Raw genomic sequence first — 144179 nt, forward strand, 5'->3', positions numbered from 1 at the left:
ATTTCTAAATTTGAATTTTCAAAAAATTCAAATTTTCAATTTTCAATTTAATTGATTTAATTAATTAAAATAATTTAATGTCCAATATTAAATTAATAAAATGCCAATTCCACAACCATGAATCTCTATTCATATAAATTGGTATTTAAATCAAATTTAAATATTAACCAATTCTCTAATTTCGTTTAGTTCGGTAATTAAACGTGTAATTATACCGCATATAATTATTAATTCCTTTAATTCGAATTTGAACTTTTCAAATTCACTAATCACGCTATGTTTATTCCATTTGTGAGTTAGTAAGGGGTCCTAATGGACCTGCAGATTATGGACTCTAATAATCCTAGATTAACTGACTAAACTCTTTATCCTAATTAACTTTTTATCCACTAAAACTCAGTAGTTATATTTCCCTTACTATAGATATATTGTGTCCACTTTATATAACCATCATTAGTAAGTTAACCTTCATAGGTTATTCGTAATAACGGTTGGGTCAATAGTTGTTTTACCCTCGAGATTACCTCTTGTTCCTTAAGTCCCATTGATCATCTAATGAACAACTAATTTATGATTCAATCACCAAACCGAGTTCTTCTCGGACCAATGAGAGGGTGGAGCCCTTGTTTAAGACCTGAAATCAATACTTTAAGAGGATAATCTCTCTAATATTTCTAAAAGTGGGTAGGAGTGAATTCTATCTTAGATTCTATGTCCCCAACTATCTACCCAGTCTCCGCTGAAATGGGAGGTTTATTGAGCCATCGTTGTTGAGTCAACCCTCACCCATGCATATCTAAGGATAATATCGAATAAATGGGAGTTCATAGTTAGCTCAAGATTAAGGTTAAGTTATCTGGGTCATCGCTTTGAAATAGTCAGTCTTAAACAGTAAACAACGTTATAAAGTAAAAGTGATTTATTTCTTAGTCCGATCTTATGCAAACTCTTTACATAGGATGCCCCCACTCCTCATATCTCCACATGAACAAATTATGATCACTTTCTTTGTAGCACTTTACAACATTTGTAACATCTACTAAGTGGTATCCAGCCTTATTCGTATAATATAGATCATTTTGGCTATCTACTCGAAGTTGATCTACTCTTATGTTTCTACATATAGTTCAAGTATTCATGTAATAGCCATGAATCTTAGTTTATTTGATTTAGTCAAATGCAATTTACATGTTCAACAACAATTTAATTGAATAACTGGAAATAACATTTTTATTGTAAATAGAATATGTTTAAAATTACAAACTGCGAGTTTTAGGACATACAACCCAACAACTCCATTGTGTTGTGGTGTCTAGGCTCTGTCTTCACATGTCTAATGCCATGTTGTGGACAATAATACTTGAACTCATTCGAAGTATACTCATCACCATTGTTAGATCGAAGACACTTCAATTTTCTTTCGATCTCTCTTTCTACCATGGCATGAAACTTCCCAAAAATCTCGAAGACTCGGCTTTTTGTCTTCAACATATACACCCAAGTTCTTTGAGTAGCATCATTAATAAAAGTGACAAAATATTTATTGCCACCAAGTGACTCCACCTCAATAGGCCAATAAATATTAGAATATATTAACTTCAGTTTTTCTTGCCTTCTGGTGGACTTCCCAAAAAAGGAAAATTCTATGTTGCTTACTTGTCAAACAATGATCACAAGGGTCAAAAGAAAATGCTTTATCAATAGGGATAAGAGATTTATCTACCAACAATTTCATCCTCTTATCACTCATATGCCCTAGCCTTCGATGCCACAAATTTGGAGAATTCTTTTCTTCTACTGCATTTAACTTAGAAGAACATATGCTCTAGTTTGTTTTATACAAAGAGCAACATAACTCACCTCGAGCAACTATTATTAAACCCTTAGACAATTTTCACTTACCATCACAAAAGGTATGTCAAAATTCTTCTTGATTAAGGACATTTGCAGATAACAAGTTAAGGCCTAAATCAAGAATATGACGTACATTCTTTAATGTAAGTGTGCACCCAACACTTGTCTTCATATGAATATCACCTAACCCAATTATGCTAGTTGAACTCTCGTTTGCCATCTTCACATTACCAAAATCACAAGATTGATAGTTCATGAAATACTCTTTTTTGGGAACACAATGGTATGAAGCACCTAAATCTATCACTCACTCTGTGTTTGAACTCTCTACATGATGACACTCACTTATTGCACAAATCAAAGTGGCAACATTATAACTCTAAGAAATAATTGTTGTAGTATTTTTGTCATCTTTTTCTTTTTGTGAGTCTTGCTTCTTACTTCGTTCTTTCTTCCAACGATAGCAAAACTTTTTTATATGGTCAGGCTTGTTACAGTAATGACATGTCCTAGTCTCTTTATCTCTAGACTTGGGCCTCCCTTTTGAATTACTACAGTCTTTAGGTCCTTTACTCTTGTTTCTTCCACGATTCTCAACAATAAGAGCATATGAATTATCAATTTCCATCTTCTTTCTTCTTATCTCTTCGTTGAACACGCTTTGTTTGATAACATCCAAAGACAAAATACCTTCTGGAGCAGAGTTACTAATAGTCACAACTAAGGTTTTCCAACTGTCCAACAAAGAACTCAACAACAAAAAAGCCTCCAATTCATCATCAAAATCATCTTCATAGTAGTCAGTTTATTAATAATATCTTGAACGTCACTCAAATGCTCAGAAACAAACTTCCTGCCCTTTAATTTCAAATTAAAAAGTTGTTTGATTAAAGAATCTTTGTTATGTGTGGTCTTCATTTCATAAAGACCTTTTAATTTCTTCCACAACTCCTTGAGTTCCTTAGACACATGGTTAAAAATGCTAATATCAACCCACTACCTAATAATCACCAAAGTTTCTCTTTAATTTTTTCCAATCTTTTTCTTCTATTTTCTCTAGTTTTGCAGGTTTAGAAATTGTGTCATCTGCTTTTGTGGTTGTTTCAATTGGATAAAATAAATATTTGTAATATAACAAATCCTCCATCACAAAGCTCAGATGGAATAATTGGTTGATGTCAATTTTATCATCAAACTACCTCCACCATTACTAGTAGACTCTATAACAATGATTAAATTAAAACCCTCTATGATACCAACTAATAGGACCCAAACAATATAACAACAATCCACTAAGATCTCCTCCAAAAAAATTAACCAAATAATTTTTATTCAAAACACCAGAAATAAATCACCAAATAACCACCAAGCAATCGACAACTTTGTAGAATCTGTCGCTGAAAAATTGAAATGTTGCCTTTCTTCCAATTTTATACTTCTGTTCATTCTCCTTCTATTCTTTAGGTCATCCCCAGATCATGTAAAAGAAAATCTAGGGCTTACAAGATGGTCAACCCAAAAATTAGCCCCAATTGAACTCATAAAACACAAGTTTAAAATAAAGTTTTGCTTGTGCAACAAGTAGGTTTGACACCCACAACACAATTGGTGGTTGAGAGTTGAACTTCTGATCTAAAGAAAAAGAATATATGTTAATTATCACTGATTTAAACTTACTTTAATGGGTGGAACATTTAGTTAATGGTCCATTAAACCACTCTTTAGAGGAAAACCAAGGAAAATAGGTAACAAACAATATAATGATATCGTATACATATGAACATGCAATAATTGTACTAACCACTAACGAACTAGATTAATTGCTTTTCAAAAATAAATAAATCCTCATGTCCATTTTAAATATTCCAAGACTTTAAGAAAATGAAAAAGCATCATAGCCTTTTCTAGGTAAATTGACCCTCTAGTTCATAATATCTCAAGATAAAAGAGTAGGTTAAAATACCAATATTGTCTTTATAGTTCGAGACACATTAATTTCAAATGTCAAATTTTAGTTTTTATAATTTTAATAAATTTTAAATTAAGTTCTATTATTTGTTTATTATTGATTTTTAAAAAATATTTTATTATCTATTAGCATTTTCACTAAAATTGGAACATATTCATATATTATATTTTCTTACTTATTATTGTTATTATTATTAATAATTGGATCAATTTCAATAAAAATTAATTTTGAGTGATTAAACTTAAGATTTATTGAAAGTATAAGAACCAAAATTGAAACTTTAAAATTATAGTGACCAAATTAAACAAACTTCGAAAGTGACTAAATTAAACAAACTTCGAAAGTGACTAAATTAAACAAACTTCGAAGTACAAAGACCAAAATGCTATTTTAACCTAAATATATGTGAAATTAGACATAGTTCATAAACTTATTAAATTCGTGCATAACATTTTCCTACAATAAAAAAAATGTACCGACTGTGAACATTAATTGCGTCTATAGGTTCATAGAATTTACAAGCGCCTAATAAATCACTGAAATTTCAATTTTATATTCTATGATATGACATATTTAATATTTTTTTAAAACTAATTGATTTTGACGTAAAATTGAGTTTGTGTATCTAATAGATATGTTTTTTCTTTTAATAATATCCAATAGGTCGAATATTTCTTATACACAAATAAGTGCAATAACAAATAAACACAAATTAACTTAAAAATTCTAAAACTTTAAAGTCCAAAAACATATTACATACAAACTTAAAATTTTAAAAATCAAACGTGTAAATTAACCAACATACTATTCTATTGTCATTTTGTCCTACAACAATTAGACTCAAAACTAGTAAGTCAAAATCAAATTTTAAGAAAAGAAGTCTTTAATTACTAACCTTCATAATGGTAATTCATAAGCAATATACGTAGATTCTCTTAGTTTTCTGATGGGAAGAACATTATATATGATTAACAAAAATTCAAGTTGGAACAATAATGTCCCAAATGATATAAATGTTTGAAAAAGAATTACTTAGAAAATTACAAAATAGGAACAGGAAATAGTAAAGAGGCAAGAAAAATTACACACCTAAGTGAGAAAAATGTGGAAAGTAAAATTTAAAAAAAAAATACAAAAAAAAAAAAAAAAAAAACAAAAAGTACAAACTCTTTTAGTAATCTTAAAAATTGACTATGCTTGTTTCTCTTGTTGTTGGTTGGTTTCACCAGTCCAATAAGTTTTAACAGCCACAAGAATCTTCTCAGGATTAAATGGCCCAGTTTCATGATCCATAATTTGGCTCTTCCACTTCATTCCATCTGTTATTGTTTGAACCTTCACCAATACTTCCACTGTATCCCTAAATATTACTGTCCCTTCTGGCCTCAATATCCTATCCATCTCCAATAGAATGTAAGTAATATCACACCTGCATTTCACAAAACAATCCATTAAGAGATTAAATCATTAATACAAGAAGAGTTGCATTATTTGATTCATTTCTCATTTCTTCAGCCTTACCTATCTTGGTATATGCTAAATATGCCATTAGCGTGGATTAAGTCATATGTTCTCGGGTACGTCGAGAACGCCTCACACCAATCTTGGTATGTTCCGATTAAGCCACGTTCGTATATCACTCCCAAAGTGTCATGGTCGGAATTCGCGGGGACGACGTTCATAACCCACACTGGAAACTTCAACAAAGCGGCTGCGAATCCACCGAGATCTGCATTCATATCCATTATGTTTCGGTACCGTCCTTGCGCCAAGGGGATCATCTTTTTGTAATATGTAATCCTCTCCCTCCATAGTTTGTTATCTTCTTCGAATTTTTCCGAGGTGATGCCTGTTATTGTTCCTCTACTGATTCGAGGCGGCACGGCAAATGCACGCTGTGGCCAATTCTCAACTGCACCACCGGCAACTTCATCGAAGCCACTGACTTCTGGCAATGGAGTAATGCACGTCTCCATGTTACGGTACCTGGGCTCGGGGCAGAGAGGAACAATGAAAAGACATGATGATTATAAGAATTAATGTTAAGAGGATTAGGGGTTGTTTTTGCAAAGTACATACCAAGCAGCATCAGGATTGTCTGATTTGCAAATGTGGGGTGTTTTGTAGACTTTCTTATTCTTGATGCATTGGATGTGGTTAAGGGGCTTCTGCCATATTGCAAGATCATCCTTCTCGACCACTTTCTTCCAGCATAGTCTCCTTGCAACTTCTTCAATGGAATCTTGCTCTTCTTTCAAGTCCTCTTGTGTTCTTTCCCAACCTCTCCAATACTTCTTCCAACGAATGGGAGGGCCAGAGAGAATCCAATAGCCACCGGGTCTCAAAACTCTGTCCAGTTCGATTAAGTACAATCCATCTGTAAAGTTTAAGAGTAATTATTTTTCTGACAACTGGATAACGTTTTTTTCTTTTGTTTTTTATTTCGTGTTTCTTGTTTCCAATTTTAAGAAACAGAGGCATTCACAAATGAACCTGTGCTAGGTCTTACCATTAGTAGCCCATGGAATCAGACAACGGGAGCAATGAGCCATGTCAAAAGCCCGAGCCGGGTACGGGAGCCTTTGAGAGGCCATGATACCAATCATTGCAGGAACTCCACGCTCTAGAGCAAATTGAACTTGAGCTTCATGAGTATCCCTTGGGGCAAAGGACATGGCCAAGATGTCTCTCTTTAGCAAATAAGCACCCCAACTTGCTACCTAAAACACAACCAAAGCCAGTAGGGTACCATGACCCAAAATACATCAACAATTGCCCATGCACACACCTTTCCTTTTCAAAATTCCAAACTTAAATAAAAATTAATTGGTTCTCATCTAAAATTAACGATATATTTTTTTAATTTTTAAAAATTTAAAAATATTTTTTATAATTTAGTATAATAAATAAAATACACTCGTAGAAGTCACATCATTTAATCATTTTTTTTCTCCAACACTTTTTAAAATCACATACAAGGTAAATAAATATATAGAAACAATACAAACTCTTTATAAAGGTAAATACGTAGATGGACCAACAAAAAGATAATAAATGCATTTCAAATATTGAAATTATAATTATACTTGAAAAAAGATTTTATTTGTATGAAAAATAAATAAAGATATTAAATGCATTTCAAATATTGAAATTATAATTATACTTGAAAAAAGATTTTATTTGTATGAACAATAAATAAAGATATTAATGGCCATAATGAATCTTATCATTTTTTTTCCATCTAAAAAACATGAAAACATTAAGTAGAACAAGAACTTCAATTAATTTATTTTTTTTTTATAAAAAAAAAAAAAAAACTGTCAAGAAAAATTATCCGAAAATTATTGCAATGTAAACTCAACAACAGACAAACAATTTCTAGGGAAGAAATTCAGTTACCCCACAGCCCGTATCAATGGCGGTTCGAATCTTCCCCTTAGTAAGAGGAATCAATTCGTTAATGTCGTCAATGTAAGCATCGGCACCGCGAGGGAACATCGTGCCGCCGCCGGGAAATCGGAAACGATCGCCTTCAACCTGAATCCAATTCTGTACCGCTTTCTCAATGCTAAGCTCTCTATGAGGAATGTTATCGTACCAAGCATAATCTCGGCTCTGCGGCCACTTGAACGGCGTCTTGTACTTTGGTGGCGCCGGAATCATACAGAGGAGTAGTTCTTCCTTGGCAGGACAATGGCGCTCTCTGTATTTCAACATACTCCGATCGAACTTCCTTGCCCTAATCGGATCTTGACAGGGAGTGTATTCACTGTACGACATGTCACAGGGAGAGATCGTCTTGGTGACTGCTTCAATTGTATTGTTGATTTCGACGCCGTGGTGGCTCTCGAAGTCGAGCAAACGCGTCGGAGAAGAGGATTGGGTGTTGGTGGATGGGAATGTTTGATCGGGGCAACCGACTTTGGAGATTGCCTCGGTTTGATTGAGCGGCGTTGTGGTGCTCTGCCATGCCCCCAACATGTATGATAAAATGCACAGTCCACTGACGGCGAGAATCCATGTCAGTCGCTTCCTTCTTGACTCGAGATGGTGATGCTTCGGTGAGCCACTATAGTCCTTTGCCATTTTTTTCAACTTTTGTTCTTTACAAATTCCTAGAAAAAAATGTCCAACAAACATTGATAGTTAACGAATAACCATTGAATCATTGGTAGAAACTTGAAGCTATATGATAGAAATAAATCATCGTGTTCATTTCAATATATTAGCCAATCTTGATTCTGGATTATTGAGTTCTGGTTATGGGAAAAACTTGTCCTTAATGCTATATGATGATATTAGCCACTCTTGATTCTGGGTCTTTCCATGTCTGGCTATTGGGGGGAAAATTTTTCAAAATTAAGCAGGAAAATTTGGGTTTGGTGGAATTATGCCTAAATTTATCTATAGTTCAACCCATTGAAAAGAAGTAGTCACTTGCTTTATATTTTTGAAATCATGAAAACAAGCCAAAAAGTTGAAATTTGGACAGAATGTTGGAACGACAAACTACCAAGAATCAAGCCAGCAGTTACGCCACCACCTTCAAACTTTCACAACAAAAAGAAAAGAACCCAACAATCACTTGGACTCATTAGCTTAGAACAATCCATTGATTAGATTTAAATCAAAAGAACAACGACAGCCAATCCAGATGAAACAAAACAAAACAACCATTTTCCTTTTTCAAGCGCTATCCTTTTCCTAATTTACCATTAGTTAGAAGAAAAAGAAGAAAGCAACGAACCTGAAAAAGGGTTCTGATTTCTGCGTGGGCTAGAAGAAGAGTATCATGTGAAGCAAAACATAGACCATGGTAGCAAGCAATCAAGCAAGAGCAAGCCTTGTTTCACTTTTTATCAACAATGGGAAGATGAAGGAAGATAAAAATATAGTGAAAGAGAAAGCTGTAGGAAGGTACAAAAAGGAGTGAATCAGGCAGAGATAAATGAAATGGTAAAGTAAGAGGTTATAAAAACAGGAACAATAAATGGGTACGTTGTAAGACACTGAGCCATAACAGGGGAAGGGAAATGAGTGGAGGATACAGATTTACAGCCTACCCAAAGTGATAAGAAATTAGAAGAAGCTTGAGCTTTCTTTATAGAAGAAAGAAACTAATAATAGAGAGACTCAGAAAGAAAGAAAAACACAAAGAACAGAAGGAATTGAAGGTGGAATTGGTAGTTTGGAATGGTCTTCGATTATATCATAACTTTACATTAAATTTCTAAAGGTGGAAAGGAGAGAGACAGAGAAACAAAGGGAAGAGAGAGAGAGAGAGAGAGAGAAGGGATTTAGTCTTATGGAATATGAGGGTTCACAGGAGAGTCACTAGCCTGAAATTACTCCCAGCCTTGATTTCATTTCACTTTCATTTTCATTTCATTTTACATTTCACACGTTGCTGCATTTCATTCCATCATCTTCTTCCTATACCTTTAATTTAATTAATTTTTTACTTTTCTTTTCAAGTTTTCTTCCTTTTTATCCCCCAACTTTTTAGGTTCTTATTCCAAGTTTCCAACCAATGCCTAAAAGCCGCTGACCAGGAGCAAGTAATATTTATTTCTGTCCATCTCTAGAGGGTAATAAGTTAATAACCAGCCAGCTGTTAACTTTTTTTTTTTTTTTTTTTTTTTTTAAAAAAAAATTAAATTTTGATTTAAGAACCAGAGTTAATGACACTAATTGGCCTTCCCCAATTGAACACTCCCTTTGAAATTCCCCAAAAGACCATTCACATTCAGAGACACGATAGATCCGAACGTCCTCAGTACGTACTACATAGCCCATACAGAACAAAAAAAATTAAAAATTAATTAATGAATAAATACTTTTTTTTTTGTCTCCCATTTGAAAATTTTTCTATAGGTACGGTAGTATACTCTTCAATATATTCGACTTAATAAATATGTGTAAACTTCGCATTAATGTAACTGGATCCCATCTTATGTTTAAAAGTAAGTTGACGTGGCACACAAGTATGGAAAATTTACACACTACGGTAGAAATTCTCTCTCTCATTCTGAGTGTGATTTCTTATTACTTTTTTTAGTTTGATTTTAGACCAAAAATTTAATTTCATTTGGTCTATAAGCTTTACGATGTTATAATTTTACTCTCGAGTTATTATCAATGACCACTTTTAGTCATTTGTTTTATTTTTTATCAATTAATTTCAAGCAAATAAAATTAACTATAATTAAACTCGATTTCATTATTTTTTCGGTCGTTATTAAAATTAATTGAAAGTTAACACCAATTACTAAAAATAGGTGTTAATAATTTAGGAGTAAAAGTGTTAAATCTATAAATCTGAAACCAAATGAAAACAAAACTCAAAAGATATGAAGATGTAACATTTTGAAACCTAAGATAAAAGGAAATCATATTCATAACTTGAGCAACTGAAAATGTGTTTTCTTACAAAAAAAAAAAGTTCAAAATTACTTTTGATCCCTAAACTTTTATAAGGTAACAATTTAGTCCTTTGAACTTTGATTTGTAATGATATAGTACTTATACTCTTAAATTTATAATAATTTGGTCCTTGTATTTTAGTATGCAATAATTTGGTCATTGTATTTTCAAATTTATGACAATTTAATTTATGTCATAAAAAATTAAATTAAAATTATATATTGATTTTTCATTATTTAATAGCTTCTAGACATCTCGAATCACTAATTAAGTTTATTGATGTATTTAGGTAAGAAAATTATTAAATCTTAACAACAATTTCACGACAATAACTCTATCACACAAAATGCAAAATAAAGTTTATGAATTAAATTAATACCTCCAGGAAAGTTAATGGAGAAAAATGAATTTTAACCAAAAAAGAAAAAAGTGAAAACAAAGATGGATACAATAAATAAGAAAAGGAAAGAGACAGAGTTCCTGAGCGAGGGCCATACAAGGAAAAAAAAGAGGGGGGGAAATTAAATATTAAGGAAAAGAAAAGAAAAGAAAAGAAATCACGTGAAGGTCATATGTATGAGTGGCATGTGTCCCTACATCTGATCTTAATAATCGGCTTCTCCTTCCCTTCGTATTCCCATTCTATATATAATTAATTAATTAATTAAAAAAATATTTTTTTTTCTGGTTTTTAGATTTTTTTTTTAGAGAAACTATTTTAAATGATAAAATTGTTAAAAATTTTACTAACTAATAGTAAAATATCACAATAGACTACTATCTATATCTATTTGCATCATGATAAACACATATAAACGTTGATATTTTGCTATTAATGGTAAATATTTTGATTTTTTTTCTATATTTTAAAAAAATCATTTTTTAATTTAATTTTTATTTAGTTCATAATTTTTAAAAGGTTACAATTTTGTTTTTGAGATTTGAGTTTCTCTTTCAATTTGAGTTTTAGATTTCAAAATTTGTACTTTCAACCTTGATTTTTCATTAAGTATTTACTTTCAATGTTATATTTTAAATTAATTTTAATATTGATAAAAAAGTAATGAAACTTAATTAAATATATTTTTTAATTATTTTAAACTAATTGTTACATATTAACACCTAAGTTTTAGGTAACTCATCTAACATATGTGTTGGGTTGATACCCTAAATTTTGTGGGTTTCGTAGTTTGTAAATTTTATATACGAAATATTTATTTAATCAAATAAGATATTATTTTATTTGATATTTAGTGTGCATTAATCCAATCTAATAAACTAAGATCCAAGGTTATTTTATGTAACTTAAACATGTATGTATTTGACATACAAGTGGATCACGTTTAAGCAATAACATTGATTTGTCATTAAGTATTCACTTTTAGTCTTCGACGTTAATGTCTATTAAGTAATTCTAAATAATTAATAAATTAAATTTTAATAGAAATGAAACTTAATTAATTATATTTTTATTATTTTAAATTAATTATTAGATATTAACGCCAAAGTGTACATAAATCAACTGACGTACGAATATGTTAACGACTTAGGAGTTTGTGGTTCGAATCTCTCTACTCCTATTGTACTAAAAAAATGTTAGATATTAACACTAATTATTAAAAGTGAATATTTAGTGAAAAATTAAAGTTAAAAATGTGAATTTTGAAACGTAAAGACCAAATTGAAATAAAACTCAAACTTTAGGGGTAAAATTGTAACAATTTGGAACTTTAGTGATTAAATTGAAATCAAACTCAAATTTTGAAATGCAAGGAACAAATGGAAACTAGATCCAACATCTAGAGATCAAAATTTTAAACCTTATTTGGTATATGTTCCGTTTTTTTATTTTTTGGTTTTTAAAAATTAAGTATACTTCCTCCATATTTCTTATAATGATTTGCAAGTACAATAGTTGAATTTTTAGTGAAATTTCTAAAGCAAAAAGTGTTTAAAAGATTTTTTTTAGTGTTCAAATTTTGTCTTGGTTTTTTAAATCATTGGTAAAAATAGATAACAAAACAAGAAATTTGGAGATAGAAATAGTGTCTATAAGCTTAATTTTAATAAATAAATAAATAATATTTCTTATATAAAAAAATAATAATTTGATTGTGGTCTAATGGAGAGAAATGGAATAAGGTCCCACGTCGTAGCATTTACATTCTTAGGTTCTAAAATATTGCACACATCTTCGCATTATAAAGAAATGTAACGTTGTACGAATATTTTACACATTTTCATTCTTATTTTAAAATTGATCTAAAGTTTTATTAGGATACAAATCGATTGGAAGAATCCAGATCTGTACTTTACACCAATAATTGAGATGCTCCTTTGACCTAGTTTTATCACCAAAGCTAAATATGAAATAAGAATTTTAACTTTTGATTTCAAGAAAATGAATTTATGTTTAAATCGTATCCATATTAACAATAATTACTTAACTAGTTAGATTGAGTTAGAAGTTTTTTTTTCAATATAATTGGGAATAAAGAGATTAAAATCATAGATTTTGTGGTTACTAACACACTCACATATCAATTAAATTAGATTTGATTTGACAAAATGGTAAAAAAATTAAGCACATCAAAATCAACATTATGAAAGCATTAATAAAAACTTAAAATTTCATGTTTTGAGGTGTATAGATCCAAATATTAATCATACATCTTCAATATTGCATAACAATAAAGTTTTAATTTCACTTTGATGCCCAATGTATTAGTAATCTCTCTAAAAAGGTTTCAATAAATGATATCGTTTAAAAATATTCCTAAATTATACGGAATACTTCTAAATTTTAGGTTATAAATTTCAATAATATTCTTAAACTTTTAAAAGTTTCACTTCTACTCTTAAACTTTTCTCTTCAAATAAAGACAGAAAAATAAAAAGGAATGATGACTTACAAGATAATCGTCGATGTGATATTAGTTTCATTTTAATTAACTTTTAGCCGTTTGAATTTATTTCAAAAGCAAATATTTGATTAGCTTTTTTGTTAAAATGAAGATGAAAGTATATAGTGTGGGAGTTATTTGAAAAATAAAGGTTTCGTATGGTGTATTTTGGTGGGGATAAAAAATGGTCGTTCGATAAAATTTTAGTTAAAATGGTAGGGGAAGCCATATAGTGTAAGAACAATTATGCACTTATAAAATTACCGAACTCCTCTTTGACTATGAAAAATCAAATGCCAAAAAAGTTGAAAGAAAGAGAAGTCAAAGAAAAAAAAATTTCATGAGAACAAATTAATAAGCAAATTATAAAAGAGTGAGGTCAATTGAAAAATGTTTGTTTGGGGAAGCTAGAAGAATAAAAAAAAAATGACTAATAAATGATACAGTTTTCATATCAAAGTGTAAAAAATCTCTTGAAAAATGTTAAAGTGAGCTTAGCTAAGTGATATTGATATGATTTTCGTCCCTAGAAGTCGAAGGTATCGATCGAGAAAAAAATTATATTTAATTTTTTCAAATACTATTTTTTTTCGATTAGTAGTTAAGTAGAGACTCAAAATTTTGTTAGTCCTTTCTGGATTACCTACCCCTTAGCTAACAAAATGGTATTTTTGAAATAATTTCAATGATTAAGCCTTATAATGAAAATTTTGAAATGCTAAGACTATAGTAAGAATAAATTCTAAAGTTTAGTGATATAATTAAAACCTACGAAATATTACTTTCAAACCTATTTAAAATTTAAACGGTAAAATAGAACATTTAAAAGTTGAATTAACATCATTAAAACTTAAGGTAAATTACAATGAGCAACACACTTTTAGTGCTAATAATTAAGTGTATAACCACATTTTTAAAGATTTGCTAATATAGTAAAATCTATTGGTGATAGACTTCTACTAGTAATAAATTTCTATTAACGATATAGTTTATCACTGATAGACTATGAGAGCTTGCTCTTAATTTTGTTATATCAACAAATTCTTTTATAATACACTATATCGGCGAATATTTTGAATGTAATTGCTATATTTACAATTACCCCTAAATTTACTTTATAATTAAGAGATTATTTGCCTAATTTAAAGTATGGGCTAAATTTGTGCCAGCAATAGCAATAATATGATGGAAGCAAAAGAGAAAAAAAAAAAAAAAGAAAAAAAAAAAAAGCCAAAATGATTGAGAACAAAATGCTTTTAAAATCTACCATAAAATATGTAGGTTCAACTAGATATAGGCATATTTCCAAAGTTGGAATGCATTAAAAACAAAGGGGATTTCTAATAGAACTATGAATTAGTGAAATGCATTGAAGTGAGAAAGAACACCGACAACCAAAATTTAAACCTATACTAATTTCATTAATGATTCTAATTATTTAAAATGGGATATTGTTGTTAAAATAAATATAACTAAAAAAATAATTATTTTTTTAGTTCAAGATATAATTTTTTACTACAACAAATACGAAGATTAGAATTAGATTTTCGACCCATGAGATACATTATATTTTTCACTTGATTAACAATCAATAAAAGAATAATGAATATGATATTTGATTGTTTTAATATAGAAAACAAATAGAAATCTAAATTATAATATATAAATCTCATGTTATAAGTAAAGATTAAAAGCTTTAGTACATATGGAATATGGAGTTGATTAGTGCACAAGAGGCCAAGATAGAGACTGCCTTTTCCAGTCGAATAATTGCTCTCTACTCAAAATAGTTCTAGATTGAATTCTATAATTTTACAAACTTTAAATCTCTGGTTGATATCTATTTTATTTTTTAAAATATGTAAACTTCAGACTTTAAAATTGATAATAAAAATTTATGTCAGTTGAATTACGTTCATGTTGATACCTCATATTGATATCTAACCGAATAATATTTGTTCGATTTTGATTTATAAATGTTTTGAAATATCAATTTAGTGTACAAGCTATAAAGAAGTGACTACTTTATCTTTTGCTGGCAACTTGTGGTGTAACCAAGTTGCCAACCGAACGTTTGGTATGTAGCCAACTTAAAATGGATATAAGTACATTTTTAGGTGGGAATGTGATGAATCCAATCCTACCGGTAGTGATTGAATGATTTTCTTTGATCATTTGTGTCATGGGCTATTTTAGGCTAAAGGGCATAAACAAAGGGTTGGGCTAAAAAGGGAAAGTTGGCCTATGGTACCATGCTCAACCTTGACCTATGTCAAGGCAAACCCCAAGAAGCCCTTGAATAAATTGTCCCATGAGTGAGCCAACCCATGAGAGGATCAAAGAATTCAAATGTAGCTCGAAAATTCTAAGAGAAGAACATCTAGGTCAACAGACATTATAAGTATGAGGTAAAACCTTTAGAGGAAGTAAGTTAACTCAATAATTACTGCATAGATTTTCTTTGGAACCAGTGTTGCAAGTACCGTATCTTGTACAGGTCACATTCTTTTTTAATTAACAAATTTATAATTGTTGCCACATGAAGGTCAAATTTATTTTTTTGTGTCAAGATTTTGACATCAACATTTTTAACTGTACTTTTGTAGGAATAAGTAAGAAAGATTAAGAAATTGAATAATTTGATTTGATTTCTTCTCAAATGTAATGATCTCTCTTAGGGTGATCCACCGAGGGACACACCATCGATGTATTAACTCATTGACATAATATTAGTGATAGAGATAAAAATGGCCTACCACCATTTAAAAGTCTAGGAACTATAATGGATGTTTAAAAAGTTCACATAGCGAAATAGAACAAAAAAAATTAGTATCCAAACAAAAATTTAAACAAACTTAACTTACATATTTAGTTCCTAATTATTCAAGATGATGTATTTTGTATTACATGTTTAAAATCTTTGTGCTTTTAAAAGTTTTCCGTGATCTTTCAAACAAGGGTGGCTCAAGATTATATGAAGCCTTAGGCAAAACTTTGATAGAGAAGTCTTCGTATAGAAAATATTATCTAAAATTTATTTTTCTTATTTTTTGAGATGCAAAATTATGTATTAAATTTCGATAATATAAATTCATTAATATAAATGGATAATATGATCAATTCATTTAATCATTCTCGCAACATAGTTGACCTCAAATAAGATTTAATTAATTTTAATTTTGAAAAGTTTCTTTCAGCCAAATCAACCGTTTACTGGTATTGTTAATAATATTCTATAAGTAATATATACATTTGGAAAAGCATTGATCTTTTTTTTATATATATATATAATTTAATATTTTAATAGGACAATCAATTTCATTTGGCAAGACTTCTCTAAATATTTTTAATTGAAAAAATAAATATAAACCGTTAATGTCAAAAAATGTATCGTGTTTTAATGTATTTTCAAGATTAATACAATATCTTTTCAAATTATTATCATCTAATGACTTTAAAATTTTCATATTAAATAAGAAGTTAAAGATATTTTCATATACTTATAATTGTTCAAATCTATTTTAAGTGAAGAAATTGCTTGATCTATAATATAGTAAAAGTAATCGATTCTAAAAGAATCTTCAAGTGATTGTGTTTCTTCAATGTCAAGATTCTCACCAAATTGTTTGTTCTTTTGAAGCATTCTTTTTTCACGAAATATTGATTGTATTTCCATATCATTTGCAATGTCTTTAGCTGAAATCGTAACATCTGTGAATCCATTTTCTCTATATTTTTCTAAAAATGAAACTAAACCTTTCAAGTGATCTAAAGCAACATCAATATGCATATATTTATGTCGTAAGACTTTATTCATCGAATTAACAACAAATAAGGTATCATACCATATATTCATGTCTAACAAGAATTCAAAATCTTCAAATTCATAAGTAGCTGAACAATTAGCTTCTCTTTTCACTTTAAGATCTTCACTAGTTTCTCATAATTTTAATAAACCGTCCCTTATTTGAGGCACTTGAAATCTTATTGTTTTAACACTTTCAATTCGACTTTCTCATCGTGTTTGTGACAATGCTTTGATAGTCAAGTTGGATATGCGATCTAGCAAAAGTTTCAACCGTTTTGTAGACGAAGAAAATAAAGAATAAATACATTGCACAATTCTAAAAAATGTCATAGCTCTATGACATGAGCTAGCCATGTAAAAAAGTACTAGATTGAGATTATGACAACCACAAGGTATATAAAATGCTCTAGGATTTATTTTAGTAATCTTTTTTGTACACCTTGTTTTCCTTTCATATTAGATCAATTGCCATATCTTTGTTCTCTTATATTCGATATATCAAGTTTAAGATCATTAATTGTGTTTATGAGCATATTGAATAAACCTTTTTCAGTAGTATCTTCAACTTTTAAAAATTCTAGAAAATATTCTTCTATTATATTGGACTTGTTGAGATATCAACACACCTCAATATAAGAGACAGTTATTCTTAATGACTTACATAAGGTGTACAATCTAACATAACCAAAAAATATTCTGCTTCTTTAATTTCTTCAATAATTATATTTTTAATTTCAAGTCCTAATAGTTGTATAAGTTCATTTTGTATACTATGTCCAAGATAATGATAATGATTTATTTTTAATTTTGAATACGACAAATATGTTCTTGCATTATTGGATCAAATTCGGCAATCATTTCAATTAAGCTTAAAAAAATTCCATTATTTTCTTGATAAATTTTTTTATTACTTCCTTGAATGCTAAATTATTTTTATCAAGATTTTAACAATAGCAATAGTTTGTGTTAATACTTTATTTCAATGTTCTTTTTCTTTATTAATTAATTCTTGAATAGCTTTGCCAATTTTTTTTTTTTTTTTTGACATTCTAATTTATAAATCAACCCAAGCATTCATATTAGACATGTGTTCATTACTGGTTTTATGACTTTTAAACCGAGAACTAAGATTTTCCAATCATTAACTCTTTCATTAGCTAATTGAACTACATTAGATTTAGTACCAAATAATTTACAACAAAAATAATAGACTTTATCGAAATCCTTTGAGTAAACTAATCAATTTCTATATGTTTTTCGCCATTAGATAATTTTTAGTATCATGATATTAGAAAAATGTTTAGAATTTTTATCTTTTGGAAAAATTAAATGACTTTCTCTAATTGGATCTTTTTCTACCAATAAGTCAATTTTTTTAGAATCAATATTTTTTCATCTTCCTAGATCATATATATTATATTCATAATGTACCATACATGTCTCATTATCATTACTAATATTATCATTGTTTTCTTTTTTTCTAATATTACATGCTTATTTTCAAACATATAATTCTACTATTTTTGTTTCATTTTTTGATTTGTCAATACCTATCATTTTCTATTATTTCATCAGTTTTTTTACTTTTACTTCCAATAACAAAATTTTCGAGAGTATCTTTTTGAGATCCAATCAATTTTTCTACTATTCTTTTTTCTTGAGCTTTTTATGTCCAGATTCATATTTTTTAGTAGACAAATTGATATTCTAAGTATGCAAATATAAACAAATTTTAGATGTTAAAGTATTGAACTTACATGACGGGAATATAACCTAAGTATGCAAATATAACCAAATTATCTTAGAGTTGAGATAGATTTAGAGAGAGAAAATTCAACTTAAATTGAATCTAACCTACATACACAATATATTTATGACGGGAATTGGAAGGGTTTTAGTTTTGAAAAAAAAAAAAAAAGTAAGAAATATGAAAGATCTTGAATTCTCCCAACGTAAACTTATGAGACCTTTTTAAAATGGAAGCCTTAGGGGATCACCTCACTCGCCTATAGCATAAGCCGACCCTACTTTCAAAAGTGTATATTTAAGTACACTTACGTCTTTAAAAGGTTTCTACGAATTTTTTTTTTTAAATAAAAACCTTTAAATTATGTGCGCAATAGGTTAACTCCATCAAGTAAAAGCTTACACCATTAAATACTTAAATATGTATGAAAATCAACATAATAATACATTATGGAGTAAATGTGGTAGCTTGCTAGGTAAATAATAAAGTGAGGGCATGAGTTATCACAAAGATCCATTTAGAAATTTTTGTTAAGTATCTAAATTAAATAGACACAAATCACAACATTTGTATAATTTATTGACTTAATAAGAACTTGTTTAATACAACATATTTACAAATTTAAAAATGTGGATGACTAACCTTATAAGTTAGACAAAATTCAAATATGGGCTAATTCATTTTTTTTTTTTAAAAAAATAAGACCATTCAACGTATTTTAATTTTCTATAACAATTGTGAAAGAGAATAAAAAAGAAAAAAAGAAGTTTGCAATCATTTTGGTGTAATGGATTAGGGAACGAGGTATGTCAGATGGGGATGGGATGCCAAATGCCAATCAAATCAATACGTTGGTGGGTCAAAAAGCCGAAAAGGGTTTTCTTCTTTGTCGTTTAATCGCAGTGTCTATGTCTTTTTTTTTTTTTTTTTTTTTTTTTTTTTTTTTTTAATTTTTATATATATATATATATATATTAGTTTCTCATTATAATATGATGTATACTTATCATATAATAAAATATAAAAGGAAAAAAAAATGATGAATGAATCATGATATGTTCTTTCTTTCTTTCTTTTTTCTTTAAATGGTACAAAATACTCCTAAATTTTATATTTTGTATCAAAAATATTATTGAACTTTCAAAAATTTTAAAAATATCTTTAAACTTTAAAAATGTTAAAAAAATGTCATTGTCGTTAATTTTGGAAGAAAACCGTTAAAACTTATTTAAAAAATATTCATGAACTTTAAAAAAATTTCAAAAATACCCTTGACTTAGAAAAAAATAATACAAAAGTAGATTCATCGTTAGTATATGAACAACAATCATTAATATCTCATTGCAAAAATAACTTTAAAATAAAAAAAATTTAAAAAAGCTCCTACTCATTGTCTTTCATATAGATATTTTCATTTTTCTTACTTTTCCAATTCTTAGCTTACATCAATTTTCTCAGCAACCAAAATTTTAAGTTACAACATAAAATTTCACAAAATTTCAAAATAAAAACCACCCCTTAAAATATACCCAAATGAAATGTATTTTGCTATTAACACAAAAAATATAATTGGCTATTAATACACACTCAGCTACTAACGTCGACTTTGTTAACATTTAAATCCTAAAATCCCTTGGTACTTCACTTATTCTCTTTCTTCTTATTATAGTCCACATATTTTAAGTGAAATATGCAATTTTATTTATTTACTTATTTTAGATAAACAAATGTCAAATGATTACCAAAAGGGGGAGTAAGAGGGTATTGAAGTTGAGATGGGAGAATAAGGATGGAAAATAGAGAAGTAAGTCGATATTAGCAGTTTCTGTTCATACAACAGTAAGAGTACTTTTGAACTTTTTTTAAAGTTTGGAAGTATTTTTTAAACATTTGAAAGTATAGGGGTATTGTTGATACAAAACACTAATGGTTTCCATCTAAAACTAAAGATAAAGGTATTTTTTTAACTCATTTTGGAAGTTTAGGAATATTTTTGAAACTTTTGAAAGTTCAAGAATATTTTGATATAAAATACAAAGATTGGGAGTATTTTGTATAATTAAGTTTTTTTTTATTAGTTTAGAATTTGAAGGGGAGATTGAATATCCAACTTTAGAGAAGTTAATTTGTGACATCTACGCTGAAACTATACTCAAATTTGGTGTGTAGCCCATGGGGTTGGAATTACGCTTTTGAAGCCACGCACATGTTTGGGCAATAAAAATAATTTTTTTTGGAATAATAAACCAAACTCTTGGATTTGGAAGAATAGTTTTTAATTGAGTTTGAGGAAAATAAATCTCTATTTAGGCTTCATCTCTTACTACTTATTATTGGTCATTGATGATCATCATCAATTGCCACTAGCCAACTACTGTGATCGGCAACGATGCAGGTCGATTACCCTAACAGTCATGATGGTTGCGGGCTGCCACCAATAATTATTGATGCCTACCATCAATCAATTGTAATTAGCTTGAATCACAAACGTAATTAGATTGATTTTAATCATATTTACTTAAAATGATGAATCTTGTAAAATTTACTATTACCGTTGCCTCTACCTCTGAGGGTCAAGCAGTAACCGGTGATAGTAACAGTAAATTTGTCAAAATTGATAATTTTTCAACAGTAATAATAATAGTAATGGTAGCCATAACGGTAACTACAACAATAATGATAACGATAGGAGGTAATTCTCAAGTGCAATCAGATTGAATACTGTTTATTTATCAATCAGATTGCTATCAAATTTGGATGCGAAGCTCATGTGTCAGTACAAATGTAGAACGCAAGTAAACATTAAAAATAATCAAATGGGACTTACTTTTTTTATCCTCATTGATCCATTATGTTTTCAATGGGGGTAAATGTGGCCTTAATTTTAATTGACAACATAAAGAAAAACTAAAATTTAGTCTTTAAAAATACATATTATTACGTTTTTAAAGTAGACATTGACCTAAATATTTTTCCCAAGCGTGAAACATATTGTGAATCTGTAAATTTTTGTAATTTGTAAATATTTTTATTGAAAATGCATATCATAATTGATAAATTACAAATTTATTATTCAAAATTTTAGGTTTATGTCCAGCATAGTTCAACTAATTAATATGGGCTGATGATTAATGATGAAGATGTTTGTGAATTCAAATCCTCCCTTATTGTAATATATATATATATATGACAATATTTTATTTTATTTATTGTCTAATAAGTTATTTAATTTTAGAACGTATTTATCATGCTCATAAACTTTCAATTTTAGATCTAATAAGTCATTAACCAATTCAACATGATCTAAAATTCATGATTAATTAGACAAAAAAATTTGAAAATAATTGTTCTATTGAACCCAAAATTCAAGTTTATATTAAATAATCCCTTTAGTCAGAAAGAAAAAAAAGGTCGAAGTAACAATGATTAGAAGAATAGTCCACTAAATAAATGTGTTATATTTAGGGTGAAACATTTTTTAAAACACATAATAATAATTCTCACTAACATTATACATAATTCTACGAATCATAATTTATTACAAAATCAAATTTTATACATAATAAATAGACCAATAGAAAAGAAGCTACACTACAACTTTAACTATAATATTGTCTACATGACTTCATGAACTCCAAAAGGAGAGAAGGATCTTCATTGGCAAGTTGAGAAACAATTGAACTCAAACCTTGCAGAAACTACACAAACGAACAAAATACTGTACATCATAAATGAAAAATAAACATTCTCTTTCAGCTTACTGAGAAGGAAGGTTTCCCCAATCTGCCTGCGTACCCAGCTTAGCATAGTCTCCAAATTTTAACTAAATACTAATATTTCGCTGCAGAGTACCCCTTGGCCGATCCATATTCCATTTCCAATCAACAAGAACCAGATCTAGCCATGGCTCGTGCCAATCACGCCTTAAAACTTTCACTTAAATAACATCTTAAGGCGCATCTCATGGCTTACGCCAGTAGAACATTCCTCTACTTCCCATTCATTTCATCAGAGGGGATTGCATCTCTTACACGAAAGATGGTAACCGCCGAACTCTTTAAAATTGATAGAACAACGTACCAAGAATGGTAAAGTAATCTAGTGAATCCATTTATCCAAGTCCTCAAATCTCTGAGAAATTGCACTATGATTGCTGCTTGTATATACTTCAATCAGTGACCGTAAAGCTTTCGATATCATTTCTCTCTTCTGGTTGTTGGTGGAATTGTCTTCCCCATCACCACACCAGTTACTTCTCTCGCCAACTGATGAACAAAGTGCCTTGAACCATTCCTCAAGAAATGTTGCTTTCTAGCAAGGATTAGGATAACAATTAAGATAACTGAAGAAATAACATAGCTTACACAGCAGCTCAAGAAAATGTCAAGTGGGGTCTGGCTATATATGTATGAAAACATTATATGTAATATAGTCCATGTTGCAGTCCTACAACAGAATAGACTTCACAAGAAAGGATGCATGTAATTTAACCTTGAAATTAGGATACCAAAATAGCGAGTCTTGATACAATGACTTATGGAACATGTCTTAAATATAAAAGCAATTATCAGAAAACATCAGTACCCTATAGGTGCCACTATTAAGAACAGTTCAATCTTGCATTTGTTTAACATGAAAATTATTTAAGGAAGTTCTATGATATTTGAACGGTTGTTTCACATTGATTCAAATTAAAACCAACAAATTTCTATAATGCAAATTAATCAGATATAAAAATTCCACCCAAAGTAACTTCATCCATACATATTAACTTAATTTTTCTACATTAAACGTGTCGTAAACTACATTTTTACATTTCATATTTCTTCTTCATGTGGACAAGATTGGAAAGCTGTTCATTGTTAGTTGTTGGGTGGGGATTCTCTCTTTTCCCCTTGCTCTTAAGCTATTTCACTATGTCCTAATACATCATGTTTCTGATCAATATATTTACTTTATAACATTATGACTTTTTAACATTTTGGAAAAACTTCAAATGCCAACCCCCCATGCCAGCAAGATTCAAGAACACATTTTAATACACGAAGATGAATGGAAGTCCCAGTCCCTTACATGACATAGTTCTCAACCTCGATATGCAATGCATATATGTCTAATAATTTCCAGCACATCTGTGTATCTTCTTTGTACATAGTCTATCATTAGTGCACATTACATATAATTATCGACTTTATGAATGGTCATGGTTGAAGAATCTAAAAACTACAGAGTATAAAGTAAGTTGATATTCTACAATTAAGTAAAGAAAGTTATACGTATACTGATATACTGTATTCAGTAAAGGAAGGGAGCACAAGTTATCCCGATATACTGTAATCAGTAAAGGAAGTGGGCACTTACTTTGACCAGAAAATCTTTCAGGGGTTGATAGTCAGTGCTGGCAGCAAGACTTAGAACATGTAACATGGTTGAAGTCAGCTGTACACAACCAAAACATTAAGCAATTAAATAATAATTATCAAAAGAGGGAGGGAATATGAAAAGGACTCATCCAGATCCACATTAAAAAGTCATTGCCGTGCTTTTGAGTGTGTGTGTGTGTGTTTTTTTCTTTTTGGAATCAGAAACTTAACCTTTCATTAATGAAAAGAGAGTATTGCTCAAAGCCTCAAAATACAAGAAGCAAATGAGCGAATACAAAGAAACATAGAAACTAAGGAAATGAAAAGAGAGTATTGCTCAAAGCCTCAAAATACAAGAAGCAAATGAGCGAATACAAAGAAACATAGAAACTAAGGATTAATAGATGCACCCGGATATCTCAACTAGGTTGACATAACCTTAGCATTGTTATCACATCCTAATACAAAAGAGAGATCCACTTGATATACTTAGTGAAAACATGATTATATAGGAAAAACAAAAGCATTCCAATTAAGACAAATATCTTGAAGTAATCAACAAAATATTTTGATTGAGAACTCCATAAGGAAGCAAGTAGATGGGTAGAACCAAAACGGTCTGACCAATCCATAGTCTTGTTGTGGAAAACTCTCTGATTTCTTTCAAACCAGATTTCTGAGACTAGAGCTTTAACTGTATTATACCAAAGTATTTGAGCTTTAGGAGAGAGTAGAGGATCAACCAAAACTTGAGACATTTTATTTAATAGCCTTTCCGAAGGCCCAAGATAAGTTGAAGAATGAAAATAACTTCCACCAACATTTGCTTGTATAAGAACATTCAAACAGTAGGATCCTAAATGCGTGTGTGTGTGTTGAATTCTTAAATTTGGAGCTAGCCATTCACCCCCACTAACAAACTTCAATTGGGTAAAAGACCAACTTTCATGGATAATATTGGATTATTTTTTTGAATCGACATGGACAATATTGGATTAAGAGGATGAATCTCATCCTTGTGGAAATTTCGGACGGATGACATAGCTGTTCAAAGAATAAAAATAGAGATGAGTGTTTTGGGAGTGAATTACATTTTCCAGCTTTCTTGTGGATGCCATTCACAAAATTTTCTGAAGCTTGTAAGAAAAGGTTTTCATAATCACCAACTTTTCTTTGTTGGTCCACGAGTTCACAGCTAAACCTCCTAATCCAAAGTACTCACTCAATGATAGAAATGAAAGTGCTAGTTTGTTTTAATGTAGTAGTATTGCTCGTATTGAAACAGATTCAAGGAATTGACCTGCTTCTCAAGTGCAACCTTATACTTGAAACTTGGAGCAAGAATATGATTTGATTCTAGGTTCTCAATTGTGTGCTCCAGACCTTGGACTACATCTGGAAAAGACTTCCCATAGCCTGCCAAAAATTAAACTTGCTTTTAGGTATCCGTCTGCAGAAGTTTCAATTTCCTTAAAGCCTGGGAAAAATTACAATAGTATTATGACTTGTTACAAGAACACAGTTCTCCTTACTAGCACCCAGCTCCCTTTCAAGAAATCTATCATGCAAGACTGAAACTAAGTGTAGAATGGACTTCACTAAGGTAGTCCATTTCCATTCTTACGTTCTCAGGCTAGCTGATACTGATAGTGAATACCTGGTACTTACCATACACAGAAGCTGGCACAGATAAAGCAGCAGCAGCTTGAATCCTCACCTTAAAATTAGAGGAATCACGTAATAGCAGCAAAAGAATATTGAAAAGTGATGACACCCTAGCAAAGCAGCAAAAAAGAGAAAAAATGATAATAAATAACGATGTCCTTCAGCCTGTGAATAAAATTCTTCATTGACAATAAAATGTTCAAGGTTACAAACTAAGAACAATTGTTGAGAATGAATTTAATTAATTTCTTTAAACACAACAATTTTTTTTTGTTGATATATGAAAAGATACAAATGCTCTAGACAACATCGTCCCTAGGAGAAAAAGACCAACCAACCAACCAAAGAAAAAGAAAAAGAAAAACAAAGCCAACATAGCAGCCACCAAAAGAAATGACCAACTAAAAACTCACCAAAACAGAATACTAACAAAAAAAATTGAAAACAACAAACTAACCAGCAAGAAACAAAACAAAAGTAATGAACTATTATAATTTATTTTATTGTTATCTAAGAGTAATTAATTGATCAGTTATTTTATTCCAAATTAACAAATAATAGGTCATTAAAATGAAGAAATAAACTTTTTTTAATAGAAATTTGTAACTTCATAATGAAAGCACATCAATTAGATGAGGTTAAATTTGATAGTGATTGAATGTGTAGAAGAAGCAAAGGGTGAAAGTGTAAAGTGAAAAGAAAAAACAGATGAAATTGTTTACGGAATGAGATTCTCCCATCTTTGAAGGAAAGATTTCCAATTTGAGGAGAATCCCACTACACTCGAAACCTATTCCTCTGATTTGGTAAGCAACAAACTTTTACTTACACGTCCATCCATTTATGGACAAATTTAGCACCAAACCTAAACCGCTAATTGCATCGATGATCTGAACAAATCTAAGGAGTTTGTCTAAGTATATTTTTTGAAACAACATAATTTTATCCAAACATTTAAGTCCTTTTTATCTGTCCATTTCCTGCAGTCACAACCCATAGTCCACAAAAATTATTGGACTGACCAAGAAGGGAAGTGATTCTTTAAATTTAAATTCTAAAATGTTGCAGGAAGTAAGGAATATCCACTGGTTACTTGACAACAGATTTACGTTTTAAATTCAATTTTACCTGTCCATGTCCTGCAGTCTCAATGTTTCATTTAAAAATAAGTTGCTTAATGCATGACAAACATTCCACTGGACCTGTTCAGCAAACGTTAGAATTTTTGTCATTGTGAAATATTTAGTGCCATAAAGACAAATGCACACGAAAGCAAACCTGACAGGATAAGGTAACTAAACTTCGCATGAAAAATCATACCTTCACATTTCCAGTTGTGATTCCAGAAATAAATGCCTGAACTATTCTCTCAAGAAAACTCGAATCGTAGAACGAAATCGTATCATTGAGTTTTTCTGATGTACATCCAGGATGCACTTTTGAATCACCCTTCGACAAGAGAACCTCAGAGTTATTAGCCACTGCATATAACCCTGAATTGCTTCTAGTCCTCTCACAGGGGGAAAGTAAACACGGAAACTTTATCAACCTTGAAAGATTTCCAAGAGCTCTGACAGCATTTGATTTAATCTAGTGGTACAAAAAATTGGAAACTACTACTGCATCAAGTGGCAAAAATCCATATACAATGTACTTTATACTAAAGACAAACAGATCAAATCTGTTGGTGCCTTTTAATCAAATGAAACTAAAACTCTGAAACCCCTAAATACCATAAAAATTTTGAAAAGAAAAGAAATTTGTTGGCAAAGTAATTCATAAAAAACAAGACAAATGCTACAAGTCTAGAGCTCCCCCAAGTGGCCTTGCATCCAGATTGTTTTTTGAAAAGGAAACAATAATATTTATTAAGAGACTAGCACTCAAAACATAATGAAACAAAATGAAAGAAAATATAGCAATTATAACCATTATGTCCTCTTAAATCACCAACTGATCCAAAAGCTTAAGCTAATAGGTGAAGGTAAATTTAATTATAATATCTCACTCTCCCCCTCACTTGTGGGCTTGAAATATGAAGAAAGACCCAACAAGTGGAAATCAATATAAATTGGGGAGGAAACAATGTTGCCGGGGTTTGAACACAGGACCTCCCTAGACCACCTGCTCTAATACCATCTTAAATCACCAATTGACCCAAAAACTTAAGTTAATGGGTGAAGATAAATTTAATTATAATATCTAACATGTCCAATTATAAGCATCCACATCGTCTTCTTTATTCAAAAGTAGACAAATTCCTCTTTAGACTCCGTGTTGGACAGAACTACATTACTTCCGAAAGGGGTTATCCTTTTTCCAGCCATCAAGTCTTCTTACTAGTTGGAAACCAATTTGGTATAAATTCAAAATCAGACTTATAGATGCCTTGATGGGGATAATTTGCCTTTTTTATAATAGTGTTGCAACTAAAAAAATCTCAACTGACCAAATAAACAACTAACCGCTAGTATACTAATCAGTTAGGACTAACAAACAGTGTAGACTAGTAACTAACTATTCCAGGATGTCACTTCACAATTCTGCAGATAGATGGCTTAGAATTTACATGCAATTCTTATTTCTTTTCCTTAGGGAGTGTGTATCCTTATCAATGTAACGTTTATTTATTTTTAGGAATGAAAATTGGCAATTACGTATAAAAGTTTAAAAAGAAGTTCTACAATAATAAATTAGCAAAGCCGAAGGTTTACCTTGTCTCCATCATTTGCTAGACGCAAACTGCTCTCAATTAATAGTGTTAATATATGAGAACGTTCTATTGAATCTAGAAAATAAAGAATTAAGTGTCAGAAAACCTTAACCCTATTAGTACATAACACTTGCAAGATTCCCAAAAGGTGAATTACAACTAGCCTGTTCCTATAAACCCACCTGTAGGCTGTCCTGAAGAAAAATCATCAAAAAAGCGCCGGATTGATTCGCATATATTTGCCAATGCCCAAGAGGCTGTCACTCTTACCTGAAATGTTTTAGGAATTATTTACATAAATAGATAATGAGAAACAGAATATATTGCACGCTGTTACCAACGGAGGTTCATAAAGGCAGTTACCGAAACCAAAGAATCACAAGTATTGATCTGTACAGCATGGATGAACTTGTCAAGAATTTCTGCACTGTATCATTTAGATAGTTAGAAAAGGTCCACTCACCGTTTCAAGATGAAGGTAATGAAGAAAACATAAATGTTTAGCACACCATTACTTTAGAAGCACCTTTGAGAAACTTGAGGGAAACATGATATGACACCAATGGCACGACAAGCAGCTGACCTCACTGAAGGCACCTTGTCATACACTGCAGCATTCACCTTTGAAATAAAGCACATAGCTGTTTGAAAAATGATTTTATCCACCAAAATAGTATTCAAGAGTAGACTTCGGTCTCGTCCAAATGAAAGCTTACCACTGAAGACAATATATAGTCCTCCTTTTCTTTAGGGAGAGAGGAGAAAACAGAGGAAGTAATACCCGCGAAACATGTAACAGATGCTGCTCTCACCTTCCATAGGAAAAGAAGGTTATGAATCAATACTAATAAAGGAAAACTCAACACCTTGCACTTCACAGGATGAAAGTATTTTATATTTTATAAAGTTAAAAAGGACAGAAATGTTATTAATTTATGAAACATTTAGGCAGGAGAATGGTTTTTCAAGGAAACCAAAGTGCCAGTAAGCCTCATCGTTGAAAGCTGTATTTACTGACGAAGAGATCAAGTATTCAGTATGCTGTTTCTGAATTACTGACTAACAAGTGTCCAGGCTCTGATGGTTTACAACTGAATTCTTTAAAAAGTTTTAGCACATTCTAAAATGTGACATTATGAGAGTATTCCAGTTTTGTTTTTTAGAATGGGATTATCGACGTTTCACTTAATGAAACCTATATTTGCCTTATTTCCAAGAGATCCTATTCCCGAGCAGTTAGTGACTATATACCCATCTGTCTTACCCCATGTCTCTACAAGAGTTCCCTCCAAAAGATTATAAAAGATTCTACCATCCACGTTCACTAAGAACCCATCCACTTTTATTGATGGTAGACAAATATCAGATTTTTCCCTCATTGTTAATGAGCTTGTTGATGAATGGAAAAAGAGGAAGAAGAAGGGATATCTCATTAAGCTTAACATTGAGTCCTCCTAAATAAGAAGGCTTTCGACAAAGTGAATTGGACTTTTCTAAATAATATTCTTGAGGCCAAAGGTTTCATTCAACTTTGGAGAAAATGGATAAGAATCACTTCGGCAAACGTCTCAATTCTCCTTAATGGTCGCTTGAGTGGGAAGTTTAATGCCTCCTTTGACAAGATGATCCTCTCTCATCTTTCCTTTTTATTCTTGTTATGGATTGTTTTAGTCAACTCATGATACAATCGACCTCAACAAAATATGTAAAGGGGTTTGACATGAGGCACTTACAATAATCCTTATTTTATTTTTTTTTTCTATATAAGAAATAACCTTTCATGGAGAATAAAATGAAAGAATACGTGGGAATCCAAAAAAACCAGCCCACAAAAAAAAACAGGGAGCGCCTCTCCCCTGGTGATCGTATTACGATTAATTTTCTCGATTGAGTAGGATTAGGATAACTTTCTTTGGTTTATTAGAATTAGGATTAGTTTCTTTTATTAATTAGGATTAGGATTAGTTTCTTTTTCAATTCTCTGTAAACAGAGTAGTTGTCTTCTTGTATTGATAACTTTTAATTCATAATAAATATTTTGATTTTATTATTGGAGATTTCTCTCCTTTTTCTCTCCTCGGCTACATCAAGTAGCTAGGTTGTATTTCCTTTTGTAGATTATGTTGAAAATAGGGTTATTAACCTAGGGGCATTTATGTAATTGTGTAGGCCCCTAGGGTTTCCTACTATCTATTTATACGTTGTGTTCCTGTGTATTCAGTGTATCAAATTAACTAATAAGAAAGATCTTCATATCATGGTTTTTCTTCCTGTACTAGGGTTTCCACGTAACTGTGCATTGTTATTCTCTTTTCTTCTTCTATATTTTAACATGGTATTAGAGCTAGGCGACGAAACCCTAGCCATTATGGAAGAGAACCAACCACAGTCGTCTTCAACCGATGGAACTTCAAGTTTTGACATGAAGACAGCCATTCGAGCAGCCGTGAAGGAATGTTTTCAAGCAACCCTACAGGAGTTGATTTTTGCCGTCCAACTGCAGTCGATGGGAGCCGCCGTGCCAGACAGAAGCCATGAATCAGATCGAGGCCAGTCGTGCCTTCGACGATCGGACAGAGACAAATCCGATCGAGCCCAACCGTGGGTGGCTGCCGACCGCACCGTTCAAATCCTCCACGCCAGGTCAGATCGATCGTCGTGGAGCCACGACTAGCACCTCGCTCGAGCATTCCAGCCAGTCAAACCAGAATCCAATCGAGCCATCCAGCCGCTCGAACCAGCTGGTGCCACCTCGTGCGTCAGGCAGATACGAGAACCACCTGCAGCCACCGACAACATCTTTCTAGCCATCAGTGGATACTCCTTTTCCGGCCACTTGTGGCTCAACCCAATGCCCAGATGATGTTAGACAATGGTTGGCATATCTCCAACAACAGATTTCAGACTTGGATACGATGTTCGGCGCAAATCCCCAACCGGTTCAACCAGTCTATTCAGAGAATCCGGTAAATTTGTTCTCTATTTTGCCAAATGTTTCTTATTTATCTGGCTCGATGATCAACTCTGCAGGATTTCTTGTACGAGAAAAATTAAATGGCCAAAATTATTTCTCTTGGTCCCAATCGATCAGAATGGCCTTAGAAGACATCACAAATTTGGGTACTTGACGGGGGAGATTCCGAAGTCGGTACTAGGCAATCCTCAAGAACGGATCTGGAAAGGGTAAGATTCGCTGTTACGCTCTGTCCTCGTGAATAGTATGGAACCTCAAATAGGTAGACCATTATTGTATGCTGCAATCGCCAAGTACATCTAGGAGGTTGCACGGGATTTATACTCAAAGAGACAGAATGCCTCTCGACTATATACACTTCACAAGCAGGTCCATGAATGCAAACAAGGGTCCATGGATGTGACATCATATTTTAACAAATTATAAATGCTTTGGCAAGAGATGGGCTTGTGTCGAGAGATTGTCTGGAACTGCATGCAAGACGGGGCTCAATACTTGAAAATTGAAGAAGCAAACCTTGTGTATGTTTTCTTGGCTGGATTAAATCCTAAATTCAATGGTGTCCGTAGTCGAATATTGGGCCAACGTCCTACACCTTCTCTCAGAGAAGTTTGCTTGAAATATGGCTGGAAAAGGATCAGTCATGTGCCATGAATAATCCTATTACTACAACTGATGCAGTTGCCTTCATTGCAAAGTCGCCCAGTGCTGATAGCAATAAAAAAACCCCCACCTGTGTGTGAGTACTGTAAGAAGCCTTGGCACACAAAGGACCAGTGTTGGAAATTACACGGGAGACATCCAAACAGTAGGCGACGACAATCTCATGACAAATCTAATACTAGTCGCTATAAAGCACCGACACTCCTAAGATGGCCAAGTGTCAATGTCGGACACGTGTCCGACACCGACACGCCTCCGACACGTGTCCGACACGCCAGTTTATTATTTTTTTAAATTTACGACACGATGGGGACACGGTTGGGACACGTCTGGGACACGACACTGCAAAATTAAAAAGAAAAAACAATGAAAGCTTATAAAACTAAAGTTAGTAGCCTAAAAGCATCAGCCCAAGCCCAAAACTTAAAAATATATTATTCCTTTCCACTTTTCTTTTCTTCAAAATATCAAAACTCTCGAGTCCCCACGCCCAAAACGCCACACCTCCACGCCCACTCGATTGACGACCGGCCACACCTCCACGCCCAAAACGTCACGCCCAAACCTCCACATCAGCGACTTCTCCACACGCAGACACGCCGGCAGCAACTTCTCCACACCCAAACTTCGTTCGGATTCTCCACGCCCAGATTCGCCGACAACTTCGCCACGCCCAAGAAGAATTCCTGAGTATTTCAAAGGAGAGACGAAAATGTGGGACATTGCTGGAGATTCATTTGATTCATTTGAAGATGCGGGAATGCTTGAAGTAGCTAGTTTATCTTTGGACGAACCAGAATTGGAAGCTATAGTTTTTACTGACGATGGTGATCAGAATGAAGCTTCGAGTGGTTAAGAGGACATTGGACAAGAATGAAGAAAATATGGCTTGGCTTCTTCAATTCTATTTTGTGGTTTTGTAACTTTTGTGGTGTTCAACTAATTACTAAAACTTGTTATAACTTATGACATTGGACCGTTTGTCATCTTATCTATGATTGTATGGTTGTTAATGATGTTTTTAAATGGAATATTTCCAAATATGTTTATTTCAAGACATATATTTAATTTTTTTAATAAAAAAAATTGTGTCCCCGACGTGTCGTATCCTACTTTTTTTTAAATTGGCGTTTCGCCGTATCGGTGTCGTCGTGTCACGTGTCGGTGTCCGTGCTTCTTAGACTGGTCGTGCCCTAGTGAGTGACTCAACAGATGAACATACTCAGAAGCATTCTTCTGTTGACAGTAAGAACAGTTTGAGTACGGTTGGGGTGACTACTATTGCACAATCAGGTAATTTTCCTTCATTTGGCCTTATTAGTATAAATGGTAAAAAAACCTTGGATTGTGGGCTCAAGGGCCACAAATCATCTTACCAGCTCTTCAGATTTGTTTATTTCTTACAACCCAAGTGCTAGAAATGAGCGTATTCGAATTGCAGATGGGTCTTTTGCCCTTGTTGCAGGGAAAGGCCATATCTCCCCGTTTGACAATTTAGTTTTGCGTGATACTTTGCATGTACCTAAAATCTCTTATAACCTGTTGTCTGTTAGTAAAATTATAAGGGATCTGAAATGAAAGGCAATTTTCTCACCTGACTCCATTTTATTTCAAGATCTAAAATCGGGGATGACGATGCCCGGCACGATAGGGGACTCTATTTCCTTTCTGAAGATGCTTCCTCTAGAGATGATCATTGAACTGGGTTTATGTCACTAAATTTTTCTGTTTCTGAAAATGACTTTATGTTGTGGCATTTCCGTTTAGGACATCCAAATTTTCAATATATGAAGTATTTGTTTCCGCATTTATTTCGCAATGTTAATACTTCCTCTTTAAATTGTGATGTGTGTATTTGTGCCAAGCAAAGTCGTGTTCCTTTTCGATCTCAGTCTTATAAACCCTCGAGTCCTTTTACTCTTGTTCATAGTGATGTTTGAGGTCCCTCACCTATTACCACTTCCACTGGTAAACGTTAGTATGTCATGTTTATAGACGACCACACCCACCTTACTTGGGTCTTCCTCCTCACTGACAAATCTGAGGTGTCATCCATTTTCCAACAATTTTATACAACTGTTGAGACTCAGTTCAATGTGAAGATTGGAATTTTATGGAGTGATAATGGGTGAGAATTCTTTAACACCTCCTTCAGGGATTTTCTTGTCTCTAAGGGAATTGTCCACCAGAGCTCGTATGCTTAGACTCCGCAATAGAATGGAGTAGCTGAGCGGAAAAATCGTCATTTGGTGGAAGTAGCCCGGTCTCTTATGTTATCTGCCACTCTTCCGTCATATCTATGGGGGGATGTCGTTCTTACTGCCGCCTATCTCATTAATCGGATGCCCTCTCATGTTCTTAACCTTCATACTCCCTTGGATCTGTTTAAAGAGTCCTTCCCAACCACTCGGTTAATCTTCGATGTTCCCCTTCGGGTCTTTGGTTGTGTTTCCTTTGTTCATTTCCATGGTCTAAACCGCACAAAATTTACTCCTCGTGCTCAGAAGTGTGTCTTTGTTGGATATCCATTTCATCAACGTGGATATAAGTGCTATCATCCGTCATCTCGTAAATACTGTGTCTCCATGGACGTCACCTTCCTCGAGATCAGCCGTTCTTTCCTGTTAGTCATCTTCAAGGGGAGAACATGAGTGAAGAGACTAACTGGTCCTCTTATGCTATTCACTTAGAGTCAGCTCCTATTTATATTTCGTCTGAGCCTAGTTCTGAGCATGATGACCCGATCTTTCCTACCAACCAAGTTCCTTGGAAAACTTACTATAGGAAGAATCTCATAAAGGAAGCAGTGTCACCTGTCAAACCGGAACCGCTGGCTCCAGTACATGAGTGAGACCCGCTATCAGATCCAGGTATGTATATTCCTGAAACTAATGATGCTGATTTGTGTATGGAGACTGACAAATGCAGGCAGGATAAGGGCGAAGGAAGTGGTAATACTGAAAGTATGGCAAAAGAGGAGACCGCTGAGAATGAAATGATTCTAGTTAATGATGATGTAAAGGATACTACTGAAATACCTGATACATAGATAGCCGATCATGGTGAGAAGCAGGAGAGTTGAAGGATCGTGATGCCTCGCTCGATCTTCCTATAGCTCTGAGGAAAGACACTCGTTCATGTACTAAATATCCTATGCATAATTGCATGACGTATAGTAATCTGGCACCCGAGTTCAAAGTGTTCACTACCAGTCTGGACACTGTGATGGTTCCGAATGACATAAGTGTTGCGATGGAAAAACCAGAATGGCGATCTGCTGTTATGGAAGAAATGAGAGCTCTCGAGAAGAATGGAACGTGGGAACAGGTGGTTCTACCTGAAGGGCACAAGACAGTTGGATGCAAATTGGTGTTTACTATAAAATACAAGTCAGATGGGACGATTGATCAGTACAAGGCTAGACTTGCTGCAAGAGGCTTCACTCAAGACCTATGGAGTAGACTACTCTGAAACCTTTTCTCCCGTGGCCAAACTAAACACTATTCGAGTGCTTTTGTTAGTTTCCGTAAATAAGGATTGGCCCCTACACCAATTTGATGTTAAAAATGCGTTTCTGAATGGGGAACTTGAAGAAGAAGTCTATATGAGTCCTCCTCCTAGATTCGAGAGTCAGTTCAAAAACAAGGCGTGCAGATTGAGAAAGTCGCTATATGGGTTGAAACAATCTCCAAGGGCCTAGTTTGACAGATTCACAACCTTTGTGAAAGCATAGGGGTATGTTCAGGGGCATTCTGATCACACTCTATTTACAAAAAGGTCAAGAACAGGGAAGATACCTGTTCTTATTGTCTACGTTGATGACATTGTTTTATCTGGGGATGATGATGCTGAGATCATGAGGCTCAAAACAAAGATGGCTGAAGAATTTGAAATTAAAGATCTCGGTAAGCTAAGATACTTTTGGGAATGGAAGTGGCTCGATTAAAGGAAAGTATCTCAGTTTCTCAACGAAAATACACTTTGGACTCACTAAAGGAAACAGGCATGACTGGGTGTAAACCTGTTGACACACAAGTAGAGTACCATGCGAAGCTTAGGGAGAAAAATGATAGAGTTCCTATTAATAAAGAGAGGTATCAGTGGTTAGTCGAGAAGTTGATCTACTTGTCTCACCCAAGGCCAGATATTTCGTATGTAGTAGGTGTTGTCAGCCAGTTTATGTAGGCTCCCTGTGAGGATCATATGACAGCAGTTGAACGTATCCTTCGGTACCTGAAAGGAACTCCTGGCAAGGGACTGATGTTCAGAAAGTCCGATAAACGATTTGTTGAAGCCTACACTGATTCTGACTGGGCAGGTTCTGTTGTTGACAGAAAGTCGACGTTTGGGTATTGTACGTTTGTCCGGGGTAATCTAGTCACCTGGAGAAGTAGGAAACAAGGAGTCGTTGCTAGATGTAGTGTTGAGGCTGAGTATAGGGCCATGAGTCTGGAGATATGTGAAGAAATCAGGTTGAAGAAAGTGTTATCAGATCTCCAACAAGATAATAAGCTTCCAATGAAATTGTTTTGTGACAACAAAGCGGCCATCAGTATTGCAAATAACCCGGTTCAACATGACAGAACTAAACACGTAGAGATTGACAGACATTTCATTAAGGAGAGACTGGACAGTGGAAATATATGCATCCCTCATATTTCTTCAAATTAGCAAGTTGCAGATGTGTTTACAAAGGGGTTACTAAGACAGAGCTTTGACTATTGTATAAGCAAGTTGGGCCTTGTTGATATCTATGCCCCAACTTGAGGGGGAGTGTTGAAAATAGGGTTATTAACCTAGGGGCATTTATGTAATTGTGTAGGTCCCTAGGGTTTCCTACTGTCTATTTATACGTTGTGTCCCTGTGTATTCAGTGTATCAGATTAACTAATAAGAAAGATCTTTATATCATGGTTTTTCTCCCTGTACTAAGATTTCCATGTAACTGTGCGTTGTTATTCTCTTTTCTTCTTCTATATTTTAACAGATTATATAATCTCTTTTTCAATAGCTATCAAATAATTCTAGGAGTCCAACTAGTTCCTTCTTAGCATAGTCTAAGGTGTATATTTATTTTACTTACAGAACAACAAAACGTCATAGAGCAGCGCCTGCATGTGTATGATGGTTTTATTGAACATTGTTCCGTAATATTTTCATATATAACATAATATTTGAATAAGAATAAGGGAAAGTTTGGTCTACCATAGCAGAAGTATGCACCAAACTCCTTGGTAAATACTTCTCGATCACCTCACACCACTGCTTCATTCCTGCGCATACCTCCTCTGGACTGTGAATAGTTTCATCTAAATTCTTTAATTCGTAAGATGGAGCTGACGAGACCTTCTTCATTCTTATGCATTCCAAAGTAAATGGGGAATCAAGTAGGCTATCATCTAAAAGGTCCTCCGTGCCTTTGAACCCGGATATTGCTCGAAGACACTCATCCAAAACCTGACAGCATTGGAAAGAGGAAGGAAATTGACATGCAAAAGAGACAGAGTAACTCTTAAACATCAATTTGATGTACCTGAATTTATGAGTTTGGCGATTATATTCCCTATTAGATATTTGCTAAAAGAGAGAATTACAAATGATCAGGAAAGTTTTTCCATTATATAATTGATGAACACCAAAGGTTTGTTAAAAATAATAAACACCAAAGTCTAATGACCTTGCACATTTCTTTCACTTTTTCCTAGGCCTCTATAGAAAACTGATAGGACCACAGTCATTCCTTCTCCATGGTAAACTACCTGTTATTATACATGTGGATAACTTTATCGTTGCTATTAAAAACTATGAATAAAAAATCCACAAGGTCAAGGGACCAGTTGGCCGAGGACTTTTTTTCAGAATATTACATAATACTAAGGTGGAGTGATTCAAATCTTTGGCCTTTTAGATAAGTAGAGATTTTATCACTAAGATATGCTCTAGTTGGTACTTCAAGTCAATCATTAACAAGAATCCTATTAAATAACACATGCAGACAGACAATTCTCGGAAAATTGAGATAGCTAAAAAACACTCTTGGAGAACACTACTTCAAGACCCATAATTTACTTCTTCTAAAAGAAAAAAAGACCAATAATTTACTGTTTGAAGATCCACGAAAGAAATAAATAGATCTACAAGAAGTAAAAAGAAAATCTTGAAGTATAAAGGTGTAACCTAGAAAAACAAGAAAAAGAAAATTAAAAGATATTATTTGTTGTATTAAATTTTAGAAGGAAAACAATAAATAAGACTCTCAGGACCAATATAAATACTTTTGCATGATCTAAAGAAAATGAAGTAAAAGTTATGGTTGCAAACTAACGCAGCAAACAATAGTATTGTCATCATGAAGTTATCGCATGATGGTATGATACAAAGGTATCACATGTATTCATTTTGGCTCCTAATTAAACTGTTGGACTTTTAATTCTGCACAGACTGTTGAATGCTAGTCGCATTATTCTTTGAACTTTGTTAACCTTGCATAAGTAATAGTAATTGACAAGTCAAAGACATGAAAGAGAATTTTACCTTGACAGCGGCTATTATAACTTTTTCTCCAATAATTCCGACGCTGTTTCTGGACTGCACCCCCCACTGCCCCGTAGAAACTTCAGGAGCAGCTTCATGTAGAAAGTTGGAAACAACTGACGAAACTTGTTCCCAGAAAGCAAACATGATATGTGGATAATTGTGAGATACAGCTTTTAAGGCCTGCAACAACACAAATCTCATATATAGTCTCAACCATCCATTCTATGAAATTCTCCAGAAAAAGTTATCATTCCATTAAAATCTGACTGATTAAACAACCCGATAGCTTTGATGAACCATTTACAAATATTCTGGATCTCAAAAACTGAAGAGCTACATCCTATGCATTTACATACTTCACAATGCCGTCACATTGCGCAAATTATTGATTATGCATTCATAAGTTAAATGTTGAAATGATTCCTTAAATAATATACCCAATGCATTCTCTGCCAGGAAAAATAGACATTCAAAAAAATGAAAGATAAGGCATGACAATACATATATGAAGACATGTGAACAGAACTAGGTGCTCGAGAAAGAAAAGCTGGAAGAATAATAAAACCGGTGGTCAGACAAATAAACTGAAGAAAACTTTCGATATAATATTACCTGAAGAGCCTCAATGCATATGGTTGGGTTGGTTAGTTGCTCAGAGTATTGAAGTAATATGACAAGAACACTGTTACCCTTTTGAGCTACACAGAGACAAATAAACAAAAAACAAAATCACGTGGATATCAAGGAAGTTGATTAAAGAAACTCAAAGTATTTTATGTGATTTCTTCAAAATGATCAACCATAGACAAGAACTATAAACATTAAAAGTTTGAGAGAATCAAAATAATGTATTTCATCCACTAAAGATATATATATAAGTGTACAAGATATATAAAGACAATATAAAGGATAATATGACTAATATATTTATAATAAATATGTCTCATTCACTAAAGAGATATATATATACAAGTGTATAAGGGTAACCTAAGTAAGAGAAAATAAAAAGACAGTATGTCTTGTATATTTACAATAAAACCAACTAATATAAGCATTATAACACTCCCCTCAAGTTGGAGAATATACGTTAATCACGCCTAACTTGCTAGAGAGACAACCTATATGTGCTCCATTTATGTTTACATGAAGATATCTCCTAACTGCTCTCTAGTTTTCACATATCATGTGGATACTAAACCTTGTTGTATTTTCTACGTACAAAATGATAGTCGACATCAATGTGTTTCGTAGTTGCTTGATTGTCTTTCTTTTTTCTTTTTTTTTTTTTTTTTTTTTTTTTTTTTTTTTTGATATCCATAGTTGCTTGATTATCATACCACAATTTGATCGATGTTGTAATATCAAACCCCAATTAAATAAGAATTTGATATATCCACACTAATTCAAACACATATTGTGTGATTTCTTCTTTTTATTCTAATCCAACTTTTGAATGTGACAACACATTTTGTTTCTCTCTCTTTCACGAAACCAATTTGATCTTTTATCTACCTCTTAATTCTTGCCCAATTAGAATCTGGAAAGCATTCAATGTTAGTATGATCATAACCCTTATAAAATAAAACACGCTCTGGGTGAGCCTTCAAATAACATGAAATTTGTTCCAATGCAACCCATTGGTCAACTATAGGAGAAAATATACACTGGTTCACAACACTCACCGAATAAGTTGTGTTACTAGGGTACTACATGGCTTAGCTCCTAACTTCCCTATTGTGGTCTGAGTCAACAAGTCAAGTACATGTTTTTGTCTGCAATAACATGATTCCCTCATTCCTTATTACCTCAATTCCTAGGAAGTATTTCAGCATTCCTAAATCTTTTGTATATGTTGAATATAGAAAGTCTTATCCTTTCCCCCTTTTTGGAATATTATTTTGTAATTAGTGTTCATTCCTTTCCTGTAATATTTTTTCCTTATTTCCAATCATATTACCGTTGATTATCTTTGCTATATTTGGCTATCATCAATGTATATATTAGGACAATACTCATTTGTGAAGATATGAGAAAAATTTCAGAATATTCAAATTATCAACATGGTATCAGAGCCATCTCTGTGCACTTTCATAGGTTTCACGTCAAAAATCCTAGTAAAGAAATACAGAGCATTGAAACTTCAATCAACATACCAATTCATTTAAAGGTGTGCATCAGAAAAACTCTATCTATGAACGGGAGCTTCATGTCCAAAGCAAATCCGTGAGGAATCATCCAAAAAGGAAGAAAATTGAAGCCAAGCTTCACGTCCGAAGCAAATCACAGCCGATCAAAACCCTCTGAAATAGATTGGCCAAGAATCGTAGATTGAAGTTCTGACTAAGCAACAAAAAGCTAGGGTTCCTCATCGTGGGACAACCGGGTCGTTGGGTCACGTGTATCCGACCGGGTCGAACACCTCCAAGTCGTGGGCTGAGTCTGTGCGGCTGAGACGGGTCGTGGGCCAACTTCATTATGATTCTAGGTCTAATTCCGCGTCGTGGGTTGTGAATCAGGTTCGCAGCGCAGGTCCGGGTCAGTTTTTTCTTTTTGGGTCTGGACACACCATTCTTCCTTATTTTCAGATCTGGGCCCAATTGTTTTCAATTTCCGGCCCTGGACATTCCATATTCATTTTTTATATAATTTCAGATCATTTTTCATCAAGCTTCGGGTCTATGAGAACGTATTTTCCTGTTTTTTCCTTTGTTGCAAGGAATATTTGGGTAAGTGGTAAATATCTTCCTTTACAGAATTGAACATTCTAATATGACATCTATGAATACTAACAGTACAGAAGGGACCATTCTTCCAATTACTAATCACAAACTAAATGAAAGGAATTATCTCCCTTGGTCACAATCTGTTATGATGTTTATATGTGGAGAGGGAAAGGAAGATTATCTATCAAGCGAAAATCCCATCCTAGACCAAGTTGATTCAAAATACAAGACATGGAAAGCTGAAAATAGTATGGTTATGTCATGGCTAATAGACTCCATGACGACAGAAATTGGTGAAGGATTTCTACTTTTCTCGACTGCAAGCAACATCTAGGAAGCAGCTCGTGAAACCTATTACGACCAAGAAAATACAGCGGAATCATTTGAAATTGAAGGCAAAATTCACGAGATACGGCAAAGGGAATGCAAGTTACTCAATATTTCATCCAAATGTCGTCTTTGGCAGCAGCTTGATATATTTGAAAGCCACAAATGGGATGCACTACATATGGAGATACATACAAAAAGATAGTTGAGAAGAAACAAGTGATCAAATTTCTTCTCGGACTTAATATAAAGAATTAGGTGAGGTACGTAGTAGAATCTTAGCTATTAAACCCTTACCTAACATTAGAGAAGTTTTTGTAGAAGTAAGAAGAGAAGAAAGTAGGAAGAAACTAATGTTAGGAATATCCACAAGCTCCGAACCTGAAGGATCGGCTTTAATTGCCCGAAATCTTGGTAATGAGGTACGTATAAATGCTCATGATAACAGCTACAATCAAAATCAGAACTACACCGAAACTGATAATCAACAACGAAAACCAAGACTATGGTGTGAGCATTGCAGAAAACCAGGACACCCTAAAGAAGTGTGTTGGGATATTCATGGCAAACCTCCAGATTGGAAGCCAAACAAGGGAGCGGGCGATAGACATGGAAAGGCCTACCAAGCAAGTGCAACAACTGAACGTAACATTACCCCTGAAAATAATGTGTTTACCAAGGAGCAATTGGATCTTCTCTAAAAACTCTTTGGTCAACCCAAATCTACTAAAAAAGGATCAGAAACAAGTGTGACTACAGTTGCACAATCAAGTAACTTCCTATATGCCCTTAATGCATCTAAAGAAAATTGTAATACTTGGATTATTGATTCAGGAGCTTCAAATCACATGATAGGTGATATCTAACTTTTAACTAATTATGTCCACTGTAGCAGTCAATCTACTGTAAAAATTGTTGATGGTACCTATTCTAAAGTAATGGAAACTGGCAATGTTTTTATCTCTAAAGACTTTATGTTAGAAAATGTGTTACATGTTCCTAAATTTAGATGCAATCTTCTTTCCATAAGCAAACTAACACTTACAAAAGGGTGCATTGTGACTTTCCACTCACATAATTGCATATTGCAGCATTTGAATTCAAGGAAGGCTATTGGCAATGCTAAGGAATACTTGGGACTCTACATATTAAATGCTTCCAATTTTCATGTCAAGGAGTCAGAACTTAGCAAATCTACTTTTGTTGTTTCTAAGGACAATTATGATAGTACAATACTCCTATCGAAAGTATATCCTTGATCTCTTAACGGAAACTGGTATGCTTGGATGTAAGGCCGCTAATACTCCTATCGACACAAATCATCAGATAAGCAAAGAAAACAAAATGGTTAACAAAGATCGGTATCAAAGACTAGTTGGAAAACTAATTTACCTAACTCACACCAGACCTGATATCTGTTTTGCAGTAAGCTTTGTAAGTTAGTTTATGAACAATCCAACTGAAGAAAACATGCAAGCAGTTTATAGAATACTCGGGTACTTGAAAGGAACTCCAAGAGAATGACTGTACTTCAAGAAATCTGAGAAAAGAAACATTGAAGTACTCACAGATTCTGATTGGGCAAGCTCAAAAATAGACAGAAGATCTATAACTAGATACTGTGCCTTTGTTTGGGGAAACCTGGTCACTTGGCGAAGCAAGAAACACGCAGTCGTATCTAGGAGTAGTGCTGAAGCTGAACTAAGGGCACTCGCCCAAGGAATATATGAAGGAATCTGGCTCAAAAGCATCCTATCAGAACTTTAAATCATATCAAAAGAACCAATGGAGGTACATTGTGACAATCCAGCTACTATAAGTTGCCAAAGATCCGGTCTATCATGATCGCATAAAGCATGTGGATATTGACCGACACTTTATCAAAGAGAGAATAGAAAACAAAAGTGTCTCGTTTAACTACATACCCACCAAGATGCAGATTGCTAACATTCTCACAAAAGCTCTATCCAAAAACACTTTTGAAGTCTTAAAGGCCAAGGTGGACTTAATCAACATATACAATCCAGCTTGAGGGGGAGTGTTGAATATAGAAAGTCATTCTCCTTTCCCCCTTCTTTGGAATATTATTTTGTAATTAATGTTCATTCCTTTCTTGTAATATTTTTTTCCTTATTTTCAATCATATTATCGTTGATTATCTTTGCCATATTTGGCTAACATTAGTGTATATATTAGGACAATACCTATTTGTAAAGATATGAGAAAAATTTCAGAATATTCAAATTATCAACAGTATACAATTGATTATGGAGAAAGGTCTAGTTCTTATGGCGTGGAGACGATGGGTCAATCCATGGATTTTCCTTCCTTTTTCCACATTTCACTTTGAGGAAATAGGATAAATGCATTGATTACAAGGAACAATAGGAAAATCTCATTGGAATGTTACCAGAGAAGAGAGTGTTGGACAGCCCTGATAGACGCCTTTGGCCCCTTGAATCATGGGGTCCTTATCGGTTAAATCATTGGTTACTCATCTCTCTTTTTCATGCCCACTAGAAAGAGGTTTGAAGAAAGCATTTGGAAGTCCAAGAGCCCATAACATGTTAATATTACGGTTTGGATAATGATTTTTGGATGGTTGAATTACTCCAAAAAACTACAGCAGAAGCTTCCTTCCCATTGCTTACTCCTACAATCTGCCCTCTTTGTACGGCAGCAAGCGAATCTCTACAACACTTATTCTTTGATTGTTCTTATGTGACTAAGTGTTGGCAAAGCTTATATAAAATTTTTGGTGTAAGTTGGGATTTTGGCATTTTCTTTCGAGATAACATACTGCAGGTTCTGATAGGCCCTTTGATGAAGTCCAATCCTAAACTTCTTTGGAATAATGCAGTCAAAGCATTGCTAGTTGATTTGTGGTTCGAGAGAAATCAAAGAGTTTTTAATGATAAACCAACCCATTGGATGGATCACTTTGAGACAATAAGACTTAATGCTTCTTCGTGGTGCGCCCTATCCAAATACTTTGAAGACTATCCGATGCAAGTCATCAGCTTAAATTGGAGTTCATTATCCAAGCGGACAGCTAGTCTTGTTTAATTTAGTCAATTTTTCTTGAGTTGTACGAGTATTGCTTTGTTTGTATCCCTTGTTCGGACTTTTGTGTCGTCTTTTGGTGTTTTATTGACTCTTTGTTGTAAACTTTAAACAGATGGTTAGTCATCTTGTCGATGCTCTGATACTTTTGTATAGATATGATGAAGATGTTATGGGGGTATCAACCTAGTTGAGATGCCCAAGTGCACCTCTGATTTAATAAGAGAAAATAGACTGAATATTATTAAATGAAGGGGCTGGAAGCCTATTTATATATGAAGAGATGACCAGCTAAACCAGTAACTTGGTTTAATGACCTGAACAGCTAGTTGTACTCATAACTAACTTTATAACTAATGTTTACAAATAAGATTCCAGCATTAAAAATGTATTAAAGGTGTAATATTCTAATTCTATACATCAGTTCTACCTGTCCCAAAAACAAACTCGCCTCGAGTTTGATTGAGATCATTGAAATTGATCTTGAGCATGATAAGGAAATATGTCAGAGACGTTGAAAGTGTTGTTGATCTTCATAGTGTGCGGTAGATCAATCTTGTATGCGTTCTGTCCAAGTCTTTCTAGGATAAGGAATGGGCCAATTTTCTTGTTTGTGAGCTTAGAATGATAGCCAGTAGGAAGTCTACTCTTCTTCAAGTGAACCATCACGAGATCTCCAATCTTAAATTCGACAGATCGTTTGTGTTCATCAACCTTGGATTTATATGCTGAATTGCTTGCTTCGAGATGTTGTTGAACTTCATCATGAATGGTTTTTATCCAATCAGCCATTATACTTGCCTTGGCACTGAGATTAATAGAAACAGGTATATTAGCGAGGCCTAATGTTAATCGAGGTACATGAGTATAGAAAATTTCGAAGGGGCATTTCCCTGTTGATCGGTTGACCATGTTCTTGAATGCAAATTCAGCCTGAGCTAGGGAGAGGTCCCATTGGTGTGGTTTGTCCCCACTTAGGCATCGTAGAAGATTACCAAGGGTCCTATTTGTAACCTCTATTTGGCCATCGGTTTGTGGATGGCTTGTTGTGATAAATGGGAGGTTTGTGCCAATTTTTTTCCAAAGGGACCACCAAAAATGACTCATGAACTTGACATCTCTATCAGATACTATGCTTTTAGGTATTCCATGAAGTCAGATAATTTCCCTGAAAAAAAGATTTGCAACATTTGATGCATCATTAGTTTTCTTGAAAGCCAAAAAATATGCAATTTTACTAAAACAGTCAACTACTACTAGAACCGAGTCATATCCTCTTTATATTAGAGTAACCCAAGGACAAAGTCCATAGATTGATCTTCCCAAGTGTTAGGGTATAGGTAATGGGGTATATAGCCCATGGTTAGAGCTTGAACCCTTCGAAGATTGGCAAATGTAGCATCTTTTAACAAAATTAGGTACATCTTTTTTAAGTTGGGCCAAAAGAATTTTGATGATAAAAGTGCTAGCGTTTTATCACCGCCAAAATGGCCTGCAAGGCTTCCTTCATGTGCTTCCTTTAATAAAGAATCACGAAAGGAGGTTTGTGGAATACATAAAGTGTCATTTTTTAATAAGAAACCATAAAAAATATGGAATTCTTTAGCTGGAATATGATTTAAACATGCTTGCCAAATGTTTTGAAAATCCGAGTCGTTTGCATAAAGTTCAAGTAGATGATCAAAAGCTAGGATTTTTCCTTTAAATAGAGTTAGAAGCGTACCTTTTCTGCTTAATGCGTCTGCCACTTTATTGATTTTTCCTAGTGTGTTTTATGACAAGATCAAATCGTCGGAGGAATTGAATCCACCTAGCATGCATGCGACTTACCTCTTTTTGAGAATGTAAGAACTTCAAAGAGAAATGGTCAGTTAGTAGGACAAATTCTCTACCCAAAAGGTAATTTTCCCACTGTTTGAGGGACCGAACAAGAGAATAAAGTTCACTGCACCTATTCCAATCCCAGATGCATCCACTGTGACTGTAAATGGCTTATTAAATTTTGGAAAAACTAAAAATGGTGTGAAGCTAGGAACTTCCTTTAATGTAGAAAAACATTTTGTTTGGTCATCAGTCCAAGTAAAAGGAGAGTTAGCTTTTAAACAAGCAGTTAAAGGGGCTGCAATGGTACTGAAATTTCTAATAAATTATAGGTAAAATGATGCTAATCCTCGAAAGCTTTGGGTTTCTTTTACTGAAGTAGGTTGTGGCCAGTCAATAATAGCCTGGATTTTCCTAGGGTCTACTTTAATACCTTGTGAACTTATTAAACCTAGGGATTTTCCTAGGGTTTACTTTCAACCTGAACAGAGTCTGGACTTAGGACTTCCAATTCTGCACTACTTGCACTAAAGGGTGATTCCAACTCCGAGACTTCTAACTTTTTTGAATTAGGTGGGGAGCAAGGTAATCCCCTTGTAAAGGTGTTACTCGAATCCGGGATGGTGAAGTTGGTGTGCTTGAACTGTTAGGTGGTGGAAGGGGGAAAGCTTTGCTTGATGGAGGAGAGGGAAGTTGGATTTTCGTGCAACTAACCTCTAGCAAGTCCGGATTGTTGTCAGTCAATGTTGATAAGGAAAATCCCGGAACCGCCAGGGGCTGCTCTACTGGAATGAGGGTACTTACTTCCTTTGTGGCATTATCATTAAATCCTGTCCATTTGTTGTTGAAGGAGGTTCTTTTCCTGATAAAGAATTTAGGAAAATGTTCCCGAGCATTTAATTGATTTTAGTGAGGAGATGAGCAAGCAGGGGACTTCCTGGAGTGACAGCTTGGATTTTCTTTTGCTAAATTAAAACAGAGGGCTTCCTGTGGGACCTTTTGATGACAGTTGTCCTGCCCTATCTCCCGAGACTCTTCGGTTTATCCTGAGTTATTGGAGAGCAGCTTATCAGTACCACCCCGCTCACTTCCCTGCGCCTCTTCGAGTGCTCCTTGCGTAATAACTTCTTTTTGGTAAGTCGAAAGGGCGGCTAAAGGGCTGATACTTTTTTGAGATAACTGTGACCTTTCCCCTTCTTCTACTTTTTTTTCGAGAATATTGGAAGAGCCCTTAATAATTCCTAGATTGGCTGAGAACGTCTCTTTCCTCAATAAATGCGACTCCTCGCTTTCCTCTGGGCAGTTCCCGCTCACTTTGTAGAAGACTTTTGATGCCATTTCACCTTCTTCTACTCTGTTTGACCGGGGGATCTTCTCCGACTGGTCTGTCGGCTGAAAAACATTTTCTAATGAGACTTTTGGATCCCTCGAGTAACCTGGAATCGACTGAGGGGAAGTAGAAAAGGACCATTCTGAATGTATAGAAATTGTATCGACACCTTCATCCTTCAAAACTTGATTTAAACGAAATAAATCTAAAGGATTTGAAAAATCTTCAATGGATAGATCTCTAAAATTGGTATCAAACGGCTCTAAACATTGAATATCACCAAAATTCAAAAAAACACTGTCAAGACTTTCATGCTTAACTTCAATAGTCGCCGGTACGTAACCACACAAATTTCTTTTGACTTTGATTTTGGCTTCCTAACAGTTAGTGAGATTGAGAGTCTCTGCCGCTATATTTTCCAAACCGCCAAAGTAAGTTCCGATGGCTGCAAAAGTGTTTCTGCTCCAAAAGTCGAGGGGGAGATTTTTTATGGATATCCACCCCCCGAATCCTTCCATGACTGCTCGTCTACCATGCTTTTTCGAGTTCCATTTCTCAAATAATAAGTGAAAAGAGCCAAATTGTTGCCACTTACCATGAAAATCGATCAAATTTGCTAAGTCCCCTTGTTCAACTCTGATTAGTGCTGTGTTTGCATACAGGGGATTTAAAGAGACATTAGAATTGAAAAACCCTCTCAAGACTTGTGCTATTTCCTTCCATTCATTATGAACGAATAACCTTGACACTAGCCATAAGTTATGGAAGTCTTCTTGGAGGACATCGTAGTCCTTTTGTACCCAGAAACAGAGCTTGCTCTGTTTTCTCTTGCTTGGAGCAAAGGGCTGAGGTTGTGATATAAAAGATTTTTGTACTGAAGGCTCTGGTAATGAAACGTTGGAGAACTTTTTGCCCTTCACCACTTCTGAGAAACTTCTTGCTATGGTTCCTTGCTTACTGATCGAATACCTACCGGTTGTTAGGGAATCTGAAATAGATGAACTCACCATTTCCTTGCCTGCCAGCCTGTCTCACCATCACCATAGGGTATATGAATGTTCTTCCTTCTTCCTGATGAGGGCCAGACGGCACATTCAACGTACCACTGATCCTTGCTTCGAAATTTTGCTAACCGAATGAAGCCCTGGTCTACTCTTTCCTTTAGTAGAAAGAATTCGAAGGTTGGACCACTCAAAAGTCGACAGAGACTGTCGTACAACCAGTGCGCTGATGCCGAAGAGAGGAACGTTTTCTGACCTCTCTTCATGTCTTCCACCCAGAATCCATTCTTCACCTGCCACATACAAAAGAAATGGTCTGAAATGCGACAACTTTTTAGTTCCATCGTGACAAGGGCAAGAATAACGAGCTAAGGAGGCAGGAGAAAGGCTGCGAGGGAAAGAAGAGGGGAAGAGGGACGGAGGGGAGTCGGCCGAGAAAGGGAGGGGTGGGGGGGCTATGTGTAGTTGGTCGGAGAGGGAAGGGGGGTGCCGGAGGGCTTGGTCAGGGAGGAGGAAAGGGAGGAGAGAGGAGAGAGCATTTCCAAGAGAAGATGAAGTAAAAAAAAAAAAACCAAGAAAATACAATTCGGTTTTAAAAAAAGAGCATTTTTTTTTAAAGTTTATATACAAAACATGTTCTCTTAAAACAGTAAAGACAGAATGTATGTGTTCTAAATGTGCCTCCTAATTAGGATTATAAATTAAGATGTCATCAAAGTAAACAACAACAAACTTATTTAGAAAAGGTAACAAAATTTGATTCATAAGTCTCATAAATGTGCTTGGTGCATTGGAAAGGCCGAGAGGCATGACTAACCACTCAAAAGATCCTCATTGGTCTTAAAAGTTGTTTTCCACTCATCTCCCGATCGAATTCTAATTTGGTGGTACCCACTCCTAAGATCTATTTTTGAAAAAAGTGTGGCTCCTCTTAGTTGATCCAATAAATCAGATAAACGGGCTATAGGGAATCTATATTTGATTGTTATTTTATTAATGGCCCTGTTGTCAACACATAGTCTCCAAGATCCATCCTTCTTTTGTGCTAAAAGGGCGAGGACGGCACACGGACTAAGGCTTGGTTGTATGTGACCTTTATCTAAAAGAGTTTGGATTTGTTCATGTAAGCGGCCTTTATCTAAAAGAGTTTGAATTTGTTCACGTAAGGCGACATACTCTTTGGGGCTCATTCTGTAGTGGGGTAGATTTGGTAAAGAACTTCTAGGAATAAGATCTATGTGATGTATATTGCGAAGGGGAGGGGGGATTTAAGTTCTTCTATCAAATTAGGAAAATCTTTTAAGAGTTGGGGAATTCGAGAATCTAGAGTGGAAGAGTTGGGGAAATCAAAAGTATCTTGCTTAATTATGAAAGCTACTGGGTTGTATCATTTTTTGTAAGAAATCTTTACCATTGGTTAGGAAAAAGAGTTGTTTTTTAGGATTAGAAGGTACCTTTCTGTTGCTGTCATACAAACTTAGAGGGAGAAGGACCACTTTCTTGCCCATCCACGTAAAATCGTAGGTATTGTCACGACCACTGTGAAGAGTCTTGTTGTCATATTGCCACGGTCTGCCCAAAAGTAAGTGATAGGCATCCATTTCTAAGACATCACAAGCGATTTGGTCTTGGTAAATGTTGCCTATTGAAATAGGGACTGTGCAAATTTCTTGAACGGTTGCCTCTCCCCCTTTTTCGATCCAGTTGACCTTATAAGGATTCGGGTGAGCCTCAACCTTTAGATTAAGGGCAGCAATCAACTCTTTTGACACTATGTTTTCACTGCTCCCACTATCAACAATTACTTCCCACACCCGACCATTGATGGTGCAACAAGTGCAAAATAGAGAATGACGTTAGGGGGTGACTTTCAGATTTAGGTGTGAGGAGAACATGTTGAAGAACACAAGACAATTGATCTCCATCGTCGGGTTCAATGTAAGCAGGTTCATTGTCATCGTCATCCGCACAATCATTCCCTACAAGATCATCTTCTTCTTGGATGGCTTACGTCCTTCGTTGAGTACACTCGTTCGAGACATGTCCTTGTCCACAACGAAAACACTTTCCTAGAGTTGGCCAGTTGTAAGGATTTGAGTTCTTCCTGTTTGAGGTGGTTTCCATAGGCTTAGGCTTCGATTGCTTGGACATAGAGTCATCTTTCTTTGCTTGTTGACTTAAAGAAGAAGCTTGTTCAGCTGTTTTGGATTGTTCTGTACGACAAAAGGACGGTTGTTGTCGCTCCCAATTATGTCTTCTTTGGTATGTTTTTAGTTGTTTTGCTTCTTGACTTTCCTCGATGGTGGTGGCTAAGGTGATGGCATCAGCCAAATAGGCCACTAGATGTAATTTGAGAACTTCTTTAATATCTTCTCGTAAGCCAAGGATGAATCCTGATATAATTTGTTGCTCAGTCTCGAGAAGATTGTTTCTAGCCCCCAATCGGTGAAATTCTTCAATGTAATTGAAAATAGATCGATCCCCTTGCCTACAAAGTTAGTATTGGTTGTGCAAGAGTTGTTGATAGTTGAGGGGGAGGAATCTTTTCTTCATTAATCTTAGAAGCTTGGGCCAAGGTTTGATTGGTGGCTTGCCATAGTACCTTCAGTTGGTTTGAAGTTGATCCCATCAAGCTGAAGCTCCTCGTAGAAACTTGAAGGCTACCAATTTCACCTTTTTATCTGTGGGTGTGTTAGTGAATTAAAAAAAAATGGACCTTCTTGATCCAATCCAAGAAAGCTTCAATGTCTATTTTGCCATCAAAACTAGGGAGATCGACCTTCATCTTATAATTCTGATGTTCTTGAAGGTATTGCGGTCTACCTTGTCGTCTTCCCATCCAATCTTGATTCAGGCAGCAGTAATTCTCATCTTCCTCTGAAGAGTCAGAATCTTGCATCATGTATCTGGATTTGAACATCTTGAACTTGAAAACTTGGCTGACAATTGAGCTTTCTTGGTAGGGAATTATGTGTGTCAGCCCAAAATTGTTCTCCACGGTAAGTTTTTCCCAAGTTCTTGAAAGGTTCTTGGACTCTTTCTTGGGTTCTGACTTCTGTTTGGTTGATGTTCAGACCATTTCCACCAGCTTGTTCTCCTTGAAGATTTTCATTGATTTGCCAAGTATTCTTGTTTTTCCGATTGTCAACAACTTGCTGTCCGTGAGCCACCGTTGGGTTTGAAATGTCCATATGTTGCAGAATTTGGGCTAGCATAACTCAAAGGTCATTCATCTCATTCTTCACGTCTACTATGGCCGATTCTACTGAAGCCATTCTAGTTTCCAAGGCTTTGGTTGATGAGGAAGCTTCTACGTCCATAAGGTGATGATCCAAGAAAAAGAATGCGCGTTTTGGATCACAACGCTCTGATACCAATATGATGTAACACACCAAGAGTTTAAGAGAAAATAGACTGAATATTATTAAATGAAGGAGCTGGAAGCCTATTTATATGTGAAGAGATGACCAGCTAAATCAGTAACTTGGTTTAATAACCTAAACAGTCGGTTATACTCATAACTAACTTCATAACTAATGTTTAAAAATAAGATTCCAGCATTAAAAATGAATTAAAGGTGTAATATTCTAATTCTCTACATCAACCTCCTGATCCTCTATTATCACTTGTAATTTGAGCATTAGCCTCTTTTCATTATATCAATGAAAGGTTCGTTTTCGTTTCCAAAAAAAAAGATCAACACTTGTCCTAGGATCCATGATGAAGTTGTCAAGAATAAACCTAAGTAAGCCATCAAGAATTTTGAGAGAGGTTGAGAGATCGATAGAGGATGTTTGGGAGATGGCTAGATGATGTAGTAGAAGAGTTAAAACTCTTTTAAATTGCTGGTAATTAATTATTTTTTATAAGCATTTGGTTGTTTTATAAGTTTAGTCCAGTTGGTTAGAGATTGTTATGTAACCGGTCAATTAGGTAACCAATTTTGGTAACCGATTGTGTAGGTGGTCGGTCACCTTTCTTGTATAAATAGGCCTATGGCCATTCTTTCTATTCATTAGTAAAGAATTCTCTTTGCATTCTTGGAGCGTTTGCATCGAGTGGTATCAAAGCATTGATCCATCGCGAATTCCTTTTGGACAACTTCAATGGACACAGAAGCATCCTCATCATCAAAAGCTATCGAAGGTCGGCTATCTTCAATAGAAAAGGCCGGGAGGGAAAGGGTGAAATGGGAGAAATCCGTTCCATGCTAGCCCAAGTTTTACTTCGAATGAACATCAACACTGAAGAAACAAATCTGGAACAAGTGGTTTTGAAGAATAAAGGGGGAATTCGGGTTCAACAACCCCAAGATTCTATTGCAATCAAACCAAGACTTGAAGAGCAGGTTGGCTGGGAGAAACGAGAACCTGCAAGAAACCATGGAAAGACCAAGATTCACGAAGAATCTCATCAAGCACCTAACCCAATCAGAACCTCAGCTCCAAGAAACTTGTACCAAGCAAGATTTTGACCCCAAGAAAATCATGGAGGACGATTTATGTTGCAAGATTCTGACTCCTCAAGTAAAGAGAAGTTATTTTGCTGGAACCCACAACAGCGTTGGATTTCACCATGAAAGACACCAAACTCACCATAACAACACAGAATACAGGATGAAGATTGATCTTCCTAGCTTCGACAGCCGAATGGATGTGGAAGAATTATTGGATTAAGCTTCGAAAGTGGAGAATTTTTTCGAGTATGCCAACGTCCCTGATGACAAGAAGGTTAAATTGGTAGCTTTTAAGTTTCAAAGGGGTGCTTCAGCATGGTGGGATCAGCTTGAAACCAACCGACGCTACAATGGTAAGACTCCAATAAGATCTTGGCCAAAGCTTTTAAAATTGATGAAGAAGAGGTTCCTTCTGTTGAATTATCAACAAAGGCTCTACAACCAATATCAGATGTGCAAACAAGGGGACCGATCAATCTTTGACTACACTGAAAAATTTCATTGCCTTGGTGCCTGAAATAACCTACCTGAAACTGAGCAGCAACTAGTATCAAGATTTTTTCTTGGCCTTCGTGAGGAGATCAAAGTTGTCAAACTACATCCTGTGGCTTACTTGGCTGATGCAATCTCTTTAGCCACAACAATTGAAGAGAATTCCAAGCCTAAGCACCCAAAACTTACCAAAGGAGACAACCTTGGGAGCGTCAACAGCAGCAACCTTTTAAATGAGCTCCCGCAGATCAGCCACAGAAAACCACTACGGGGAGCATGACAACACAACAAAACAGAAAAGATGAGACTCCTACTAAGCCACCAAGTAACAGGGGTACGGACAGCAATTCCACCAAAAGGAATCCCAACCCCTACCAGTGAGCAACTCTTGGAAAATGTTTCAAATGTGGTCAACAAGGCCACCTTTCCAATGAGTGTCCTCAAAGAAGAATTTAACAGTCCAAGAAGATGATGTTGGTGATGAAGCCGACTGCGATGAGGGGAATGTTGATGATCTTGATTATGTTCAACAGAATGATGGTGAACATAATCATCCCCAAGTCTGAAAATCACTCTCAATGACATGCCCTTTTCCGCACTCAATACACAATTAATGGGAGAGTATGCCAAGTGATAATTGATAGTGGCAGCATGGAAAATATTGCTTCCAAGAAGCTGGTCAATGCCCTCAATCTTACAACTGAACCACACCCCAACCCATACAAAGTTAGTTGGATCACAAAGAAGGGGGAAACGGTTGTAAAGGAAATTTGTACGGTACCTTTATCCATTGGGAATCTGTACCAAGACCAAATCCTTTATGATGTCCTCGAGATGGACGTATGCCACATTCTCCTCGGGCGCCCATGGCAATATGACAACAAAGCACTTCATAATGGACGGGACAATACGTACAAATTCAACTGGATGGGGAAGAAAGTTATCCTCCCTCTCGGTAAGCAAGTCACTCCAAACAAGTAAGCAACTTTTTCTCTTATCTCAAGGCAAAGATCTTTTATCCTCTAAGGGCAAATCCCTCTTGGTCTTTGTAGTTAAATCAGACCCTTTTGAATCTCCTAATAATGATCTAATAGACCCCAAGTCTCCAAACTTCTAAAAGATTTCCCTTCTCTTTTAGAAGAACCAACACACCTACCTCCCCTCCGAAATATACAGCATCATATAGACTTAACTCCATGTAGTATCTTATCTAATTTACCCCATTATCGTCTAAGTCTTTGGAGCCCCAAAGAGTATGAAATTTTACATAATGAAATCCATAAACTCTTAGAAAATGGGCATATTCAACCTAGTATCAGCCCATGTGCCGTCCCAACTTTACTTGCACCTAAAAAAGACGGTTCATGGCGCCTTTGTGCTGATAGTAGGGTCATTAACAAAATAACAATCAAATATAGGTTTCCTATTCCAAGACCTTTGGATTTACTAGATCAATTAGGAGGAGCATCTATTTTTTCCAAAATCGACCTTAGAACCACCATCAAATTAGAATACAACCCGAAGATGAGTGGAAAACAGCTTTCAAAACAAATGAGAGACTTTTTGAATGGCTAGTCATGCCATTTGGTTTATCCAACACCCCGAGTACTTTCATGAGACTAATGAATCAAATTCTCCTTCCATACGTCAATAAATTTGTAGTAGTCCATTTCGTTGACATATTAATTTACAATTGTACATATACTTCCCATTTTGACCATTTACATACTATTTTCTCTATTTTACATCAAAGTGCTTTATACATTAATTTCAAAAAATGTTCTTTTTTTCAAGAAAATCTGTATTTTTAGGCTTTCTCATAAGTTCCAAAGGGATTAGTGTTGATCCTAAGAAGATAGAAGCAATCTCAGATTAGCCCCAACCACAATCAATCAAAGAAATTCAAAGTTTTCTAGGCTTAGCTTCATTCTACACAAAGTTCATTAAAAAATTTAGTACTATTGCGGGGCCTCTAACTTCTTGTTTAAAGAACAAAGTTCCATTTTCTTGGGGAGAGGAACAGGCTGAAAGTTCTAATCACCTTAAAACAGCTCTTAGTACAACCCATGTTTTAGGTTTTCCTGATTTTAATAAACCCTTTGAAGTCTCCGTGGATGCTTCAAGTATTGGGATAGGAGCTGTCCTTAGCCAAAACAAACACCCTATTGATTTTTTTAGTGAAAAACTTAGTTTACCTAGGCAAAAATGGTACACTTATGAACAAGAGCTTTACTCGGGAACATTATCTTCTAGGCAAAGAATTCATTTTATTAACTGACCATTCTTCATTAAAATTTCTACAATCTCAAAAATCTATTAGTCGTATGCATCATAGGTGGTTACAATTCCTTCAACGATTCGATTTAGTTATAAAACATACTCCAGGTAATATCAACAAAGTGGCAGACGCATTAAGTAGAAAAGGTACACTTCTAACCCTCCTTCATGGTGAAATTATTGCTTTTAATCATTTAAAAGATTTATATTCTACTAATAAAGATTTTAAAGGCATATGGTATAACTGTTCTTCTCACCTTCCAGCAAAAGACTTTTATATTTTTTATGGATTTCTTTTTAAAAATGACACTCTTTGCATACCATACACATCACTTATAACAGTTTGGATAATGCAGTTTGGAACCCTAAATTGTTCCTTGGTGCTGCAGAAAAAGCTGCCTTGCTTTTCTATCTCCCCCAATTGGTGTGTCCTTTGTAAATCAGCTGAAGAAGACCTTCAACACTTATTCTTTGACTGCTGTTTTGCCTTCAACTGCTGGAAAGAATTCCTTAATTGCTTCAACACTTCTTGGGTCTTTGATATTTCTTTTAGAAGCAATGTACAACAATTACTTTCAGGTCCTATTCTGAAGAAATACTCCAATTTACTATGGATTAATGGGGTAAAAACAGTGCTGGTTGAAATCTGGTTTGAAAGAAATCAAAAAGTGTTCAATGGGAATGAAACTCCTTGGTTTACTCGATTTGAGGCGGCAAAACTCAATCCCTCTCTTTGGTGCTCCCTTTCTAATTGCTTTGAAGCCTATTCCTTGCAAGACATAAGTTTAAATTGGCAGTCTTTCTTTCAAATGGAAGAATAATCGAAGCTTCGGCGATAGAGACAGCAGCTTTTCTTTCATTAGTATTCTTAATTGTCTAAATTTCTTGATGTAATTTAGATTTTTGTAGCCTAGTTCTATACTTTGTCCGGTTGCAAGATTTTCCTTGTATTGTCTCATTAGACTGCTCTTATATAAGCCATTGATGGCTTTCTCTAAATGTCGGATATGATGAGGGTGCTATGGGGGTGTCAACACCTACCGATCCTTTGGTTTCCAGTTTGGTTTCTTTGTATTTGCCTTTATTATCAAAGTACTCATCTCTTGTACTATAATTATTGATTAATAAAGATTGTTTCCTTTTAAAAAAAAAAAAAAAATCAAAGGAAGCACATTCCAATGGTTTAGCTGGACATTTTGGTAGGGACAAGACTTTTGCTTTATTGTCTTCAAAATTTTTTTGGCCACAATTAAAGAAAGATGTTATTAATTTTGTTAAACGGTGTTTTATCTGTCAAAGTCTGAAGGTTCTAGCACAAACCAAGGACTTTATTCTCCTTTACCTATACCAAAAAATATATGGGAGGACCTCTCAATGGATTTTGTCCTTGGTTTACCTAGAACTCAAAGAGGATATGACTCTATTTTAGTAGTTGTTGATAGATTCAATAAAATGGCACATCTTTTTGCTTGCAAAAAGACTAATGACGCTTTGAATGTTGCAAACTTATTTTTTAGGGAAATTGTTCGATTACATGGAATACCAAAGAGCATTGTATCCGATAGAGACGTCAAATTCATGAGCTACTTCTAGAAATCTTTATGGAAACCTTTCAGCACCAACTTTCTTTTTAGCTCTACGAGCCACCCTCAAACAGACAGGCAAGCCGAGGTTACAAATAGAACACTTGACAACCTCCTAAGATACTTAAGTGGAGACAAGCCCCGACATTGGGATCTAACCCTAGTGCATGCTGAATTTGCTTTCAACAACATGGTAAATCATTCCACGGGGAAATGCCCATTCGAAATAATCTACACTCAAGTACCAAGACTAACTCTAGATCTTGCTAACTTGCCTATTTCAGTCGACTTAAGTACTGAAGCAAATATTATGGCTGAAATAGTGAAGAAAATCCAAGAAGAAGTCTGCCAACATTTGGAAGAAACTACTAATTTTTCTAAAGCTGATCAACACAGACGAGCTATTGAATTTAAGGTTGGAGACTTGGTGATGGTACATTTAAAGAAAAGCAGATTACCAACTGGACAGCACTCAAACTCACAAACAAGAAGATTGGACTCTTTCCTATCATCGAAAAGTTGGGAACTAATGGCTATCGCATTGATCTACCTCCTACAATGAAGATTAGCTCAACATTGATTGTATCAGATATACATCATTACCATCTACCAGATGGCTTTGAGCTCGCACAAACAAACTCAGTGACGAGTTTGATCTTCTCGGGCAGATAGAGTCGATGTAGTAGAAGAGTTATAACTCTTTTAAGTTGCTCTTAATTAATTATTTTTTATAAGCATTTGGTTGTTTCATAAGTTTAGTCCAGTTGGTTAGAGATTTTTATTTTTATTTTTATTTTTTTTATAAGAAAAACTTTCATTGAGAAAAAAAAAAAAGAATACAAGCCCACAAAAAAGGAAAATCCCATTACAAGAAAAGACTCCAACTAAACAAGATCATGTCAATCGAATAGTTATAAAAAACCTTCGAAATCAAAGCCCAATGAGACACATGAAAGCGAACAAGAGACCAACTCTCTCTAGCATCCCTCTCAAGCCCCTTAAATACCCTACTATTCCTTTCACCCCACAAAACCCAAACTGTAGCACAAACACTAGCAAGCCAGAGAAAACGCCCTCTCTTCTCAAACGGCGGATTGGGGAGGAACTCCCCAATCATCTTTCTAAAACCTCTGTGACGAGCACACATCCACCCAAAAGTTTGGAAAAAGTAGCCCCAAACAAGGCTCACAAACTCACAGCGCCAAAGAATATGATCCAAGTCTTCCTCCACCTTCTGGCAAAGAATACAACAGAAGGGGCCAACCAACGAAAGCATCTTCCTTACATGCCTATCCAAAGTACTGATACGCCTGTGAAGAACCTTCCAAGTAAAGAATCTAATCTTTCTAGAGATCTTAATCCTCCATAAGGACGAAAAAATCGACGCATCAAAGGAGAAGGATTAACCAGACACTAAAAAAATGACTTGCACGAGAACCCATTCAGAGGATCAGGGCTCCAAACTCACATCTCGCCTCCCTAGACATAAGGGATGACTCTCGAGGAGAGAAAGGAGAGCAACCACATCCGTTGTTTCCCTATTGGAAAGAGCACGACAGAACCTGAAGGAAAACGAACAAGAGCTCCCTGTCCACACAAGAAAGTTGGCCACAAAATGATTTTTAAACGAGGACAGATGGTATAACCGGGGAAATGCCCCACATAGGGGTTTCTCCTCCACCCAATGATCTTCCCAAAAATACGTCTCTCTACCATCCCCCACCACACACCAAACCCAAGGAACAAAAGAAAGGAGCTCTTTTGAAATATCTTTCCAAAGATTCCGAAAGGCGCCTTCAATCCCTTTATCCAACCACTCGAAAGGGTTTTACATTTACTTTCAATAATCCTTCGCCAAAGAGAGTTGGGCTCTGCGGAAAAGCACCTGAGCCATTTGGCTAAAAGGGTTTTGTAACGGACCTTTAGGTTCCCAAATTCTAACTCCCCCAAAGAAACCGGTTTTTCAACGACCTCCCATCTAATGAGGTGTGAGCCTTTTCCTTTACCTTCATCAATCCCTTCCCAAAGGAAGTTACGCATCAACCTCCCCAAGTACCTACACACCTCACCTGCAACTCTAAAAGGGAAAAGAAATAGACCGGAATTCCACTCAAGATAGGCTTGATCAGAGTTAGGCGACCTGCTTTAGAAAAGAAACTCTTTTTCCAAGAGGCAAGCCTACTCCAAACTTTGTCTACCACAGGGTCCCACAAGGAAACACACTTAGGACTACTCCCGAAAGGATGACCCAAGTAAGAAGAAGGAAGGATCCCAACTTCACAAGCAATCCACTCAGCCCATCTTCTAATCTTACCCTCATCGCTATTGATCCCCAAGACACTACACTTTCCCCTATTAATCTTCAGACTAGACATCTCCTCGATGAAAGCCAACACATGATTCAGCATCAAGAACGAATTTCCATTACCAGAGCAGAAGAAGAGTGTCATCCGCAAATTGAAGATGGGAAAGGGTTACCCATTCGCTCCACCTTAAAAGGCTCAATGATACTTCCTTCGACGCGCTTACTCACCATCCTACTGAGGACATCCACCATAATGATAAAAAGAAAAGGGGGAGGGGGTTTCCTTGCCTCAGACCCGGCAACACCATCACTTTTCAATCCCACATCCACATCCACTTATAACCAAAACCTTTACACTTTAAAACCATATCCAAGAAATCCCAATCCACATGGTCATAGGCTTTCTCAAAATCGATCTTAAACAACACCCTTTCCTTTTTCCTAGCCCTATAGTCCTCAAAAGTCTCGTTCGCAATTAGAGCTTGATCCAAAATTTGCCAACCCACAACAAAAGCCCCTTGAGTTTCCGAAATAGTTAAAGGAAGAACCCTCTTCAACCGATTTGCCAAAATTTTTGCAAGGATTTTGTACACATTTGTAACAAGACTAATCGGCCTAAAGTCCTTGACCCTAGTCACAGACTCCTTTTTAGGAATCAAACAAAAAAGGTTTCAGACAAATAATTATTTAAAGTTCCCCTTTCGTAAACTCACTGAACAATTTTACAAAATCCTCCTTCACAACAGACCAAATTTCTTGGTAAAAAGTCCCAAGAAGTCCCAATCCACATGGTCGTGGTAAACCCATCCGGCCCCGACGACTTCAAACTATCATTCCCAAAAACACCCAATTTTATCTCCTCGACAGAGAAATGCACGGACAACCCTTCTTTCCCCTCCTCAAAAATTGGGTTCCAATCTACCCCTTAAACAAAGGGCTTAGTCGACACCTCTAGGCTATACAACTTCAAGAAGAAGCTAATAACTCCCTCCTCAATCTTTTTCTCCTCCTTTAGAGTCTCCCTGAAATCATTAACCAATAGTTCAATTCTATTCCTACTCTTTCAACCACTCGCCACTCTATGGAAAAGCAATGTATTACAATCCCCCTCCTTGGCCCAAGCCGACTTCACTCTGTCTTCAGTTTCCTTTCTAATCACTTTCGTAAAGAGAATCTTCAAGGATTCCCTTTCAGCTTTCAAAGAGTCATCGAGGAGACCCTCCAACTCCTTATCATCCAACCCGTTAATCTTAACCAAAAGTTCTTGTTTTTGGGCTTTAATATCACTGAAAATCTCTTTATTCCAAGTTCTTAGTCTCTTTTGCACCGCTCTCAATTTGCCCATAAATTTGTAACTCTCCCACCTTCCCATCATAAGTTCCCTCCACCAACTAGGAATCTAGGACTTAAACAAAGGATGTTGCATCCACTCTCAAAACGAAAAGGGCAAGGCCCCCAATTCTGACAACCCAACGTAAGGATAATAGGCCAATGATCCGAGGTTACTCTCAGCCCCACCAACCATCAAAACTCCCTAGACCTTTGAATCCAGTCCAAAGATAACAAGGCTATATCAATCCTACTTCTAGCTCTCCTGTTGGCCCAAGTAAACGAACCATTCAAAAGAGGAGGATCAACCCACTTCTTGCCTTCGATAAAATCTCTCCTACCTCTCCCAGAGGAGCTCTCTCAGCCTAAGAGCGAGTCATATTAAAATCACCCACAATACACCAAGTCGACCCACAAATCCCAGACAAATCACCTAACTCATTCAAAAAATGATCTCGGCCTCGAACTCTAGGAGGGCCATACACTCCTGTCACCCAAACATCCTCACCATCTTTCCATTTGAACAAAATGGACAACGAAAAATCCCCCTTAATAACTTCCAGAGTAGAAAATGTGCAACTATTCCACATGACCAAAATACCACCGGACTTCCCCATTGCATCAATACTTTCCCATTCCACCCTTCTAAATTTCCATAAGCTACCAATTAAAAGTAACTCAAAGTCACTCCACTTAGTCTCCATCAACAACACGATGTCAGTATTCTCTTGTCTCAAAACCTCCTTGATAAGACTTCTCTTATCCCGCCCCCTGGCCCCTCTCACATTCCACAAGGTAATTTTCATCATTGAGAACGGGAAATACCTACTTCCATGGAAGCTTTCTTTCTACCATAGTTAACTGATCGAGTTTACACAATCCCCTATCCACCTTATTCTTCCCCTCCCCATAACCTTTTCTCCCTCCCCTCCCCTTCCTTTAGGCCAAGAAGAAGCCTTCGGTTCTTCCACAACAATTGTATCTACCTTTTTAACTCCAATCGATGCCAAAGCTCTCCAACCAACGGGCCAACTGCCAAAAGATTCCCCTCAAGGCAACGAATACAGCACCAAAAGAGGGTTGGAAGGGAGATGGCTAGATTTAATGTCTCTTTAGAGGCGTCAATTACTAAACCTTTTTGTAACTATGAGCTTAGTGTTGTTCTTTTGGATTGGAGTCCTTTTTGTAGCTAGTGTCAAAACCTTATGTTTTTTGTCGAGCTTGGTTATTTTTGTTTGCCATTATATATTATTCCATTTGTCTTAATGAAAGCATGGTTTCTTACCAAGAAGAGGGAAAAATACACCCACAACAACAACTAACTAAGACGTCAATCCTAAACCACCACACCCACCCATGACAATCTCCACCCATCTGGACAACATGAGCACAAGGATGAGTCATGAAGTAAAAGTACACCCAAACCATTATATTTTATTGAAGAAACTGTGGCACCTTACATCCCAAGCAAGCCACCCTTTGAACTCCAGGCTCCCCCATATAACATCAACGAACAAAGGCAAAGGTGAACTCATATGAAAAAGTAAGATTGGCCAAGGTAACAGGACAAGTAGGGTGAGAAGTATTTAAAACGATATATAAAGGAGAACCCTATTATGGTACATATAAATTGACAGTAATGATTTGTCTTTATTGTAATTTTACTAATTCTAGTTTAAGACTTCTATATATGCCCCAATATATATGAAATTATACATATAAAATTGGACAAGTTATTACTTATTACGCTGTATTTTGTCTCAAATTAACTTAGCCAGTCTGTTAAAATAATCAGCACGGCCAGTTAAAGCATCCAGCAGACTATCAAAAAGAACTAATAAATAAAATAAATAAATGTATGTTTTTGACTGAGAATAAAAGTAGAGAATAATTAAAGCCCATAAGAACTAAATTAATTGAGAACATCACCCAAAAATCTCTCTGATGCTAAACCACAACTGTTGAAAAAATAATATAGTATTTAAGAACTGGTTAGAAAATACAGAAAATTAACCAGAAAACACAAGCCAACCTGAGGATATTTGTTTGGAAAGCATCTCTTTTACACAAGGTGATGACTGTGAAGTAGATAAGGCTACATTTAAGCAACTGATAGCAGCAGCCTATAGCAAATCGAATAGCAATACTAGTAAACAACTACATAAAACAAAAATCAGAGTAAGGTTCCAAAAAAAATTCTAACCAGCAGGTCAGTTTGATCACTTTTGAATGGAAAGCCCTCTTCAATTGTTGCTTGTAAAGCTTTTACCATGTTCGGCAACAACTCTTCAGGCATCCTTGGATATCTGAAATAACAGGATCTTTCAACATATTAGGATCCATAACTAGGAGACGAAGCACGTGGATCACACACGTGAAAAAAGACCTATGATTAGAACTCATACCAACATCAAATGGTCAGGACTTTCACCTTTCCTTTCCACTTTGATACAAAGCACAAAATCCATTTGATATAAACGTTTGAATCTTGTTAATAAAAACATACATGTGTTATATGGGGATAGATGGTTTGTTTCTTTCGTTTATGATCATGCATGGGTCTTCTTCATGAAAGAAAAATTTGAAGTTCCATCAAAATTTCAGAAGACTCAATAGTATGATCCAAACTCAATACTAGACAAAAATTCGTGTCCTCAAAAAAAAAACAATGTAAAATAACTTTTTAGTTTGTCCCTTGGTGTAACCCATCAGACGAATGAATTTTCCATCTTAGCTCTTGTGTAGACACTCCACAGAAAAACAAGATCTCCTTGAAGTCACTCATTGTCTGATGTTTTCTACTAATGTTCCCAAGTTTTATTGAGGATAGGCAATTCACATTCATTGTCTGATGTTTTCTACTAATGTTCCCAAGAAGGCATGAGATATGCACTAGATCATGAGATATGCACTAGATCATGAGATATGCCCCAAATTTTATTGAGGATAGGAAATTCATAAGGTTTTCTTTCAAACATTTTTTCATCTTCGAGTTTAGTCCCTTGATTTGGTCCCAAAAGTGTTCTACAAATGTATCTCATAATGGTATTGTTATCTCCCAAAGGAAATATGCACTAGATCTTCTTAAATAAATATGTTTGGGTGCAAACCAGAAAATATTCTTATGATCTCACAACAAAACTTGGACTTAGTCATGAAATTGCACCAGCTGATAAGGGCAGAGACCAACCTTGATAGGGCGTCTCATCTTTCTCACACACATCCAGATTTTGGATTCGCTGTCAACATGGTGAGTAAATCTATGCATCATCTAATGAAGGGCACATGGAAGTTGTATATATAATTCTTAGAAATTTGAAGACGAAAGTTAAGGATTATTCTTTAGAGAAACTGACGAGAAATGTTCAAGTGTATTCTGATGCAGACTAAGTAGGTGTTAATATAGATAGAAAATTTATCAAAGGTTACTGCTCCTTTGTATGGGATAATCTTGTAACATGGAGAAGCAAAAATTCATTTGTGGTTGCTAAAAGTAGGGCAAGAGCTGAATTCAAAGCACTTGCTCATGGCATGTGTGAAGGTGTATAGATCGAGAGAGTTCAAAGTGAATTAGGAAAAAGATTCTTCATCACTAATACACAGATCGAGAGAGTTCAAAGTGAATTAGGAAAAGATTCTTCATCACTAATACAAATGATGTGTAACAATCAAGTTGCAATAAGCATTGCAAAGAATCTCATTCACCGTCATGAAGTCTTTAAAATTACGGCGGTTTACATTTTAAAGACGGTTTTGTAATTTAAAAAACTATCTCCAACTTAATTTTTTTAATCTTTAAGGTCTTTTTAAGCTTGTACCAAGATTGCATTTTTTTTTTCTTTTTCCTTTTAGGATAGTGACTAATGAATGGTTTTTTTCTTTTTCCTTTTTTTTAGAGAAGAAACATTTCATTAAAAAAATGAAATAAAGGGAAACCCCAAACACCTATAGGTGATTACAAAAACATTTTCAATTGAAAATTAAATAAGAAAGAGTAAAGTTCTTAAAAGGGTGCCCAAATTTGCACCAATAAAAAGCGGTAGATAAAACAAGATCAATAAAAGAGTCGAAAGATGAGCTGGAGTCCCTAAAGAAGCACTTGTTACATTCACCCCATGAGATCCAAAAAAAAGTACGGCCCACCAAGCCGTCTTCTTTGTGCCAGTGAAAGGGTGTCCCACCAAAAGGGAGTCAAGAATGTCTAAAATATTATGGGAACAAACGATTGACCACCCAAAAGCGTCCAAAATATCGTACCAGAAGCGGGAGGCAAAGGGACAATGCATGAACAGATGAGTAGGGGGCTCAACCTAAATATTGCACATAACACACCAAGAAGAAGAGAGATACATAGAAGGCATACGACGCTGGAGACGATCCGTAGTATTGATGGCACTATGACTAAGCTCCCAAAAGAAAATTTTAATTTTCTTAGGGTAATGATCCCGCTAGATGACAGAGTATAAATCTCTCGCAGGAGGCTCAGAAAAAACCATTAAGTCATCGATGAGAGATTTCACGGAAAATGAAGAAGATTGACCAATTAACCATCTCCACGAATCGGGAACAACACAAAATCTGACAATAGATGGTAATAGAGATAATGAAGCCCATTCGTGAATTTCATAATCACGAAGATTACGACGAAGACGCAAGTTCTAAGCCTCAAAATCCACAAGCCACACCTCAGCCACCAAAATATCAAGAGACCTAGTAAGTCGAAACAAACGAGGGAAAACCACAGAGAGAACACCACAACTAAGCCAATGTTCTTTCCAAAAAGAAATAGTAGAATCCGTGCCAAGGGATCACTGAGTGCGAGAACAATTCCTTTTCCTTTTAGGAGAATCGAATGATTCTAGTGCATTAATAAGATATAGAAAATTTAGCAATTTTCAATCTCCCATAATTTAGCATGAGAAGAATATTGATTGTAGGATCCTCCCAATCTCTTAATCTTTAGGTACTAAAATTAATTAATTGATTGATTAATTAAAAAAACAAAAACAAAAAAAAAAACGACAATGAAGACGACGATAATGTCGACAACAATGACAACAACATAAGTGGGGCCTTAGCTAAAGCAAGCATTTTTCTAAACCAAGAAACACTTTAGACTATGGGTTCATTATGTGGAAGTAAGAGTTATTCGCTAGTTTTTTTGTAGAATATGCTAACAAGAAAATTGATTTCTCTATGGATCTAATGTAAAGGTGGGTCAAGAATTTGTTTTAAATGTGTTTGAATTGTTTCACCCAAGGAAGAAAATTCTCAAAACATTCAATGGTGACATGGAAGATGAGTCTTTTATTGCTTTTGATGGCTATGATTTTAGATGTTGACTAAACAAAAAAAAATACATTTCTTAACTTAGGCAAATTTTCAGCAAATCGAAGATTCCATCACTCTAATTGAAGTGGTGCTACAACAAGCTAAAGAACATATTTCTGAGTCATTAAGAGAAGTAGTTGGATGCTCCTTTATCTTTTAATATTCAAGATCAAGTTATCTTTTTAAGAGGAAAGGAATATCGTAGTGTGTAATTAGTATTTAGTAGTAAATTTGTAATTTTAAGTTTTAAGTTTTAGAATGTTAAATAGTCTCTCTTAACATTTGAACTAAAAATACATGTTTGCACCAACAAAACAAGTCAACTTGAACTTAATGAACAAATGAATAATATCTAAAAAGAAAGTTCAACATTCCATATAAAATAAGGAAAGATATTAATCAACAATGAGACATATGAAAAGATTACATACGGAGTAGATGATATCAGATGCAAAAGAATCTTGAACAAGATTGTCAGCAATCTACCATGAGTTGAACGTTGGATCAAGTACAGAACACCTATACCCAAAAATACTTGTGCATTTATAAATGGAAGGGAAAAGCACAAGGAACAGGAATGTGGAGATGAAAGGAGAAAATAACACCAGAAGATAAGAGAAAGGTGGTTAACAAATGCAAGTTATTTGGAGGGGGACTTTACTAATCTAATGAAACAATTCAATGCTGAACCCTACTTCACAATGAGACATTAGAAGTACTGAAAGTGAAACCCTACTGCTGCAACAATATAATGCAGAACAGATTAGAAATGAATACACTAAGAACACAAATAGAGATATGGTGAGGAAAGTGAAAATTTGTGGTATATATAATTGGAAACAAATTAAAATGTAAGGGCCTACAATAAGGTTAAAATTGGAATAATCTCTCTATGGCTCAGCAAGAGGAATCACTTGCGCTCAAAGAAGGGTAGGCAGTAAGCTTACTTCAGTGTAGGCAGTGTTTTAAAAGTCGCGGTCAGGCGCACGCCTAGGCTCAAGGCACAACGCTGGCGCCTCGCCTTGGAAAGGTGAGGCACACGAGGGAAGAGAAGACGCGCGCCTTCCATGAAGCATCGAGGCGCACTTAGGCGCGCCTATGCCCTTTTTTCTTAATACTATTTAAATAACGTTTTAAATATAATATATATATATATATATAATTTTTAAACCTAAATCTCCAACAAGTCACGTACGAATGACGGTTGCACTGCACAAAAAATAAAATCTTATTGGACAGTTGCTTCTTCACGGTTCCATCTCTAACAATTCGGTAAGTCTTTTCATCTTCTTCTTCCTCTTTCTCTTCTTCTTCTTTCTTCACCAAATCTTCCTCTTTTCATCTCCATTCACGATTCCTAAAAAAAAAAAAACAGAACTTCTCTTCTCCTTTTTCTTCTTCTTCGATTCTTCATTCTCATTCACGGTGGTTTCTTCAAAAGAAAAAAAATAAAATCAGAACTTCTCTCCTCTTCTTCATTCACGATTCTTCAAAAAAAAATAAAATAAAATAAAATTCACTCTCTTCTTCTTCTTCTCCTTCTTCTTCTTCTTCTTCTTCTTTTTCACGGTTTCTTCAAAAAAAAAAAAAAAAAAGAAATTCAGACTGTCTCTTCTTCTTCCTTCATTCAGGGTCTCTTCAAATAAAAATTCAGAACTATCTCTTCTATTCCAAACTTTAGTTACTTTCTTCTTCTTCTTCTTCTTCAAATCAAATCAAAGTCTCCAAAAAACAGAGAGTGAGATGTGTCCAGTTCTGTTTTTTTCTTCCAAAAAAACAGAAAGTGTGACGTACGTGCCGGTGTCCAGCCCTGTTTTTCTTCAAAAAACAGAAAAGAAAGCCCTTTTTTTTTGCTGCCAGCCACCATTACTTTGCTATCACATTGGAATCTTTGTTTTGTCATCAAAAAACAAAGAAAGGCTTCAAAACAGAGAAGAAAACTCTACAAAACAGCAGTCGTCATCAAAATTCTGGTACGTCTTGGCTCCCAAATCCCAAATCCTAACTTTTGTGATCAATTTTTTAAGGTAGTTACTAATCAAGTTAAGTTTCTAATAATTAGATGGTTGAGGACGGTATAAGAAAGGATCCGGCATGGAAATATGCAAAATTGCAAAATGATCAAGATGTTAATACATTAGTGTGTGCATTTTGTTCAAAAATAACAAAAGGAGGATTGGTGGAAAAACAGCAAATGGAGCAAAGAACAACAAGGAAAACGGGTTCAAACAATTTTGTTGACAACTTTTTGGAATACCATCGTATTTGCTCTTAAAGTATCCGGCCCTTTATTGCGAGTACTTAGGTTGGTGGATGGCAAGAAGAAGCCTCCTATGGGATACATTTATGAGGCTATGGATAGAGCTAAGAAGGCCATTGCCAAATCCTTCATGGTAAGGAAGAAAAGTACAAAGATATTTTTACAATAATTGATCGACGATGAGAGCTTCAGTTGCATCGTTCTTTGCATGCAACGGGATATTATCTAAACCCAGAATTCTATTATTCAAATCCAAATATTCAAGCTGATGATGAAATTGTTAATGGGTTGTATTCATGTATAACAAAGATGGTTGTTTCCTTGGACATTCAAGACAAGATACTTAGAGAGCTAACCAAATACAAGAAAACTGAAGGACTATTTGGACAGTCTTTAGCAATAAGACGGAGAGACGAAATATCTCCAGGTAAACTTTAACTTAAAGTCTTTGATTAAAGTACATTGAATATCATTTCGAATTGAAAGTTACTAATAAAGTTTTGATCTATAGTAGAATGGTGGGATGATTTCGAACAATCAACTCCAAACTTGCAAAAGTTTGGAGTGAGAATTTTAGGTCTCACTTGTAGTGCCTCTGGATGTGAACGTAATTGGAGCGTTTTTTAACAGGTTAGGTATCTTCTATTATTTGCAGTGCCTCTAGTGTGAATGTAATAGAAGTTGACAATGAAATCTTTATTGTGTATACTTGCAGCTTCATAGCAAGAAAAGGAATAGACTTGCTCAAAGTCGTCTAAATGACTTAGTATTCATAAAATATAATAGAGCATTGACGCGTCGATATAATATTCGAGACATCATCGACCCTATCTCTTTAAAAGAGATAGGTGATAGTAATGAGTGGCTTATTGGAAGAATGGATGACGATTTAGAGGAGGATGATGTTCTTGTTTTTTACGAAGATTCTTTAACATGGGGCGATGTTTCAAGAGCTGCTGGTGCAAAAGAACTTAGTTATTATTCTAGAGCTGGTACCTCAAGAACTAAGTCTAAGACTAACGCTTCATGTTCATCTTCATCTTCCACACAACCACCGTCCCAACCCACCCCCACACTAGTTACTTTGGATGACTCTGAAACCGACGAAGAAGATATAGATGGTTATAAGTCGAGACGAAGAGAATAAGGATGAAGACCTATTTAGTGAAGTTGAGTTCGATATTTAGGATTTTAGTATTGTATTTGTGATTGTTTTTGTGTTGTTTCACTTAACTTGGTGTTGAATGACAATGAGTCAATGACTAATATTTAAATCTTATATATCTCTTGTTTTTTTTTGTATATTCTTCTTTAAGTCACATTTCTATCCATCTATATTTTTGGTTGTGTAAATAAACATGTATGTATATATATATATATATATTTTATATATAGTGTGCCTCACGAAAAAAAGCCCACGCCTTTTTGTGCGCCTTGCGCCTAGGCTCCAGAGGACCCTTGCACCTTAGTGTGCCTTAGGCATTTTAAAACACTGAGTGTAGGCAGTTCCCACAAACCTCTAAACCATTATTTATCAGTCTTTAAAGCCTCTGTAAAGTAACAAAATTGACCGGCTATGCGCCAATTTCGTTCAAAATGTGCTGTTCTCTTGTAAAAAACTTGAGCATTGTTTGTTAGCCTCTGCAGTCTAATTTTAGGTAATTCCCATGGCTTTTACTACTATAACACCTTCCCAGCTATGATTTCTTTTTTTCATTCTCATCACCCCAAAATACATTATGTTATAGATACTACTTTTGATGGAAAGGAACAACCACATATTGTCCAAGACCAAGAGACCAATTGACCAGCATGATTTCTTTTTCCGTTCTCGTCACCCCAAAATACAAAATGTTGTAGGTAATACTTTGGATAGAAAGGAACCAAGACCGAAAGACCAATTGACCAGCTTCAGGATAGCAACATTTATGGACAAGAAAGTGTAAATACTTCTGCAATTACTCTCTTCCCAATATGCAGACCAAGTGGATAGCATTCATGTAGCTCCTGGGACCCTTCTACTTTCCAGTCACTTAATGGAAAGTGATTTTTCTTATTTTAAAAATAAATAAACAAAATAAGATAAAACCAAGTACCTGTATGGAGTTGCATTAGTATCTGCCCAAGGGAAATCGAAAGAGGCATAAAGGATCCACATTTAGCTGGATCTCTGTATTCTGCAATCTGCAAGGAAATGGAAGTAGTCCTATCCAACATAACAACCAGGGCTGCAGCAGCCGCTATCTGGGCCTGGGCAAGCCAAAGCAGTATGTAATAGATAGAGCACCTAGCATTACTGGATGAATAAAATAACAAAATAGATACAGAAGAAAAAATTGAGAACGAGCCACCCTTTCAGCCTGTTTTCAGTCAAAACATTGGATTTTGGTTAAACAATTACAGTAAACAGTACATGTACCTTCAGAGATGGATCAAATAGAAGACATGTCATTAAAGTTGCGTCATATTTCCTACAAGAACATATCAAGGACGCAGATGAAATAAGTATGCAGATCGCAATAAATGGACAGAGAAGAAAAAATAAGACCTACCTTGGCAGCAGAACATCCCGAGTTGGCAAAAGAAGTGTCCATTGGCTGGTGAATGCTTTGGGGTCAGCTTGGCAAAGATCCTATCAACCAAACGTAACACAACATAAAAACTTTGGAGTTCATAAAAAACAAGAAGAATAATTCCATGTCTGGTTTTTTTTTTCTTTTAAATAAAAAACATTTCATAAATGAATGGAATAGGGAAGCCCCAACACCTAATAATTCCATGTATGGTTGACATAAATAAACTGCTAATAGTTTTCTTACACTCTAGAACTATGACTTTTCAGCAACTGATTTTGTTTTTTTTTTTTTTTTTTGGGGGGGGGGGGGGGGGGGGGGGGGGGGGGTAAAAGAAACATTTCTTTGATAAGTGAAAATTACGAAATCAAGGGAAGACCCCAAACACATAAAGGTGATTACAAAGAACGCCAATTATTGACTAAAAAAAGATAAGCTATAATGAATGAAAGGATGCTTAATTCTGCATCAAGAAAAAGCAGTAGACAGAACCAACTCCATAAAACTAATACAGGATGAAGAGGTGTCACGAAAAAGCCTTCTATTTCTTTAACCCCACAAACAACAAAAGCAAACAGGCAGTAGGGCCAGCCAAATCGCCTTCTTTGTATCACCAAAAGGATGACCCATCAGTAAGGAAACCAGAATATCAAAAATGTTATTAAGGCAAGTAAAGGATCATCCAAAGGCCGAGAAAACAATGTCCCAAAAGCTGGCAGCAAAGGCCAATGCCAGAATAAATGAACTTGAGATTCAGCATGTCGATGTCAAATGTGGTACCAAGAAGGAGAAATAGACATATAATGCAATCCGCACGGCAGACGATTAGCAGCGTTGATGGCACCAAAACTAAGCTCGCAAAGGAAGATCTTAATCTTTTTTGGATAACGGTCTTTCCAGATCACATAGTAAAAATCAAACAAAATAGGATCCACTGTGCCTACCAAATCAGTCATAAGGGATTTAACAGTAAAAACCGAAGATGGATCAAGAGGTCAAAACTATGAATCGGGAAAGGATCGAAGCTAACAGAGGCAAGGTGCTAAGATAAGGAAGACCATTCAAAAATCTCCAATTCAATTAACTTACGCTGTAATTGTAAATCCCAAGCACGTGTAGATGAAATCTACACATTGGCCACAATAACCTCCTAATGAAGAGCAATACAAAAAAACGAAGGATAAGTTGTGGAGACAACACCACAATTAAGCCAAGAGTCGTTCCAAAATGAAGTAATCACACTATTACCAATGCAACCACGAATACAATCAGCAACTAAACCAAGGAACGGACAAATAAACCTCCAAGGGGCTTTGGCTCCCTCGAGTGGTAGATGGAGGCCGCAATCAAAAGAATAATGCTTAGCCCCAATCAGACATCGCCATTAAGCATCCGCTCAATTAAGACCCACCAAATCCACTTAGCAGGGAGAGCTGAACTACGATATTTAAAGTTATCAATACCAATGCCACCCAAAAGTTGAGGATGCTGAGAAATCTCTCAATTAACATTATGCATACTACCATCACCTCTAAAACCTTCCCAAAAGAAATCACGAACCAACTTATCCAAACAAGTAATGACAGAAGGATCCTTATATAATGACAAGCAATATGTAGGAAGGCTAGAAAGAGTTGCCTGAATGAGAGTATGTTTGCCACCCTTAGAAGAAAAAAAAAAGGCGTACTTCCAATTATGAAGTTTATGCATAAATCTCCCCACCACCGGTTGCCAAAAGCCAATAGATTTAGAATTTCAACCCAAAGGCAAACCTAAGTCTGTAGTTGGCCAGAAACCCCTTTTGCAACCAAAAGAACTAAACAACCAATTAAAATCAGAATAGGTACATGAATCCCGATAAGCTCACTCTTAGCAAATTAATTTTAAGCCCCAAAGCACATTCAAATATACAGACAGTGTCAAATACATTCTTTAACGCATGGCGCTCGACAATGGAAAACAAAAAAGTATCATCATTAAACTGTAAACGGTAAAGAGAGAACATGGAATTCCCAATGGGGTGAATAATAGTAAGACTCAAGGAGGAAATGTGATCAAGAAGACAACTCAAGCAGTCAACAACAATAATAAATAAGAAAGGGGAAAGCGGATCTCTCTGCCTGATACCTTGAGTTGGAATAATACTCCCTCGAGGACGACCATTTACAATAATGGAGTAATTGGCACTAGCTATATATCCTTTGATCTAGGTACGCCAAAGACAACCAAAACCTTTAGCCTTCACCATAGAGTCAAGGAAGCCTCAATCAACGGTATCAAAAGCTCTCTCTAAATCAAGCTTAAGGACCACCCCTGCTTTTTTAGAAAAAGACCAATCATCAATGCGTTCATTAACCATCAAGGATGCATCACAAATCTGTCTATTATCCACAAAGGCAAGTTGGTTGGCTGCAAATCTTAGTATAAGGAAGGACCATCTTAAGCAAATTTGATAGAACGCAAGCAACAATCTTGTAGGCACAAGGAATAATGCTAATCGATCTATAATCCGAAACCGATTTAGATTCCACCTTCTTCGGTATAAAACAAATATATGTCTCATTCAACTTAGCATTAATAACTCCAAAGGTACAGAAATCCTAAATCAAAAGCATCATATCATATTTAATAGTGGACCAGAAAATTTTCAAAAATTCAGCAATAAAACCATCAGGGCCAAGAGATTTGCTAGTTTCAAGTGCAAAGACAGCTAGCAAGACCTCTTCTTCAGTAAACTTCAAAGGGGCGTTCAAGATCATTTGCTTAGGTCAAATTTATAGGACTCCAATTCGATTGGTTGGGAGAAAGCGTTGACTTCTATCCTTAGTAAATAAGTTTGAATAGAAATCCAAAAATTTAGCCTCAATGTCCTGAGCGAACAATAAGCTAGTACCATTCCTGGATAGGATTTCAGATATCGAGCTTTTGTGGCAACAAGCAGCAACAATTTTGTGAAAATTGAGTGTTCTCATCCCCTTCAAGAAGCCACTTAAGCTTACAACGTTGATCATCACTGTGAGGGCCCTTATCTTCCAAATCATCCAACCGGGATAGTTGTGTCACAAGAAAGGGTAATTTGGAAGCCTCAAGTCATTGAGTATAATTCCAATTACAGGTAACAGATTTCAAACCTTGCAGTTTCATCATCAAACCATGACCAAGCTAATTGGTATAGGGTGAAATGTCCACCAATCCTCCACAAGAGTACGAAAAGGTGGAACCTTTTTTTTTTATATAGAAAAATCTACTTGCATTGAGAAAGAATGAAAGAATACAATATAAGGACATACAAAAAAACAAGTCCACAAAAGCAACCCCTAAAGAAACGGTTTCCAGCTAAGCATGATGTTGCCTATGGAATAATTACAAAAGAGCTTCAAAATCAAAGCCCACAGCAACACATGAAACCGAATTAAAGACCAAATCTCACTAGGGTGCTTTTCCAATCCTCTAAATACCCTATTGTTCCTCTCCCCCCCCAAACATCCCACAGCACCGCACACACCCCTGCAAACCACAACAAACGGCCTCTCTCCGAAAGGCAAATGGAGGAGGAATTCTTAGATCGTCGCACGAATATCCTTCTGGCCAATAATCTAAACATCAAACTTCTGCAAAAAGAAAATCCACATCGACCTCAAAACTGACAGCCCTAGAGCAAGTGATCCAGGTCTTCCTCCACCTTCCGATAGAGAATACAACAGACGGACCCATTAACGGAGACTTCTTGGCAAGCCTATCCAAAGTATTCACACGGCCAAGCACAACCTTCCAGGTGAAGAACCTAATTTTCTTTGTTATCTCAATCTTCCAAATCATATCAAAGACTGACTCCAAAGCAAGAGGGGAATCCAATAACAACCTAAAGAAAGACTTACAAGAAAAGCCCTCGAGAAGATTAGGCTTCCATACACGGATATCCCTTCTCCCCTCCCTAAAGTTGCACTCAGCCAATAAGGAAAGAAGAGAGGCAACAACGAAAAGATGGAACCTTAAGCCACGAGTTCTAAAATTTGAAAAAACAAGGGCCTCAAACAATGTTGTAAGTAAGAAACGACCCAGTAAAGACGGGTATTGGGTAGGGCCAAGGCTAGACCAATTGTAATAACCATTCCCCAATAGAATATCGCGTAATTGATAATTGGAGATCCATTGTTTAAAAGCCCGCATACTGGGGGAGATGGTTCTATCATGAGATTTCTCCCAAGACCATCTAATGACATTGAAATTGCCTCCAATCATCCAATTATCCCCTCCCAAACCAGCCAGGTCATCAAATTCTTGCCAACAGTCCGCTTTGTAAACAGTATCAGACGGACCATAGACTGTTGTGAGCCAAAAGGAGAAGTCATCTACCAAAACATGTACAGGGAAAAAGAAGAGGAAAAAAAAAAAAAACCTAGATAACCTCATGAATAGAAAAATCAGGTTCACTCCAGAGAATAAGAATACCCCTGATGTGTCAATAGCATCCAGTGTAATCCCACCAATGAAAGTGGAACTCCAAATAGATTTGATTAAAAAGGAGTCAGTTGATGTCAAGTTTGTTTCTTGTAAGAGAACGATACCAGGGTTATGTTGTTGGATTAGCTTTTTAACCATAGCCTGTTTCTTCCAAAAATAGAGGCCACGAACATTCCATGTTAAGATTTTCATTAGGTATCCGAAGTACCCTCCCTGATAGCCAATGTGGCTGATTTATCATAATGAATCGATGAATATAAGCCTTGGAGATCTCTTTGTAACTTTGGTTTCTTTGCTGTGGTGGATAAGGATTTTTTAATTTTGATGGGTGGGGGTGGGGGAAGAGGTGGGATGGCCATAACATAAAGACCATGGGTTGATAAAAGGGAGGCCAAATCTCGAAGGCTAAAAGGTAAGGGGAGAGTTTAGTGGTTTCAGTCGATTTATAAGAAGGGGAGGAAAGGAGCAAGGGTCTGGTGGTTCAATGGCCTGAGTGAAAGGCTGAAATTTGGTGCAGATGTTGTTGTAATATCAATGTGAGATTCATCAAGATGATCTCCAAAAACAGTCATGTTAAATGAGTGGGTGGTAAATTCAATGTCTTAAGAAGGGCTAGAAAGATAACCTTCAGTATCAGAACCAGCAAAAGGAATGTTTGCGTGAGTAGTTAAGGTGGAATAATTGTTGTCGACGTGGAGTGTGGTGTGGCCTTCACAAAATTTAACAGAAGAGAGAGGGTTGGGAAAAAGAAGGGAATGTCGATTTTGTGGGGCTAGGGTTTTGAATTTGGAAAGTGAAAGAAGAGGACGGTCCAGTGTGGGGGTCCACGAGCTGATTTGGCAGAGTGGGTAAGTCCATAGGTTGATTTGGCAAATTGGGTGGGTTTAAATGCTCCATTAAATCTGGAGATTTGGTCAAATGCGCCTGAGAAAGAGAGAGAGAGATCAACCGACTTAATGGAAATAAATTCGAGTGATTTACCTTTTTCATTCATCTGAGAATCAAGGAGATTTTTATTCTCATCAATCGTGACATCAATGCTCAATTTCAGCGGCAATTTTCCGTCTCTCCGACGGCCATGATCGCTAACAACCAAGGCTTGAATTCAGACTGTAATATTCATACCGGCCAGCTCCAAAGGAAGGTGAATCTCGTGTGGAATGAAACCCCAATAGTTCTGTTTGACCTTTAACCACGCAAATGTGAGGTTCAAACCTCTCTCCGTTCGGTTTGAAGGCTGGTGGTCTAAAAGGTCCTGTGTTCCAACCCTTGCAATATTATTTTCTCCCCAATTAATATTGACTTCCACTTTTGCATATACCAAGCACATAAGTGAAAGGGAGTGTTATATGATATAATATTAAATTTGCCTTCACAATCAGTGATTTAACAAATACATTATTTTTTCACAAAAGTTTAGGATTTATTATGCTTTTTAATACATTCTTTGTTCCCAAAAGTTTATGGGTAAATTAGGGTTGTTCACTTCGTTTTTATTATATATGTAGATTTAATTATATATCATCTACCATTCCCCCTCACTTGTGGGCTTGAAATATGAAGAAAGCCCAACAAGTGGAAATCAATATTAATTGGGGAGGAAACAACATTACCAAGGTTTGAACACAGGACCTCCTAAACCAACATGCTCCAATACCATCCTAAATCACCAATTGACCTAAAAGCTTAAGCTGATGAGTGAAGACAGATTTAATTACATATCATCTAACAATATAAAAGGTGTAATCTTTAGTAGAAAATGTAATGTAAGGGTTTTCTTTGTCCTTAAACTTCATGGTATCAGAGCTAAACTCTAGTCGTCAACCTTAACTATCGGAATCCTAGTCGCCGGTGTCGATCATCATCTCTCACAAGTGCATCCTCTTTTCGGCAACATCCCCATCAATAATGTCGTCTTAGTCATCGCTCGTTGAACATTGTTGATACTTCAACTTCATATCCTTCTTCTTGTCACTTATTCATTAACCAGTGTTTGTGTGTTGCAGTCATTACCTTCATTTTCAAGTTGTTTTTCGTCATCTACATTGTTGGCATATCTGTTGTCTTAGTGGAGAAAATTTAAGCATGGCGATTGAGCCAACTCCCAACCAAGTAGAAGCACCACAAAACACTATTGATCAGAGTGTAGGGTAATGGCACAAAGCTTGGCACCTAACATAGAAATGAAGCCCTTTATAGTAGACTTCTGAGCATGACATCACATAACGGGAAATGAAGCCTTGTTTTGGAATTATCTCGCTAGCACTTGCACAAGTAATTCTTTTGTGAAATTGTGGATGGCTCTTAGTCAAAAACTGCTAGGACACGTTCATTTCAAGTCACTCAAAATTTAATTATCTAAACTTTGTTTTACATGTGCCAGACTTGGATCCTAAGTTGGTCTCAATATATGAGCTAAGGACCTGAACTGTGTAACTAAATTTTATTCAAACTTATGTTGTTTTCCGAATTTGGAATCGAGGAAGATGGTTGGTAGTGCAAAACTTTGTTTAAGGCTCTATCTTCTCAATAATGATCAAGCCTCAAACCTTCATAAGCAAGCTCATTTAAACTTTCATATTTGTCTTCCTCTGTTCCTACTACCCAACTCAATTTATCTGTCAATAAAGATAGTGAAATTATGTTGTATGTTGTTCCACTATTAGTTAAGTCATCCTAGTTTGTTTGTATATTTCCAAACTGTTCCCCAATCCTACAAATAAAAGTACAACCCTTGTTCAACTGTGAGATTTGTTATTGCCAAGTGTAACGGTCATGCTTGTCCAGGGCCTGTTGCCCATGGTCGCATGCCCAATCCAACCCCCTTCTAGCTTACTTTCATATCCTGTATTGTATTAGTGTAGTTAGCTTGCTTTCTTTACATTTTCATTGTAAGTGACCACTCGCCCTTTTGCATATGCAAGGGCGCCAGTTGGCTTTTTGTTCAGAATGCACTATATGGGGATAAGACTAACCATCATTTCCTCATACCCGGAGTAGTACTCTATAAAGCCGTTGTTGTTGCTTATTGCTTTCTAGTCTACTACAATCTTTCTTTCTTTATTCACACTCACAAATCTTCTTACGAAAACCTTTTCTCTAAACCCGTTTTCTAAAACCGTTTTCCCTAAAACGGGGGTGGAGGTTGCAAGAGGCACTCGGTGTGCCATCGGCAGTTCGTAATCGAGTTGGCTGGCTTGTTCGTGAGCGGGAACAAGTGCCGCACAATCGCTAAGAGAAGCTTCCGAAAGAACGATTGTGACAGTTGGTATCAGAGCCAAGTTGGCTTATAGAGGAAAGATCAGTGATCATGTCGGCGACGAAGAACCTGAACAAGTCCCATGTGGACAGATTAGTAGAGATGGAAGAACAAATGCTCTACCTGAGAGAGGTCCCAGATAATGTTCGTTTCCTTGAGACTCGGCTACAAGAAGTTGCCGAGAAAGCCAATGGAATTGATGCGGTGGTAGGCCGCCTAGATGGATTACCCGTCAGAGAATTGATGATGAGGGTAGAGACCCTCGAGACCAAGACAGTACGATCCGGCAGCTTTGAACGAGGCGATAGCTCCTCGGGCTCTGTTGCCCACATAGAGGAGCGTGTCGAAGAGCTGGACAGCTCCCAAAAAGCAATACTTCAGATGGTAACCGATTTATCTGAAGACTTTCGATCGGCCCTGGATGTCGTCAGAGCCGAGATAGCGGATGTGAGTGCTAGAGTGAATCTCACCATCCGAGCGGTAGGGAACCAAGCCCCACCTGGGGGAGCAATGGCAGTGAGCCGAATAAAAATCCCAGAACTGAAACCCTTCTGTGGGGTGCGAGAAGCGAAAGCCCTGGAAAATTTTATCTTCGACCTTGAGCAATACTTCAAGGCGACGAACACAGTGACTGAAGAGTTGAAAGTCACAATAGCAACGATGCATCTAGTTGAAGATGCGAAATTGTGGTGGAGATCACGATTTACAGACATACAGGAAGGACGCTGCACTATTGATACTTGGGATAGATTGAAACAAGAACTTCGTTCGCAGTTCTTCCCTGAAAATGTCGAGATCTTGGCTCGACGAAAACTCCGAGAGCTAAAGCAAACAGGTAACATCAGGGACTATGTAAAACAGTTTGCAGGACTCATGTTGGACATACGAGATATGTCTGAAAAAGACAAGGTCTTTTGCTTTGTGGAAGGGCTGAAACCGTGGGCAAAATCAAAACTATATGAACAGAGAGGACAGGATCTCCCCTCTGCCTAAGCGGCAGCTGAACAGCTGTACGACCTTAGCACTGACTCACAAGATGTGAGGAAACAATCAACTTCCTCCAATGGGGGAAACAGAAACAGCCGTTCCAGTCCTCCCAGACCTGGGGGAGGAGACAAGAACACAGGGGGGGACCGTAAATCATCCCAACCGAGATCAGGAAACAACTGGCGGGGGCCGCCACAACAGCATAACAATTACAATCGCCCCCTATCTTGTTTCATATGTAGAGGGCCACACAGGGCGGGCGAATGTCCAAATCGAACTGCGTTCAATGCTTTTCAAGCCACATTGGCCTCTACCTCCGAAGACAAGGCTGAACTGGAAGAGACGGTAACTGAGCCAGTGGCAGAAATTGAGAATCCCAGGATGGGGGCATTGAAATTCCTATCTGCACTTCAGAAGAATATGGGAAAGGCGACGGAGCCACTAGAGAAAGGTCTCATGTATGTGGACGCTTGGGTCAACCAAAGATCGGCCAAAACCACGATGGTTGACTCTGGGGCTACCCATAACTTCATGGCTGAAAGAGAAGCTCGCCGCCTGAACTTGAATTGGGAAAGAGATGCAGGGAAGATGAAAGCTGTGAATTCCGCAGCCCTACCAATTACGGGGATAGCGAAGAGAACTCCGGTGAAGTTAGGAGATTGGAAGGGCTTCGTTGACTTCGTAATTGTCAAGATGGATGATTTCGACGTGGTACTGGGAATGGAATTTCTGCTTGAACATAAAGTCATACCAATGCCCCTTGCCAAATGCTTAGTCATTACCGGATCTACACCGACCGTAGTCCAAGCCAGTATCAAGCAGCCAAATGGGGTGAGAATGATCTCAGCCCTCCAATTGAAGAGGGGCCTGGCCCACGACGAACCCACGTTCATGGCCATCCCGATAGAATCAGTTGAGTCCACTGAAGAGGAGATCCCCCAAGACGTTCTATTTGTCTTGGAAGAGTATCGGGACGTCATGCCGAAAAGCCTGCCCAAGTCCTTACCCCCACGAAGGGGGATTGACCATGAGATTGAGTTGTTGCCAGGGGCAAAGCCGCCTGCCAAGAATGCATATCGGATGGCCCCGCCAGAATTGGCTGAGCTTCGGAAACAGTTAGACGAGTTGTTAGAGGCAGGATTTATTAGACCGGCAAAGGCTCCTTATGGAGCCCCAGTACTGTTCCAGAAGAAGAAGGATGGGAGCCTCCGGTTGTGCATCGACTATCGGGCCTTGAATAAGCTCACAGTCCGCAACAAATATCCCCTTCCTATCATCACTGACTTATTTGATCAGCTTCACGGTGCTAAGTATTTCTCGAAGCTGGACCTACGGTCTGGATATTATCAGGTTCGAATTGCTGAAGGAGACGAACCCAAGACGACCTGTGTCACGAGATATGGAGCCTTCGAATTCCTCGTGATGCCCTTTGGCCTCACCAATGCTCCAGCAACGTTCTGTACCCTAATGAACCAAGTGTTTCACGAATACCTCGACAAATTCGTCATAGTATATCTTGATGACATTGTGGTCTATAGTGCCTCGTTGGAGGACCATCGACGTCACCTCCAACTAGTCTTTGAAAAGCTGAGGAGAAATCAGTTGTATGTAAAGAGAGAGAAGTGCTCCTTTGCCCAAGAGCGCATAAATTTCCTCGGCCACGTGATTGAGTGTGGTCGGATTGGTATGGAAGAGGGCAAGGTGGCCGCAATTAGAGACTGGAGGGTACCATCATCCGTGACCGAACTACGATCCTTCCTCGGACTAGCCAACTACTATAGGCGGTTCGTAGAAGGATTCTCGAGAAGAACAGGGCCATTAACCGAACTGTTGAAGAAGGATAGCCAATGGAGCTGGACTCCCGAATGTCAGGCCGCCTTTGAGGGCCTGAAGAAAGTGATGATTGAGGGGCCGGTCCTCGGAATTGCCGACGTGACCAAGCCATTTGAAGTAGAGACTGATGCTTCTGACTTCGCGTTGGGCGGTGTTCTCCTCCAAGACGGACACTCCATCGCGTATGAGAGTAGAAAACTAAATGATGCCGAACGGAGGTATGCCGCCTCCGAGAAAGAGATGTTAGCAGTAGTTCACTGCTTGAGGGCCTGGAGACAGTATCTCTTGGGGGCCAAGTTCGTGGTCAAGACCGACAATAACTCCATTTGTCACTTCTTCAACCAACCGAAGTTGTCGTCGAAACAGGCACGGTGGCAGGAATGTCTAGCGGAGTTCGACTTCCAATTCGAACATAGACCGGGGAAAAGCAACCAAGCGGCTGACGCTCTTAGCCGAAAGAGCGAACATGCGGCCCTGTGCATGTTCGCCCGCCTACAAGCAAGTACGTTGAGTGCAACAGTACGAGAAACTGTCAAAACTCACTTGACAAATGATACAGCGGCGCAGGCCATCTTACAGTTGGCCAGAGAGGGGAAGACACGCCAGTTCTGGGTGGAAGATGATCTACTATACACCAAAGGCAATCGCCTCTACATCCCCAGATCCGGGGAGTTACGAAGGTCGCTGATGAAGGAGTGTCACGACACACCGTGGGCAGGACATAATGGTTGGCAGAGGACTTATGCCCTTCTGAAGCAAGGCTACTATTGGCCAAGTCTTCGAGACGATGTCATGCAATTTACCAAGACTTGCCTTGTCTGCCAACAAGATAAGGTTGAAAGGGCGAAATTAGCGGGTCTGCTGGAACCCCTACCTGTGCCCTCTAGACCGTGGGAGAGTGTGTCTCTCGACTTCATCACCCATTTGCCCAAGGTGGGAGAGTTTGAATCGGTCCTTGTTATCATCGACCGGTTCTCGAAATATGCCACGTTCGTCCCAACGCCGAAAATGTGCACAGCCGTGATGACTGCTCAGCTGTTCTTCAAACACATCGTGAAATTATGGGGTGTCCCCATGAGCATTGTTAGCGATCGGGACGGAAGATTCACTGGGACATTCTGGACAGAATTGTTCAGAATATTGGGATCATCACTGAATATCTCCTCTAGCTATCATCCCCAAACTGACGGTCAGACGGAACGCTTCAACAGTATGCTCGAGGAATATCTGCGTCACTTTATCGACGCTAGGCAGAAGAACTGGGTCCAGTTGTTAGATGTGGCTCAATTCAGTGCCGCACAATCGCTAAGAGAAGCTTCCGAAAGAGCGATTGTGACACCAAGCATACTAGAAATTCTTATCCATGGACCGCATATAAGCCTCCAAGTTCCCTTTCCACTGATCCATAACGATGGATGAGGTTCTTCAATAATCGAAAACATCTCTGGGGCTAGATGGTTTGTTTCATCCGTTAATGATCATGCACAGGCTAGATGGGTCTTCTCAATGAAAGAAAAAATGTAAGCCTCAACAAATTTTCAAGCAATTCAGTAGAATGGTAAAAAAATTAGTGTCCTCAAAACAAACAATGTGAAAGAAGTTCTTAGTTCATCCTATGGTGCTTACCTATCATACCAAAGAATTATTAATCTTAGCTCTTGTGTGGCTAAATGCAAGAATCACCATCTCCTTGAAGTCACTCGATGATTGAAACTTTCTACTAATATTGTTGTATTGGGGAGAGCTAATGCTCATGGTCACATACTTAATAAATCATATGTCTTCTCATGTTCTGAACTTCTCCACTCCTCGTAAGGGCTTTCTTTCAAACATTTCCTCCATCTCCAAGTTCAGTCCCTGATTTGCTCATTCTCTATGAAGAAAATGTTTGAGTATATTTGGCTTATGTTTGGCATGTGGTAGAAAGTGCAGCACCATGGTTCAGGAGGTGCTCTTGAATCCCCTATTTATAGATAAAAAGGGAAAGTTTAGTGGCAGTCTTGTTCCTTCGTTGCATTGCGGAAAATTTGGCTTGAGAAAAATGGCATAATTTTAAGGGAGGTCGAAAGATCTAAGGAAGAGGTTTGGGAGGTCGTTAAGTATATTGCATCCTTATGGATGTTTATTACTTGTCCTTTTTGCAATTATGACCTTGGTTTGATCTTGTTGGATTGGAGTTCATCTTTTTGGCTAGTGTTTGGACTCTTTTCTTTTTTTCATTCGTTTTTTGTATTTCATTGTACATCCTCTTATTTTTTTCTAAATGAAAGTTCAGTTTCTTAAAAAAATAAAATAAAATAAAGAGAGAGTCATTATGGGGATAAGACCAGAGGAGAGACCCATTCTAATATATCATGATCCAAGAATTTTCTCCTTAAATCAAGAAATAACACGGAAAATTAAATTGGTCCTCAGAGTCTTCAATGGTAGCATGTTTCACATAGAAAGAGAATCATAAAGCCTAAGAAAAACAGGCCCATTACCAATCCACCAATCCAACCAAAAATGAGGGGATTTACCATTGTTGACAAATGATGTAGATTCTAGAGTCAATCGAGTTTTTGAACTTAAGAGATAAAATATATATTGCCATAAGGATACTAAACCGGCCTATAGAGAGATTACTCTGCCTAGGAGGTTAGAAAAACTTCGTACAGTCTAAGTTGAGGAAGATTTTCATTATCAGTACCAAGCTCACACCATTTTGCAAACCCACAGCAAGAGAAAAATTGCTACTCATGGAAGATAGATCTGATTAGCCGGAGGAAGAAAAATTATGGATATGGATCACTGAAGCAACGGAGTTTTCATAGATAAGTAAAAACAACACAGAACAAGATCAAATGGATCATCTCTTTCTGAGTTACCTGTATACAAAGAATAGCAGCAACCCGAACCTTGCCATTCTGAATGATGTCAGCATCTCTGCCTGGCCCGTCACTGTCATGATCAGAATCTGAAGATATCAAATCACAGTTAAGAGACTCTGCAGCCATTGAACTCTGCAAATTTTGAGCATTGGCCTGCTTCTTATTTAAATTTTCTCTTCTCCGCATGTGAGGGGGCCTATATGCATTATGATTTTCCTTTTTTGGTTCCTCCAAACCAGACTTGGTACTAGTCAAACTAGGTTCTTTCCCTTGATTACCAACTGAACAAGCAAGCAGGGGCCTATTAGAAAACCCATACGCAAAGAACATGCGCAATGCTGCTACAAAAGCTGACACCTGAAAGAAAAATAACGTAAAAAAAGATGCTTCAGTAAGTAAGCAATCTCAATTTAGGTCTCGAAGTGTAGTTTTATTCCTTACATGGTCAGAAAGGGAGCCTTTGGGTTCTGCTATAACCAAATGAAGACATCTCAGAAGAGACAGATAGTACCTGCAGAACAGAAAACACCAACGCATGAATCATTCTTTTTTTTAATAAGAAACCAAGCTTAGTTACAAGGCAAACAAAAAAGAACCCCCGAGAAACAACCAAACCCCCTCCCAAATACAAAAAGGGGTTTGTTTCACTAATTTGAAAATGGGCCAAGATAAGGGATTACAATTTCTCACTAGGAAAGGTGGATGATGGGGTAAGCAAATGCTTGTTTCATGCAGTTTAAATTGAAACTCTTGGATAAAGTTGAAGCAAAACGGAATGCAAAACGCATAAACTCTAATAAAGCCAATGAAATGGCTGTTGCCTGGGTAAATGATGTAAGCCTTAGGGACTTCATTATGTACTCGTGATAAGTTTCTTATTTTAATTTGTTAAATCATCGATTGAAGCTTTTGAGTGAAGGTAAATTTAATATTATATCATCTCACACTCCCCCTCACTTGTGGGCTTGAAATGTGTAAAGAACCCCAATTAGTGGAAATCAATATTTATTCGGAGGAAATAAGATTATAGAGTTTTGAGCACATAACCTCCTAGACCACCTACTCTAATTCCATGTTAAATACCCAAAAGCTTAAGCTGATGGATGAAGGCAAATTTAATATTATATTATCTAACATAATTGATGAATCAAAAGTAACATATCTCTCTAAAGATAATGAACACTTATGATATTAAAACATTGTTGAAGCTGTATACCTGGACATCACATTGTCTTCAACAAGTAAGCTAGTAGATGCCAAGAAATCCATTAATTTTCGAATAACCTATGAACAAAAGAATCAAGCTCAACAAGTTATCTGCAGTATTGAAGGTTACCATGCCAGCTGAAATATTTTACATTTATCGCAAAACTGTTAAGATTAACAATTATAAGATTACATCTTGAATTCAATGTAGAGGAAGTTGTTCGACTTGATTAGGTTGTGGTGTTACATTCTTTTAAAGGAAGGCAACAAAAGAGTTCTGATTTAGCATGCAGAGTTTTTCTTTGAGCAGTTTGGTTTATGCTTTGCTAGGCATAGGGGATGCAAGGAAATAATTGAGAAGATCCTTTCATTCATCAGCCCTTTTGCAAGAAAAGGAGATTTACATGACTCGGGATGTGTTGTTTTACAGGGTTTTGGAGACAAAGCAATGGTGAAACTTTTAAAGACTTGAGAAAACTTTGTATGATGTTCGGTCTCTCATTCAGTTCTATGTTATTTTGTAAAAGGCAGTAACGAAGTCCTTTTATAATTATCCATTAAGGGGTTTGAGTTGGTTATTATAGTATATGGGTTATAATGGTCTACAAAGTATAATAGTTTTTGTTTAGAATGCATTTTAGTAGGATTATAATAGTTTGTGTTTAAAGTGCAGACTATTTTAGTCTTGGTAAGAAATAGTAAACATTGTCACAAAGAGGGAAAGAGATGATGAGTAGGAGTAACAAAGAGGAATCTTAAATAGTAATATAGTAGTTAATGTAAGGTTATAATAATTGAAAACACCAACCATTATAATTGGTGTCCCAAACATGAAATAGGCAATAGCCCAATCCACCTACTTGAAGTTGGGGGTGTTGGTCTTATTTAACTTGACTGAAGACCTTTTTTGTTGTTTACCTCCTTTTCTGTGGATTGTCATTTTTGTGTGCCCCATTTTTTTTCTTTTTTCTTTTTTTATTCTTTCCTCAATGAAAGTTTTGATTATTCATCCAAATAATAATAATAATACACTATTTTCTTATTGGCTAACTGCCTATATATTGCTTGCAAAGCATTCAAATTAAATATATCTCAATTTTCCTACAAATGCATATACGAAAAACCAGGAAGGTAGCAGAATTGTTTCTACCTGAATTGTTGACTTCCAAACATCAACTGGAAAATATGACCCCAGACTTGTGATGGCCTGACTAAGTAGATCAAAGGCTACGGCCTGAACATCCCATAAACTATTACATTTGGGTACACTTTTCACAACTTCAGCAGTACAACCATGTCTAATGATTGAATTTGACGAGGGGAATACTGCCGATTGAGAGCCAGTAATCACAGAAAGCAAGAACTTTGAGAGCTGAATATCTTCTGCTGGTAAGAACTTGCGCTGTTGTAAACAGATGACGTGTCTGCCAAAAAAAGGTAGACAATTAATTATGTCCACAAAAGGGAAAACAAGGTACCAGATATAAAACATCAAATCATGACCAAACAACAACTTTGAACCTCTATAGTACAAGAAATCCCAAGAGAAGCTATGAAGTGTGCATTCATGATTCAACCAAACAGCAGCTAAGGCTTCCCTTCTATATTCAAAAATTACCTTATTTCTCTTTCCATATGCACCAAAAAGATTATCAAAAACCACCATGAATTAATTTTTCCCCTCATTCATCTTTAGGAACTCTTTCTCTATAACACGAAAACCTCCAGATACTTTGGGTAACCAACCTAGCTACTAATACTATACAGATCTCATCAAATTCACTCAGATGAGCAAACATCACTTTGGCCCCAAATGACAAAAATACTGACCCAGTGGGCAGCAGTGAAAGAAGCAAGAAAGAGTAGTATTTCCCCAAGCTAACAGAGGAGAAAAGGGAAGCTAACCTTACAATCTCCAGAGATTCCAAGACAGGCCTGATTAGAGCATAATTTCCTGGAATATTGAGCTTTCCAAGTAGGATTTGGATCACATCTCCAAAATATCGAATGAGCAGGTTCCAAGATGAAGAACTAAATTCAAGAGCAACTTGATGAGAAATACCGTGGATCTGCATTGGGTGCAAGAATATTAATAATTAGAGGAAACTGAGAATTCAGAAGAGCATTGGCAGGGCCAGAACCACATAAAGACAGCAAGGTTATCCCCATTGAAAAACATTTATGTTTAAAAAATGCACTACTTGAATTCTTTGTCATGCAGAAATGTAGATATTTGAACTACTATATTTTACTTGATTATAGTAATTTAAACCTTAACTTTAGCAGGCCGCTTGTTTATGAAATATGTTCAATGTGTGTTACACACATTTTCTCAGTGACTTTAAATGCAAATCATCTTCCATATAGATATACAATGAAGCTTTCCACTATATTCAACCTGTCTGAAGTCAGACAAAATATCTTCCCACTAAATATTCAACTTTCACATACATAGTTATTATGACGAGGAATGAAACTAAACCGACAGTGTGAATTTGCATGTCTCAAACAGCATTTGGCATTTGATGATGAACTTGCATCACATCAAGTAGAGACCATCAAGTTTGTTTGGTCCCTTGCTAGATTCTATGTTTCTTTGTGGGCTTCAGTTACAAAACATTTTTTGTAATTATTCTCTTAACTATATTTCACTTGATTGGAGGCCTTTTTGTAGGTAGCCTCCTCTCTTTTATGGGCTTCCCCTTTTTTTATTCCGGTGTATTCTTTCCTCTTTTTTCTTTTTCTTTTTTTTTTTTTTCCTCAATAAAAATGTGGTTATTCATCGTTAATAACAAATTATATACATATCAAGTAGAGACTTATCAGTTCTTGAGAACGGTCACCAATAAAATTGAAGTTTCAATCACTTAACCCAATAATATTTGCTTAACCCATTGCATTCTCTAAAGTACTGATTGATAATTCATGATCTTTCAACTAAAGCTTCTTTATAATGGAATGAATTTATATATCAATCAATATTGCAATAGTGTGATATATATAATTATCCTTCCCAAAGGCTGAAACGTTAGGTCTCTCTGATAACTAGGGTAATTTTCATTTCCCAGACTTAAATCAGAAAGAATTTATTCTAATTTCTAAACATCACACAGAACCCACTTTCACACGCCAAATAGGTCTTGATCGAATTGTTGGCGTTATTCTTAACAGATGCGCGAAAATAAACTAACAGAACAAACTTCCCAATTTCATCGTTCTAGCTCTACCCCTAGGAAATTGGTCGGAAAGAAGAAAAAAGGAATAATAGAAATCGAAAATGTGAATTGCACCAGATGTATGATATCTGCGAAGACAGGGACAATGTCTTGCACGGAGTCGGAAGCAGAAGTAGCCACTTCTAAGAGAAACAGCAGATCTGATGAAACCTATGCACACAAAGAAGGAGCAACAAAACGATGTTTATGCATTGGAGAACCTCGAGTAAGATAAATAGAAGAAATGAGAAAATTGTACTTCTGGTGGAGGAAGGTAGCGCGCGGCGGCGATTAAGGAGTCGGAGTGCGAGAAGATGGTGTCGTAGAGAAGTTGGGAAATTGAGGTTGAAGAAGAGATCGATTCGTCTCTCAGAGTCAGAAACGCCGTCCTCCACGACCTTACTGAAGACGCTGAGGACGATGACGGCGTGGCCATTCCCGGCAATTAGCCTTCAACTCTTCAACTCCGGCAACTACCCTTCAACTCTTCAACTCCGGCAATTACCCTTCAACTCTTCCACTCCGGCGATGTAGTCCATCCCCGCGCTAGCGGGAAATTTTTTAATACTATGCGAACTGCAACTCTACTTTCTTTCATAATTTTCTTCAAGATTTCATTGGACGATATATTAATTTATTGTTATTTTAGTTTAGTATAATTTAATGAAATTTCTTACAAATGTAAATTTATAAATAGTTGGAAATCAAAAGTATTTATAAATTATAAAGACTAAATCAAAAAAATACTTATAAATCGGTTCTTACTCCTCCGCTGAATACCCCAATGAATGTAGCTCGTTCAAATGTTTCTTTTCTTCCAACCCCAATTTCCTAACTCTCAAACTCGATTTCCCAACCCTACGTTTCACCCTCAAATGGCCCCCCTTGTTCAACAATTTTTTAATAACCATCAATATCATTCCTATCAAACTCCAACCTATCCTAATCTTCTTCCTCGTCCCGTGTATCCTGCCTTCCCCTTATATTTTCGACCCTTCTACAGCTGCTCACCATTAAACTGAATGGCACCAATTATCTTATCTGGAAGACCCAACTGCTCAATCATGTTATTGTCAATGGGCTTGAAGGCTTTCTGGATGGCCAAGGTCCCGGTCCCCCTCAGTTTCTTGATGTGAATCAGACTCAGGACAGTGATTATTATACTTACTAGCAATGATTAAATAGAATTATGTTGGATTTACTCCTCCTTATTTAAAGAAAAAATGGATGAAATCGTGTCTTTACAAACTGCTCATGAAATCTGGGAGTCTCTTAGCCGTATGTATGACTCCAAAACCACTGTTGGGATTATGGGTCTTAAAGTTGAATTATTCAAAATAAGAAAAGATAGTTAATTTATTACTCAGTATTTGTATCAGATTAAGGAAATTGTGGATCATTTTGCTGCTATAGCGAAGCCTATTTCATATAGGGGTCATTTGGGTCACATTTTGGAAGGTCTAGTTGTTGAGTACAATGCCTTCGTCGCCTCCATATAGAACTGTGTTGATATTCCGTCTTTTGAGGATGTGTGCAGTCTTCTTCTAGCCTATGAGGCATGACTTGGAAAACAAACTTCAATTGAGCAATTAAATTTAGCCCATGCTCACTTCAGTAGTCTTTCCATTCAGCAAAATAATAAAAAGTCCCCACATAAGTTTTCCCTCAATTTTCCCTAAACTTTCCCCACCTTAAGTCCTTTTCTCCTTCCCCTATCCCCACTAACTCTCCTGGTGTCTTAGGTAGATCGCAATCTCCCTCTAATTCTCATTGGCCTTCTAAAAATTAATCCTAAAAGATTTAATGTCAAATTTGTAACAAACTTGGCCACTCTGCTCTTACTTGTTATCAACTCCCCCGTTTTCCTTATCAACCCACCTCTCCCCAAGCTCATTTATAAATGGAAACCTTTCACCAAATTGTCTACCCATTTCGGATTTTGCATCCATGGTCTCTTTGATACCTCCCACCTCGATGAAAGTTAGTTCATAGACTCGGAAGGCTACTCAATGTATGTCTCATTATGCATTTAGTTTCTCTCAAACTCTTCCTTATTATGGTGGTGAACAATTGAGGCATTTGAATTTCTCGAAATGGAAGCAATTAAATGCGTTATATTTCTAATTTCGTTTTATAAATGGAAACATTTCACCAAATTGTCTACCCATTTCGAATTCTGCATCCATGGTCTCTTTGATACCTCCCACCTCAATGAAAGTTAGTTCATGGACTCGGAAGGCTACTCAATGTATGTCTCCTTATGCATTCAGTTTGTCTCAAACTATTCTTATTATGGTGGTGAATAATTGAGGGATTTGAATTTCTCGAAATGGAAGCAATTAAATGCGTTATGTTTCTAATTTCGTTTTACAAAACATTACAATGCAAAGGACGGAACAAATAGGATAAACCAATTTATACTTAAGCATGCTTCTACTGAAATAATACAAAAAGGAAAGGTGAGAGAACCAAATATCAGATTCACTCTCTGTGGAAGAAGACAACTCCAACTCTCTGCACATAAAAATATGAGAGAAAAATAGGGGGAGGGAGTTTTAATTAAATTAAATTAATAATAATATACAATAACTACTTTATTATATATATGTATACTATATGTTATATCAAATATAACATATAAACTATAGTTTTTATATTGTATCGAATACAATATAACCTATGTCTTATTTTCTCTCATTAATACACGGCATTTAATATAAATATATTAAATTTAATTATGAATCTCATTCACATAATTAGTATTTGAATCATATTCAAACATTTAATTCCTCTAAACTTAATTATGTTATTTAATATAAATAATATTTATACTAAATTTAATTATACGAATCTCATTCGTATAATTAGTATGTCACACTCCCTCCCAAGTTTACTTATTTAACCCAAAAGGAGGCGTGATGACAACAAATACCACTCTTTCATGACATCTATTGCCTAACTCTACTAGCTCATTTTTAACAAATAAACTTGCAGTGGAATTTTAAGAAAACAACTGGAAGTGTAACTCATTTTCAAAACCAGTTTATACACTTTTAAATAAACTTTTATAACAATAGTCCCATCCCAACTACAAACTTAATCTAGCAATATTTTAACTCGTGGCAGACCTCGACTTCTCGCAGCAACCTGAACCCTTCTGCTACCTGCAAGGAAGACATGAGAGAAAAACGTAAGCCTTTAAGCCCAGTGAGTGGTAACAAATTTACAAGTTTCTTTCAACTCATAAACATATAAACAAATCACAACACGAGGTTTTCACAAACCTCCATCTTGAATGAACTTGTTCTCAACTCTACCTACATACACGGTAGATAGTCAAAACGATTACTCATTATAACTACTTATTGCCTTATGTGCACATAGTCCCCCTCTTATGGGCTCAGAAGCTAGGCCCGTCGACCCTCTAACTATTCCATGCAAGGTTCCTCCTACAGACTCAGGAACTAGGCCTCTCGGCCCTCTAACCATCCCATGAGAGTCTATCTCGAGCTCAAGAGCTAGATCCGTTGACCCCCTGACCATCGCGACACATGTTTTCCTCATGGCTCCGACCATTTATTCATAACAATAGCATATAATTTAAAATATATATTTTATTCATTTTGAAGCTGAGCTTTCTCATTATTTCCTAACTCTACTAGCTCATTTCGAACCCTATTTCATATTCATTTTGAAGCTCAAATTTCTCATTATTCCAGTCCTTATTTTGAGATACTTCCTTCTACAAACATGTTTAGAAATGTCTTAACTTACTCACCTTGAAATTTGTCCTTCAAATTTCAACGTGAAAGTTTTGAGTCTCAAGATTTCTCCATCTGGCCCGATTGTCCCTTATTATGTAACCATCTCTCGGTTTCCTTCAATTTTGGCAGCCCTTTACTTAGAATTTCCTTATAGAAATACTCATCATAAACCATATTCAATTTAAAAAGATTTTGGCTTAAGAATCACTCGATTTGCACAAGTAGTTTGAGAGAACTCCTCGTTTGAACTTGGTGTTGTTGTTTGCCCGCACAGCCTGAACAACTCTTGTACCTTCTGCCTTGACCAACGCAAGGGTTTTCACTATCAACGCAAGCCCCTTCCTGATTAACGCAAGGCTCCCTCTGAACTTGCTCTCAAATACTCTTTTTAATGTCTTTTTGAAGTGTGTTGTGAGTTGAAGTGAAAACCTTGGGTACTATTTATAGGCGTTCGAACTTTTCCTAGCTTTGACACCTCCTGCTTGTTTGCATGTCTAAGTGTCTTCTACTTATGCTGCCAACGCCAATCCTTGCTACATCAAGACTAAAATGTCCACACCACCTTCAACCAACGCAACTCCTTTAGCTTGCATGTCTTCTCATGCATCCACCTCAATTTGCATGAAATATAAGACATCCATTTGTTAGCCACATGTTCAGATGAGTTTAGCAGCTCCACCTTGCTCTCCAAGTTTTCCTTATCATCACATAACTATTTTATGGCCGCATGTTTGCTTGAACGCATGCTCGGCCGACACATCACCTCTCATGCACCACAGTAACCTCAACACCATCACATACCCTTGGCCACATATCCTTTCGCATGGCTTACCTTTGGCTTATGCATCCATCAAGATCACCACATCTCCTTCATCGCATGCCACTCATATCAACCTTGTCCTATGCACCCATGATGCCTTTTCTAACCTCGAATGACCTTGGCGCATAATCAACCTTAACGCATATCACACCACCACCGCATGGCCAAGCTTTATTAACGCATGACTAGGGCCCTTCAACGCATAACTAATCTCGGCCATAACACTCTTAGCCAACAACTCCATGCACCCAACATGTTTCTCATGTTGGGTTTTATGTCCTAAAAACTCGCAGTTTGTAAAATGATAAACATTTTCTAGTATACTTGTTATTGATCTCATAAATTGTATGAAAGTCTAAATCCAATAAATTAAGACCCATGACTATTGTATGAGTACTTGAACTTTATGTGGAGACATAAGAGTGGATCAGGTTCGAGTAAATAATCAAAATGATTTATGGTACATGAATGAGGTTGGGTACCTTATTCTGGTGACACCATTGGATATGGTCTACTCTGTAGTTGTTACAAAGAGTTGTAAAATGTTACATACGGTGTGATCCTAATTTGTACATGTTATGACATGAGGAGTGGGAGCGTCCTATGCAATAAGTTTGCATAAGATATGGACCAAGGAATAAGTCACTCTTACTTTATAACGTTGTTTACTGTTTAAGACTGACTATTTCACCTGGATGACCTAGGTAACTCGATCTTAATCCTGAGCTAACTATGAACTTCTATTTATTCGGGATTGTCCTTAGATTTGCATAATTGAGGGTTGGCTCAACAGCGCCGGCTCAATAAGGCTCCCATTTTAGGGTAAGACCGAATGGATAGCTGGGGACATAGGGTGCAAGATGGAGTTCACGCCTACCCGATTTAGGGATAGGAGAAAGGTTGTTCTCTCAAGTACTAAATCCAGGTCTTGAACAAGGGGCCCCACTCTCTCACTGGGTTGAGAGAGTTTGGTTTGGTGATTGGATCACAAACCAGTTGTTCATTAGAGGATCAGTAGGGACTTGAGGAATAAGACATAATCTCGGGGGTAAAATAGATATTTGACCCAACCGTTATTACGAACAACCTATGAAGGGTCGACTTCCGATTATGGTTAAATCATGTAGACATAATATATCTACAGTGAGGGGAGTGCAACTATGGGCTTTAATGAAATGACCCATTAATTAACGAATGGAGATTAATCTGGCCTAATGAGTTTAGCCAATTAATCTCGGATCGTTGGAGCCCATGATCTGTAGGTCCTCGAGGTAAGTTAATTTGAAATGTTCAAATTAGAATTAAGGGAATTAGTAATTATATGAGACATAATTATGTATAATTTTAGAATTGAACAGTATAGGAGAATTTATATATTTAAATATGATTTAAATATATAAAGATGGATATGTGTTAAAATTAATTTAATATTTGATATTAAATTAATTAAGTTTTATTTATTAATTAATTTATGAAATTAATTAATTTTTCATTTTTTAAAATCAAATAGATTTTTAAATCAAAATTTGATTTTTGGATAAAATTGAAAAAAGAAAAGAAAACTAAAACACAAATAGAAAAATGAGTTTTTCCATTATCCATCATTTAACTAGTTCACACATGAAGCAACCATTTTGCCTTGTCTTCTCCAAGCATGAGCTGCAACCCATGCAACTCTTCTTTTTGCATATTGATCTGCAATATAATGAGAAGATTGGAGTGAAAATCGGGCTTGTAATCAAAAGGTTTTTGAGAGAAAAACTGGTTTGAAGAAAGGTTCTTCAACCTTGTTGCAGTAGTGAGCTTTTCTCCTTCATCCCTTGATTCAAGCTTGTTTTGAGTCCCACAACTCAATCTAGAGCACCAAGAGAATAGTGGGAAAGATCTTGAGGTGGTCTACAACATGATATGAAGAAGATTGCAGCTAGAGATGGAGCTTTGAAGAAGTTCTTCAAGAGGTATGTCTTGAAACCTATTTTTCTATAGAAGCGTGCTTTATATTATGCCAAAATTAGTGAATTTGAATGCTTAGATGATCCTTGTTCTTCCGCTTCATTTGATACAATCCTACATCTCATGCCCCGCCTAGTCATATGCGTCAAACTGGCTTCTCATAGACCAAATGACCACATTCTCCTTCCCATGTCTAACCTTATGATTGGCGCATACTTCATAGGCTATCGCATAGTGCCACAATCGCTCTTTCGGAAGCTTCTCTTAGCGATTGTGCGACACTTGTTCCCGCTCACGAACAAGTCAGCCAACTCGAATACGGACTGCCGATGGCATACCGAGTGCCATTCGCAACCTCCATCCCCGTTTTAGGGAAAACGGTTTTAGAAAACGGGTTTGGAGAAAAGGTTTTCGTAAGAAGTTTTTGTGAGTGTGAATAAAGAAAGAAAGATTGTAGTAGACTAGAAAGCAATAAGCAACAACAACAGATTTATAGAGCACTACTCTGGGTATGAGAAAGTGATGGTTAGTCTTATCCCCATATAGTGCATTCTGAACAAAAAGCCAACTGGCGCCCTTGCATATGCAAAAGGGCGAGTGGTCACTTACAATGAAAATGTAAAGAAAGCAAGCTAACTACACTAATACAATACAGGATATGAAAGTAAGCTAGAAGGGGGTTGGATTGGGCATGCGGCCATGGGCAACAGGCCCTGGACAAGCATGACCGTTACATTCTCCCCCACTTAATTAGTTGACGTCCCCGTCAACCGACCTTGTTCAAAACCTGCAATGGCTGGAGCTGCATTCTTCAAGTCTTCGGCCCGCTCCCAACTGATCTCTTCGTCGGGGAGATCCTTCCATTTCACTAAGAACTCTGTCAGTTCTCGTCTGGGTCTTCCAATACGGCGCGTACGTTTATCCAAGATTTGTGCAACTTCTTTCTCAGCAGAACTCTTCATCGTGACCGGTGGGCGCCTTAGCATGTTTCGCTGTTCATCCTCGACATCGGGATGATAGGGCTTCAGGATACTGACATGGATGACAGGATGAATCTTCATCCATGAGGGTAACTGAACCCTGTATGAGGTTCTCCCGACCTTCTCAATTACCTCTACTGGACCTTCATATTTCCTTACTAGCCGTTGGTCTCTCTGGCCTCGGAAACGAAACTGTTCCGGTCGTAGCTTGATCAGGACCTTGTCCCCAGCTTGAAACTCAAGGGCCCTCCGCTTCTTATCAGCCCACTTCTTCATCCTCTTCGATGCTCTTTCTAGGTAGGCGCGAGCGATCTCAGAGGTTTTGCTCCACTCTTTAGTGAAGTTATATGCCTGAGGACTTTTGCCTGCATAAGGGTGGTCCACCAAGTGTGGCATGAGTGGCTGTCTGCCGCACACCACTTCGAAGGGCGTTTTTCCGGTCGCGGAACTCTGTTGGCTATTGAAGCTGAACTGAGCCACATCTAACAACTGGACCCAGTTCTTCTGCCTAGCGTCGATAAAGTGACGCAGATATTCCTCGAGCATACTGTTGAAGCGTTCCATCTGGCCGTCAGTTTGAGGATAATAGCTAGAGGAGACATTCAGTGTTGACCCCAATATTTTGAACAATTTTGTCCAGAATGTCCTAGTGAATCTTCTGTCCCGATCACTAACAATGCTCGCGGGGACGCCCCATAATTTCACGATGTGTTTGAAGAACAGCTGGGCAGTCATCACGGCTGTGCACATTTTCGGCGTTGGGATGAAAGTGGCATATTTTGAGAACTGATCGATGATAACAAGGATCGATTTGAACTCTCCCACCTTAGGCAAATGGGTGATGATGTCGAGAGACACGCTCTCCCATGGTTTAGAGGGCACAGGTAGGGTTCCAGCAGACCCGTTAATTTCGCCCTTTCGACCTTATCTTGTTGGCAGACAAGGTAAGTCTTGGTAAATTGCATGACATCGTCTCGAAGGCTTGGCCAATAGTAGCCTTATTTGAGAAGGGCATAAGTCCTCTGCCAACCATTATGTTCTGCCCACGGCGTGTCGTGACACTCCTTCATCAGCGACCTTCGTAACTCCCAGGACTTGGGGATGTAGAGGCGATTGCCCTTGGTGTATAGTAGATCGTCTTCTACCTAGAACTGGCGTGTCTTCCCCTCTTTGGCCAACTATAGGATGGCCTGCGCCGCTGTGTCGTTTGTCAAGTGAGTTTTGACAGTTTCTCGTACTGTTGTACTCAACATACTTGCTTGTAGGCGGGCGAACATGCACAGGGTCGCATGTTCGCTCTTTCAGCTAAGAGCATCGGCCGCTTGGTTACTTTTCCCCGGTCTATGTTCGAATTGGAAGTCGAACTCCGCTAGACACTCCTGCCACCGTGCCTATTTCGACGACAACTTTGGTTGGTTGACGAAGTGACAAATTGAGTTGTTGTCGGTCTTGACCACGAACTTGGCCCCCAAGAGATATTGTCTCCAGGCCCTCAAGCAGTGAACTACTGCTAACATCTCTTTCTCGGAGGCGGCATACCTCCGTTCGACATCATTTAGTTTCCTACTCTCATACGCGATGGGGTGTCCGTCTTGGAGGAGGACACCGCCCAACGCGAAGTCAGAAGCATCAGTCTTTACTTCAAATGGCTTGGTCACGTCGGCAATTCCGAGGATCGGCCCCTCAATCATCACTTTCTTCAAGCCCTCAAAGGCGGCTTGACATTCAGGAGTCCAGCTCCATTGGCTATCCTTTTTCAACAGTTCGGTTAATGGCCCTGTTCTTCTCGAGAATCCTTCTACGAACCGCCTATAGTAGTTGGCTAGTCCGAGGAAGGATCATAGTTCGGTCACGGATGATGGTACCCTCCAGTCTCTAATCGCGGCCACCTTGCCCTCTTCCATACCAATCCGACCACACTCAATCACGTGGCCGAGGAAATTTATGCGCTCTTGGGTAAAGGAACACTTCTCTCTCTTTACATACAACTGATTTTTCCTCAACTTTTCGAAGACTAGTTGGAGGTGATGTCGATGGTCCTCCAGCGAGGCACTATAGACCACAATGTCATCAAGATACACTACAACGAATTTGTCGAGGTATTCGTGAAACACTTGGTTCATTAAGGTACAGAAATTTACTGGAGCACTGGTGAGGCCAAAGGGCATCACGAGGAATTTGAAGGCTCCATATCTCATGACACAGGTCGTCTTAGGTTCGTCTCCTTCAGCAATTCGGACCTGATAATATCCAGACCGTAGGTCCAGCTTCGAGAAATACTTAGCACCGTGAAGCTGATCAAATAAGTCAGTAATGATAGGAAGGGGATATTTGTTGCGGACTGTGAGCTTTTTCAAGGCCCGATAGTCGATGCACAACCGGAGGCTCCCATCCTTCTTCTTCTGGAACAGTACTGGGGCTCCGTAAGGGGCCTTCGCCGGTCTGATAAATCCTACATCTAACAACTCGTCTAACTGTTTCCGGAGTTTGGCCAATTCTGGCGGGGCCATCCGATATGCATTCTTGGCAGACGGCTTTGCCCCTAGTAACAACTCAATCTCATGGTCAGTCCCCCTTCGTGGGGGTAAGGACTTAGGCAAGCTTTTCGGCATGACATCCCGATACTCTTCCAAGACAAATAGAACGTCTTGGGGGATCTCCTCTTCAATGGACTCAACTGATTCTGTCGGGATGGCCATGAACGTGGGTTCGTCGTGGGTTAGGCCTCTCTTCAATTGGAGGGCTGAGATTATTCTCACCCCATTTGGCTGCTTGATACTAGCTTGGACTACGGTGGGTGTAGATCCGGTAATGACTAGACATTTGGCGAGCGGCATTGGTATGACTTTATGTTCAAGTAGGAATTCCATCCTCAATACCACGTCGAAATCATCCATCTTGACAACACGAAGTCAACGAAGCCCTTCTAGTCTCCTAACTTCACCGGAGTTCTCTTCGCTATCCCCGTAATTGGTAGGGCTGCGGAATTGACGGCTTTCATCTTCCCTGCATCTCTTTCCCAAGTCAAGTTCAGGCGGCGAGCTTCCGTTTCAGCCATGAAGTTATGGGTGGCCCCAGAGTCAGCCATGGTGCTCTTGGCCGATCTTTGGTTGACCCAAGCGTCCACATACATAAATCATTTCTCTAGTGGCTCCGTCGCCTTTCTCATTTTCTTCTAGAGCGCAGATAAGAATTTCAATGCCCTCATCCTGGGATTCTCAATTTCTACAACTGGCTCGATTACCATCTCCTCCAGTTCAGCCTTGTCTTCGGAGGTAGAGGCTAATGTGGCTTGAAAAGCATTGAACGCGATTCGATTTGGACATTCGCCCGCCCTGTGTGGCCCTCTACATATGAAACAAGATAGGATGCGATTGTAATTGTTATACTGTTGCGGCGGCCCCCGCCAATTGTTTTCTGATCTCGGTTGGGATGATTTATGGTCCCCCCCTGTGTTCTTGTCTCCTCCCCCAGATCTGGAAGGACTGGAACGACTGTTTCTGTTTCTCCCATTTGAGGAAGTCGACTGCTTCCTCACATCTTGTGAGTCAGTGCTAAGGTCGTATAGTCGTTCAGCTGCCGCATAGGCAGATGGGAGATCTTGTACTCTCTGTTCATATAGTTTTGATTTCGCCCACGGTTTCAGCTCTTCAACAAAGAAAAAGTCCTTGTCTTTTTTAGATATATCTCGTATGTCCAACATGAGTCCTGCAAACTATTTTAGGTAGTCCCTAATGTTACCTGTTTGCTTCAGCTCTTGGAGTTTTCGTCGAGCCAAGATCTCGACATTTTCAGAGAAGAACTGCGAGCGAAGTTCTTGTTTCAATCTATCCCAATTATCAATAGTGCATCGTCCTTCCTGTATGTCTGTAAATCGTGATCTCCACCACAGTTTTGCATCTTCAACTAGATGCATTGTTGCTAGTGTGACTTTCGACTCTTCAGTCACTGTGTTCGTCGCCTTGAAGTATTGCTCAAGGTCGAAGATAAAATTTTCCAGGGCTTTCGTTTCTCGGACCTCACAGAAGGGTTTCGGTTCTGGGATTTTTATTCTGCTTACTGCCATTGCTCCCTCAAATGGGGCTTGGTTCCCTACCACTCGGATGGTGAGGTTCACCTTAGCTCTCACTTTCGCTATCTCGGCTCTGACGACGTCAAGGGCCGACCGAAAATCTTCAGACAAATCGGTTACCATCTGAAGTATTGCTTTTTGGGAGCCGTCCAGCTCTTCGACACGTTCCTCTATGTGGGCAACAGAGCCCGATGAGCTATCGCCTCATTCAAAGCTGCCGGACCGTGTTGTTTTGGTCTCGAGGGTCTCTACCCTCATCATCAATTCTTTGACGGGTAATCTGTCTAGGCGGCCCACTACCGCATTAATTCCATCGTCTTTCTCAGCAACTTCTTGTAGTCAAGTCTCTAGGAAACGGACATTATCTGGGACCTCTCTCAGGTAGAGCATTTGCTCTTCCATCTCTACCAACCTGTCCACATGGGACTTGTTCAGGTTCTTCGTCGCCGACATGATCACTGATCTTCCCTCTGTGAGCCAACCTGGCTCTGATACCAACTGTCACAATCGCTCTTTCGGAAGCTTCTCTTAGCGATTGTACGACACTTGTTCCCGCTCACGAAAAAGTCAGCCAACTCGAATACGGACTGCCGATGGTACACCGAGTGCCTCTCGCAACCTCCACCCCCGTAAACGGGTTTGGAGAAAAGGTTTTCGTAAGAAGTTTTTGTGAGTGTGAATAAAGAAAGAAAGATTGTAGTATACTAGAAAGCAATAAGCAACAACAACAACTTTATAGCCTTGCCTCATCATGTAGCCCCAACACACATCACATAACTAGAAAGCATCACACGATCTTGTCACGCTCATCACATAACTCCAGCATGCATAGCCTTGCCTCATCATGTAGCCCCAACACACATCATATGCCCATCATCGCATACCTCATCGCACGCTGTTTAGCTTCATCGTATAGCTCCAGCGTACATCTCACGTCCATCGCCTTGTGCTCATCATCTCACGCCCAGCGTTGCGCCCATCATTATGCTTAACCTTGCATTCATCGTGCAGCCTCGCGTGCAACTATGCAATCACCCTCGCACAACGCCCGAACGTCCAGTGTCCATGCTCGTATGCAACCAAGTGCTTCTTTGCTCGCGCGTGGCTCATACTCGTGGCACGATGGCCCTTCCTCGATGCACGATCACGCAAGCCTCTTGTTAACATATAGTCATTTGACATGTCCCTCACCCACGCTTGGATAACCCTTTCATGGCATCACTCAGACAACCCACACCATGCGTCTATCATGGCCTAGCCTTACACCAACGCATCATGGAAAATCCACCAACTTACGCGCCCATGCCTTAACTTCAACGTATAGTTTGTCCTTGGGTTTAACACAGCCTCACACAACTTCTATAAGCCTTGGTCGTCACACACACACAAAGCCTCATGCGTCAATGCCTCCTAACACCAACACATGTTTATTCTTGGCTTCTATACTTAGCCAATTTGCTACTATACTTAATTATCCATTTCCAAAGCATAGTTTAGCAAAGCTTCTCCCTTCAAGCTTGCATTTTAAGCTACTTCTTATATCTTAAGTAACCTTAATAAGGTGAGGGTGTCACATAGTATTTGAATCATATTCAAATTCCTCTAGTATTACCTTATATTATAATATATCAAATTCATTATATTAATTATATCACATATATATTTAATTTAATTAATTATATCATATATAATTAATTTTTTCAATTAATTTGAACACTTTAAATTAATCCAAAAATAATTATCAATCAAATCCCTGTTGAGCTACAAAGGGGACCTTATGGACCTGTAGATTGAAGCTCCAACGATACTTAGATAATTAATTAAACTCTTTAATTAAATTACCCAACATCCATTAATTGTCGATCATTCCATTAAAGATCGACAATTGTACTTTTTGCACTACATATATATTTATGTATCCATTGGATATAACCAATCAACAGTGTGATAACCCTTCACAAATTGCTCGTAAGTATGGATGAGCCAAAATTATCATTTTGCCTCTGTAGTTACATCTAACTCTTTAAGTATCACTAATCCCTCTAATGAACAATAAGTCATAGTCAAACTATGACCAAGTCTCTCTCGGGCCAAAAGAGGGTGTGACCACTATGTTCAAGCCTCAAAATTAGCCCTTTAGGGAGCTATTTATCTACTTTCCCCTGCATTACAGAATGAATGAATTCCGTCTCATGTAGGTTCCCAGCTTCCTAGTCAGACTAATCCCCAAAATGGTAGGCTTTTTGAGTTAGCAATCTTGCCACTCTCACCCATAAAAATCAAAGGACCGCCTTCATAAGCAGAAGTTCACAACTCACTTAGGATTCAGGTTATGTCACCTATGGTCATCCTAGTGAAATGTAAGTCTATTATTAACGGAGTTATATAAAGAGACTAATAATTTCATGGTCCAATCTTATACAGACTATTTGTATAGGATACCTCCGCTCACATGTCTCTACATGAATGATCAGGATCAAATCATTTGTAGCACTTTACAACACTTATAACACCTACAAAGTGGGTCATATCCGTAGTGTCACCAAGATAAGATACCCAATCTTATCCATCTACTACAGACCGTTTAGTTATTATTTAAATAAGATCCACCTGTATGTCTCTACACACTTGTTTAAATTACATAAACCATGAAGTAAACTTGTTTTAAATGAGATTTCTAATGACACTGTTGAGACTTCAACAGGAGTTGTCGAACAGGCTGATAGATCAACAAGGGTTGTTGATAACTGGCAGAAATGCCAGTTATTATAAGCCTTTTATTTAGAATTATGAGGGCTAATAAGTAGAAAATGCGGTGATAATATTTAGAATTTGCAAAAAATTGAGTTTTGCGTCGATTAGCACCTAAATCCTCACAGAGCCCAATATTATACATTACTCCATGCCAAAGTGTCTATTTTTGTAGCTATCGCAGGAATCAAATGCATACGTTGGAAATAAGCAATCGCAGACAAACGCATGTGCTGAAACCAGGCGACCGCAAAGACAAATGCATGCGTTGAAAACCGAACTATCGCATAAACAAATGCATGCGGTGATCACATGCGTCCATCGCATGGAAGTTGCGGTGATCAAATGCATCCATCACATGGAAGTTGAGGTGATCGAATGTGTCTATCGTATGGAAGTTGCGGTGATCAAATGCGCCCATCGCATGGAAGTTGCGGTGATCAAGCGAATGCGGTGATTACTTGGAGATTGTGGCCACTGAGTGACAACCATAATAGAAGGGCGATTGCAAGATGGGTAGAATACATTGATACTTTAGCTGAATCAAGCTTGGATGCATACGTTGGGAGTATCAACAAGATAAGATGATGTGACATTGCCCATACCGCGACAAAGGCAGCAGTGAGACATAACACAATCATGATAGTTGTCGACGTTTAAACTCTATAAATAGCACCTTGGACCTTCATTTCAAAGTATTCGAACTTCTGCCTCAAGGCAGAGGTTTACAATCACAAATAAGAGCATGAGCAAGATTTTCAGTTAGAATTCTTCATCTCCACCAACCAGACCGAATGACATTGGAGCTTTCGCCGAAGATAGAGCTCAAGAGAGATATCTTCACCATTCATCCATGGCACTACCGGCAGCCTTGACGCAGAGTCTTTCATTTCTCCTCTAACCTCTGTATTGTATTACATTTTAGCTTAAGATATTAAGATATTTTGTAAATGGATAGGTTGTAAATGGATCTACAAGAGAAAAAAGGGTAGATGGAAAGGTATAGACATTTAAAGCTAGACTTGTGGCAAAAGGTTATATCCATGTTGAAGGAGTGGATTATGAAGAAACTTTCTCACTTGTTGTCATGTTAAAGTCTATCAGGATTCTCTTATCCATATCCATATATTATGATTATGAAATATGGCAAATGGATGCAAGATTGCCTTTTTGAATGGTAATCTTGAAGAAACCATCTACATGAATCAACTAGAAGGACTCATTGAATAAGATCAAGAGCAAAAGGTTTGCAAGCTTAATTGGTCCATTTATAGACTGAAAAAAGCATCTCGATCTTGGAATATAAGATTTGATGCAGCGATCAAATCTTATGGCTTTGATCGAAATGTTGATGAGCCTTGTATTTACAAGAAAATCATCAACAACTCAGTAGCTTTCCTCGTGTTGTATGTGGATGATATCCTACTCATTGGGAATAATGTATGTTTTCTGACTGATGTAAAGAAATGACTAGCCGCCCAATTCTAAATGAAAGATTTGGGAGAAACACAGTTTGTTATAAGGATCCATATTATAAGGGATCGTAAGAACAAAATGTTGGCCTTGTCTCGGCATTATATATTGACAAGATGCTTGTTAGATATTCGATGCACAATTCCAATAAGAGTTTATTACCTTTCAGGCATGGAATTGTATTGTCCAAGGAACGGTGTCCTAAGACTTCTCAAGAGGTTGAGGAAATGAGATGAATTCTCTATAATTCAATTGTTGGCAGCCTTATATATGCAATGTTATGTACTAGACCTGACATTTTCTATGCAGTAGGGATTGTCAGTCGATATCAGTCCAATCCAGGATTAGATCACTGGACAGCGGTTAAAACGATCCTCAAGTATCTTCTGAGAATGAGGGATTATATGCTCGTGTATGGAGATAAGGATTTGATCCCTACAAGATACACAGACTTTGATTTTTAGACTGATCGGGATTCTTGAAAATCCACATCAGGGTCAGTGTTTACTCTGAATGGAGAAGCTATAGTATGGTGAAGCATCAAGTAAGGATGCATCACAGACTCCAATATGGAAGCCGATTACGTAGCTGCTTGTGAATCTGCTAAAGAGGTTGTATGGCTTAAGAAGTTCCTTACTGATTTGGAAGTTGTTCCAAATATGTCCTTACCCATCACACTTTATTGTGATAACAGTGGTGTTATGGCAAATGAAGGATCCCAAATTGAAGGGAATTGTGAGCGAAAGAAAGATCATCCCAAATCCATTTTTCATTGAATGTAAAGTTTACAGTAAATAAAGAACTAGATATGCATTCATATAAAGTACAACATGCTATTGAAAAGGTTTTAGAAACCTTACCTTTGAAGACTTTTCTTCAAGAATCCCTCGAACATCAAACAAACGTCTAGAAGACTCTCTTCAAGAAAACTTCGATCAAGAGCACGAACACTACCACAAAAGCTTTCTTGGTATTCTCAGTTAGAGAACCCAAGAGTGGTGGGCTCTGGCTATTTTGGAATGAGGGAATTTTAGTAGTAAGGAGGAAGGTTTGAAATTTTTCACCAAAAACTCAAACTCGCACAAAGAACTCTTCTGTCTTTCTCACAATCTCAAAATTGAAAAACAGATTGTAAAAGAAGGAGAATCTCTCCTATCTTTTAGAAAAATCAAATATCACAACCACCTATTTACGTGGGTAGAGAGAAAAGAGGGGGAGGGAGTTAACTCCCTCCCTCATTTTTATTTAAAAATAAAATAAAAATGATATTTAGTATATATAATATAAATATGATAACTAGCTTATCATTATATATATATATATATATTAATCAAATATAACAAATAACCTATAGATTTAATATTGTATCACATACAATATAACCTATAGTTTCTTTTCTCTCTTATATGGCATTTAATATAAATCACATTTATATTAAATTTAACAATTATGAATCCAATTCATATTAATAATATTTGAATCTTATTCAAATATTTATTTCCTCTCAATTAAGCTATAATGTATCAAATACATTATAATAACTATATCACATATAATTAAAATAACTTAATTATATCATATTTAATTAAATCCCTCTATTAATTTGAACAATTCAAATTAATCCAAAAACTGATTCTCATTTAATCCTATTGAGCTACCAAGGGGACCTCATAGACTTGTAGCTTGAAGCTTCAATGGTACATGAATAATTAATCAAACTCTTCAATTAAATTATTCACCATCTGTTAACTGTCGGACACTACACTAAAGACCGACAGCTGCATTCTTCGCACTACAGATATATTTATGTGTCCATTGGATATAACCAATCAACAGTACGATGAACATTCACAAGCTCGTAAGTACAGCTAGGCCAAAATGACCGTTTTGCCTCTGTAAATACATTTAACTCCTTAAGTACCATTGATCCATCTAATGAACAATAGATCATAGTCCAACTATGACTACACCCTTTTCGAGCCAGGAGAGGGTGTGGTGCCACATTGTTCAAGCCTCAAAATCAGCCCTTAAGGGAGCAATTTAACCCCAACCACGGGGAAGGAGTGAATTCCTTCGTGTGTAGCTGTGTTCCTAGCTCCCCAATCAAACGAATCCCCAAAATGATAGGCTTGTTGGGTCGGTGATCTGGCCACTCTCATCTAGATATGTCCATGGGGCGGGGCGGGGATAGGGAAGGCATCCTCGTCCCCACAAATTTTCCTGCGGGGAACGGGCCGAGGATTCCACGAGGATCGGGTTTCCCGCGGGAAAAAATTCCCTGCTTTTCATTTTTTTTTTCAACTTTTTAAATTTTAATAGAATATATATTTTTTCAATGAATTTTAATTAAAACATTTCCAATGAAATTTTATTTCAATGAAATATTATCAATTTTTCTATTAAAAACAATACATAGACAATTTGAAAATATGAAATTAAAATGATAAATTCTCATTATTTATAAAAATTAAATATCAATTATTAGAACATCCACCTATAATTATCCATAATTCTTAGTAAAATTCAACTTAAACTTAAATAATTAAAAGATCCATCCATAATCATCGTAACAAAGTTAACAAGTTTTCAATTACATAAAAAGGTTTACAAATCAAAAGTCAAGACACAATATATATTTTAAAAAAAAGCTAAAAAATAGCTAAATAAAGCCATCAAAAAATTTCATCAAACTTCGTAAAAGTTGATTCATGAAAAGAAAAAAAAACAAATATTGTACAAATTAATATAAATCAATATTAAAATAATAATAATAATAATAATACACAAACTTATAACTTACATCATCTAGATCTCGATCCTCAAGAACATTTTCCAAAAATTTAGCATCTATAGAAGTATGCTTATCTATTTAAGACATAGACAAAAGAAATTAGATCTTAAATTGTAAAGAATACAAGTTTATTAAATAAATTATACATTAATATTAACTCATACCTTCAGCCCATAGCCAATCTTGAGTACACATCAAAGCTTCTAATAAGTTTTCATGAATTCGGGAGCGATATAGACCTACATGTCTACCACCAATACTAAATGCAGATTCAGAAGCAACAGTTGTGATGGGAACAAGTAGAATATCTTTTGCAATTCGATACAAAATAGGATACTTTACTCCATTTAACTTCCACCATTGCAAAATGTTAAAGTCATTCGATCGCGGTAAAAGAGACTCATCCAAATAATGATCCAGCTCTAATTTGACATTGTCAATATCATTTTTCACATTATTAACAAACTCTTCAAACTTGAGATGTTGATCTTTCCTATTAACCAGAGAAGTTGAAGTATTACTTCCATCTCGCTTTGAAGTCGAAGAAGTACTAATTGTAAATGTAGAATGTTGAGGTTCTTCTAATGTACTTGAATTCGAACTATAAAACTTCATCAAATCACAACACAGATCTCTAACACGCTTAACTTCAACAATATGATGAGATCCATAGATTTGAGAAAAATAAAACTGGATCAATCTCATCTTAAACTTAGGATCCAATACTGTAGCTATTGCCAATACACCATGAATCACACTCCAATATTTTTCAAACTTAGCAATCATTCTTGATTCCATTTCTTGTATCTCCTCAACATTAGAAATAAGCCATTTAGTAAGTTCCAACCTAATTCACAAACTTCTTCAAAAAAGACATTGGAGGTTGAATAACGTGACCCAGAAAATTATTCACTCATAAAGTAAAAGAATTCTAATCTTTCACACATTTCTTTTACAAAATTCCAATCAGTCTTTTAAGGAAGACACGTGTATAATGGTTCATGTTGTTTTAGACGAGGAAAAACATTCTTGTATTCCAAAGCAGTTTTGAGCATCACGAATGTTGAATTCCATTTTGTTACAATATCAAGACTTAGTTTTTTTAGTGTATGGAATTTATAATTGGCGAACTCCTTCTTCAAAATTTTCCTTCCTTTTTGGAGAAAGAGTCCAAAAATGAACAGTACCTCTAATCTTTCCTATACCATCAGAAATTACAGCCAAACCATCTTTCACTATCAAATTCAGAATATGTGCACAACAATGAATGTGGAACAAAATTCCATGCAACCATAGTGTCCTTATATCTAACTTCCTTAATAAAATGTCAACCATTGCATCAGTTGTTAAACAATTATCTACTGTTAAAGTGGATAGTTTGCGATCTATGTTCCAATCGAATATACACTCTATTAATGCTTCAGAAAGTAATTGTCCAGTATGTGGATGTGGCACATGTACAAACCTAGAATTATTTAATAATGTGTTAAAACGCAAACTACATTACATGCTGAACTAAATAAAAAATAAATAATAACATAAAAGATCTAAAATACCTCAAAAGTCTGTTTTGTAGGACTCAAGAATCATCAATAAAATGAGCAGTGATTGCCATGTATCCCTTCTTCTGGCTAGTCGCAGTCCACATGTCTGTAGTAAGGGCAACCCTGCTTCTATTGTTTTACAAAAACTTCGTTGTTTTAATTCTCCCTTCTTCATAAATTTTTACTATATCTTTCCTTATTGTGTTCTTGAAATCATCTTAAACATCTGTTGAACACCACTCAAAAACTTCCTAAATCCTTTGTGTTCAACCATTTTATAGGATATTCATATAAAATTATAGCATAAGCAAGGTGTCTTCGAGAAGCTTCATAATAAAAAAGAGTGGGATTTAGCACTAATTTTCCCTCAATGATTTTAGTGGGTCTCAAACATGATTACCTAATGTCTCTTTGTCTTCATAAGGAGCAAATTTTGAAATGATCATGTAAATGTTTTGTCCCATTTTTATATTCTCATCCCAACTTTTTTCTACAATAATTGCATATTCCTTTCATGGTATCATTTATTTTTTGTCTTTAATAATGGTTCCATACTATCGATATCAACCTATTACGTTTTGGCAAATCCTCATTATCATCACTGTCTAATGTTATAGGTGTATATTGATTATTATCACTTGAAACACTATTCATTAGGGTTGATTCACTCATGTTCATAGATGTTGGAGTTGAACCGCCTTGTTCTAACTCATTATTATTTGATAAAGTCATTTTCACCTACAAATAGTAAAATAATAACAATTACATATTATTGTAATTATGAAAAAAATCAATCAATGTAATTATCACTCTTAGTGTAAGAAATTATTCGAAAAGGATAAAGTTTCTGAAGTTAATTCTTCTTCAAAATATCACAAATTCTTCCTCAAAGATGCAATGAAATTCTTACTATCAAATTCTTCAAAATATCACAAATTCTTCCTCAAAAGCTGACGCTGTCAACTTTTTGCAATCTTTTCATGTTTTTACTACTATTTTGAGCTATTTTCTACTACTAAGTTACTAAAAATCATTTCCTACAAACCAAAGACGATTAAAAAAAGATGACAACATCTCCCAAAATAAACTCATGGTGATAGATCAAATAGTTACTAGAATTTGGACATAGCTTGGATGGAAGGAGACGACAACGATTGGGCTTGAAGTGAACGAACCGAAAACTAATAGATCTGAGGGTGCGAGTGAACAAAATCACCCAAATCGTGAATAGATCTGACGAATCAAATAGATCTGACCAAAATTGTGAAGCTTCCAGCGAAGATTCCAGTTGGAAGGAGAGGTGCTGGTGGTAGACGGCGGTAGACGTTGACGTCGAATGAGTGGTCGAAGATTTCGGTGTTAAGGAGAATCATGGTTAAGAATCTAACAGGTTTTTGCCGTGCGTGGTTGAAGATTTTGGCATCCACGACGCCAATGATTTGGGTTTTTTCCCTGCGCAGTTGAAGATTTCGGCATCAACGACGCTGGTGATTTGGGTTTTGCCGTGTCAATGTGCAGTTAAAGATTCTAGCATTGACGCACTGGTGATTTGGGTTTCTTCTGCCGTGCATGATTGGAGTGGCGACGAAGGGTCTGTGAAGTGAGGCTGAGTGAGATGGAGGCACTGAGAAGAGAATCTAAAAATAGAGGCCTGAGATGAGGGACTTAAGCTTAGGTTTTCTGCTTTCATTTTAATAAGGAGAGGTTATATATATATATATATATATATTAAAACTAATACATTAATAATAATATAATTATATATATACAAATAATATTATTACTTAGGGTGGGGTTGGGGCCAGGGCCAGGGACGGGGAATAAATTCCCCGTCCCCGGCCCCGACTTAAGCTTAGGTTTTCTGCTTTCATTTTAATAAGGAGAGGTTATATATATATATATATATATATTAAAACTAATACATTAATAATAATATAATTATATATATACAAATAATATTATTACTTAGGGTGGGGTTGGGGCCAGGGCCAGGGACGGGGAATAAATTCCCCGTCCCCGGCCCCGAAAGGTGAATGGGGAAAAAAATTCCCCACTCCCACCCCCTTTCCCATGTCTTTGGGGATTCCCCGGCCTGTTTGGGGCGGGTCCCCACGGGGTCCTGACCCTGAGGGTTAAATGGACGTCTTGTTGGGATTATTATTCTAATTCTCTCGGAGTCTCGTTGTTTGTAAACTTTGTACACATTGTTATTAATAAAATAAAAGTTATTTTATTTGCATTTACTCATATCCAATAAACAAAGAACCGTGGTTATTATGTGTAAACTTAACCATATATATGGGATATACAAGTGGATCGTGCCTTAAGTATTAACCTAAAAGGTCTGTAGTATAAGGATAAAGGAGGGATACCTTATCTTGGTGACTTTACGGATACGACCCGCTTTATAGAGGTTTTCAAGTATTGTGAACTACTACAGATGGACTGATCTTGGCCATTCATGTGGAAACATACAAGCGGGGGTGTCCTATATAAAGAGTTTGTATAAGACCGGACGACGAGATGATTAGTCTCTTTATATAACGTCGTTGATAATTGGGACTTACATCTCACTATAACGACCATTGGTGACATTACCTTAATCTTGAGTGTTTTGGGAACTCCTGCCTTTGAGGGTTGGTCCTTTGATTAGTATGGGTAAGAGTGGCTAGATTGCCAACTCAACAAGCCTATCTTTTTACGGATTTATCTAATTGGGGAGTTGGGAACTTAGTTACACAAGACGGAATTCACTCCTTCCCCGAAGCAGGGGTAAGTAGATAGATTGCTCACTTAAGGGCTGATTTCGGGTCTTTAACATAGTGGCCACATCCTCTTTTCGGAAAAGAGGACCCAGTCGTAGTAAGACTATGCCTTATTGTTCATTAAAGAAATTAATGGTACTTAAGGAATTAGATGTAACTATAGGGGCAAAATAGTAAATTGGCCCAACTATACTTACGAGCGATCTATGAAGGGTTATCGCACTGTTGATTGGTTGATATGGACACAGAAATATATCTGTAGTGAGAAGAGTGTAGCTGTCGATCTTTAGTGGAGTGTCTGACAGTTAGCGGATGGTGGATCCCGTGACTAAAGAGTTTAGTCAGTTATTCACGTACCGTTGGAGCTTCAAGCTATAGGTTCTTAAGGTCCCCTTGGTAGCTCAATGAATTCAAGTTGAGAATCAGTTCTTGAGGTTAGTTTCAAATATTCAAATTAACAAAAGGAAATTCGATTATATATGATATAATTGGTGTGATATATGAGATATATCAAGTGGATGAAGTAATGTAAATATGATTTACATGTTTATATGTTTATATGTTTCATGAGATGAAATATTAAAACTATAGGTTATAAATATAATATGGTAAATTGGTTATCATTTTTATTTATAATATATTAATTATATGATAATTAATTTTTTTTCTCTAATATCCGATTGAGTGGGAGGTTATTGGTGGTTTTATGGTAACCGTGAGATAAAAGGAAATTTTTTTTTTCTAAAATAAGAAGTTGCGTCATTCAGAAATTAGTCACGATGATGAGCTATCAAGTGAAAGTGTTTCACTAAGCGATAGCTATACAGAGACTAAACGATCCTGAGCTTTGACTATACGATAGCCATTCAGCTGATCATAACTAAACGATCGAGTGGCATAGTCTATATGATAGGCTGCCATTTGGTACATGATCGAGCACATTGTGTATACGATAGACAACATCTTATCTCCCACTTGCTTGATCGTCTACATGATCATAGACCTCCAGTCTCTTCCTCAAGCCAAGATCATACAGAGCCTATAACTCTTAGATTCTTACATCGAGAATACCAAGGTAACCATTGTGTTGGTGTCCTCACTCAGTTCGTGTTTGTTGTTTGTGTTGTATCTGTCGTTACGTTCGAGTGTGTTGTTCTTGGACGCTTGTGGATTGTTTGAGGGATTCGTGGAGAATGATTCTTCAAAGGTATGCATACTCTATCCCTTGATTCTATTGAAGCATGCTATAACTTTTTTGTTGTGCATGACCCGTTAGTTTCCGTTTTGAGATTTTAATTGTTAGTGTTTAATTCGAATGGAATTCTGAACGATCTTTTTTGCTGCTCATGAAAATCCTCATGCTTGATTTCTTTGAATTGGTATCAGAGCCAGGTTATGCTGATATTCCAAATTTCATTTCAGTTTTGAACTTCTTTTACAGTCGTGGTGGGTTTTCTGCATTGCGTTTAAAGGTTAAATGTGTTTGTGGATGTGTTGATGAGTGTTTACGGGTTAATTGCCTCTGTTTAAAGCTTTCTTTATGATTACAAAGTGTTAATTTGTAAGGGCCCTTGCATTTTTTGGCATAATTAACAAGCAATCGAGTCTTTAATTCAAAATGTTTGAGTTCGTTGAGTCATTTGTGATGAAGTTTCGAAGCATGCAGATGCAGTTCTCAGCGAGGAAGAAGGCCAAGGATTGGTCGTGTCATGTAGCCTTAGGTAAACGATTGTTGAGATTTGGCTAAACGATCGTGTACAAAAATTATACGTGATCGTGTAGTATTTACTAAACGATCATTTAACTAATATTAAACGATGGGGTAAAGCATTTACTCTATTACGTAGTGTTGGTTGCTCGATCATGTGGATGCTGGAGGTAAACGATCGTATGGAGTATTTGATGCTCATCGTTTAATAAAAGGCATGCGTGCTAAATGATCGTGTAGTTAGTATGCTTCATCGTTTAGTCATTGAGTACACGATCATGCGGTATACGATATCTTGACGGTCACTCAATGATCATTTAAATGATTTTGCTTCACCGCAGCATTGTCGTTTAGTCGATCGCTTAAGGCTTGCGTTGCACGATGCGCGCTGCACGATCGCGTGCCTTCATGCTTCATCGCATAGTCAGAGGTACAAGATCATTACTAAACGATCGTTTAAGCTCAAAAAGCGATGGTAAATGATTGATTAAAGAGTTTACTCTCTCGTGTAGGTGATCACAAGGAGTTTGTTACACGATCAAGGAGACGCGTTTCTTCACCCGGACAGTTCAAGACTCGGTTTGCCTGTTTGAACTAGAGACTCATTGTGCTTTGTAATAGCATGAATTCTGGTTCATCAATTTTTATTTAATATACATGAGATGTATGTTGTTTATATGCCATAGTGTATGAAATATAGTTTTAAAAACCACCTTAGGTTATGCAATTGTTTATGCATCATATATTATAAGTGTTATAATATAGTTTATGGCATGATAAAATTACAAGAAAGCATGTGCATGCATCATGAAATATAAGAGTTATATTTATGCATGCATTAAGCATATTGAAGCATCATCTTTATGTTATAAGAGTTATAGTATAAGGGTGTATGGAAGCATGTATGCTTGGTTCGTTGCTTTGTTATATAAGTGTTATATAAAAGTAGTAATGAATGAACAATGCATGGAGCATGACACTTAGGCTTGTTTATAAAAGTTATGAATGCCTTGTATGTGTTTGCTTCGCGTTGTGGATGGTTTTGGTTGTTTCTGTTTATAAGCATTATAATGGAAATTAGAACTAAAATCAATAAGAAAGAGTTGCATGCAAACTTAGGCAAAACTCAGGCGAACTCTTGTTTTAAAAGGGTTTTAAAATTGGATTGAGATAGACCTAAGTTCAAGGTTCGAACGAGATTAGATACCTAAGTTTAGTCTTTTAAATCTGTTTCATAGGATTAAATTGATTGGCATAAAAAATTAAATTTGTATTAAATCTATCTATAAAGGACCTTTTGTCTAAAGCGGGTTCTGTCTAGTCTGGGGTACTTAAGATGACGAAAACAGAACACCCCTACCTGGGTACCTACCTGGAAAGATGAATTAGATAGATTTTCTACAAGCATGCGACAGTTGATTAAAGACTTCGTTAAAGAGTTTAATGAAGGATAATCAAAAGTTGTTCAACTTTTCAAGGTAAAAGTTATTCCTGGGCAAACCTAAAAAGTCACTTAGTTAAAATTCTTAGCCCATTCTTTTCTAAGTAATCTAAACCCTTGGTTATAAAATACTTAGTGGAAGGAAGAGATATATATGATATGTGAATGATTCCACTCACACGTTTCTCTTTGAATGTTCACGTTGTGAGATTCATGCTTGGCCTCATGGTGCCCTGGGAGCATCCCACTTCGGATGGTGTTTGCATGAGTTAATATGAAGGTGGATGGAGAGAGTATTTATATTAAGTGGGTAAAGGGTGTATGTTAACATGTCCTGTGGTCTCCTTCATTAGTTCGCACAGTGAGATCTTTTTGCACTTTTTCGTGGCGCCCTGGGAGCGTCCCCCTTCAAATGTGTTTAGTGCAGTTGATCAATATCAAGGTGAACTCTAGAAATGGATAGGGTCACTTTAGTTTTTGCCCCAATTGGATTTTTCCCATTCAGATTGGCTGCTTGAAAATTGTTAAGCAAGTTAATGATTTCTTGACCAAGTCAATGATGGTTAGTCGTTGTAGGAATAAGAGTTGTTTTGATATTAATGGCTGGTTGAGAATGTTTCAATTCAGAGGTGGGATAAATTGAATACCCTTCGGTTTTTGCATGTCATCTTAGGCCTTTTACTTAGAATTATGAGGGCTGTTAAGCAGAATATGCAGCAATTATGTTAGAAATTCATGAGAAAATGAGCTTGCGTTGTTCAGCATGAAGAATCTCAGCTAACCCAATATTATGCATTATTATGCGTTCAATGTGCTATTTTTATAGCTAATGCAGGAAGTGGATGTAAAAGCAAAAATCGGACCACCGCATAGATGACCGCATGTGGAGAAACTCTTCATCGCAAAGGCGAACGCGTTCAATCAACGCATGGATGTTGCGGTAATCAGCCGTATGCGTCCATCGAATGGGAGTTGCGCACGCTAAGTGATTGCAGTCATCGTATAGAGTTGTGGTATTAAGTGAATGCGATCACTGAATGATTGCGGCTACACGATAACGCATGATAAAGGGATCAACGCAAGGTTAGTGGAATGAACGCATCAACACATCTACCTTGGGAAAAACAAAAGATGATGTTGACATTTCATCTACCACGCCGTTAGCAGCAGAGGTTCAAAAAGGACTAAACGTGCCGAATGTCAGAATCAGAGCAGTCCATTAATGCTGTCGGCGATCCAAGCTCTATATAAAGAAGCCGATGAGCAGAATTTCAAGTTATCTAAGGTTTTCGCCTGAGGTTCGCCTAGGGCGGATCCTTGTGATCCAGATAAATGCGTGAGAAGAAGCTTGAGAGTTCTTCACCTACTTCATTCAGTCCAAGTGATGACCGGAGCCTGATCTCGGGAGAGTCAGCTCCACCGCCTATCCATGGCACCACCGGCAGCCTTGACGCACATCTGCTAGGAGTAAGTCTTTGCTTCCAGCTGGTCATTTCATTTTCTCTTCTTTTCTTATATTGTATTGTATACATTTTGTGATTAAGGAATTAATACATTTTGTGTTCAATGCATTTCAATGTTTCCTTCAACTTCATGTCCATCTTCTTTATTTAGCATCTTTAACTTCATTGCATCACTTAGTGAGATTACTAGAGTATCACATACTTAGTCATGTGGATTAGAGATATGAAGCATGTAGCAAACCACTTAAAGGTGTGAGTTGCGTGAGTGTATGAGAAAATCTTATTTGCTTAGTGTGAAGCTGTAGCACGCTTGCCCATGAGTAGAGTCAGCAACAACTAACCGCCCGGGAGGGTAAGTGGTTGGTCGCATTAAGCAATGTAAGCAAATATTCACTAGGAATAGGAATAATCTTACGTTAGCCAAGTTATGCGGTTACCTTGTCTTATGTATGCGTCCATTGCACCTTTAGAGCTACTCGGGAGAGAGTCTAAAGAATGAACCTAAGACTTGAGAGAGCTAGGTTAGAATCGATGCTCGGAAGAACTAGATTAGGTTTGCATAAGCAAGAATGGAGACTTAGGAATAAGTTCTGTTTGCCATCATATAGCGTATGCATCCTACGGATATGATATTACATGCGTCCAAGAAGTAGTATCTTCTCTTCATTAATACTCCAAGCATGAGCTGCAAGCCATGTATTTCCCTTCTTTGCATGTTCATCTGCAATAAATAAAGAAGATTGGAGTGAATTGAGGGCATGGATAACACAAAAATTTTGAAAGAAAATTTCAATGAGAAGAAAGTGTTCTTCAAAGTGAGCTGTTGTGAGTCTCTCCCTGTTCTTCATAATTTCAAGCTATTCTTGAGTCCCACAACTCGGTCTAAAGCTCCAAGAGGAGAGTGGGGAAGATCTTGAGGTGGTTCACGGTGATCTTTGGTGAAGATTGCTGCTGATTGATTAAGTTCTTGAAGAGTTCTTCAAAGGTATGATCTTAAAACCCTCTTTTTAGGAGAGCATGTTTTAGTTTTTGCCAAAATTAGTGAATTAAAATGCTTATGGATCCTTGATACTTCCGCTACATGTTATCAAACTCTAACAGTTTACGCCACTTCAGGATTTCGGGATGTTTGACCCACGTGCTTGTGGCTAACCCAAAGAAGTTGGAACCGCGTTCGAAAGTTTGTCTCTTTGTAGGCTACCCCAGGGAAACGAGGGGTGGATACTTCTATGATCCGAGTGAGAACAAAGTGTTTGGGTCAAAAAATGCTATCTTCTTGGAAGAAGACCATATTAGGGATCATAAACCACGAAGTAAGCTTGTTTTACATGAGATTTCTAGTGAGACTACTAAGGGTTCAACAAGAGTCATTGAACAGACTGATCGATCAACAAGAGTTGTTGATGTCGGTTCATCTAGTCAACCATCTCAAGAGTTGAGGCTGCATCGACGTAGTAGAAGGGTTATGAAGCCACCGGAATGCTACATGGGTTTGACTAAAGCCCAAAACATCATATTTGAGGATGAGGTCGAGGATCCATTGTCTTATAAGCAAGCAAGGGAGGATGTTGACAAAAATGAGTAGATTAAAGCCATGAACCAGGAAACTTCAATAATGTCTGGGAACTTTTGGATCAACCTGATGGGGTAAAACCTATAAGGTGTAAGTGGATCTACAAGCGAAAACGAGGTGTAGATGGAAAGGTACAAATTTTTAAGGTTAGACTCGTGGCAAAGGGTTATACCCAGGTCGATGGAGTGGACTATGAGGAAATTATCTCACCTGTTGTCATGTTGAAGTCTATTCGGATACTGCTCTCCATAGCCACATTTTATGATTATGAGATATGGCAAATGGATGTCAAGACTGCCTTTCTTAATGGTAATCTTGAGGAGGCCATCTACATGGCTCAACCAGAGGGGTTCATTGTTCCAGATCAAGAGCAAAAAGTTTGCAAGCTTAATAGGTCCATTAATGGGTTGAAACAAGTTTCTAGATCATGAAACATTAGATTTGACAGTGTGATCAAATCGTTTGGCTTTGATCAGAACGTTGATGAGCCTTGTGTTTGCAAGAAGATCATCAACATCTCAGTAGCTTTCCTAGTACTGTATGTGGATGATATCCTACTCATTGGGAATGATGTAGTTTTCTGATTGACATTAAAAAGTGGCGAGCCGCCCAGTTCCAAATGAAAGATTTGAGAGAGGCGCAGTATGTTTTAGGGATCCAGATCATTTGAGATTGTAAGAACAAGAGGTTGACCTTGTCTCAGGTATCGTACATTGATCAAATGTTGATCAGGTATAGGATACAAGATTCCAAAGGGGTTTATTACCCTTCAGGCATGGAATAGTTTTGTCTAAGGATCAATGTCTTAAGACACATCAAAAGGTTGAGGAGATGAGACAGATTCCTTTTGCTTCAACTGTTGGAAGCTTAATGTATGCAATGTTATGTACTAGACCTGACATTTGCTATGCAATAGGGATTGTCAGTCGTTATTAGTCCAATTCAGGATTTGATCACTAGATGGCAAAACAATCCTCATGTATCTTCGAAGAACGAGGGACTACATGCTCGTGTATGGAGATAAGGATTTGATCCTTAGAGGATACATAAACTCTGACTTTCAGACTGATAGAGATTCTCAGAAATCGACATCGAGGTCAGTGTTCACTCTAAATGGAGGGGCTATAGTTTGGTGAAGCATTAAGCAAGGATGCATCGCGGACTCCACTATGAAATTCAAATACGTAGCCACTTGTGAAACTGCTAAAGAGGCTATTTGTCTGAGGAAGTTCCTTACAGATTTGGAAGTCATTCCAAATATGTCTTTTCCAATCACTCTTTATTGTGATAACAGCAGGGCTGTGGTAAATTCAAAAGAACCTCAAAATCATCATAAAGGTAAGCATATCAAATGGAAATATCATTTGATCAGGGAAATTATGCATCGTGGTGATATGATAGTCACGAAGATTGCGTTGGAGCACAACGTTGCTGATCCATTTATAAAGGCCCTCATGGCTAAAGTGTTCGAGGGTGATCTGGAGAGTCTGGGTCTACGGAACATACAGCATCTTGTCTAGGGCAAGTGAGAGATGATACTGGGTATAGAATATGCCCTAGTTTATTGTATATTGTACTTGTTGTTTCATGTATTGTACACTAGTCTCCCGAGGCATTAGACAAGTGGGAGATTATTGGGATTGGTGTACTAATTCTCTCGGAGTCTCGTAGTTTGTAAACTTTGTACACATTGTTATCAATAAAATAAGAGTTATTTTATTTGCATTTACTTATATCTAATAAACAAAGATCCGTGATCATTGTATGTAAGCTTAAGCATGCATATGAGATATGTAAGTGGATCATGCCTTAAGTAATAACCTAAAAGGTCTGTAGTATAAGTTTAAAAAAGGGATACCTTATCCTGGTGACAATACGGGTACGACCCGCTTTGTAGAGGTCTACAAGTGTTGTAAACTACTATTGATGGTCCAATCCTGGCTATTCATGTAGAGACATGCGAGTGGGGGTGTCCTATACAAAGAGTTTGTACAAGACTGGACCACAAGATGAGTAGTCTCTTTATATAACGCCATTGATAATTGAGACTTACATCTCACTATAACGACCATAGGTTACATGACCTTAATCTTGAGTGTTTTGGGAACTCCTGCCTCTGAGGGCGGTCCTTTGATTAGTATGGGTGAGTGTGGCCAGATCGCCAACTCAACAAGCCTACCTTTTGAGGGATTTGTCTGATTGGGGAGCTAGAAACTCAATTACACAAGCAGAATTCATTCCTTCTTGGAAGCAGAGGTAAGTAGAAAGATTGCTCCCTTAAGGGTTGATTCCAGGTCTTGAACATAGTGGTCACATCCTATCTTTGGAAGAGAGGAACCAATCATAGTAGGACTATGACTTATTGTTCATTAAAGAAATCAATAGTACTTAAGGAGTTAGATGTAACTACAGGGGCAAAACAATAAATTGGTTCAACTGTACTCACGAACGATCTGTGAAGGGTTATTGCACTGTTGATTGGTTGATATGAACACAAAAATATATCTGTAGTGAGAAGAGTGCAACTGTCGGTCTTTAGTGGAGTGCCCGTCAGTTAACGAATGGTAGATCCTGTGACTAAAGAGTTTAGTCAGTTATTCACGTACCGTTGAAGCTTCAAGCTACAGGTCTATAAGGTCCCCCTTGTAGCTCAATGAATTCAAGTTCAGAATCAGTTCTTGGGGTTTGAAGTATTCAAATTAACAAGAGAAAATTCGATTATATATGATATAATTGGTGTGATGTATGAGATACATCAAAGGGATAAATTAATGTAAATATGATTTACATTAAGTACCATAAAATAGGAAAAAAAACTATGGTTTATATGTTTCATGAGATGAAATATTAAAACTATAAGTTATAAATATAATATGGTAATTTGTTTACCATAATTATTTATAATATATTAATTATATGATAATTAATTTCTTTTTCTCTAATATCCGATCGAGTGGGAGGTTATTGGTGGTTTTATGGTAAAAAAGGAAAATTGTTTTCCTAAAATTAGAAGTTGCCTCATTCAGAAATTAGTACGGTGATGAGCTATCAAGTGAAAGTGTTTCACTAAGCGATAGTTGAGCACAGACTAAACGATCGTGGAGCTTTGACTATACGATAGTCATTCAGCTGATCGTAGCTAAACAATCGAGTGGCATAGTTTATACAATAGGCTGCCGTTTGCTACACGATCGAGTACATTATCTATACGATAGACAACATCTTATCTCCCACTTGCTCCATCATCTACTTGATCGTAGACCTCCAGTCTCTTCCTCAAGCCAAGATCATACAAAGCCCACAACTCTTGAATTCTCACATCGAGAATACCAAGGTAACCATTATGGTGGTGTCCTCACTGAGTTCATGTTTGTTGTTCGTGTTGTACTGGTCGTTGCGTTCAAGTGTGCTATTCTTGGACGCTTATGGATTGTTTTGAGGGATTCGTGAAGAATGGTTCTATAAAGGTACGCATACTCTATCCCTTGATTCTATTGAAGCATGTTGTAATTTCTTGTTGTGCATGACTTATTAGTTTCTGTTTTGAGACTGTAATTGTTCGTGTACAATTTGAATGGAATTTGGAACGATCTTTTCCATTGCTCATGGAAATCCTCATGCTTGATATCCTCCACATCTTTACTCTCACCCATACAAATCAAAGGACCGCCATCATAGGCAGGAGTTCACAACTCACTCAGGATTCAAATCATGTTACTTATGGTCATCCTGTTGAAATGTAAGTCTCTATTATGAACAACATTATATAATGAGACTAAACATTTCATGGTCCAGTCTTATACAAACTCCTTTGTATAGAATATCCCCGCTCACATGTCTATACATGAATAATCAAAATCAGATCATTTGTAGCACTTTACAACAATTGTAACACCTACGAAGCGGGTCATACTCGTAGCGTCACCAAGATAAGGTACCCAACCTTATCCATCTACTACAGACAATTTAGGTTATCACTTAAACATGATCCACCTGTATGTCTCTACATACATGTTTAAGTTACAAGATAACCTTGGATGTTAGTTTATTGGTTTGTAGTTAATGCAACAAAAAAAAGGAACAAAATATCATATATTTTATTAAATAGACACTGAGTTTGTTCAATACATTTACAAACTATAGGACCATTCGAGATTTAGGGCATCAACCCCAACAATCTCCCACTTGACCTAAAGCTAGTGAGGTGTACAATATAGTCAAAATACAAAGTACACAAATAATAAACTAGGGCATAACATACGCCCAGTACAAATCTCACACTTGCCTTAGTCTAGATGTGGCCTGTCCTATAGGCCCATACTCAGTAGGTGACCATTAAACACCTTAGTCGTGAGGGCCTTTGTAAACGGATCAACAACATTGTGCTCCGAAGCTATTTGTGTGACAATCACGTCTCCTCAATGCATAATCTCTCGGATGAGATGATACTTCTGTTGGGATTGATGTCCTAATTCTCCCAGAGTCTCGTAGTTTGTAAACATTGTACACATTGTTATGAATAAAATAAGAGTTATTTTATTTGCATTTATTCATGTCCAATAAATAGAGATCCATGGTTATTGTATGTAAAATTAAGTATGTATATGAGACATACAAGTGGATTATGCCTTAAGTGATAACCTAAAAAGGTCTGTAGTATAAGGATATAGGAGGGATACCTTATCCTGGTGACACTACAGATACAATCCGCTTTGTAGTGGTTTTCAAGTGCTGTGAACTACTACAGATAGTCTGATCCTGGGCATTCACGTGGAGACATGCAAGCGAGGTTGTCCTATACAAAGAGTTTGTATAAGATCGGACCATGAGATGACTAGTCTCTTTATATAACGCCGTTGGTACTTGAGACTTACATCTCACCTAAACGACCATAGGTGGCATGATCTTAATCCTGAGTATTTTGGGAACTCTTGCCTTTGAGGGCGGTCCTTTGATTAGTACAGGTGAGAGTGGCCAGATTGCCAACTCAACAAGCCTACCTTTTTGGGGATTTTTCTGATTTGGGAGCTGGGAACTCAGTTACACAAGATGGAATTCACTCCTTCCCCAAAGCAGGGGTAAATAGATAGATTGCTCCTTTAAAGGCTGATTCTGGGTCTTGAACATAGTGGCCACATCCTATCTTTGGAAGAGAGGACTCAGTCATAGTAGGACCATGACTTATGTTTAATAGAGGGATTAGTGGTACTTAAGAAGTTAGATGTAACTACAGAGGCAAAACGACAATTTGGCCCAGGTGTACTTACGAGCGATCTATGAAGGGTTATCGCACTGTTGATTGGTTGATATGGACATAAAATATATCTGTAGTGAGGAGAGTGTAGCTGTCGATCTTTAGCGAGTACCCGACAGTTAACGGATGGTGGATCCCATGACTAAAGAGTTTAGTTAGTTATTCACGTATGGTGAAGCTTCATGCTATAGGTCCATAAGGTCCCCTTGGTAGCTCAATGGATTCAAGTTGAGAATCAGTTCTTGGTGTTAGTTTGAAGTGTTCAAATTGACGAGAGAAAATTCAATTATGTATGATATAATTGGTGTGATGTATGAGATATATCAAGTGGAAGATTAATGTAAATATGATTTGCATTAAGTATAATAAAATAGAAAAAGAACTATGGTTTATATGTTTCATGAGATGAAATATTAAAACTATAGGTTATAAATATAATATGGTAAGTTGGTTATCATATTTATTTATAATAATATTAATTATATGATAATTGTCTATTTTTCTCTAATAACCAATTAAGTGGGAGGTTATTGGTGGTTTTATAGTAACCGTGAGATAAAAGAAAAAATGCGTTCATAAAATTAGAAGAGTACTCAATTCGGAAAGTACTCACAGTAAAGCTATCAAGTGAAAGTGTTTCACTAAGCGATAACTAGTAGAAAGACTAAACAATCATGGACTAAAACTATATGATAGTTCACTCAGATGGTCGTAGCTAAATGATCACGTGGCATTGTCTATACGATAGGCTGCCATATTCTACACGATCAAGCACATCGTCTATATGATAGACAACATACCATCTCCCCCTTGCTTGATCGTCTACACGATTGTTGCTTCTCCTGTCTCTTCCTCTAACCAAGTCCATACAGAGCCCACAACTCCTGAATTCCCACACCGAGAATACCAAGGTAACCATTGTGGTGGTGTCCTCACTGAACTCGATTGATTTCGAGGTTCTGGAGGTCGTTCGTTGGGTTCATGATCATTGTGTTCGTTGTGTTCGTACGGGTGATCGTGTTGTACCGATCGTTGCGTTCGAGGGCTATGTGCTGTTCTTGAACGCTCGGAGATTGATCGAGGGAGTCATGAAGAATGTTTCTTCAAAGGTATGCATACTCTATCCCTTAACTCTCTCTTAAAGCATGTTATAATTCCTAGTTGAGCATGACCTATCAGTTTCCATTTCTTGTACTATAATTGATTATGTTCAACTTCGAATGGAATTTGGAACGATCCTTCTGCTGCTCATAGAAATCCTCATGTCTGATTTCCTTCAACTTTCGCTCTATATGCTTCCCGAGCTTGTGATTTCTAGGCTCTTGAGAATTAGCCACAATACCATTATTATCACAATAAAGTATGATGGGCTTTGACATGTCTAGAACAACATCTAAATCAGTCAAGAATTTCCTGAGCCAAACAACTTTCTTAGCAACTTCACAAGCCGCTACATACTTAGCCTTTATAGTGGAGTCAGCAACCCTCACTTGGTGCTTGTCCATACTACTGCCCTCCATTAAGAGTGAACACTGATTCTGATGTGGATTTCCCAGAATCCTTATCAGTCTGAAAATCAAAATCTGTGTATCCCCTAAGGATTAAATCCTTAGAACCATACACGAGCATATAGTCCATAATTCTTCGTAGATACTTGAGAATGTTTTTAATGGCGATCTAGGGATCTAATCCTGGACTAGATTGATATCTACTGACTATTCCTACTACATAGAAGATGTCAGGTCTAGTATATAACTTCACATACATCAAATTGCCCAAAGTCGATGCATATGGGGTCCATCTCATCTCCTCATCTTCTTGAGGTGTCTTAGGACACTATTGCTTAAACAATATCACTCCATGCCTGAAAGGTAATAAGCCCCACTTGGATTCCTTCATCAAATATTTGACCAGCATCTTGTCAATATACGATGCTTGGGACAGAGCTAGCATTTTGTTCTTTCAATCTCTAAAGATCTGAATACCCAGAATAAACCGAACCTCTCCCAAATCTTTCATTTGAATTTGGGTCGCTAGCCAATTCTTAACTTCCGTCAGTAAACCCACATCATTCCCAATGAGTAGGACATCATCTACATATTGTTGGGGTTTGATGCCTTAAATCTCGTAGGGTCCTCTAGTTTGTAAATATTGTATGAACAAACTCTTTATGTAATTAATATATGATATTTTTATTCACTTTATCTATAATATATGTGATATTTTTGTTGTATTAACCACAAATCAATAAACTAACATCCAAGGTTATCTTTATAATTTAAACATGTATGTGGAGACATACAGGTGAATCATGTTTAAGTGATAACCTAAATGGTCTGTAGTATATTGATAAGGCTGGGTACCTTATCCTGGTGATAGTACGAGTATGGCCCGCTTTGTAGGTGTTACAATTGTTATAAATTACTACAAATGATTGTTGCATTTTATGTCCTAAAACTCATAGTTTGTAATATCATATTCTTGTTCAATAAAGCTGTTATTGAATATCCGAGTCTACTAAGTTTAAGTTTGAACTTTATGTAGTGACATAAATGTGGATCAAGTTGAAATATATAACCAAAATGGTCTATAGTATATGAATAAGGTTGGGTGCCTTATTCTAGGGACACTATAGATGTGGCCCATTTTTTAGTTAGTACAAACGATGTGATCCTAAACCGTTCATGTGGAGACATGAAAATGGAGGCATCCTATGTAAAGAGTTTACATAAGACTGAACCATGAAATAGTCACTTTTTACGTTCTAAATGCTGTTTAATGTATAAAACTGACTATTTCATTAATTGATGACCTAGGTAACTTAATCTTAATCCTGAGTTAACTATGAACTTCTGTTCACTCGTAATTATCCTTAGATCTACATAGGTAAGGGCAATTCATTATCGCTGGCCCAATAAGCCTCCCATTTCAAGAATAAGATCAGGTAGATTGTTGGGAACATAGGGTGCAAGATAGAATTCACTACAACCCGTTATAGGGATAGTAGATAGGTGGTTCCCTTTAGTACTAAATACAGGTCTTGAACAAGGGGCCCCACCCTCTCATTGGTCTGAGAGGGGTTCGGTTTATAGGTTGGACCTTAAACCAATTGTTCATTAGAGGATCAGTGGAACTTAAGAAATAAGATGTAGTCTCGGGGATAAAATGGTTTTTATGACCCAGCCGAGATTACGAACAACCTGTGAAGGATTAGCTTACTAATCATGGTTATATCATATGGACACAAATATATCTATAGTGAGGGGAGTGACACTACGAGACTACAGTGGAATGACCCGTGAGTTAACGAATGTTGATTAACTTCATCTAAAGAGTTTAGCCAGCTAATCTCGGATCGTTGGAGCCCATGATCTATAGGTTCATTAGGTTCCTCTACTAGCTCATATGGAATAAACTTAGAACAATATGATAGAATAATTCGAATTGTTTGAATTAGGTGTAGAGAGAGAAATCGACAAGTATATGTGATATAGTGGTCGGTTTTTTAGTTTATAGATACAACTTTAATATTTAAATGTGATTTAAATATCAAGAATATGAATACGTTCATATTCGGAAGCTCGGAAATAATCGAAATGGTTAAAGATGTAAAAAGTCAAAGAGTTGACTTTTGACTTTGAAAAGTCAAATTTTGACCGACCTTATATTCAAATGTAATTTGAATTTCAAGAAAATGAATACGGATTCATGCTCGGGAGGTCAAAATTAGTCAACATGAAAAAAATCATAAAAAGTCAAAATGTTGACTTTTCGGTCAAAGTTTGACTTTGACCAAATGACTATTTTACCTTTTGACTAAAGTTAGTAGGAAAATCCAAACTTTTGTTGGATAATTCCACTAACAAAATAGTGGGCTAGGTGTTGGCTTATAGTGGAGATATTAAGCCTACTTAGATAGTGGATTCTAGGTGTTGGGATTTTATGAAGTTATTTCATGCAATTTTGCATGCCCATTTTCTATAAATATGGGCTTGTGATTTGGATTAAAAACTTTTAGACTTTTTGCCAAAATAGTTTTCTAAAATTGGGCTAAAAAAAGAAACTCAAACCCAACCCAAAATCCCTTATTCTATTTCCATCTCTTTCTTTCTCTCTCTCGGGTTCTTCATCCATCGGGTCCCACAACCCGGTTCTGAGTCCAGAGGATAGTAGGTCAGCTCTAGTGATTGTCCGATTCGTGCTCGAGCGGAGATAGACGAGTTTCGGGAGCTTCAAAGGTAATATTTCAAAATAACCCTAATTAGTTTATTTAGGGTTGCATGTTTTATTTGTGCAATTAGAGTAAAATCGATTCTCTTTTCCGCTGTGCATGCTTATTTTTCCATCAATGATCTAATTTTGATCATCAATGTATTAGACATGTATAGAAAATGTTCAGTCTCATTATATAACACCGTTCATAATTGAGATTTTCATTTCACAAGGATGACCATAGGTAACATGACCTTAATCCCGAGTGAGTTGTGAGAGTGGCCAGACCGCCGACTCAACAAGCCTACCATTTTGGGGATTCGTCTAATTGGGGAGCTAGGAACATAGCTACATAAGATGGAATTCACTCCTCGAAGTAGGGGTAAGTAGATAAATTTCTCCCTTAAGGGCTGATCCAGGTCTTGAACAATATGGCGTCACACCCTCTTCTGGCCTGTGAGGGGTTTAGTCATAGTAGGACTATGATCTATTGTTCATTAGAGGGATCAATGGTACTTAAGGAGTTAAATGTAACTACAGGGGCAAAACAGTAATTTGACCTAGTTGTACTTACGAGTAATTTGTGAGGGGTCATCGTACTGTTGATTGGTTATATCAATGGACACAAAAATATCTCTGTAGTGAGAATAGTGCAATTGTTGGTCTTTAGTGAAGTGCCCGACAGTTAACGGATGGTGGATAATGTAATTAAAGAGTTTAATTAATTATTCATATACCTTGGAGTTTCAAGCTACAGGTCCATAAAGTTCTCTTGGTAGCTCAAAAGAATTTAGTTGAGAATCAGTTTTTGGGTTAATTTGAATTGTTCAAATTAATAAGAGGGAATTTAATTATATATGATATAATTAAATTGTTTCAATTACATATGATATAATTGTTATGATATATTTGATACATTATTGTTTAATTGGAGGAAATAAATATTTGAATGAGATTCAAATATATTTTCTATGAATGTGATTTATAGTTGTTAAATCTAATATAAATGTGATTTATATTAAATGTCATAAAATAAAGAAAAGAAACTATAGTTTATATTGTATATGATACAATATTAAAAGATATAGGTTATATGTTATATTTGATATAAAATATATTTTAATATAAATATAATATGATAAGTTAGTTATTATATTTATTTATATTATTTTACTATTTTGAATAATATCTTCCTCTTTTCTCTCTAACCATCTTAGTGGGTGGTTATTGGTTTTGTGGCAAAAAGGAATATAAAGAAAAATTAGTTTTCTTCTCTTCCTAACAAAACATCTACATGATTGAAGCTGTCTTCTTCAATCAACTTCTTCCTCCAAAACTCAAACAATCCCTCCAAACCAAGTCAGAGCCGACCACTCTTGGGTTCTTACCCTGAGAATACCAAAGGCTCACTGTTGTAGTGTCCGATCTATTTGGTTCGAGAAGTTCTTGAAGAGGGTCTTCAAGGGTTGTTGAGTTCGTGACTGTTCAAGGGAATTACAAGAAGAAATGTTCTTCAATGGTGATATCTCATGAACTATTTTTCCTTGTAAAAAGCATGTTGTAATTTGTTTATGAATGCATTTTATGTTTACTGTAAATTTAGTTTTCAATAAAAATGGAATTTGGACGATCTGCTTCTGCTCAAGGATCTCTTCAAATCGAGTTCCTCCACATATAACACTAGAAAAACTACTGAACTGTTGATGATCTTCTTGTATACACACGGCTTATCAATGTTTTGATCCAAGCCATAAGATTTGATCGTAGCATCAAACCTTATGTTCCAAGATTGAGAAGCTTACTTCAGTCCATAAATGGACTGATTAAGCTTGCAAACCTTTTACTCTTAACCTTAGGTTATGAATCCCTCAGGCTGCTCCATGTAAATGGTCTCCTTAAGATTGTCATTCAAAAAGGCAGTTTTGACGTCCATCTACCAAATCTCATAGTCATGATATGAGGCAATGGACAGGAGGATCCGGATAAACTTAAGCATGGCAACATGTGAGAAAGTCTCCTCATAGTCAACTCCTTTAACCTGGGTATAATCCTTTGCCATCAGTCTAGCCTTGAAGGTTTGCACCTTCCCATTAACACCCCATTAACTCTTGTAGATCCATTTACAGGCTATAGGTTTAACCCCATCAGGTTGATCTACAAGATCCCATATGAAATTGAAGTACATAGACTCCATTTCGAGATCCATTGCTTTGATCCATTCATCTTGGTCAATATCCTCCATTACCTTATTGTAAGACAATAGATCTTCAATTTCACCATCAGCTACCATAGCTAGGATTTCTTTAAACCCTTATAGCGAACAGTGTTGGGTATTATGTCTTAAAACTCGTGGTTTGTAAACAATAAAACTTATTCTGAAAAATTCAATAAGTTGTTATTGAATATATATTGCATATTAGAAATCCAATAAACCTAAAAAACTCTTGACTATTACATGAATACTTGAACTTTATGTGGAGACATAAAAGTGGATCAGGTTCGAGTAAATAGTCAAAATGATCTATAGTATATGAATAAAGTTGGGTGCCTTATTCCGGTAACACTATTGGATGCGACCTACCCTGTAGTTGTTACAAAGAGTTGTAAAGTGCTACAAACGAAGTGATCCTAATTCGTACATGTTATGACATGAGGAGTGGGGACATCTTGTGAAAATGGATTTGTACTTTATAACGTTGTTTACTGTTTAAGACTGACTATTTCAAAGCGATGACCTAGGTAACTTGACCATAATCCTGAGCTAACTATGAACACCTTTTTATTCAGGATTATCCTTAAATTTGCATAGATGAGGGTTGGCTCAACAACGCCGACTCAATAAACCTTCATTTCAGGAGTAAGACCGGGTAGATAGCTGGGGACATAGGATGCAAGAAGGAATTCACTCCTACCTGCTTTTAGGGATAGTAGAGAGGTTGTTCTCTTAAGTACTAATTCTGGGTCTTGAACAAGGGGTCTCACCCTTTCATTGGCCCGTGAGGGACTCAGTTTGTTGATTGGATGACAGATCAATTGTTCATTAGAGGATCATGGGACTTAAGGAACAAGAGGCAATCTTAGTGGATTCCACTACATACCCTCTCGGGCAGTTAGTCGCCGCTGATCAGCTCATGACAAGCATTGCGACCGCTCATAGACAAGCGTTGCTACAGCCTCATACTAAGCAAAGAGAATTAACTCACTATACTCGCGCAACGCACACCTCTCGGAGGTTTGCTACATGCTTCATATCTCTATGCCGCATGATTAAGTATGCGATAGCGCTTGTAATCTTACTTAGTTTGTTGCAATGACAGTAAGGGATGATAAAGAAGAATTTAATAAAGATGGAGTCGAAGGATATAAATAGATGCATTGATTACAAAATGTATTAATGTCTTAAGCCAAAATGTAATACAATACAGAGATAGAAGAGAGGTGGAAGGCTAGACATAGGCAATCTCTTGCTTCCATCAGATGTATGTCAAGGCTGCTGGTGGTGCCATGGATGGGCGGTGGAGTAGTCTCTCTCGAGATCTATCTTCGGCAAAGCTCTGGTCATCACTCAAAATGGGTTGTAGAAATGAATAACTCTCAAAGAATGTCTTCTCACGCTCTCATCTGTGATCACAAGGATCTGCCTTAAGGTAGAAGCTCGGATACCTTGAATTTAGGCTCTAAGTCTCTATTTATAGTGCTCAATCGCCGACAGCATTAATGGTCCCACTCTGAATCACTGCCACTAACGGCGCGGTAGGTGAAATGTCAACATCACCTTTTTTATACTCCCAAGGTATACGTTCATGCTAGTTTTTTTCGAAGTACCATCGCATTCCACCAACCTTGTGATCACATTTCTATCATGGTTATTACTTTGTAGCCGTAACATTCATGCGATGAATGCATGTGATCAATAGCCGCAACATCCATGCGATGAACGTATACGATCACCCTTGCGATGGTTTGGGATTCACCGCATACGATCGATTCCTGCGATAGCTACAAAAATAGACATTTTGATGCAGAATAACGCATGATATTGGGTTAGCAGAGATTTCCCATGCTAATCGACGTAAGCTCACTTTTCACATAAATTCTTAGTATAATCACCGCATATTCTACTTGTTAGCCCTCATAATTCTAAATAAAAGGCTACAATAACTTGTATTTCTACCAGCTATCAATTAACTTATTAATCATGGTTATATCGAATGGACATAATATATCTATAGTGAGGGGAGTTCAACTATGGGCTTTAGTGGAGTGACCCATTAATTAATGAATGGGGGTTAATTCGGTGTAATGAGTTTAGCCAGTTAATCTCGGATCGTTGTAGCCCATGATCTGTAGGTCTGCGAGGTCCCCCTACTAGCTCGTAAATGGATTAGCTTTAGAGTAGTGTGATAAATTAATTTGAAACGTTCAAATTAGAATTAAAGAAATTAATAATTATATGAGATATAATTACACGTTTAATTTTAAGAATTAAAAGGAATAGGAGAATTAATATTTAAATATGATTTAAATTAATTAGAATTAATTAAATTGTTTAAATAATTATTTATTAAATTTATTAGAAAAAATAATTTTGCAAAATTAATAATATTTTCAATTTTTGAAATCAAATTGATTTTTGAAATCATTTGAAAAAATTGAAAAGCACAAAATGGAATTTCCATTAACACCTTCAACTAGCTCATACCAAACCCACTTAAGTTTGGCTTCAATAACTCCAAGCATGAGCTGCATCTCATGCAGCCATCTTCTATGCATGAGAGTTCTACAATAAATAAAGAAGATTGGAGTGAAATTGAGGCATGCATCTATAGATTTGTTGCTAAAAAATTCGGGTTGAATAAGTGGTTCTTCAAGTGAGTTGTAGCAGTGAGTTCTTCTCAAAGTTTCCTTTCATTCAAGCTAATTTTGAGTCCCACAACTCAATCTAAAGCTCCAAAAGAATAGTGGGGAAGATCTTGAGGTGGTTCACAATAAGATTCGGAGTAGTTTACAGCTGAGAATCAAGATTTCAAGGAGTTCTACAAAGGTATGGCTTGTAACCCTCTTGTGTTTGATGAGCATGCTTTAGTTACTGCCAAAACTAATGAATTGGAGTGCTTATTGATCCTTGTTGCTTTCGCTGCTTGCTAATATACTCTAACAAATAGATGGGTTCACAACCCTCCCACTACGTCGAGGTTCCCTCAACACTTGAGGTAGATTTGACCTAGTAGATGATACTACTTCAACAACTCTTGTTGAGGTACTCAGTTCTTCAACCACTCTTGTTGAAGATTTAGTAGTTTCTTTTGAAATTTCATTTAACACAATCTTACTTTTGGGCTTGTAATCCTTTATGTGGTATTCTTCAAGAAAATTAGCATTTGTCGATACAAACACTTTTTTCTCTTTATGATCAAAGAAGTAACCACCTATCGTTCCTTTGGTGTAGCCTACAAATGGCACAATCTTGAACGTGGTTCTAATTTCTTAGGATTAGCCTCAAGCACATATGGTGGGCAACCCCAGATTCTGAAATGATGTAAACTAGCTTTTATGACCATTCCATAACTCCAAAGATTTTCTAGCAACACTCTTGGAAGGAACGTAGTTCAAGATGTACGCTGTAGTCTCTACTACATAACCCCAAAAACGAGCCAGGTAAGGCGTAACTCATCATAGACTGAACCATGTTCAACAGGGTTCGATTTCTTCTTTCTGATACACCATTTTGCTAAGGTGTATCAAATGTTGAGAATTGGGATACTATTCCATGTTCTATCAAATAGTTCTAGAATGTTAAGTCCATAAACTCTCCACCTCGATCTGATCAAAATGTTTTAATCGTTCTGTTTAATGCATTTTCAACTTAAGCCTTGAATTCTTTGAACTTTTCAAAAGATTCAGACTTATGTTGCATTAAATAAACGTACCCATCTTGAATAATCATCAGTAAAAGTGATGAAATATTGATAACCTCCCCTAGATTTTACATTCACCAGACCACAAAGGTCTGAATGTACTAGCTCTAAAGGTTATTTGGCTCTATGACTCTTTCCAGTAAAAGACCTCTTAGTCATCTTGCCTTCAAGGCATGACTCACATATAAGTAAAGAATTTTCTTCTAACTCACTTAGAAGTCCATTCTTCACTAACCTCTTAATCCTATTGAGATTGATGTGTCTTAGTCTTAGGTGCCAAAGTTGGGGATTTTCTTTAACATAAATTTTAAGTCTTCTATGTTGAGTTATCGTAGTCTTAAACATTTCTGTGTTATGGAGGGCGCTAGTTGCTAACTTTCTTAGCACATAAAGTTTATTTTCCAATTTTGCAAAACAAATATCAACACCATTTTTGGAAATAAATACTTGATTTACAATGAGGTTGATACAATATGAATGTTTAAGCAAACACTTTACAGATACAAGATTTCTTTTTAAATCAGGAACTATATAAACATTTTCTAAAATAAGAAATTTATTCTGTAAAGTCAACCAAAGACCTCTCACTGCCACAACTGAGACAACGTGCCCAGTTCCAACTTGCATCATCATCTCACCAGCATCTAGTTATCGCCAGGAACTAATTCCTTGAAATGAAGAACGGACATGATTAGTGGCCTCAGAGTCTATAATCCATGCAAAATCATCATTTTCCACTAAGCAGTTTTCCAAAACAAGTAAATCATATTTATCTTGTTTGGCCTTCTTCTTTTCTGCCAAGTATTTGGGACAGTACCTCTTCCAATGCCCATCTTGGTTGTATGGAAACAAATTCTCTTTGCAGCCTTGACGGTCTAACCCTTTGAGCAGCAACTGTAGGGTTAGTTTTCCCCTTTCCACCATTCTTCTTCTTCCATTTTTTGGTGTCGGAGGAAGAAGGTACAGACTTAGTTCCAGAGGTTGAACCTTTATAGAACTTCTTGGAAGATGAAGCAACATTTGCTTCACCCTTCTGCTCCTTATTTTTCATCAAGGATTGGAAGGTCTGTAGCTCATTGAATAGAGTGGTCAGGTTGTAGTCAATCCTATTCAAAACAGTATTGCTACAAAAATGTAGGAAACTTTCAGGTAAAGATTCCAAAATGAAGCTAACCTGACTGACTTCATCGATGCTCGACACATTCATCTTCGCCACGTTGAAGTGGACCATCATGTTGAGAACATGTTCTCGAATAGATGCCTCTTCTTGCATATGAGTATCGAAGCTGTGTTTAAGAGCGTCATGCCTGAGCTGTGCAGAAGGCTGTCCGAACATTCCCCTCAGGAACTCCATGATCTCACGAGTTGTGAGCATGGGCTCATGCTTCTTTGCCAAGACTTCATTAAGATTTACCAAGATATATGCTCGGGCCTTATCATTTGCCTGTGTCCAATGCTTGTATGCTTCCCAAACATTTCGAGGAGCATTGGGAGCTGAAATGCGAGGACAATCCTCCATCAGGACAAAACAAAGACCATCGATGATCAGTATTGTGTTGATTGTATTTTTTCAGCTAGTGTAATTTTCTCCCGTTAATTTATCCGCGACAAGTAAACTTAAAGTAACGGTAGCTATGTTAAATAATTTGTTGAAAAAGAAAAAACTATTTACATTTAGTCCACTTACATTAAATCACTTAGGCCAACCAGTTATATTTTTAGCAAAATAATATAGTGTACCCTAAGCTACATCTATTTTGCAATGATGTTTCAGTGAGGCAGGACACAAGTCACCGTAGGGTGATCAAGTGCCCCTTCACTGAAATGAGACATTCTCAACCATTAGACAGAAACAACTCCTTGTCAATGTAACTAACTGTTGGGAATGGTGTTCTAAATCTTCTTGTAATCTTGTAGTTTATAAACATTGTATAAACGTATTATTGTTAGTACAATAAGTGTTATTTTATAAGCATATACTCAATCTAATAAACTAAGATCCAAGGTTATTTCTTGTAATTTAAACAAGCATGTAGAGACATACAAGTGGATCTTATTTAAATAATAACCTAAAGGGTCTGTAGTAGATGGATAAGGCTGGGTACCTTATCTTGGTGACACTATAGATACGACCCCCTTTGTAGGTATTACAAGTATTGTAAAGTGCTATAAATGATTTGATCCTGATCATTCATGTGGAGACATGCGAGCATAAGTATCTTATGTAGTTAATAATAGAGACTTACATTTCACTAGGATGACAATTGGTGACATGACTTAAATCCTGAGTGAGTTGTGAACTCCTGCTCATGAAGGTGGTCTTTTGATTTGTATGAATGAGAGTGGCCAGATTGCCAACTCAGCAAGCCTACCATTGTGGGGATTCGCCTAATTGGGGAGCTCGAAACACAACTACACAAGACGGAATTCTCTCCTTCCCCGATGCAGGGGCAGGTAAATAAATTGGTCCCTTAAGGGTTGATTCTAGGTCTTAAACATAGTGGCCACACCCTCTCTTGGATCGAGAGGGACCTGGTCATAGTGGGACTATGACTTATTGTTCATTAGAGAAATTAGTGGTACTTAAGGAGTTAGATGTAACTATAGGGGTAAAGCGGTATTTTGGCCTAACTATACTTACAAGCAATTTATGAAGGGTCATCACACTGTTGATTGATTATATCCAATGGACACAAAAATATATCTGTAGTGCGAAGAGTGCAGCTATCGGTCTTTAGTGGAGTGTCCGCCAGTTAACAGATGATGAATAATGTGATTAAAGAGTTTAATTACTTATTCATGTACCGTTGGAGCTTCAAGCTACAGGTCCATGAGGTCCCTTTAGTAGCTTAAAAGAATTTAGTTGAGAATCAGTTTTTGGATTAATTTGAATTGTTCAAATTAATAGAGGGATTTAATTATATATGATATAATTAAATATTTCAATTATATGTGATATAATTGTCATAATGTATTTGATACATTATAGCTTAGTGGGAGGAAATAAATATTTGAATGAGATTCAAATATATTTTTTATGAATTGGATTCATAGTTATTAAATTTAATATAAGTATGATTTATATTAAATGTCATATAATAGAGAAAAGAAACTATAGTTTATATTTTATGTGATACAATATTGAAACTATAGGTTATATGTTATATTTGATATAACATATAATTTAAATATAAATATAATATGATAAATTAGTAGTCATATTTATTTATATTATATTATTATTTGAATAATAAGGAAGGGAGTCAACTCCCTTCCCCATCTTTTCTCTGTACCCACTTTAGTGGAGGTGGTTATCTTTTATGAAAAGAGGAATAAAAGAAATATAGTTTTTTCTTCTTCATCTACTTTTTGAACGTTGTTGTTGAACGATTAAGAAAAAGTTTTATAGAAGAGTTTTGTGTCTTTGTCTTGTGCGAAGAAAGTTCTCAATCTTCTTCCTCCTGCACATAAAACTTTCCCTCTAAACCAAAATAGTCAGAGCCCCCACTCCTAAGTTCTCACCCTGAGAACACCAAGATAATGCAATGGTAGTGTCCGGGTTTTAGTTTGAGATCTATCTTGAAGAAGGTTTTAAGTCATTCGTGACTGTTTGAGGGAAATGCGAAGAAAGGTTCTTCAAAGGTTAGGTTTCTTGAAACATATTTTCGTGTAAAAGCATGTTATAATTTAATTTTAAATGCATACCTATTTGTATGTTTATTGTAAACTTTGTATTCGATAATTAATGGAATTTGGTCAATCCGCTTCCACTAAAGGTTCCGCTCATACAAGTTCCTTCACTAATAGTCACCATTGTTCGGTCCAGAATTTGTTAACATCTTTAACAATTCTGTGTAAGTGTAACCCCTTATTTTAGGTTCTAGAGTTCCGCCCCAGTGAGCCAACCGTAGGGAAAATCGATTGGGACATGAAACTAAAGCAACCTTATCCATTTCTGGAGTTTGAATAAAGCGTCATGTAATACTACCATCCTTTAGTGGGACACCCACGATGCCACGAGGCGATGCATGAAACTTTATTTAACCTAATGAGAGAGACCGAGGGATGTGCCGTTACACGTCTCGCTCCCACCTACTATAAACATTCTCTCTATTCCACTTGTTATTGACCTATCCAAATGCCACCCGTAGGGGGACACCATGGTGCCTCGAGATCGAGTATAGATCTCACGGTGTGAATTTACAGGAAGAAACGTGTAGAGGATAAAATAAATTATCATATACCCTATTTTTCTCCCACTTATTGTTTTACCTAGGGTTAATTAACTTAGGAAAAATTCGGCTACTGATTTTATCTAAGTGTTTGTTTAATTTGCTAAAAAACAACACTTGTCTTTGATGATTAAACAGTTTTGATTGAAGTCTCATTAAACTCTTTAATAGACTTTGATCAAACTTACATGCATGTAACAAAGCTATCTAATTCACCTTTCCAGGTAGGTTCCCAGGTAGGGGTGCGGTGTTTCCATCAACTTAAGTACCCCAGCCTAGCCAGAACCCGCCTTAGACAAAAGGTCCTTTATAGATACATTTGTTACATATTTAATCTTTTATTAAGAATCAATTTAATCCTATTAAACCGACTAAAAGGTTAAACTAAGATTTCTAATCTCATTAGAAATGTGATCTTAGGTCTATCTCAATCATATTTTAAAACAATTTTAAAAATGATTATAGTCTAAGGTTTGCATGCAACTTTTAATTATTGATTTAATTTTAATTTCATTTAGTTATAATGATTATAAATAAATAAAACAATTAAAACATCCGTGGCATGCTTAACATACTTCAGTTAATCATAACATTTATAAATTACCTAAGATAATGTCATGCTTCATGAAATCTCCATTCATTACTAATATATATTACAATTATATAACTAGGTAATGAATCATACTATAACATACTTTCTATACATTCATTCAACCATATATTATAACAATTAATGATGCGTGGATATGCTATAGTGCATGCATACATATACTATGACATTTATAATATATGATGCATGAGCATGTTAAATAATTAAAATCATGCATATTCATATATATTATAACACTTTTAATATAAAATGATGCATGAATATAAATGCATAGCCTATGGTGTGTTTTAAAACTATATGACATACAATATGACATATAAGATAAAACATACATCATATGTATATTTAATACAAATTGTTAATGATGATGCATGAATATAAATGCATAGCCTATAGTGGGTTTTAAAACTATATGACATACAATATGACATATAAGATAAAACATACATCATATGTATATTTAATACAAATAGTTAATGGACCGGGATAGTGAAGGAATTCTAAATAAAAAGGATCTTTGAGCGGAAGCGGATCATTCTAAACTCCATTGTGAAAGAACTCATACATTTACAACCACACCAAACAGATTATGCACCTAAGTTAAATTACAACATGCTTCAAAATTAAATACAAAAGGATGTAGAAAATAATACTTTTGAAGAACGTTTCTTCAAGTGTCTCCCTCGATCAAACTCGAACGCAACGATCAACTCGAACTCGATCTCCCTCGAACACCAGCAACGAGTATCAACTCGATCCTCAAACAACCAGACACAACTACAAGGTTACCTTGGTATTCTCAGTGTAAGAATCCAAGAGTGGTGGGCTCTGGCTTATTTTGGAATGAAGGAAGGACTGGAGGGAAGAAGGAAACAATCGAGTAAAGGACGATACAATCGAATAAACGATGATACAATCGTGTAGAAGATGAAGGTCTATCATATAGACTCGATGCTCGATCGTTTAGTGAAGAGTACTATCGTATAGTAAACTCGATCCTATCGTGTAGTCACTCGATAGTCAACTACTGAGATGTTTCGTAGAAAATTTTGAAAACCCACTTTTTCATATTTATTCCACTTTTCCATAATAACTTTATAACCACACACTAACGTTGGTTATTGAGAAAAAGAAATTTTAATTATCATATAATTAATAAATTATAAATAAATACAATAACTAACTTATCATATTATATCTATAATCTATAGTTTTAATATTGCATCATATACAATAACAAAAACCATAATTCTTTTTCTCTTTTTAAAGCATTTGATATAAATCATATTTATATTAATTCCTCCAATCAAATAATAATGTATCAAACATATCATATCAATTATATCATATATAATTTAATTAATTTAATTATACTATATACAATCAAATTCCCTCTTGTTAATTTGAACATTTCAAACTAACCCCAAAAACTGATTCTCAACTTGAATCCATTGAGCTACCAAGGAGACCTTACGGACCTGTAGCTTGAAGCTCCAACGGTACGCGAATAATTGACTAAATACTTTAATTGCATTATCTACCATCTGTTTGTTGGGTTTTATGTCCTAAAACTCGTGGTTTGTAAACATTAGAACTTATTCTGAGAATTCGATAAAGTTGTTGTTGAATATATTGTTTTTTAGAAATCCAATAAATCTATGTCCCTTGACTATTATATGAGAACTTGAACCTTATGCAGAGACATACAAGTGGACCAGGTTCGGGTAAATGGTCAAATGATCTATAGTATATGAATAAGGTTGGGTACCTTATTCTGGTAACACTATTGGAGGCCTACTCTGTAGTTGTTACAAAGTGTTGTACTGTGCTACATACGAAGTGATCCTAATTCGTGCATGTTAAGACCTGAGAAGTGGGGGTGTCCTGTGCAAATGAGTTTTGTGCAAGATCGGACCATAAAACTTGTCACTATTATTTTATAACGCTGTTTACTATTTAAGACTGACTATTTCGAAGCGATGACCTAGGTAACTTAACCTTAATCTTGAGCTAACCATGAACTCCTGTTTGTTCGGGATTATCCTTTGATCTGCAAACGGTAAGAGTAGACCAATTGCCTCTGCTCAATAAGCTTACCATTTTGGGGATAAGACCGATGAATAGTTGGGAACATAGGGTGCAAGAGAGAATTCACACCTACCCAATTAGGGTTAGTAGAGAGGTTGTTCCCTTCAACTGCTGATTCTGTGTCTTGAACAAGAGGCCTGAAAGGGATTCGATTTGTTGATTGGATCACAAATCAATTGTTCATTAAGGGATCAATGGAACTTAAGGAACAAGAGATAATTTTGGGGAAAAAACAGAGATTCGACCTAGCCGTTATTACGAGCAACCTATGAAGGGTTAACTTACTAATCATGGTTATATCAAGTGGACATAATATATCTACAACGAGAGGAGTTCAGCTATGGGCTTTAGTGGAATCACCCATTAATTAACAAATGGAGGTTAGATCGTCTAATGAGTTTAGCCGATTAATCTCGGATCGTTGGAGCCCATGATCTGTAGGTCCGCGAGGTCCCCCTTCTAGCTGGTAAATGAGTAAGCTTTATGGTAGCTTGAGAAATTAATTTGAAACGTTCAAATTAAACGGAATAAGTGAATAAATATTTAAATATGATTTAAATATATGAATATGATTATTGTGTCAAAATTAATTTAATATTTGATATTAAATTAATTAATTTTTAAAATTAATTTATGAAATTAATTTAAGAAAATCAATTTTAAATTAAAATGATTTAAAAGTCATTTTGTGTTTTAAAAAGAAAATGGAAAAATGTTTTGCATGGTTGCACAAAATGGAAAATGGATTTTCTCCATTACTATCATCTTTATGCTCACACAAAAACCATCACTCCACTAAATACCGCCAGCTGCACTCTTCTCACTACAAATATATTTCTGTGTCCATTGGATATAACCAATTAATAGTACGATGACCCTTCACAAATCACTCGTAAGTACAGCTGGGCCAAATTACCATTTTTCCCCTGTAGTTACATCTAACTCCTTAAGTACCACTGATTCCTCTAATGAACAATAGATCATAGTCCTACTATGACTAAGCCCCTCTCGAGCAAAGAGAAGGTGTGGCGCTCCCTGGAATTAGCCCTTAAGGGAGAAATTTATCTACTTACCCCTGTATCGGGGAAGAAGTGAATTCCATCTTGTGTAGCTGAGTTCCCAGCTCCTCATCAGACGAATCCCCAAAATGGTAGGCTTGTTGAGTTGGCGATCTGGCCACTTTCACCCATGCAAATCAAAGGACCGCCCTCATAGGCAGGATTTCACAACTCACTCAGGATTAAGGTCATGTTACCTATGGTCATCTTAGTGAAATGAAAGTCTCAATTATGAACGGCGTTATATAACGAGATTAAACATTTCGTGGTCCAGTCTTATACAAACTCCTTTGTATAGAATATCTACGCTCGCATGTCTAATACACAAATGATCAGGATCATATCATTTGTAGCACTTTACAACATTTGTAATACCTACAAACCGGGCCATACTTGTAGTGTCACCAGGACAAAGTATCCCTCCTTATCCATACACTATAGACCATTTAGGTTATCACTTAAAATACGATCCACTTGTATGTCTCCACATACATCTTTAAGTTACAACGATAACCATGAATCTTAGTTTATTGGTTTGTGGTTAATGCAACTAAAAAATCAAAATTTTCATAGACTAAAGTGAATAAAATATCATATATTATAAATCACAAAATGTTTGTTAAAAAATGTCCCAGTTTTCCGCACTTGTAGCAAGTACGTACTTGAGTTGGGTTCGGGCACCTTCCTCAATGGTATTTATTACAAACTAAACACCTGGGTCTTTGGTTTGCACTCGCTACAAATTCCTTCAATTGACTCACTCCTCCAAAGCCTGGTCCAGTTTTCGTGGTTCCCTTCCGCTTAAACAAACATTTATTTTCAACTCCAGGAGTAAAACTTTTTACTTCCCTCTTTATTCCCTTTATTTACCAACAGACTTCCCTCAAATCCTGGTTCTTCCGTTGTCAAACTTTTTTCTACCCACATGACCGCTTCCACCAATCTTGAAAACTCTACCCATGCAGCACTTGCTGTCATGGGGGTCCCGATTTCTTTTTTCAATCCAACTTTAAACCTTTCGCAACGTTCTCTTTCATCTCAATAATACCTAAAGCATACCTTGAAAGTTTAGTATATTTACCTCATATTCTACTACAGTCATATTTCCCTATATGAGCTGTAGGAATTCATCTCGTTCCGTATCACGATACGACCGAGGACAAAAGTTTTCGTAGAAGGTTTCCCGAAATTCTTCCCAACTGGGTTTCCCTTTTTCTCTTCTCTTATTTATCAGTACCTTCCACCACTCCTCCACCCATTTCTGTAATAGGAAGGTTCAAAGGCTGACCTTCGTATCTTCAAGGCATCTCATCACGTTAAAACATTTCTCTAATTGGATTATCCACGTTTCTGCATTTGCAGGGTTCGTTGTTCCTTCAAACACTGTGGCACCCAATGACCTTAAACGCTCTATCCTATATTTCTTTTCGGGATCGAACTGTAGAGTTTCCAGACTTTCTTGTAGCCTGCGAGCAAATCTATTAATTTGTTCCTCATCTCTAGTTCTCGCCTGAGGATGACTTGATATGCCTTCACTCCTTTCCCCTAACTTACTATGGTCAAGCTAGATGCGACGTTTCCCACTTCTCAATATTTTTGTCTACAATCAACCACATACATGTTAAGTATATATTCTAGCTACACAATTTCTTATTTATTAATAGTAGAGGTTATATACATACTAAGTATATTTACACCATGTACTATTTACATTTTCCTTTACTTATTTAGTTCAGTTACTAATCCCAAAGGGTTAAGTTTTCAAATTTTGCGCCTCGCGTAAGTCTTTCATCCTTCCATGGATAGTCTTCCTTAACATGCTCAAGTTGCTGGCAGAAAAGACAGAATTTGTGGATTTCTTCAACACCAAACCCAAATGAAGATCTTCCATCAAATTCTATTATTATCCTCCGGGGTACTTCTGTCTTGACGTTTCGTAGTGTTTTTGACATCTGAGACAAACTTCCCGATATGTTGATCTTTATCTCTCTATCATAAGTCAACTCTAGCAGGTACCTCTGGTTCCCGCTGTCTACCGGTGCGATTTGTTGTAACTGGTGTAGCGCTGACCCCATCGTCTAATGCATCACGCCCATCGTTTAAAGCGTCCGCTTATCGTGTAGCACCATCGTGTAGCACTTGCGTCTATCATCTAGCGCTCGCGCCTAACACATCATCTAGTGCCCATTCCTATCGTTTAGCACTATCTAGTGCTCCGAGAAGCTACGCGATCATTCGTGCATATGCTCCAACGCACAGCGCCCACGATTGCATGCATTCTTGTTTGCGTCTGTTCCATCCCTCAATGGTCTTCCTTGTTGCTTTCTCACGCAACTTCTTGCCATCCCCATGCATGCGTCCCTACCTTACAAGCTTAACGCATGG

The 144179-nt window shown here is 36.6% G+C and overlaps 2 protein-coding genes across 5 annotated transcripts; both read right to left on the minus strand.

Annotated features, from left to right (window-relative positions):
* Nucleotides 1–4762: 4762 nt before the first annotated feature.
* LOC120068086 (S-adenosyl-L-methionine-dependent methyltransferases superfamily protein) lies at nucleotides 4763–9137 on the minus strand. The gene is made up of 6 exons (XM_039019784.2): nucleotides 8571–9137; nucleotides 7223–7938; nucleotides 6333–6543; nucleotides 5903–6200; nucleotides 5345–5809; nucleotides 4763–5252 (listed from the first exon to the last, which is right to left on the minus strand). Exons 2-6 carry the CDS (start codon nucleotides 7907–7909, stop codon nucleotides 5015–5017), a joined length of 1899 nt encoding a protein of 632 aa, XP_038875712.1. The 5' UTR covers nucleotides 7910–7938; nucleotides 8571–9137; the 3' UTR covers nucleotides 4763–5014.
* Nucleotides 9138–22271: 13134 nt separating this feature from the next.
* On the minus strand, nucleotides 22272–89940 carry LOC120068002 (ARM repeat superfamily protein). 4 transcript variants are annotated; one of them, XR_005479066.2, is made up of 27 exons: nucleotides 89584–89940; nucleotides 89400–89495; nucleotides 88015–88178; nucleotides 87260–87533; nucleotides 86120–86187; nucleotides 85345–85414; nucleotides 84901–85260; nucleotides 71470–71549; nucleotides 71337–71388; nucleotides 71014–71167; nucleotides 67089–67176; nucleotides 63530–63632; nucleotides 63359–63449; nucleotides 39232–39317; nucleotides 38617–38799; nucleotides 37288–37539; nucleotides 29162–29257; nucleotides 28972–29066; nucleotides 28809–28872; nucleotides 28628–28715; nucleotides 28447–28520; nucleotides 27053–27322; nucleotides 26861–26934; nucleotides 25785–25842; nucleotides 25368–25483; nucleotides 24066–24143; nucleotides 22272–23015 (listed from the first exon to the last, which is right to left on the minus strand). XR_005479066.2 is itself a non-coding variant. In XM_039019660.2 (27 exons), exons 1-27 carry the CDS (start codon nucleotides 89758–89760, stop codon nucleotides 22803–22805), a joined length of 3573 nt encoding a protein of 1190 aa, XP_038875588.1. In that variant the 5' UTR covers nucleotides 89761–89940; the 3' UTR covers nucleotides 22272–22802. The 4 variants fall into 4 exon arrangements, 2 of the variants coding, with proteins under 2 accessions (XP_038875588.1, XP_090164392.1); XM_039019660.2 differs by having other exon boundaries at nucleotides 25736–25842; XR_016525305.1 differs by lacking the exon at nucleotides 26861–26934 and having other exon boundaries at nucleotides 25736–25842.
* Nucleotides 89941–144179: the final 54239 nt, after the last annotated feature.

This window comes from Benincasa hispida, chromosome 12 (genome assembly GCF_027475165.1).
Source record: "Benincasa hispida cultivar pf3 chromosome 12, pf3_genome.v1.1, whole genome shotgun sequence".
Taxonomy (NCBI): Eukaryota; Viridiplantae; Streptophyta; class Magnoliopsida; order Cucurbitales; family Cucurbitaceae; genus Benincasa; species Benincasa hispida.

Excerpts from the sequence above, each read along its gene's own strand:
- LOC120068086 (XM_039019784.2), bottom strand. The coding sequence starts at position 7,909 with ATGGCAAAGGACTATAGTGGCTCACCGAAGCATCACCATCTCGAGTCA. Across the intron at positions 6,201-6,332 it reads GATTCCATGGGCTACTAATG|ATGGATTGTACTTAATCGAA; the intron begins GTAAGACCTAGC and ends TAAACTTTACAG. Across the intron at positions 5,253-5,344 it reads TTTAGCATATACCAAGATAG|GTGTGATATTACTTACATTC; the intron begins GTAAGGCTGAAG and ends TGTGAAATGCAG.
- LOC120068002 (XM_039019660.2), bottom strand. The coding sequence starts at position 89,760 with ATGGCCACGCCGTCATCGTCCTCAGCGTCTTCAGTAAGGTCGTGGAGG. Across the intron at positions 63,633-67,088 it reads CATCTGATATCATCTACTCC|ATATCCAAGGATGCCTGAAG; the intron begins GTATGTAATCTT and ends CTGTTATTTCAG. Across the intron at positions 37,540-38,616 it reads TTATAATAGCCGCTGTCAAG|GTTTTGGATGAGTGTCTTCG; the intron begins GTAAAATTCTCT and ends CAATGCTGTCAG.